The 107115-nt window shown below is 44.7% G+C and overlaps 7 protein-coding genes across 7 annotated transcripts; all 7 read left to right on the forward strand.

Moving 5' to 3' along the window:
* Positions 1–5876: 5876 nt before the first annotated feature.
* LOC308167921 (inverted formin-2-like) lies at positions 5877–27751 on the forward strand (the record flags this gene model as incomplete). The annotated part of the gene is made up of 5 exons (XM_080542398.1): positions 5877–6063; positions 15258–16701; positions 24230–24554; positions 24720–26225; positions 27704–27751. The coding sequence occupies 5 exons, from the start codon at positions 5877–5879 to the stop codon at positions 27749–27751; spliced, it is 3510 nt and encodes a 1169-aa protein (XP_080398524.1).
* A 21-nt stretch (positions 27752–27772) lies between these two features.
* On the forward strand, positions 27773–37207 carry LOC308167922 (inverted formin-2-like; the record flags this gene model as incomplete). Its single annotated transcript, XM_080542399.1, has 3 exons — positions 27773–27786; positions 33686–35849; positions 37160–37207. The coding sequence occupies 3 exons, from the start codon at positions 27773–27775 to the stop codon at positions 37205–37207; spliced, it is 2226 nt and encodes a 741-aa protein (XP_080398525.1).
* Positions 37208–37228: 21 nt separating this feature from the next.
* Positions 37229–56098, forward strand: LOC308167923 (inverted formin-2-like; the record flags this gene model as incomplete). The annotated part of the gene is made up of 5 exons (XM_080542400.1): positions 37229–37242; positions 43135–45285; positions 52577–52901; positions 53013–54656; positions 56051–56098. 5 exons carry the CDS (start codon positions 37229–37231, stop codon positions 56096–56098), a joined length of 4182 nt encoding a protein of 1393 aa, XP_080398526.1.
* A 21-nt stretch (positions 56099–56119) lies between these two features.
* On the forward strand, positions 56120–75002 carry LOC308167924 (uncharacterized protein; the record flags this gene model as incomplete). Its single annotated transcript, XM_080542401.1, has 4 exons — positions 56120–56133; positions 62027–64145; positions 71485–73644; positions 74955–75002. 4 exons carry the CDS (start codon positions 56120–56122, stop codon positions 75000–75002), a joined length of 4341 nt encoding a protein of 1446 aa, XP_080398527.1.
* Positions 75003–75023: 21 nt separating this feature from the next.
* Positions 75024–84453, forward strand: LOC308167925 (inverted formin-2-like; the record flags this gene model as incomplete). The annotated part of the gene is made up of 3 exons (XM_080542402.1): positions 75024–75037; positions 80932–83095; positions 84406–84453. The coding sequence occupies 3 exons, from the start codon at positions 75024–75026 to the stop codon at positions 84451–84453; spliced, it is 2226 nt and encodes a 741-aa protein (XP_080398528.1).
* A 21-nt stretch (positions 84454–84474) lies between these two features.
* LOC308167926 (inverted formin-2-like) lies at positions 84475–93873 on the forward strand (the record flags this gene model as incomplete). The annotated part of the gene is made up of 4 exons (XM_080542403.1): positions 84475–84488; positions 90385–90680; positions 90798–92425; positions 93826–93873. The coding sequence occupies 4 exons, from the start codon at positions 84475–84477 to the stop codon at positions 93871–93873; spliced, it is 1986 nt and encodes a 661-aa protein (XP_080398529.1).
* Positions 93874–99818: 5945 nt separating this feature from the next.
* Positions 99819–103318, forward strand: LOC308167927 (inverted formin-2-like; the record flags this gene model as incomplete). Its single annotated transcript, XM_080542404.1, has 3 exons — positions 99819–100088; positions 100281–101876; positions 103271–103318. The coding sequence occupies exons 1-3, from the start codon at positions 99858–99860 to the stop codon at positions 103316–103318; spliced, it is 1875 nt and encodes a 624-aa protein (XP_080398530.1). The 5' UTR covers positions 99819–99857.
* Positions 103319–107115: the final 3797 nt, after the last annotated feature.

Here is a 107115-nt window from a genome sequence, read left to right on the forward strand (position 1 = left end):
TTACTTCTTTATAGACAGAACACTACTTCCCTTTGTCAAAAACGTAGAATATTCAACCATAATTGAATCTGACCATGCCCCAGTACTATTGGATCTGTCCTTCCCACTTAACTACTCTGACCGCGCTCCATGGAGACTTGATACCACACTACTAACAGATAAAGAATTCTGCCAAATTATTTCAACTGCCATAGACAATTTCTTGGAAACCAATAGGGACGACACTGTTTCTCCCTCCCTGCTCTGGCAGACCCTTAAAGTAGTAATAAGGGGGGACATTATTGCATACACATCTAGGCTGAACAAAGCTAGGAGGCAAGAACAGGAGCAACTTCTCAACTCAATGATTGACATAGATCATCAATACTCTGACTCTCCCACCCCGGAGCTTTACAAAAATAAGCTGAATCTCAAAGCCAAATACGAGTTATTAACATCCGATAAGACAGAACGTATGCTGCTGAAATCACGAGGCTTTGTTTATGAGCATGGGGAAAAGGCTGGTAGAATGTTAGCGCATCAATTAAAATGTAAATCCTCTGACCAACAGATTCCACAAATTAAAAGAGAAAATGGGGAGCTTACAACTGACCCCCTCGAAATCAATGAGACTTTTAGGGCATTTTATTCCAAATTGTACACTTCTGAGGCACCCAATGATGATACCAATATGCAACATTTCTTCACAAATTTAAATGCCCCTGTTATCAACCCTGTTCATAAAGCAGAACTTGAACTACCCTTCCAAGACACCGACATTTATAATGCAATCACAGCTATGCAAAGTAGTAAGGCCCCGGGCCCTGATGGATACCCCATCGAATTCTACAAAAAATTCTCAACCAAATTAACTCCGCTCATCTTAGAAATGTTCAATGACTCAATGGATAATGAGGCCCTGCCACAGACGCTAACAGAGGCATTCATAACCCTTTTACCGAAACCAGGGAAAGACAGAACGGAGTGTGGTTCACATCGCCCCATCTCGCTGCTCAACAGCGATGTCAAGATATTAGCTAAAGCACTCGCCCGGCGTCTAGAGTCCGTCACAGACGAGGTGATCTCCCCTGATCAAACTGGCTTCATGCTGGGCCGCCACTCATTCTCTAACATCCGAAACCTTCTAAATGTCGTACATTCTCCTACGTCCGAGGAGGTACCTGAGGTGGTTCTCTCCCTGGATGCGGAGAAGGCTTTTGACAGAGTGGAGTGGGCGTACTTATTTGAATGTCTGAAAGCTTTTGGCTTTGGACCCACTTTTATTGCATGGATCAGACTACTATACTCATCTCCTAAGGCAGGGGTCGGCAATTAGGTTTGGCCTCGGGCCAATTTTTTTTTGAGCCACTAGATGGCGGGCCCGAACATAATCAAAGGCTAATTTAAGTAATTGATTGTTTTAAAATGTGACACGTTCTAATGCTTTGACTTTTCTTTCGACTGTACACATCGCTAGTCAACTAACACAGCTTGTTTTGTGAACCTGCTAACAATGTAAAGTAGTGTTCTAGTTAACTAGGTAGCTGTCCAATCCATTATGTTGCAGTATTTTGGCTTGATTAGCGAGTTTGTGTTGTGATTCTCAACAACGTTGAAACGTAGTTTCACACTTTTCCATATTTTTGAATAATAAATGTGTGGACTGACGATGTAGCGTAGCCTAACTTATTCTAATAATTATGTAACAGTTTCATTCTGATAATTATTCCCCCCTCCTCCCAGACAAGGTCACATTATTATTATTGGATTGGTTGTTTGCGTGCCGGGTGAAGTTAGCCAAACATTTAACCTGCTAGCAAGAGAAACATAATGTCACTCTCCAAAGGTCTAAAGAGGAAAGTTGACGGTGGAAACAGGGCATTTAAAGAGGAATGGACAGCGAACTATACGTTCATCCTACCTGGTTTCATCAATGCAAAGCCGTTGTGAGAGACATTTTCCGTGCTCACAATGTTCCCTTTCTATACGCGAGTCGTCCTTTTCGTCAATGAATGCGATAAAGACGCACGAGAGGAATCGATGGATGCATAAAAACCTTGAGAACTGCCTGTGGATTAAAGTGACGTCAATATCACCAGATATCAAGCAAATACTGACCGATGGGAGATGCTTTTTGTTTGCGCCGATTTTGTTTTCAATGTTTTTCAGAAAATTAAACAGAATTTGCGTTGTTACTGTTCATATGTGTGTTGCAGTCACATATACGTAAACATTACGTTTGAATGGCTTACTGAGCTCGTGTTATTTTGTTCAAACCACACACGGTATGTCGGCTATTTCAGCACCGTGACGCGTTGTCCACCTGCTTATGATTCACTCTGAGGGGTTCAGCGTCAGTGCGCTTCGGTGCACCTTGCTGCCTGATTGTCTGTCCCTGTGTCATTCACTCTCAACATGGATAAAAGTACAATAAGCATTATTCAGGTGGAGTTCGATTCTCTATTCGGACATTATAGGCGCTATATGTGGGACTGTCGGTCCGATATTATTATAAAAAAATAAAAAAAATAAAAAATAAAAAGTGGATTCTCAAAATAATCTGCTAGGCCAAATATTATTGGTGACGGGCCAGCAATGGCCCACGGGCCGCCTATTGCCGACCCCTGTCCTAAGGCATCGGTAGTTACGAACGGGAAACGCTCCACATTTTTCTCATTGTCGAGAGGGACACGCCAGGGGTGCCCGCTGAGCCCACTCCTATTCTCATTCGCCATCGAACCTCTGTCTATCATGTTAAAATCTTCTCCAATAATAAATGGAATTTCTAGATGGGGGAAGGAACACAAGGTGGCGCTATATGCCGACGACTTACTGTTGTATGTATCTGAACCGGTGCAATGCATTTCCCATATAGTTCAGATGCTGCATAGATTTGGTAGCTTTTCGGGATACAAGATCAACCTCACTAAGAGCGAATGTTTTCCAGTGAACAACCTAGATCTCGCAATCCCACAATGTGACTTGCCCTTCCATTTGTCTAAATCTGGCTTCAAATATTTGGGAATTAATATTACACGGTCCTTCTCTAAACTACATGAAAAAAACTTCACGCCCCTTGTTAATAAATTAAAAGATGATTTACAGAAATGGAGGTCCATTAATTTATCACTGGCAGGGAAGATCAACTGTATTAAGCATTAAGATGAACGTTCTACCCCGATTCCTCTACCTTTTCCAATGTCTCCCTATATTCCTCCCAAAGTCCTTCTTCTCGTCCATAGATAAGTCCATATCATCTTTCATTTGGGGGGGGTAAAGTCCCTAGAATACAGAAAAGACTTCTACAGCGACATCGGTCCCAGGGCGGACTGGGCCTACCAAATTTGCTTTATTATCACTGGGCTGCCAATATTCAGAAAATCATATACTGGGTCCATTCACCACAGCCGTCTTGGTGCGAAATAGAAAATGAGTCATGTCTTTCAACATCCCTCTCCGCCTTGATTACCTCCAAACTCCCTCTATCTGCCCCACACTACACCTCTAACCCTGTTGTTGTTAATACATTACGAATATGGTCACAATTTCGACGCCACTTTGGTTTAAAAGATTTCTCCAACCTAGCCCCTATCTGCAATAACCACCTTTTTGTCCCCGCCAGAATAGACAATGCTTTCGCCTTATGGAAAAGACTCGGTCTCTCCAAATTTAAAGATCTCTATACTGAGGGCGTCTTCTCGACCTTTAATCACCTCTCTCAAAAATTCAACCTTCCCCGCTCAAGTTATTTTCGATACCTCCAGGTCCGACATTTCATTAAAAGTTTGGATCCAAACTTCCCAAATGCACCACAACCTTCTGCTATAGATGATATCCTCCAAATTCCTCCCAATCTAAAAGGCCTAATATCAAGTATTTACTCTAGCATATCATCCCTCGGAGACACTTCCCTCCACAAAATTAAAGAGAAATGGCAGGAGGAGCTAGGGGACGTAATACCCGATGACTCCTGGACTGAGGCTCTGACGAGAGTTAACGGGAGCACATCATGTGCTAGACTAGGCGTAATCCAATTTAAGGTCTTGCACCGAATTCACCTTTCCAAATCTAGGCTAGCCAGAATCTATCCTGACGTGGATGAGAATTGTAGCAGATGTCATAACGCTCCGGCAACGCTAACACACATGTTTTGGTCATGTCCCTTATTATTTGATTATTGGTCAGCAGTTTTCAGGACCCTCTCACAGGCACTAGATCTGAACCTGCAACCTAACGCCTACTCAGCTATCTTTGGCATAGCGCCAACTGACCAACAGATTATTAACAAGCATAAAGACATTGTGGCATTTGCCACTCTACTTGCTCGACGGAGGATTTTGCTTTGTTGGACATCCCCCAAACCACCGAATTCCTCCTTATGGTTGACTGACCTTATGCTTCACTTGAAACTTGAAAAGATTAAATATACACTTAGGGGGTCCAAAGACCGCTTTTATTTCACCTGGAACCCAATAATATCCTATTTCAACAAACTAAAAACCCTCCCTGACAATGCAAGTGCGCTGGATGCTGAGTGATGACATATGTTGTGAATCTATTTATCAGGATAAACCCCTAGAGATACATCATCTCGTTCTAGAGAGGGACATATTACAATCATAACAGACATGGTATCACAGACCAACACGACCATCTCATCTATCCTCACTTACAAATGAATTGCACTTTATTTCTCTTTATCTCTTTGATTACTTACCTGTACTGTCTTCATTACCTATCACCACTGTTATTATTATTATTATTATTTATTGTTGTTTATTTATATCCTTCGTCCTGGGATGCACCACTTGGGATTTTGTGGGGGGGGGGGGGGGGGGGTTGGGACATGTTTGTGTTTTGTGTAAAAACAAACCAAAACTGAAAAGTATTATTTTTGTATATCTGTAACATCTCAATAAAAAGAAAGTAAAAAAAATATTTAAAAAAATAAAATAGAAACCATTAGACAAGGCGTTTTCAAGGCAAGCTCTTCTGTGTCAGGCAATTTAGAATGTTGAAGTTTTTCCAATTGTCCCATTGTGATGCAATAAGAAACTATTACAACATTTGCAACATTTGACAGTGCTACAAAAACACTGTGTGCATTGGCCATTGAGATAATATAGAGATATTGAGATATTGAAAGTACTGGGATTCATCTTAATTATGTATTTTCCAGTTTTGGATATACTGCCAATGCTGAGGTAGGTGTGGGATGCATTAAATGCTAATCAAATGTTGGTGGAACAACAGTCACAGTCACTTTCTGTAAGATTTCCCAAACATCAATACCTATGTTGTGTGTGCGTGTGCGTGCATATGTGCATGTGTGTTTATGTAACAGGGAGACTGAGGACCTGGACCTGAACATCCAGTGTGAGGCCTTTGAGGATTCCATGGCCGAGGATGCGGAGGAGATGGAGAGGGTGTACGGAGGCATCGACATGAGCAGTCACCAGGAGGTCTTCACCTCCCTCCTCACCAAAGTGAGCAGCTCCCCAGCCTCTGTCCAGCTGCTGTCCATCCTGCAGGCTCTGCTGCTGGTGGCTCCAGGACGGGGAGACGTGTGGCTGACCCTGGAGGCCCTGGCTGTCCGTGCCACTCTGCTGGCCCACGACTCACAAATGGACTCCGCTGAACGTTTGATGGAGCGCCTGCTCTCTTCCAAGAGACAACAGATCTCAGCCAGTCCCAAGACCAAGACCACCAACAGGGCAATCCAGACAGACTTGCTCGGCAGCACAACCAACCAATCAGACATGGCTTCCGTAACTCCCCCTCCTCCCCCTCCTCCCCCTCCACTTCCTGCTGCTACCCCAAACCCTCCTCCTCCCCCACCCCCACCCCTGCCAGGCACCACTTATGGTGCACCCCCACCACCTCCTCCTTTACCTGGGATGCCACCTCCTCCTCCACCACCTCTACCAGGGATGGGGCAGGGAGGTCCACCTCCTCCCCCTCCCCTGCCTGGTATGGGCCCCCCACCTCCCCCTCCCCTGCCTGGTATGGGCCCCCCACCTCCCCCTCCCCTGCCTGGTATGGGCCCCCCTCCCCCACCACCCCCTCCCCCAGGTATTGGAGGAGGTATTATTGTGCCCCAGAACGCTCCTCTCCCCAAGGCCAGCCGCTGTCCCACACTGCGCATGAAGAAGCTCAACTGGCAGAAGCTGCCCTCCAGAGTGGTGTCTGAAAGCCAATCCATGTGGTCGTCAGTGCAGTCTGATTCCCTGGAACCTGACTACTCCAGCATTGAGGAGCTCTTCTGTCTGCCAGTGACTGACTCAAAGGCCAAAAGTACCAACACTACGGTCAAACGAGAGCCCAAAGAGATATCCTTCATTGATGCCAAGAAAAATCTAGATTTGAACATATTCTTGAAGCAGTTCAGATGCTCACATAAAGACTTTGTAGCTATGATCCAAAATGGGGACCGTTCCAAGTTTGACGTCGAGGTGCTGAAACAGATGCAGACGTTACTGCCGGAGAAACATGAGATTGAGAACCTCAAGTCATACCAAGGGGAGATAGAGAAGCTGGCCGGTGTGGATCGGTTCTACCTCGAGCTCCTATCAGTTTCATGCTACACCATGAGGATCGAGTGCATGCTTCTCTGTGAGGAGACCCCTTCTGTGTTAAAGATGCTGCAACCCAAAGCTGAGCTGCTGGACGCAGCCTGTGAGAGTTTGAAGGAGAGCACCCGCCTTCCAAGTTTCTGCAAGCTCATACTTGACATTGGAAACTTCCTCAACTATGGGAGTCACATAGGCAATGCAGATGGCTTCAAGATCAGCACCTTGCTGAAGCTCACAGATACCAAAGCCAACAAGTCCCGTATCACATTGCTCCATCACATCCTGGAGGAGGCGGAGAAAACCCATGCTGACTTGCTGAACCTTCCGGATGATCTAGAGATCTGTGAAAAGGCTGCTAGAATAAATGTGGATTCTATTCAGGCAGAGTCGAGCTCACTGGTCAAACGGTTGAAGGGTTCTGAGAAAAAAGTGTCCTCTTCTTCTCAGGAGGATATCAAGCAGCAGTATCTCACTGCTATGAAGGGGAACCTGGAGGCCTGTGAGAAGCTGCAGGAGCTCTTTGCCTCCATCAAAAAGAAGAAGGAAGAGCTAGCAGAGTATCTGTGTGAGGACACGTCCCGCCTCTCACTAGAGGAGCTGTTCAACACCATCAAGACCTTCAGAGGACTCTTCCTTAAAGCAATCAAGGAAAACCAGACCTGGAGAGAGCAGGCCATCAAGGCAGAGAAGAGGAAGAAACAGCAAGAGGAGGATGACGCCAAGAGACCGAGGGGGGAGAACGGAAAAATAATTCGTAAAGCCCCCCCAGTCCAGGAGGAGGGCTGCATCATGTTGGACCACCTGTTGGCTATGATGAAGGGCAATGCACTAAGGAAGACCACCAGGGCCCAGGCAGACAGGGGCAGCCTGCCCTCTAATGACAAGAAAAGGGATAGCACCCAGCCTGAACATGCCAAGCTTGAGCGATCATCAGCCGTAGATACCCAATATGGCATAGAAGTGGACAAGGTGGCATCAACCATTCAGCAAGGATCGCAGGACAGACTGCCACACACAGGGGAGTCCACATCAGGCCTTCCAACAGGACTCAAACTGGATTAATCAGAGACCATCGCCCCCCTCAATCCTGGATTGGATCCCCTGCTCAAGGAGGGATCTTCAGAGAGAGATGAGGGCATCAGTGGCGGCTCCTGCCAAATCTCTCAGGGGGGGCAATTGTTGCGTTGATGGTTAAGGTGACACGTTCAAGGGTAAATTCACCTAAATCAGCGGGCTTAAATAAATTGACTCTCACAGCCAAAAAATAAATAATAAAAATAAAAAAAAGCTCTTTGGTCTTGCCCATTGTGGAGAGGTTGGGGTCTGATTGATTGAGTGTGTGGAGTGTGTCTTTTATAAAGGTAACGAGTTCAAACTGGTGCAGTTAATACAGGTAATGAGTGGAGAATAGGAGGGCTTCTTAAAGAAAAACTAACAGGTCTGTGAGAGCTGGAATTATTACTGGTTGGTAGGTGATCAAATACTTATTTCATACAATAAAATGCAAATTAATTATTTAAAAGTCATACAATGTGATTTTCTGGATTTTTGTTTTAGATTCCGTCTCTCACAGTTGAAGTGTACCTATGATAAAAATTACAGACCTCTACATTCTTTCTAAGTGGGAAAACCTGCAAAATCAGCAGTGTATCAAATACTTGTTCTCCCCACTGTAGTTACCGAAATAAAACACAGATCAAAAGATTTAATGTACGATTCAAGTAGCCGATGTCCTTGACAACTGGTAAATGTGGTGGAGCAGGATTTAGCTTCTCTGAGGAGTTAAGTAGAGAGAGCAGCCTGTGGCTGTGGAAAGGATTGGGCTTAAATTGAGGATACACTAAAACGTGAAACTGACAAGCGCCAAAAAAGCTCCCCTGCCAGTTCCTGCCAACAGAGACTTGTTGAGACCAGCGTGCAGGGGGTTGGCACGGGTTCACACCGAGGCTGGTTGAGGCAGAAATCGAAGGACGTCGTGTGTTTTTATATTCCTCATTCGATTCCATGCATTACAATAAGCCTGTCCACCGATTTTCTACCTCCATGGTTGGAACCACGAGACTAGACACTACATGGTCATGGATGTGCCTAGGGACACAGCAAGCATGACCAGGGAAAGTTGTCTCCACAGGACCTGAAGCACAAAGCACCAATTCAGTTCAAGAAAAGAGAAAGAGTAGAGAAATGTATGCTTGTTACACAGAAAGTGTTAAAAAATAAAACTGACGTCATAATCTGCCCTCTAGGGCCAGCATCAGGTGCAGATCAAGCGTCAAGGGGGTTACTATCGTTGAACAGAGAATAGTGGCTTTAAGATGGCACAGACAAGGCTCGTCTGAAAGTAAAACATCAAAATATCGAGGGCATTAGTTATAAGTTACCCCTAATGGGCCAGCATCAGGTGCAAATGAAAAGTAACATTATTTAAAAAAAAATATTGACATACGGTCACTGAGTACTGCAGAGTACTATTTTTGTTGCTTTAATAAAGGCTGGCAGTCTTTAATTTAACTGTTGTTGGTGTGGACTATATACTGGGGAGGTATTTGAATGAATGAATGAATGAATGGTCTTTATTGTCATTGCTACAGTACAGGTACCAAACAACGAAATTTAGGAGGGGTGGCTCCCCTGGTGTTAGGAAAAAAAAAATATATATATATATAATATTCAGGGGTCAAAAAATGTATACAAATATCGGATCGGTATCGGTATCGCCGATACCCGAAGCCCAGGTATCGGTATCGGTAGTGAAAAAGTGGGATCGGGACATCCCTAGCTAAAATGTTGTCAGCGTTCATGGACCAAATTGGATGTGTCGATCCATGGCGCTTCCAATTTCCTCACGATAAAAAATTCTCGTTTTTTTCACACGTCCACCATTCGTATAGCAGAATTGATTACTTCTTTATAGACAGAACACTACTTCCCTTTGTCAAAAACGTAGAATATTCAACCATAATTGAATCTGACCATGCCCCAGTACTATTGGATCTGTCCTTCCCACTTAACTACTCTGACCGCGCTCCATGGAGACTTGATACCACACTACTAACAGATAAAGAATTCTGCCAAATTATTTCAACTGCCATAGACAATTTCTTGGAAACCAATAGGGACGACACTGTTTCTCCCTCCCTGCTCTGGCAGACCCTTAAAGTAGTAATAAGGGGGGACATTATTGCATACACATCTAGGCTGAACAAAGCTAGGAGGCAAGAACAGGAGCAACTTCTCAACTCAATGATTGACATAGATCATCAATACTCTGACTCTCCCACCCCGGAGCTTTACAAAAATAAGCTGAATCTCAAAGCCAAATACGAGTTATTAACATCCGATAAGACAGAACGTATGCTGCTGAAATCACGAGGCTTTGTTTATGAGCATGGGGAAAAGGCTGGTAGAATGTTAGCGCATCAATTAAAATGTAAATCCTCTGACCAACAGATTCCACAAATTAAAAGAGAAAATGGGGAGCTTACAACTGACCCCCTCGAAATCAATGAGACTTTTAGGGCATTTTATTCCAAATTGTACACTTCTGAGGCACCCAATGATGATACCAATATGCAACATTTCTTCACAAATTTAAATGCCCCTGTTATCAACCCTGTTCATAAAGCAGAACTTGAACTACCCTTCCAAGACACCGACATTTATAATGCAATCACAGCTATGCAAAGTAGTAAGGCCCCGGGCCCTGATGGATACCCCATCGAATTCTACAAAAAATTCTCAACCAAATTAACTCCGCTCATCTTAGAAATGTTCAATGACTCAATGGATAATGAGGCCCTGCCACAGACGCTAACAGAGGCATTCATAACCCTTTTACCGAAACCAGGGAAAGACAGAACGGAGTGTGGTTCACATCGCCCCATCTCGCTGCTCAACAGCGATGTCAAGATATTAGCTAAAGCACTCGCCCGGCGTCTAGAGTCCGTCACAGACGAGGTGATCTCCCCTGATCAAACTGGCTTCATGCTGGGCCGCCACTCATTCTCTAACATCCGAAACCTTCTAAATGTCGTACATTCTCCTACGTCCGAGGAGGTACCTGAGGTGGTTCTCTCCCTGGATGCGGAGAAGGCTTTTGACAGAGTGGAGTGGGCGTACTTATTTGAATGTCTGAAAGCTTTTGGCTTTGGACCCACTTTTATTGCATGGATCAGACTACTATACTCATCTCCTAAGGCAGGGGTCGGCAATTAGGTTTGGCCTCGGGCCAATTTTTTTTTGAGCCACTAGATGGCGGGCCCGAACATAATCAAAGGCTAATTTAAGTAATTGATTGTTTTAAAATGTGACACGTTCTAATGCTTTGACTTTTCTTTCGACTGTACACATCGCTAGTCAACTAACACAGCTTGTTTTGTGAACCTGCTAACAATGTAAAGTAGTGTTCTAGTTAACTAGGTAGCTGTCCAATCCATTATGTTGCAGTATTTTGGCTTGATTAGCGAGTTTGTGTTGTGATTCTCAACAACGTTGAAACGTAGTTTCACACTTTTCCATATTTTTGAATAATAAATGTGTGGACTGACGATGTAGCGTAGCCTAACTTATTCTAATAATTATGTAACAGTTTCATTCTGATAATTATTCCCCCCTCCTCCCAGACAAGGTCACATTATTATTATTGGATTGGTTGTTTGCGTGCCGGGTGAAGTTAGCCAAACATTTAACCTGCTAGCAAGAGAAACATAATGTCACTCTCCAAAGGTCTAAAGAGGAAAGTTGACGGTGGAAACAGGGCATTTAAAGAGGAATGGACAGCGAACTATACGTTCATCCTACCTGGTTTCATCAATGCAAAGCCGTTGTGAGAGACATTTTCCGTGCTCACAATGTTCCCTTTCTATACGCGAGTCGTCCTTTTCGTCAATGAATGCGATAAAGACGCACGAGAGGAATCGATGGATGCATAAAAACCTTGAGAACTGCCTGTGGATTAAAGTGACGTCAATATCACCAGATATCAAGCAAATACTGACCGATGGGAGATGCTTTTTGTTTGCGCCGATTTTGTTTTCAATGTTTTTCAGAAAATTAAACAGAATTTGCGTTGTTACTGTTCATATGTGTGTTGCAGTCACATATACGTAAACATTACGTTTGAATGGCTTACTGAGCTCGTGTTATTTTGTTCAAACCACACACGGTATGTCGGCTATTTCAGCACCGTGACGCGTTGTCCACCTGCTTATGATTCACTCTGAGGGGTTCAGCGTCAGTGCGCTTCGGTGCACCTTGCTGCCTGATTGTCTGTCCCTGTGTCATTCACTCTCAACATGGATAAAAGTACAATAAGCATTATTCAGGTGGAGTTCGATTCTCTATTCGGACATTATAGGCGCTATATGTGGGACTGTCGGTCCGATATTATTATAAAAAAATAAAAAAAATAAAAAATAAAAAGTGGATTCTCAAAATAATCTGCTGGGCCAAATATTATTGGTGACGGGCCAGCAATGGCCCACGGGCCGCCTATTGCCGACCCCTGTCCTAAGGCATCGGTAGTTACGAACGGGAAACGCTCCACATTTTTCTCATTGTCGAGAGGGACACGCCAGGGGTGCCCGCTGAGCCCACTCCTATTCTCATTCGCCATCGAACCTCTGTCTATCATGTTAAAATCTTCTCCAATAATAAATGGAATTTCTAGATGGGGGAAGGAACACAAGGTGGCGCTATATGCCGACGACTTACTGTTGTATGTATCTGAACCGGTGCAATGCATTTCCCATATAGTTCAGATGCTGCATAGATTTGGTAGCTTTTCGGGATACAAGATCAACCTCACTAAGAGCGAATGTTTTCCAGTGAACAACCTAGATCTCGCAATCCCACAATGTGACTTGCCCTTCCATTTGTCTAAATCTGGCTTCAAATATTTGGGAATTAATATTACACGGTCCTTCTCTAAACTACATGAAAAAAACTTCACGCCCCTTGTTAATAAATTAAAAGATGATTTACAGAAATGGAGGTCCATTAATTTATCACTGGCAGGGAAGATCAACTGTATTAAGCATTAAGATGAACGTTCTACCCCGATTCCTCTACCTTTTCCAATGTCTCCCTATATTCCTCCCAAAGTCCTTCTTCTCGTCCATAGATAAGTCCATATCATCTTTCATTTGGGGGGGGTAAAGTCCCTAGAATACAGAAAAGACTTCTACAGCGACATCGGTCCCAGGGCGGACTGGGCCTACCAAATTTGCTTTATTATCACTGGGCTGCCAATATTCAGAAAATCATATACTGGGTCCATTCACCACAGCCGTCTTGGTGCGAAATAGAAAATGAGTCATGTCTTTCAACATCCCTCTCCGCCTTGATTACCTCCAAACTCCCTCTATCTGCCCCACACTACACCTCTAACCCTGTTGTTGTTAATACATTACGAATATGGTCACAATTTCGACGCCACTTTGGTTTAAAAGATTTCTCCAACCTAGCCCCTATCTGCAATAACCACCTTTTTGTCCCCGCCAGAATAGACAATGCTTTCGCCTTATGGAAAAGACTCGGTCTCTCCAAATTTAAAGATCTCTATACTGAGGGCGTCTTCTCGACCTTTAATCACCTCTCTCAAAAATTCAACCTTCCCCGCTCAAGTTATTTTCGATACCTCCAGGTCTGACATTTCATTAAAAGTTTGGATCCAAACTTCCCAAATGCACCACAACCTTCTGCTATAGATGATATCCTCCAAATTCCTCCCAATCTAAAAGGCCTAATATCAAGTATTTACTCTAGCATATCATCCCTCGGAGACACTTCCCTCCACAAAATTAAAGAGAAATGGCAGGAGGAGCTAGGGGACGTAATACCCGATGACTCCTGGACTGAGGCTCTGACGAGAGTTAACGGGAGCACATCATGTGCTAGACTAGGCGTAATCCAATTTAAGGTCTTGCACCGAATTCACCTTTCCAAATCTAGGCTAGCCAGAATCTATCCTGACGTGGATGAGAATTGTAGCAGATGTCATAACGCTCCGGCAACGCTAACACACATGTTTTGGTCATGTCCCTTATTATTTGATTATTGGTCAGCAGTTTTCAGGACCCTCTCACAGGCACTAGATCTGAACCTGCAACCTAACGCCTACTCAGCTATCTTTGGCATAGCGCCAACTGACCAACAGATTATTAACAAGCATAAAGACATTGTGGCATTTGCCACTCTACTTGCTCGACGGAGGATTTTGCTTTGTTGGACATCCCCCAAACCACCGAATTCCTCCTTATGGTTGACTGACCTTATGCTTCACTTGAAACTTGAAAAGATTAAATATACACTTAGGGGGTCCAAAGACCGCTTTTATTTCACCTGGAACCCAATAATATCCTATTTCAACAAACTAAAAACCCTCCCTGACAATGCAAGTGCGCTGGATGCTGAGTGATGACATATGTTGTGAATCTATTTATCAGGATAAACCCCTAGAGATACATCATCTCGTTCTAGAGAGGGACATATTACAATCATAACAGACATGGTATCACAGACCAACACGACCATCTCATCTATCCTCACTTACAAATGAATTGCACTTTATTTCTCTTTATCTCTTTGATTACTTACCTGTACTGTCTTCATTACCTATCACCACTGTTATTATTATTATTATTATTTATTGTTGTTTATTTATATCCTTCGTCCTGGGATGCACCACTTGGGATTTTGTGGGGGGGGGGGGGGGGGTTGGGACATGTTTGTGTTTTGTGTAAAAACAAACCAAAACTGAAAAGTATTATTTTTGTATATCTGTAACATCTCAATAAAAAGAAAGTAAAAAAAATATTTAAAAAAATAAAATAGAAACCATTAGACAAGGCGTTTTCAAGGCAAGCTCTTCTGTGTCAGGCAATTTAGAATGTTGAAGTTTTTCCAATTGTCCCATTGTGATGCAATAAGAAACTATTACAACATTTGCAACATTTGACAGTGCTACAAAAACACTGTGTGCATTGGCCATTGAGATAATATAGAGATATTGAGATATTGAAAGTACTGGGATTCATCTTAATTATGTATTTTCCAGTTTTGGATATACTGCCAATGCTGAGGTAGGTGTGGGATGCATTAAATGCTAATCAAATGTTGGTGGAACAACAGTCACAGTCACTTTCTGTAAGATTTCCCAAACATCAATACCTATGTTGTGTGTGCGTGTGCGTGCATATGTGCATGTGTGTTTATGTAACAGGGAGACTGAGGACCTGGACCTGAACATCCAGTGTGAGGCCTTTGAGGATTCCATGGCCGAGGATGCGGAGGAGATGGAGAGGGTGTACGGAGGCATCGACATGAGCAGTCACCAGGAGGTCTTCACCTCCCTCCTCACCAAAGTGAGCAGCTCCCCAGCCTCTGTCCAGCTGCTGTCCATCCTGCAGGCTCTGCTGCTGGTGGCTCCAGGACGGGGAGACGTGTGGCTGACCCTGGAGGCCCTGGCTGTCCGTGCCACTCTGCTGGCCCACGACTCACAAATGGACTCCGCTGAACGTTTGATGGAGCGCCTGCTCTCTTCCAAGAGACAACAGATCTCAGCCAGTCCCAAGACCAAGACCACCAACAGGGCAATCCAGACAGACTTGCTCGGCAGCACAACCAACCAATCAGACATGGCTTCCGTAACTCCCCCTCCTCCCCCTCCTCCCCCTCCACTTCCTGCTGCTACCCCAAACCCTCCTCCTCCCCCACCCCCACCCCTGCCAGGCACCACTTATGGTGCACCCCCACCACCTCCTCCTTTACCTGGGATGCCACCTCCTCCTCCACCACCTCTACCAGGGATGGGGCAGGGAGGTCCACCTCCTCCCCCTCCCCTGCCTGGTATGGGCCCCCCACCTCCCCCTCCCCTGCCTGGTATGGGCCCCCCACCTCCCCCTCCCCTGCCTGGTATGGGCCCCCCTCCCCCACCACCCCCTCCCCCAGGTATTGGAGGAGGTATTATTGTGCCCCAGAACGCTCCTCTCCCCAAGGCCAGCCGCTGTCCCACACTGCGCATGAAGAAGCTCAACTGGCAGAAGCTGCCCTCCAGAGTGGTGTCTGAAAGCCAATCCATGTGGTCGTCAGTGCAGTCTGATTCCCTGGAACCTGACTACTCCAGCATTGAGGAGCTCTTCTGTCTGCCAGTGACTGACTCAAAGGCCAAAAGTACCAACACTACGGTCAAACGAGAGCCCAAAGAGATATCCTTCATTGATGCCAAGAAAAATCTAGATTTGAACATATTCTTGAAGCAGTTCAGATGCTCACATAAAGACTTTGTAGCTATGATCCAAAATGGGGACCGTTCCAAGTTTGACGTCGAGGTGCTGAAACAGATGCAGACGTTACTGCCGGAGAAACATGAGATTGAGAACCTCAAGTCATACCAAGGGGAGATAGAGAAGCTGGCCGGTGTGGATCGGTTCTACCTCGAGCTCCTATCAGTTTCATGCTACACCATGAGGATCGAGTGCATGCTTCTCTGTGAGGAGACCCCTTCTGTGTTAAAGATGCTGCAACCCAAAGCTGAGCTGCTGGACGCAGCCTGTGAGAGTTTGAAGGAGAGCACCCGCCTTCCAAGTTTCTGCAAGCTCATACTTGACATTGGAAACTTCCTCAACTATGGGAGTCACATAGGCAATGCAGATGGCTTCAAGATCAGCACCTTGCTGAAGCTCACAGATACCAAAGCCAACAAGTCCCGTATCACATTGCTCCATCACATCCTGGAGGAGGCGGAGAAAACCCATGCTGACTTGCTGAACCTTCCGGATGATCTAGAGATCTGTGAAAAGGCTGCTAGAATAAATGTGGATTCTATTCAGGCAGAGTCGAGCTCACTGGTCAAACGGTTGAAGGGTTCTGAGAAAAAAGTGTCCTCTTCTTCTCAGGAGGATATCAAGCAGCAGTATCTCACTGCTATGAAGGGGAACCTGGAGGCCTGTGAGAAGCTGCAGGAGCTCTTTGCCTCCATCAAAAAGAAGAAGGAAGAGCTAGCAGAGTATCTGTGTGAGGACACGTCCCGCCTCTCACTAGAGGAGCTGTTCAACACCATCAAGACCTTCAGAGGACTCTTCCTTAAAGCAATCAAGGAAAACCAGACCTGGAGAGAGCAGGCCATCAAGGCAGAGAAGAGGAAGAAACAGCAAGAGGAGGATGACGCCAAGAGACCGAGGGGGGAGAACGGAAAAATAATTCGTAAAGCCCCCCCAGTCCAGGAGGAGGGCTGCATCATGTTGGACCACCTGTTGGCTATGATGAAGGGCAATGCACTAAGGAAGACCACCAGGGCCCAGGCAGACAGGGGCAGCCTGCCCTCTAATGACAAGAAAAGGGATAGCACCCAGCCTGAACATGCCAAGCTTGAGCGATCATCAGCCGTAGATACCCAATATGGCATAGAAGTGGACAAGGTGGCATCAACCATTCAGCAAGGATCGCAGGACAGACTGCCACACACAGGGGAGTCCACATCAGGCCTTCCAACAGGACTCAAACTGGATTAATCAGAGACCATCGCCCCCCTCAATCCTGGATTGGATCCCCTGCTCAAGGAGGGATCTTCAGAGAGAGATGAGGGCATCAGTGGCGGCTCCTGCCAAATCTCTCAGGGGGGGCAATTGTTGCGTTGATGGTTAAGGTGACACGTTCAAGGGTAAATTCACCTAAATCAGCGGGCTTAAATAAATTGACTCTCACAGCCAAAAAATAAATAATAAAAATAAAAAAAAGCTCTTTGGTCTTGCCCATTGTGGAGAGGTTGGGGTCTGATTGATTGAGTGTGTGGAGTGTGTCTTTTATAAAGGTAACGAGTTCAAACTGGTGCAGTTAATACAGGTAATGAGTGGAGAATAGGAGGGCTTCTTAAAGAAAAACTAACAGGTCTGTGAGAGCTGGAATTATTACTGGTTGGTAGGTGATCAAATACTTATTTCATACAATAAAATGCAAATTAATTATTTAAAAGTCATACAATGTGATTTTCTGGATTTTTGTTTTAGATTCCGTCTCTCACAGTTGAAGTGTACCTATGATAAAAATTACAGACCTCTACATTCTTTCTAAGTGGGAAAACCTGCAAAATCAGCAGTGTATCAAATACTTGTTCTCCCCACTGTAGTTACCGAAATAAAACACAGATCAAAAGATTTAATGTACGATTCAAGTAGCCGATGTCCTTGACAACTGGTAAATGTGGTGGAGCAGGATTTAGCTTCTCTGAGGAGTTAAGTAGAGAGAGCAGCCTGTGGCTGTGGAAAGGATTGGGCTTAAATTGAGGATACACTAAAACGTGAAACTGACAAGCGCCAAAAAAGCTCCCCTGCCAGTTCCTGCCAACAGAGACTTGTTGAGACCAGCGTGCAGGGGGTTGGCACGGGTTCACACCGAGGCTGGTTGAGGCAGAAATCGAAGGACGTCGTGTGTTTTTATATTCCTCATTCGATTCCATGCATTACAATAAGCCTGTCCACCGATTTTCTACCTCCATGGTTGGAACCACGAGACTAGACACTACATGGTCATGGATGTGCCTAGGGACACAGCAAGCATGACCAGGGAAAGTTGTCTCCACAGGACCTGAAGCACAAAGCACCAATTCAGTTCAAGAAAAGAGAAAGAGTAGAGAAATGTATGCTTGTTACACAGAAAGTGTTAAAAAATAAAACTGACGTCATAATCTGCCCTCTAGGGCCAGCATCAGGTGCAGATCAAGCGTCAAGGGGGTTACTATCGTTGAACAGAGAATAGTGGCTTTAAGATGGCACAGACAAGGCTCGTCTGAAAGTAAAACATCAAAATATCGAGGGCATTAGTTATAAGTTACCCCTAATGGGCCAGCATCAGGTGCAAATGAAAAGTAACATTATTTTAAAAAAAATATTGACATACGGTCACTGAGTACTGCAGAGTACTATTTTTGTTGCTTTAATAAAGGCTGGCAGTCTTTAATTTAACTGTTGTTGGTGTGGACTATATACTGGGGAGGTATTTGAATGAATGAATGAATGAATGGTCTTTATTGTCATTGCTACAGTACAGGTACCAAACAACGAAATTTAGGAGGGGTGGCTCCCCTGGTGTTAGGAAAAAAAAAAATATATATATATATATAATATTCAGGGGTCAAAAAATGTATACAAATATCGGATCGGTATCGGTATCGCCGATACCCGAAGCCCAGGTATCGGTATCGGTAGTGAAAAAGTGGGATCGGGACATCCCTAGCTAAAATGTTGTCAGCGTTCATGGACCAAATTGGATGTGTCGATCCATGGCGCTTCCAATTTCCTCACGATAAAAAATTCTCGTTTTTTTCACACGTCCACCATTCGTATAGCAGAATTGATTACTTCTTTATAGACAGAACACTACTTCCCTTTGTCAAAAACGTAGAATATTCAACCATAATTGAATCTGACCATGCCCCAGTACTATTGGATCTGTCCTTCCCACTTAACTACTCTGACCGCGCTCCATGGAGACTTGATACCACACTACTAACAGATAAAGAATTCTGCCAAATGATTTCAACTGCCATAGACAATTTCTTGGAAACCAATAGGGACGACACTGTTTCTCCCTCCCTGCTCTGGCAGACCCTTAAAGTAGTAATAAGGGGGGACATTATTGCATACACATCTAGGCTGAACAAAGCTAGGAGGCAAGAACAGGAGCAACTTCTCAACTCAATGATTGACATAGATCATCAATACTCTGACTCTCCCACCCCGGAGCTTTACAAAAATAAGCTGAATCTCAAAGCCAAATACGAGTTATTAACATCCGATAAGACAGAACGTATGCTGCTGAAATCACGAGGCTTTGTTTATGAGCATGGGGAAAAGGCTGGTAGAATGTTAGCGCATCAATTAAAATGTAAATCCTCTGACCAACAGATTCCACAAATTAAAAGAGAAAATGGGGAGCTTACAACTGACCCCCTCGAAATCAATGAGACTTTTAGGGCATTTTATTCCAAATTGTACACTTCTGAGGCACCCAATGATGATACCAATATGCAACATTTCTTCACAAATTTAAATGCCCCTGTTATCAACCCTGTTCATAAAGCAGAACTTGAACTACCCTTCCAAGACACCGACATTTATAATGCAATCACAGCTATGCAAAGTAGTAAGGCCCCGGGCCCTGATGGATACCCCATCGAATTCTACAAAAAATTCTCAACCAAATTAACTCCGCTCATCTTAGAAATGTTCAATGACTCAATGGATAATGAGGCCCTGCCACAGACGCTAACAGAGGCATTCATAACCCTTTTACCGAAACCAGGGAAAGACAGAACGGAGTGTGGTTCACATCGCCCCATCTCGCTGCTCAACAGCGATGTCAAGATATTAGCTAAAGCACTCGCCCGGCGTCTAGAGTCCGTCACAGACGAGGTGATCTCCCCTGATCAAACTGGCTTCATGCTGGGCCGCCACTCATTCTCTAACATCCGAAACCTTCTAAATGTCGTACATTCTCCTACGTCCGAGGAGGTACCTGAGGTGGTTCTCTCCCTGGATGCGGAGAAGGCTTTTGACAGAGTGGAGTGGGCGTACTTATTTGAATGTCTGAAAGCTTTTGGCTTTGGACCCACTTTTATTGCATGGATCAGACTACTATACTCATCTCCTAAGGCAGGGGTCGGCAATTAGGTTTGGCCTCGGGCCAATTTTTTTTTGAGCCACTAGATGGCGGGCCCGAACATAATCAAAGGCTAATTTAAGTAATTGATTGTTTTAAAATGTGACACGTTCTAATGCTTTGACTTTTCTTTCGACTGTACACATCGCTAGTCAACTAACACAGCTTGTTTTGTGAACCTGCTAACAATGTAAAGTAGTGTTCTAGTTAACTAGGTAGCTGTCCAATCCATTATGTTGCAGTATTTTGGCTTGATTAGCGAGTTTGTGTTGTGATTCTCAACAACGTTGAAACGTAGTTTCACACTTTTCCATATTTTTGAATAATAAATGTGTGGACTGACGATGTAGCGTAGCCTAACTTATTCTAATAATTATGTAACAGTTTCATTCTGATAATTATTCCCCCCTCCTCCCAGACAAGGTCACATTATTATTATTGGATTGGTTGTTTGCGTGCCGGGTGAAGTTAGCCAAACATTTAACCTGCTAGCAAGAGAAACATAATGTCACTCTCCAAAGGTCTAAAGAGGAAAGTTGACGGTGGAAACAGGGCATTTAAAGAGGAATGGACAGCGAACTATACGTTCATCCTACCTGGTTTCATCAATGCAAAGCCGTTGTGAGAGACATTTTCCGTGCTCACAATGTTCCCTTTCTATACGCGAGTCGTCCTTTTCGTCAATGAATGCGATAAAGACGCACGAGAGGAATCGATGGATGCATAAAAACCTTGAGAACTGCCTGTGGATTAAAGTGACGTCAATATCACCAGATATCAAGCAAATACTGACCGATGGGAGATGCTTTTTGTTTGCGCCGATTTTGTTTTCAATGTTTTTCAGAAAATTAAACAGAATTTGCGTTGTTACTGTTCATATGTGTGTTGCAGTCACATATACGTAAACATTACGTTTGAATGGCTTACTGAGCTCGTGTTATTTTGTTCAAACCACACACGGTATGTCGGCTATTTCAGCACCGTGACGCGTTGTCCACCTGCTTATGATTCACTCTGAGGGGTTCAGCGTCAGTGCGCTTCGGTGCACCTTGCTGCCTGATTGTCTGTCCCTGTGTCATTCACTCTCAACATGGATAAAAGTACAATAAGCATTATTCAGGTGGAGTTCGATTCTCTATTCGGACATTATAGGCGCTATATGTGGGACTGTCGGTCCGATATTATTATAAAAAAATAAAAAAAATAAAAAATAAAAAGTGGATTCTCAAAATAATCTGCTGGGCCAAATATTATTGGTGACGGGCCAGCAATGGCCCACGGGCCGCCTATTGCCGACCCCTGTCCTAAGGCATCGGTAGTTACGAACGGGAAACGCTCCACATTTTTCTCATTGTCGAGAGGGACACGCCAGGGGTGCCCGCTGAGCCCACTCCTATTCTCATTCGCCATCGAACCTCTGTCTATCATGTTAAAATCTTCTCCAATAATAAATGGAATTTCTAGATGGGGGAAGGAACACAAGGTGGCGCTATATGCCGACGACTTACTGTTGTATGTATCTGAACCGGTGCAATGCATTTCCCATATAGTTCAGATGCTGCATAGATTTGGTAGCTTTTCGGGATACAAGATCAACCTCACTAAGAGCGAATGTTTTCCAGTGAACAACCTAGATCTCGCAATCCCACAATGTGACTTGCCCTTCCATTTGTCTAAATCTGGCTTCAAATATTTGGGAATTAATATTACACGGTCCTTCTCTAAACTACATGAAAAAAACTTCACGCCCCTTGTTAATAAATTAAAAGATGATTTACAGAAATGGAGGTCCATTAATTTATCACTGGCAGGGAAGATCAACTGTATTAAGCATTAAGATGAACGTTCTACCCCGATTCCTCTACCTTTTCCAATGTCTCCCTATATTCCTCCCAAAGTCCTTCTTCTCGTCCATAGATAAGTCCATATCATCTTTCATTTGGGGGGGGTAAAGTCCCTAGAATACAGAAAAGACTTCTACAGCGACATCGGTCCCAGGGCGGACTGGGCCTACCAAATTTGCTTTATTATCACTGGGCTGCCAATATTCAGAAAATCATATACTGGGTCCATTCACCACAGCCGTCTTGGTGCGAAATAGAAAATGAGTCATGTCTTTCAACATCCCTCTCCGCCTTGATTACCTCCAAACTCCCTCTATCTGCCCCACACTACACCTCTAACCCTGTTGTTGTTAATACATTACGAATATGGTCACAATTTCGACGCCACTTTGGTTTAAAAGATTTCTCCAACCTAGCCCCTATCTGCAATAACCACCTTTTTGTCCCCGCCAGAATAGACAATGCTTTCGCCTTATGGAAAAGACTCGGTCTCTCCAAATTTAAAGATCTCTATACTGAGGGCGTCTTCTCGACCTTTAATCACCTCTCTCAAAAATTCAACCTTCCCCGCTCAAGTTATTTTCGATACCTCCAGGTCCGACATTTCATTAAAAGTTTGGATCCAAACTTCCCAAATGCACCACAACCTTCTGCTATAGATGATATCCTCCAAATTCCTCCCAATCTAAAAGGCCTAATATCAAGTATTTACTCTAGCATATCATCCCTCGGAGACACTTCCCTCCACAAAATTAAAGAGAAATGGCAGGAGGAGCTAGGGGACGTAATACCCGATGACTCCTGGACTGAGGCTCTGACGAGAGTTAACGGGAGCACATCATGTGCTAGACTAGGCGTAATCCAATTTAAGGTCTTGCACCGAATTCACCTTTCCAAATCTAGGCTAGCCAGAATCTATCCTGACGTGGATGAGAATTGTAGCAGATGTCATAACGCTCCGGCAACGCTAACACACATGTTTTGGTCATGTCCCTTATTATTTGATTATTGGTCAGCAGTTTTCAGGACCCTCTCACAGGCACTAGATCTGAACCTGCAACCTAACGCCTACTCAGCTATCTTTGGCATAGCGCCAACTGACCAACAGATTATTAACAAGCATAAAGACATTGTGGCATTTGCCACTCTACTTGCTCGACGGAGGATTTTGCTTTGTTGGACATCCCCCAAACCACCGAATTCCTCCTTATGGTTGACTGACCTTATGCTTCACTTGAAACTTGAAAAGATTAAATATACACTTAGGGGGTCCAAAGACCGCTTTTATTTCACCTGGAACCCAATAATATCCTATTTCAACAAACTAAAAACCCTCCCTGACAATGCAAGTGCGCTGGATGCTGAGTGATGACATATGTTGTGAATCTATTTATCAGGATAAACCCCTAGAGATACATCATCTCGTTCTAGAGAGGGACATATTACAATCATAACAGACATGGTATCACAGACCAACACGACCATCTCATCTATCCTCACTTACAAATGAATTGCACTTTATTTCTCTTTATCTCTTTGATTACTTACCTGTACTGTCTTCATTACCTATCACCACTGTTATTATTATTATTATTATTTATTGTTGTTTATTTATATCCTTCGTCCTGGGATGCACCACTTGGGATTTTGTGGGGGGGGGGGGGGGGGGGGGGTTGGGACATGTTTGTGTTTTGTGTAAAAACAAACCAAAACTGAAAAGTATTATTTTTGTATATCTGTAACATCTCAATAAAAAGAAAGTAAAAAAAATATTTAAAAAAATAAAATAGAAACCATTAGACAAGGCGTTTTCAAGGCAAGCTCTTCTGTGTCAGGCAATTTAGAATGTTGAAGTTTTTCCAATTGTCCCATTGTGATGCAATAAGAAACTATTACAACATTTGCAACATTTGACAGTGCTACAAAAACACTGTGTGCATTGGCCATTGAGATAATATAGAGATATTGAGATATTGAAAGTACTGGGATTCATCTTAATTATGTATTTTCCAGTTTTGGATATACTGCCAATGCTGAGGTAGGTGTGGGATGCATTAAATGCTAATCAAATGTTGGTGGAACAACAGTCACAGTCACTTTCTGTAAGATTTCCCAAACATCAATACCTATGTTGTGTGTGCGTGTGCGTGCATATGTGCATGTGTGTTTATGTAACAGGGAGACTGAGGACCTGGACCTGAACATCCAGTGTGAGGCCTTTGAGGATTCCATGGCCGAGGATGCGGAGGAGATGGAGAGGGTGTACGGAGGCATCGACATGAGCAGTCACCAGGAGGTCTTCACCTCCCTCCTCACCAAAGTGAGCAGCTCCCCAGCCTCTGTCCAGCTGCTGTCCATCCTGCAGGCTCTGCTGCTGGTGGCTCCAGGACGGGGAGACGTGTGGCTGACCCTGGAGGCCCTGGCTGTCCGTGCCACTCTGCTGGCCCACGACTCACAAATGGACTCCGCTGAACGTTTGATGGAGCGCCTGCTCTCTTCCAAGAGACAACAGATCTCAGCCAGTCCCAAGACCAAGACCACCAACAGGGCAATCCAGACAGACTTGCTCGGCAGCACAACCAACCAATCAGACATGGCTTCCGTAACTCCCCCTCCTCCCCCTCCTCCCCCTCCACTTCCTGCTGCTACCCCAAACCCTCCTCCTCCCCCACCCCCACCCCTGCCAGGCACCACTTATGGTGCACCCCCACCACCTCCTCCTTTACCTGGGATGCCACCTCCTCCTCCACCACCTCTACCAGGGATGGGGCAGGGAGGTCCACCTCCTCCCCCTCCCCTGCCTGGTATGGGCCCCCCACCTCCCCCTCCCCTGCCTGGTATGGGCCCCCCACCTCCCCCTCCCCTGCCTGGTATGGGCCCCCCTCCCCCACCACCCCCTCCCCCAGGTATTGGAGGAGGTATTATTGTGCCCCAGAACGCTCCTCTCCCCAAGGCCAGCCGCTGTCCCACACTGCGCATGAAGAAGCTCAACTGGCAGAAGCTGCCCTCCAGAGTGGTGTCTGAAAGCCAATCCATGTGGTCGTCAGTGCAGTCTGATTCCCTGGAACCTGACTACTCCAGCATTGAGGAGCTCTTCTGTCTGCCAGTGACTGACTCAAAGGCCAAAAGTACCAACACTACGGTCAAACGAGAGCCCAAAGAGATATCCTTCATTGATGCCAAGAAAAATCTAGATTTGAACATATTCTTGAAGCAGTTCAGATGCTCACATAAAGACTTTGTAGCTATGATCCAAAATGGGGACCGTTCCAAGTTTGACGTCGAGGTGCTGAAACAGATGCAGACGTTACTGCCGGAGAAACATGAGATTGAGAACCTCAAGTCATACCAAGGGGAGATAGAGAAGCTGGCCGGTGTGGATCGGTTCTACCTCGAGCTCCTATCAGTTTCATGCTACACCATGAGGATCGAGTGCATGCTTCTCTGTGAGGAGACCCCTTCTGTGTTAAAGATGCTGCAACCCAAAGCTGAGCTGCTGGACGCAGCCTGTGAGAGTTTGAAGGAGAGCACCCGCCTTCCAAGTTTCTGCAAGCTCATACTTGACATTGGAAACTTCCTCAACTATGGGAGTCACATAGGCAATGCAGATGGCTTCAAGATCAGCACCTTGCTGAAGCTCACAGATACCAAAGCCAACAAGTCCCGTATCACATTGCTCCATCACATCCTGGAGGAGGCGGAGAAAACCCATGCTGACTTGCTGAACCTTCCGGATGATCTAGAGATCTGTGAAAAGGCTGCTAGAATAAATGTGGATTCTATTCAGGCAGAGTCGAGCTCACTGGTCAAACGGTTGAAGGGTTCTGAGAAAAAAGTGTCCTCTTCTTCTCAGGAGGATATCAAGCAGCAGTATCTCACTGCTATGAAGGGGAACCTGGAGGCCTGTGAGAAGCTGCAGGAGCTCTTTGCCTCCATCAAAAAGAAGAAGGAAGAGCTAGCAGAGTATCTGTGTGAGGACACGTCCCGCCTCTCACTAGAGGAGCTGTTCAACACCATCAAGACCTTCAGAGGACTCTTCCTTAAAGCAATCAAGGAAAACCAGACCTGGAGAGAGCAGGCCATCAAGGCAGAGAAGAGGAAGAAACAGCAAGAGGAGGATGACGCCAAGAGACCGAGGGGGGAGAACGGAAAAATAATTCGTAAAGCCCCCCCAGTCCAGGAGGAGGGCTGCATCATGTTGGACCACCTGTTGGCTATGATGAAGGGCAATGCACTAAGGAAGACCACCAGGGCCCAGGCAGACAGGGGCAGCCTGCCCTCTAATGACAAGAAAAGGGATAGCACCCAGCCTGAACATGCCAAGCTTGAGCGATCATCAGCCGTAGATACCCAATATGGCATAGAAGTGGACAAGGTGGCATCAACCATTCAGCAAGGATCGCAGGACAGACTGCCACACACAGGGGAGTCCACATCAGGCCTTCCAACAGGACTCAAACTGGATTAATCAGAGACCATCGCCCCCCTCAATCCTGGATTGGATCCCCTGCTCAAGGAGGGATCTTCAGAGAGAGATGAGGGCATCAGTGGCGGCTCCTGCCAAATCTCTCAGGGGGGGCAATTGTTGCGTTGATGGTTAAGGTGACACGTTCAAGGGTAAATTCACCTAAATCAGCGGGCTTAAATAAATTGACTCTCACAGCCAAAAAATAAATAATAAAAATAAAAAAAAGCTCTTTGGTCTTGCCCATTGTGGAGAGGTTGGGGTCTGATTGATTGAGTGTGTGGAGTGTGTCTTTTATAAAGGTAACGAGTTCAAACTGGTGCAGTTAATACAGGTAATGAGTGGAGAATAGGAGGGCTTCTTAAAGAAAAACTAACAGGTCTGTGAGAGCTGGAATTATTACTGGTTGGTAGGTGATCAAATACTTATTTCATACAATAAAATGCAAATTAATTATTTAAAAGTCATACAATGTGATTTTCTGGATTTTTGTTTTAGATTCCGTCTCTCACAGTTGAAGTGTACCTATGATAAAAATTACAGACCTCTACATTCTTTCTAAGTGGGAAAACCTGCAAAATCAGCAGTGTATCAAATACTTGTTCTCCCCACTGTAGTTACCGAAATAAAACACAGATCAAAAGATTTAATGTACGATTCAAGTAGCCGATGTCCTTGACAACTGGTAAATGTGGTGGAGCAGGATTTAGCTTCTCTGAGGAGTTAAGTAGAGAGAGCAGCCTGTGGCTGTGGAAAGGATTGGGCTTAAATTGAGGATACACTAAAACGTGAAACTGACAAGCGCCAAAAAAGCTCCCCTGCCAGTTCCTGCCAACAGAGACTTGTTGAGACCAGCGTGCAGGGGGTTGGCACGGGTTCACACCGAGGCTGGTTGAGGCAGAAATCGAAGGACGTCGTGTGTTTTTATATTCCTCATTCGATTCCATGCATTACAATAAGCCTGTCCACCGATTTTCTACCTCCATGGTTGGAACCACGAGACTAGACACTACATGGTCATGGATGTGCCTAGGGACACAGCAAGCATGACCAGGGAAAGTTGTCTCCACAGGACCTGAAGCACAAAGCACCAATTCAGTTCAAGAAAAGAGAAAGAGTAGAGAAATGTATGCTTGTTACACAGAAAGTGTTAAAAAATAAAACTGACGTCATAATCTGCCCTCTAGGGCCAGCATCAGGTGCAGATCAAGCGTCAAGGGGGTTACTATCGTTGAACAGAGAATAGTGGCTTTAAGATGGCACAGACAAGGCTCGTCTGAAAGTAAAACATCAAAATATCGAGGGCATTAGTTATAAGTTACCCCTAATGGGCCAGCATCAGGTGCAAATGAAAAGTAACATTATTTAAAAAAAAATATTGACATACGGTCACTGAGTACTGCAGAGTACTATTTTTGTTGCTTTAATAAAGGCTGGCAGTCTTTAATTTAACTGTTGTTGGTGTGGACTATATACTGGGGAGGTATTTGAATGAATGAATGAATGAATGGTCTTTATTGTCATTGCTACAGTACAGGTACCAAACAACGAAATTTAGGAGGGGTGGCTCCCCTGGTGTTAGGAAAAAAAAAAAAAATATATATATATAATATTCAGGGGTCAAAAAATGTATACAAATATCGGATCGGTATCGGTATCGCCGATACCCGAAGCCCAAGTATCGGTATCGGTAGTGAAAAAGTGGGATCGGGACATCCCTAGCTAAAATGTTGTCAGCGTTCATGGACCAAATTGGATGTGTCGATCCATGGCGCTTCCAATTTCCTCACGATAAAAAATTCTCGTTTTTTTCACACGTCCACCATTCGTATAGCAGAATTGATTACTTCTTTATAGACAGAACACTACTTCCCTTTGTCAAAAACGTAGAATATTCAACCATAATTGAATCTGACCATGCCCCAGTACTATTGGATCTGTCCTTCCCACTTAACTACTCTGACCGCGCTCCATGGAGACTTGATACCACACTACTAACAGATAAAGAATTCTGCCAAATGATTTCAACTGCCATAGACAATTTCTTGGAAACCAATAGGGACGACACTGTTTCTCCCTCCCTGCTCTGGCAGACCCTTAAAGTAGTAATAAGGGGGGACATTATTGCATACACATCTAGGCTGAACAAAGCTAGGAGGCAAGAACAGGAGCAACTTCTCAACTCAATGATTGACATAGATCATCAATACTCTGACTCTCCCACCCCGGAGCTTTACAAAAATAAGCTGAATCTCAAAGCCAAATACGAGTTATTAACATCCGATAAGACAGAACGTATGCTGCTGAAATCACGAGGCTTTGTTTATGAGCATGGGGAAAAGGCTGGTAGAATGTTAGCGCATCAATTAAAATGTAAATCCTCTGACCAACAGATTCCACAAATTAAAAGAGAAAATGGGGAGCTTACAACTGACCCCCTCGAAATCAATGAGACTTTTAGGGCATTTTATTCCAAATTGTACACTTCTGAGGCACCCAATGATGATACCAATATGCAACATTTCTTCACAAATTTAAATGCCCCTGTTATCAACCCTGTTCATAAAGCAGAACTTGAACTACCCTTCCAAGACACCGACATTTATAATGCAATCACAGCTATGCAAAGTAGTAAGGCCCCGGGCCCTGATGGATACCCCATCGAATTCTACAAAAAATTCTCAACCAAATTAACTCCGCTCATCTTAGAAATGTTCAATGACTCAATGGATAATGAGGCCCTGCCACAGACGCTAACAGAGGCATTCATAACCCTTTTACCGAAACCAGGGAAAGACAGAACGGAGTGTGGTTCACATCGCCCCATCTCGCTGCTCAACAGCGATGTCAAGATATTAGCTAAAGCACTCGCCCGGCGTCTAGAGTCCGTCACAGACGAGGTGATCTCCCCTGATCAAACTGGCTTCATGCTGGGCCGCCACTCATTCTCTAACATCCGAAACCTTCTAAATGTCGTACATTCTCCTACGTCCGAGGAGGTACCTGAGGTGGTTCTCTCCCTGGATGCGGAGAAGGCTTTTGACAGAGTGGAGTGGGCGTACTTATTTGAATGTCTGAAAGCTTTTGGCTTTGGACCCACTTTTATTGCATGGATCAGACTACTATACTCATCTCCTAAGGCAGGGGTCGGCAATTAGGTTTGGCCTCGGGCCAATTTTTTTTTGAGCCACTAGATGGCGGGCCCGAACATAATCAAAGGCTAATTTAAGTAATTGATTGTTTTAAAATGTGACACGTTCTAATGCTTTGACTTTTCTTTCGACTGTACACATCGCTAGTCAACTAACACAGCTTGTTTTGTGAACCTGCTAACAATGTAAAGTAGTGTTCTAGTTAACTAGGTAGCTGTCCAATCCATTATGTTGCAGTATTTTGGCTTGATTAGCGAGTTTGTGTTGTGATTCTCAACAACGTTGAAACGTAGTTTCACACTTTTCCATATTTTTGAATAATAAATGTGTGGACTGACGATGTAGCGTAGCCTAACTTATTCTAATAATTATGTAACAGTTTCATTCTGATAATTATTCCCCCCTCCTCCCAGACAAGGTCACATTATTATTATTGGATTGGTTGTTTGCGTGCCGGGTGAAGTTAGCCAAACATTTAACCTGCTAGCAAGAGAAACATAATGTCACTCTCCAAAGGTCTAAAGAGGAAAGTTGACGGTGGAAACAGGGCATTTAAAGAGGAATGGACAGCGAACTATACGTTCATCCTACCTGGTTTCATCAATGCAAAGCCGTTGTGAGAGACATTTTCCGTGCTCACAATGTTCCCTTTCTATACGCGAGTCGTCCTTTTCGTCAATGAATGCGATAAAGACGCACGAGAGGAATCGATGGATGCATAAAAACCTTGAGAACTGCCTGTGGATTAAAGTGACGTCAATATCACCAGATATCAAGCAAATACTGACCGATGGGAGATGCTTTTTGTTTGCGCCGATTTTGTTTTCAATGTTTTTCAGAAAATTAAACAGAATTTGCGTTGTTACTGTTCATATGTGTGTTGCAGTCACATATACGTAAACATTACGTTTGAATGGCTTACTGAGCTCGTGTTATTTTGTTCAAACCACACACGGTATGTCGGCTATTTCAGCACCGTGACGCGTTGTCCACCTGCTTATGATTCACTCTGAGGGGTTCAGCGTCAGTGCGCTTCGGTGCACCTTGCTGCCTGATTGTCTGTCCCTGTGTCATTCACTCTCAACATGGATAAAAGTACAATAAGCATTATTCAGGTGGAGTTCGATTCTCTATTCGGACATTATAGGCGCTATATGTGGGACTGTCGGTCCGATATTATTATAAAAAAATAAAAAAAATAAAAAATAAAAAGTGGATTCTCAAAATAATCTGCTGGGCCAAATATTATTGGTGACGGGCCAGCAATGGCCCACGGGCCGCCTATTGCCGACCCCTGTCCTAAGGCATCGGTAGTTACGAACGGGAAACGCTCCACATTTTTCTCATTGTCGAGAGGGACACGCCAGGGGTGCCCGCTGAGCCCACTCCTATTCTCATTCGCCATCGAACCTCTGTCTATCATGTTAAAATCTTCTCCAATAATAAATGGAATTTCTAGATGGGGGAAGGAACACAAGGTGGCGCTATATGCCGACGACTTACTGTTGTATGTATCTGAACCGGTGCAATGCATTTCCCATATAGTTCAGATGCTGCATAGATTTGGTAGCTTTTCGGGATACAAGATCAACCTCACTAAGAGCGAATGTTTTCCAGTGAACAACCTAGATCTCGCAATCCCACAATGTGACTTGCCCTTCCATTTGTCTAAATCTGGCTTCAAATATTTGGGAATTAATATTACACGGTCCTTCTCTAAACTACATGAAAAAAACTTCACGCCCCTTGTTAATAAATTAAAAGATGATTTACAGAAATGGAGGTCCATTAATTTATCACTGGCAGGGAAGATCAACTGTATTAAGCATTAAGATGAACGTTCTACCCCGATTCCTCTACCTTTTCCAATGTCTCCCTATATTCCTCCCAAAGTCCTTCTTCTCGTCCATAGATAAGTCCATATCATCTTTCATTTGGGGGGGGTAAAGTCCCTAGAATACAGAAAAGACTTCTACAGCGACATCGGTCCCAGGGCGGACTGGGCCTACCAAATTTGCTTTATTATCACTGGGCTGCCAATATTCAGAAAATCATATACTGGGTCCATTCACCACAGCCGTCTTGGTGCGAAATAGAAAATGAGTCATGTCTTTCAACATCCCTCTCCGCCTTGATTACCTCCAAACTCCCTCTATCTGCCCCACACTACACCTCTAACCCTGTTGTTGTTAATACATTACGAATATGGTCACAATTTCGACGCCACTTTGGTTTAAAAGATTTCTCCAACCTAGCCCCTATCTGCAATAACCACCTTTTTGTCCCCGCCAGAATAGACAATGCTTTCGCCTTATGGAAAAGACTCGGTCTCTCCAAATTTAAAGATCTCTATACTGAGGGCGTCTTCTCGACCTTTAATCACCTCTCTCAAAAATTCAACCTTCCCCGCTCAAGTTATTTTCGATACCTCCAGGTCCGACATTTCATTAAAAGTTTGGATCCAAACTTCCCAAATGCACCACAACCTTCTGCTATAGATGATATCCTCCAAATTCCTCCCAATCTAAAAGGCCTAATATCAAGTATTTACTCTAGCATATCATCCCTCGGAGACACTTCCCTCCACAAAATTAAAGAGAAATGGCAGGAGGAGCTAGGGGACGTAATACCCGATGACTCCTGGACTGAGGCTCTGACGAGAGTTAACGGGAGCACATCATGTGCTAGACTAGGCGTAATCCAATTTAAGGTCTTGCACCGAATTCACCTTTCCAAATCTAGGCTAGCCAGAATCTATCCTAACGTGGATGAGAATTGTAGCAGATGTCATAACGCTCCGGCAACGCTAACACACATGTTTTGGTCATGTCCCTTATTATTTGATTATTGGTCAGCAGTTTTCAGGACCCTCTCACAGGCACTAGATCTGAACCTGCAACCTAACGCCTACTCAGCTATCTTTGGCATAGCGCCAACTGACCAACAGATTATTAACAAGCATAAAGACATTGTGGCATTTGCCACTCTACTTGCTCGACGGAGGATTTTGCTTTGTTGGACATCCCCCAAACCACCGAATTCCTCCTTATGGTTGACTGACCTTATGCTTCACTTGAAACTTGAAAAGATTAAATATACACTTAGGGGGTCCAAAGACCGCTTTTATTTCACCTGGAACCCAATAATATCCTATTTCAACAAACTAAAAACCCTCCCTGACAATGCAAGTGCGCTGGATGCTGAGTGATGACATATGTTGTGAATCTATTTATCAGGATAAACCCCTAGAGATACATCATCTCGTTCTAGAGAGGGACATATTACAATCATAACAGACATGGTATCACAGACCAACACGACCATCTCATCTATCCTCACTTACAAATGAATTGCACTTTATTTCTCTTTATCTCTTTGATTACTTACCTGTACTGTCTTCATTACCTATCACCACTGTTATTATTATTATTATTATTTATTGTTGTTTATTTATATCCTTCGTCCTGGGATGCACCACTTGGGATTTTGTGGGGGGGGGGGGGGGGGGGGGGTTGGGACATGTTTGTGTTTTGTGTAAAAACAAACCAAAACTGAAAAGTATTATTTTTGTATATCTGTAACATCTCAATAAAAAGAAAGTAAAAAAATTATTTAAAAAAATAAAATAGAAACCATTAGACAAGGCGTTTTCAAGGCAAGCTCTTCTGTGTCAGGCAATTTAGAATGTTGAAGTTTTTCCAATTGTCCCATTGTGATGCAATAAGAAACTATTACAACATTTGCAACATTTGACAGTGCTACAAAAACACTGTGTGCATTGGCCATTGAGATAATATAGAGATATTGAGATATTGAAAGTACTGGGATTCATCTTAATTATGTATTTTCCAGTTTTGGATATACTGCCAATGCTGAGGTAGGTGTGGGATGCATTAAATGCTAATCAAATGTTGGTGGAACAACAGTCACAGTCACTTTCTGTAAGATTTCCCAAACATCAATACCTATGTTGTGTGTGCGTGTGCGTGCATATGTGCATGTGTGTTTATGTAACAGGGAGACTGAGGACCTGGACCTGAACATCCAGTGTGAGGCCTTTGAGGATTCCATGGCCGAGGATGCGGAGGAGATGGAGAGGGTGTACGGAGGCATCGACATGAGCAGTCACCAGGAGGTCTTCACCTCCCTCCTCACCAAAGTGAGCAGCTCCCCAGCCTCTGTCCAGCTGCTGTCCATCCTGCAGGCTCTGCTGCTGGTGGCTCCAGGACGGGGAGACGTGTGGCTGACCCTGGAGGCCCTGGCTGTCCGTGCCACTCTGCTGGCCCACGACTCACAAATGGACTCCGCTGAACGTTTGATGGAGCGCCTGCTCTCTTCCAAGAGACAACAGATCTCAGCCAGTCCCAAGACCAAGACCACCAACAGGGCAATCCAGACAGACTTGCTCGGCAGCACAACCAACCAATCAGACATGGCTTCCGTAACTCCCCCTCCTCCCCCTCCTCCCCCTCCACTTCCTGCTGCTACCCCAAACCCTCCTCCTCCCCCACCCCCACCCCTGCCAGGCACCACTTATGGTGCACCCCCACCACCTCCTCCTTTACCTGGGATGCCACCTCCTCCTCCACCACCTCTACCAGGGATGGGGCAGGGAGGTCCACCTCCTCCCCCTCCCCTGCCTGGTATGGGCCCCCCACCTCCCCCTCCCCTGCCTGGTATGGGCCCCCCACCTCCCCCTCCCCTGCCTGGTATGGGCCCCCCTCCCCCACCACCCCCTCCCCCAGGTATTGGAGGAGGTATTATTGTGCCCCAGAACGCTCCTCTCCCCAAGGCCAGCCGCTGTCCCACACTGCGCATGAAGAAGCTCAACTGGCAGAAGCTGCCCTCCAGAGTGGTGTCTGAAAGCCAATCCATGTGGTCGTCAGTGCAGTCTGATTCCCTGGAACCTGACTACTCCAGCATTGAGGAGCTCTTCTGTCTGCCAGTGACTGACTCAAAGGCCAAAAGTACCAACACTACGGTCAAACGAGAGCCCAAAGAGATATCCTTCATTGATGCCAAGAAAAATCTAGATTTGAACATATTCTTGAAGCAGTTCAGATGCTCACATAAAGACTTTGTAGCTATGATCCAAAATGGGGACCGTTCCAAGTTTGACGTCGAGGTGCTGAAACAGATGCAGACGTTACTGCCGGAGAAACATGAGATTGAGAACCTCAAGTCATACCAAGGGGAGATAGAGAAGCTGGCCGGTGTGGATCGGTTCTACCTCGAGCTCCTATCAGTTTCATGCTACACCATGAGGATCGAGTGCATGCTTCTCTGTGAGGAGACCCCTTCTGTGTTAAAGATGCTGCAACCCAAAGCTGAGCTGCTGGACGCAGCCTGTGAGAGTTTGAAGGAGAGCACCCGCCTTCCAAGTTTCTGCAAGCTCATACTTGACATTGGAAACTTCCTCAACTATGGGAGTCACATAGGCAATGCAGATGGCTTCAAGATCAGCACCTTGCTGAAGCTCACAGATACCAAAGCCAACAAGTCCCGTATCACATTGCTCCATCACATCCTGGAGGAGGCGGAGAAAACCCATGCTGACTTGCTGAACCTTCCGGATGATCTAGAGATCTGTGAAAAGGCTGCTAGAATAAATGTGGATTCTATTCAGGCAGAGTCGAGCTCACTGGTCAAACGGTTGAAGGGTTCTGAGAAAAAAGTGTCCTCTTCTTCTCAGGAGGATATCAAGCAGCAGTATCTCACTGCTATGAAGGGGAACCTGGAGGCCTGTGAGAAGCTGCAGGAGCTCTTTGCCTCCATCAAAAAGAAGAAGGAAGAGCTAGCAGAGTATCTGTGTGAGGACACGTCCCGCCTCTCACTAGAGGAGCTGTTCAACACCATCAAGACCTTCAGAGGACTCTTCCTTAAAGCAATCAAGGAAAACCAGACCTGGAGAGAGCAGGCCATCAAGGCAGAGAAGAGGAAGAAACAGCAAGAGGAGGATGACGCCAAGAGACCGAGGGGGGAGAACGGAAAAATAATTCGTAAAGCCCCCCCAGTCCAGGAGGAGGGCTGCATCATGTTGGACCACCTGTTGGCTATGATGAAGGGCAATGCACTAAGGAAGACCACCAGGGCCCAGGCAGACAGGGGCAGCCTGCCCTCTAATGACAAGAAAAGGGATAGCACCCAGCCTGAACATGCCAAGCTTGAGCGATCATCAGCCGTAGATACCCAATATGGCATAGAAGTGGACAAGGTGGCATCAACCATTCAGCAAGGATCGCAGGACAGACTGCCACACACAGGGGAGTCCACATCAGGCCTTCCAACAGGACTCAAACTGGATTAATCAGAGACCATCGCCCCCCTCAATCCTGGATTGGATCCCCTGCTCAAGGAGGGATCTTCAGAGAGAGATGAGGGCATCAGTGGCGGCTCCTGCCAAATCTCTCAGGGGGGGCAATTGTTGCGTTGATGGTTAAGGTGACACGTTCAAGGGTAAATTCACCTAAATCAGCGGGCTTAAATAAATTGACTCTCACAGCCAAAAAATAAATAATAAAAATAAAAAAAAGCTCTTTGGTCTTGCCCATTGTGGAGAGGTTGGGGTCTGATTGATTGAGTGTGTGGAGTGTGTCTTTTATAAAGGTAACGAGTTCAAACTGGTGCAGTTAATACAGGTAATGAGTGGAGAATAGGAGGGCTTCTTAAAGAAAAACTAACAGGTCTGTGAGAGCTGGAATTATTACTGGTTGGTAGGTGATCAAATACTTATTTCATACAATAAAATGCAAATTAATTATTTAAAAGTCATACAATGTGATTTTCTGGATTTTTGTTTTAGATTCCGTCTCTCACAGTTGAAGTGTACCTATGATAAAAATGACAGACCTCTACATTCTTTCTAAGTGGGAAAACCTGCAAAATCAGCAGTGTATCAAATACTTGTTCTCCCCACTGTAGTTACCGAAATAAAACACAGATCAAAAGATTTAATGTACGATTCAAGTAGCCGATGTCCTTGACAACTGGTAAATGTGGTGGAGCAGGATTTAGCTTCTCTGAGGAGTTAAGTAGAGAGAGCAGCCTGTGGCTGTGGAAAGGATTGGGCTTAAATTGAGGATACACTAAAACGTGAAACTGACAAGCGCCAAAAAAGCTCCCCTGCCAGTTCCTGCCAACAGAGACTTGTTGAGACCAGCGTGCAGGGGGTTGGCACGGGTTCACACCGAGGCTGGTTGAGGCAGAAATCGAAGGACGTCGTGTGTTTTTATATTCCTCATTCGATTCCATGCATTACAATAAGCCTGTCCACCGATTTTCTACCTCCATGGTTGGAACCACGAGACTAGACACTACATGGTCATGGATGTGCCTAGGGACACAGCAAGCATGACCAGGGAAAGTTGTCTCCACAGGACCTGAAGCACAAAGCACCAATTCAGTTCAAGAAAAGAGAAAGAGTAGAGAAATGTATGCTTGTTACACAGAAAGTGTTAAAAAATAAAACTGACGTCATAATCTGCCCTCTAGGGCCAGCATCAGGTGCAGATCAAGCGTCAAGGGGGTTACTATCGTTGAACAGAGAATAGTGGCTTTAAGATGGCACAGACAAGGCTCGTCTGAAAGTAAAACATCAAAATATCGAGGGCATTAGTTATAAGTTACCCCTAATGGGCCAGCATCAGGTGCAAATGAAAAGTAACATTATTTTAAAAAAAATATTGACATACGGTCACTGAGTACTGCAGAGTACTATTTTTGTTGCTTTAATAAAGGCTGGCAGTCTTTAATTTAACTGTTGTTGGTGTGGACTATATACTGGGGAGGTATTTGAATGAATGAATGGTCTTTATTGTCATTGCTACAGTACAGGTACCAAACAACGAAATTTAGGAGGGGTGGCTCCCCTGGTGTTAGGAAGAAAAAAAAAATATATATATATATAATATTCAGGGGTCAAAAAATGTATACAAATATCGGATCGGTATCGGTATCGCCGATACCCGAAGCCCAGGTATCGGTATCGGTATCGGTAGTGAAAAAGTGGGATCGGGACATCCCTAGCTAAAATGTTGTCAGCGTTCATGGACCAAATTGGATGTGTCGATCCATGGCGCTTCCAATTTCCTCACGATAAAAAATTCTCGTTTTTTTCACACGTCCACCATTCGTATAGCAGAATTGATTACTTCTTTATAGACAGAACACTACTTCCCTTTGTCAAAAACGTAGAATATTCAACCATAATTGAATCTGACCATGCCCCAGTACTATTGGATCTGTCCTTCCCACTTAACTACTCTGACCGCGCTCCATGGAGACTTGATACCACACTACTAACAGATAAAGAATTCTGCCAAATGATTTCAACTGCCATAGACAATTTCTTGGAAACCAATAGGGACGACACTGTTTCTCCCTCCCTGCTCTGGCAGACCCTTAAAGTAGTAATAAGGGGGGACATTATTGCATACACATCTAGGCTGAACAAAGCTAGGAGGCAAGAACAGGAGCAACTTCTCAACTCAATGATTGACATAGATCATCAATACTCTGACTCTCCCACCCCGGAGCTTTACAAAAATAAGCTGAATCTCAAAGCCAAATACGAGTTATTAACATCCGATAAGACAGAACGTATGCTGCTGAAATCACGAGGCTTTGTTTATGAGCATGGGGAAAAGGCTGGTAGAATGTTAGCGCATCAATTAAAATGTAAATCCTCTGACCAACAGATTCCACAAATTAAAAGAGAAAATGGGGAGCTTACAACTGACCCCCTCGAAATCAATGAGACTTTTAGGGCATTTTATTCCAAATTGTACACTTCTGAGGCACCCAATGATGATACCAATATGCAACATTTCTTCACAAATTTAAATGCCCCTGTTATCAACCCTGTTCATAAAGCAGAACTTGAACTACCCTTCCAAGACACCGACATTTATAATGCAATCACAGCTATGCAAAGTAGTAAGGCCCCGGGCCCTGATGGATACCCCATCGAATTCTACAAAAAATTCTCAACCAAATTAACTCCGCTCATCTTAGAAATGTTCAATGACTCAATGGATAATGAGGCCCTGCCACAGACGCTAACAGAGGCATTCATAACCCTTTTACCGAAACCAGGGAAAGACAGAACGGAGTGTGGTTCACATCGCCCCATCTCGCTGCTCAACAGCGATGTCAAGATATTAGCTAAAGCACTCGCCCGGCGTCTAGAGTCCGTCACAGACGAGGTGATCTCCCCTGATCAAACTGGCTTCATGCTGGGCCGCCACTCATTCTCTAACATCCGAAACCTTCTAAATGTCGTACATTCTCCTACGTCCGAGGAGGTACCTGAGGTGGTTCTCTCCCTGGATGCGGAGAAGGCTTTTGACAGAGTGGAGTGGGCGTACTTATTTGAATGTCTGAAAGCTTTTGGCTTTGGACCCACTTTTATTGCATGGATCAGACTACTATACTCATCTCCTAAGGCAGGGGTCGGCAATTAGGTTTGGCCTCGGGCCAATTTTTTTTTGAGCCACTAGATGGCGGGCCCGAACATAATCAAAGGCTAATTTAAGTAATTGATTGTTTTAAAATGTGACACGTTCTAATGCTTTGACTTTTCTTTCGACTGTACACATCGCTAGTCAACTAACACAGCTTGTTTTGTGAACCTGCTAACAATGTAAAGTAGTGTTCTAGTTAACTAGGTAGCTGTCCAATCCATTATGTTGCAGTATTTTGGCTTGATTAGCGAGTTTGTGTTGTGATTCTCAACAACGTTGAAACGTAGTTTCACACTTTTCCATATTTTTGAATAATAAATGTGTGGACTGACGATGTAGCGTAGCCTAACTTATTCTAATAATTATGTAACAGTTTCATTCTGATAATTATTCCCCCCTCCTCCCAGACAAGGTCACATTATTATTATTGGATTGGTTGTTTGCGTGCCGGGTGAAGTTAGCCAAACATTTAACCTGCTAGCAAGAGAAACATAATGTCACTCTCCAAAGGTCTAAAGAGGAAAGTTGACGGTGGAAACAGGGCATTTAAAGAGGAATGGACAGCGAACTATACGTTCATCCTACCTGGTTTCATCAATGCAAAGCCGTTGTGAGAGACATTTTCCGTGCTCACAATGTTCCCTTTCTATACGCGAGTCGTCCTTTTCGTCAATGAATGCGATAAAGACGCACGAGAGGAATCGATGGATGCATAAAAACCTTGAGAACTGCCTGTGGATTAAAGTGACGTCAATATCACCAGATATCAAGCAAATACTGACCGATGGGAGATGCTTTTTGTTTGCGCCGATTTTGTTTTCAATGTTTTTCAGAAAATTAAACAGAATTTGCGTTGTTACTGTTCATATGTGTGTTGCAGTCACATATACGTAAACATTACGTTTGAATGGCTTACTGAGCTCGTGTTATTTTGTTCAAACCACACACGGTATGTCGGCTATTTCAGCACCGTGACGCGTTGTCCACCTGCTTATGATTCACTCTGAGGGGTTCAGCGTCAGTGCGCTTCGGTGCACCTTGCTGCCTGATTGTCTGTCCCTGTGTCATTCACTCTCAACATGGATAAAAGTACAATAAGCATTATTCAGGTGGAGTTCGATTCTCTATTCGGACATTATAGGCGCTATATGTGGGACTGTCGGTCCGATATTATTATAAAAAAATTAAAAAAATAAAAAATAAAAAGTGGATTCTCAAAATAATCTGCTGGGCCAAATATTATTGGTGACGGGCCAGCAATGGCCCACGGGCCGCCTATTGCCGACCCCTGTCCTAAGGCATCGGTAGTTACGAACGGGAAACGCTCCACATTTTTCTCATTGTCGAGAGGGACACGCCAGGGGTGCCCGCTGAGCCCACTCCTATTCTCATTCGCCATCGAACCTCTGTCTATCATGTTAAAATCTTCTCCAATAATAAATGGAATTTCTAGATGGGGGAAGGAACACAAGGTGGCGCTATATGCCGACGACTTACTGTTGTATGTATCTGAACCGGTGCAATGCATTTCCCATATAGTTCAGATGCTGCATAGATTTGGTAGCTTTTCGGGATACAAGATCAACCTCACTAAGAGCGAATGTTTTCCAGTGAACAACCTAGATCTCGCAATCCCACAATGTGACTTGCCCTTCCATTTGTCTAAATCTGGCTTCAAATATTTGGGAATTAATATTACACGGTCCTTCTCTAAACTACATGAAAAAAACTTCACGCCCCTTGTTAATAAATTAAAAGATGATTTACAGAAATGGAGGTCCATTAATTTATCACTTGCAGGGAAGATCAACTGTATTAAGCATTAAGATGAACGTTCTACCCCGATTCCTCTACCTTTTCCAATGTCTCCCTATATTCCTCCCAAAGTCCTTCTTCTCGTCCATAGATAAGTCCATATCATCTTTCATTTGGGGGGGGTAAAGTCCCTAGAATACAGAAAAGACTTCTACAGCGACATCGGTCCCAGGGCGGACTGGGCCTACCAAATTTGCTTTATTATCACTGGGCTGCCAATATTCAGAAAATCATATACTGGGTCCATTCACCACAGCCGTCTTGGTGCGAAATAGAAAATGAGTCATGTCTTTCAACATCCCTCTCCGCCTTGATTACCTCCAAACTCCCTCTATCTGCCCCCACACTACACCTCTAACCCTGTTGTTGTTAATACATTACGAATATGGTCACAATTTCGACGCCACTTTGGTTTAAAAGATTTCTCCAACCTAGCCCCTATCTGCAATAACCACCTTTTTGTCCCCGCCAGAATAGACAATGCTTTCGCCTTATGGAAAAGACTCGGTCTCTCCAAATTTAAAGATCTCTATACTGAGGGCGTCTTCTCGACCTTTAATCACCTCTCTCAAAAATTCAACCTTCCCCGCTCAAGTTATTTTCGATACCTCCAGGTCCGACATTTCATTAAAAGTTTGGATCCAAACTTCCCAAATGCACCACAACCTTCTGCTATAGATGATATCCTCCAAATTCCTCCCAATCTAAAAGGCCTAATATCAAGTATTTACTCTAGCATATCATCCCTCGGAGACACTTCCCTCCACAAAATTAAAGAGAAATGGCAGGAGGGGACGTAATACCCGATGACTCCTGGACTGAGGCTCTGACGAGAGTTAACGGGAGCACATCATGTGCTAGACTAGGCGTAATCCAATTTAAGGTCTTGCACCGAATTCACCTTTCCAAATCTAGGCTAGCCAGAATCTATCCTGACGTGGATGAGAATTGTAGCAGATGTCATAACGCTCCGGCAACGCTAACACACATGTTTTGGTCATGTCCCTTATTATTTGATTAGTGGTCAGCAGTTTTCAGGACCCTCTCACAGGCACTAGATCTGAACCTGCAACCTAACGCCTACTCAGCTATCTTTGGCATAGCGCCAACTGACCAACAGATTATTAACAAGCATAAAGACATTGTGGCATTTGCCACTCTACTTGCTCGACGGAGGATTTTGCTTTGTTGGACATCCCCCAAACCACCGAATTCCTCCTTATGGTTGACTGACCTTATGCTTCACTTGAAACTTGAAAAGATTAAATATACACTTAGGGGGTCCAAAGACCGCTTTTATTTCACCTGGAACCCAATAATATCCTATTTCAACAAACTAAAAACCCTCCCTGACAATGCAAGTGCGCTGGATGCTGAGTGATGACATATGTTGTGAATCTATTTATCAGGATAAACCCCTAGAGATACATCATCTCGTTCTAGAGAGGGACATATTACAATCATAACAGACATGGTATCACAGACCAACACGACCATCTCATCTATCCTCACTTACAAATGAATTGCACTTTATTTCTCTTTATCTCTTTGATTACTTACCTGTACTGTCTTCATTACCTATCACCACTGTTATTATTATTATTATTATTTATTGTTGTTTATTTATATCCTTCGTCCTGGGATGCACCACTTGGGATTTTGTGGGGGGGGGGGGGGGGGGGGGGTTGGGACATGTTTGTGTTTTGTGTAAAAACAAACCAAAACTGAAAAGTATTATTTTTGTATATCTGTAACATCTCAATAAAAAGAAAGTAAAAAAATTATTTTAAAAAATAAAATAGAAACCATTAGACAAGGCGTGTTCAAGGCAAGCTCTTCTGTGTCAGGCAATTTAGAATGTTGAAGTTTTTCCAATTGTCCCATTGTGATGCAATAAGAAACTATTACAACATTTGCAACATTTGACAGTGCTACAAAAACACTGTGTGCATTGGCCATTGAGATAATATAGAGATATTGAGATATTGAAAGTACTGGGATTCATCTTAATTATGTATTTTCCAGTTTTGGATATACTGCCAATGCTGAGGTAGGTGTGGGATGCATTAAATGCTAATCAAATGTTGGTGGAACAACAGTCACAGTCACTTTCTGTAAGATTTCCCAAACATCAATACCTATGTTGTGTGTGCGTGTGCGTGCATATGTGCATGTGTGTTTATGTAACAGGGAGACTGAGGACCTGGACCTGAACATCCAGTGTGAGGCCTTTGAGGATTCCATGGCCGAGGATGCGGAGGAGATGGAGAGGGTGTACGGAGGCATCGACATGAGCAGTCACCAGGAGGTCTTCACCTCCCTCCTCACCAAAGTGAGCAGCTCCCCAGCCTCTGTCCAGCTGCTGTCCATCCTGCAGGCTCTGCTGCTGGTGGCTCCAGGACGGGGAGACGTGTGGCTGACCCTGGAGGCCCTGGCTGTCCGTGCCACTCTGCTGGCCCACGACTCACAAATGGACTCCGCTGAACGTTTGATGGAGCGCCTGCTCTCTTCCAAGAGACAACAGATCTCAGCCAGTCCCAAGACCAAGACCACCAACAGGGCAATCCAGACAGACTTGCTCGGCAGCACAACCAACCAATCAGACATGGCTTCCGTAACTCCCCCTCCTCCCCCTCCTCCCCCTCCACTTCCTGCTGCTACCCCAAACCCTCCTCCTCCCCCACCCCCACCCCTGCCAGGCACCACTTATGGTGCACCCCCACCACCTCCTCCTTTACCTGGGATGCCACCTCCTCCTCCACCACCTCTACCAGGGATGGGGCAGGGAGGTCCACCTCCTCCCCCTCCCCTGCCTGGTATGGGCCCCCCACCTCCCCCTCCCCTGCCTGGTATGGGCCCCCCACCTCCCCCTCCCCTGCCTGGTATGGGCCCCCCTCCCCCACCACCCCCTCCCCCAGGTATTGGAGGAGGTATTATTGTGCCCCAGAACGCTCCTCTCCCCAAGGCCAGCCGCTGTCCCACACTGCGCATGAAGAAGCTCAACTGGCAGAAGCTGCCCTCCAGAGTGGTGTCTGAAAGCCAATCCATGTGGTCGTCAGTGCAGTCTGATTCCCTGGAACCTGACTACTCCAGCATTGAGGAGCTCTTCTGTCTGCCAGTGACTGACTCAAAGGCCAAAAGTACCAACACTACGGTCAAACGAGAGCCCAAAGAGATATCCTTCATTGATGCCAAGAAAAATCTAGATTTGAACATATTCTTGAAGCAGTTCAGATGCTCACATAAAGACTTTGTAGCTATGATCCAAAATGGGGACCGTTCCAAGTTTGACGTCGAGGTGCTGAAACAGATGCAGACGTTACTGCCGGAGAAACATGAGATTGAGAACCTCAAGTCATACCAAGGGGAGATAGAGAAGCTGGCCGGTGTGGATCGGTTCTACCTCGAGCTCCTATCAGTTTCATGCTACACCATGAGGATCGAGTGCATGCTTCTCTGTGAGGAGACCCCTTCTGTGTTAAAGATGCTGCAACCCAAAGCTGAGCTGCTGGACGCAGCCTGTGAGAGTTTGAAGGAGAGCACCCGCCTTCCAAGTTTCTGCAAGCTCATACTTGACATTGGAAACTTCCTCAACTATGGGAGTCACATAGGCAATGCAGATGGCTTCAAGATCAGCACCTTGCTGAAGCTCACAGATACCAAAGCCAACAAGTCCCGTATCACATTGCTCCATCACATCCTGGAGGAGGCGGAGAAAACCCATGCTGACTTGCTGAACCTTCCGGATGATCTAGAGATCTGTGAAAAGGCTGCTAGAATAAATGTGGATTCTATTCAGGCAGAGTCGAGCTCACTGGTCAAACGGTTGAAGGGTTCTGAGAAAAAAGTGTCCTCTTCTTCTCAGGAGGATATCAAGCAGCAGTATCTCACTGCTATGAAGGGGAACCTGGAGGCCTGTGAGAAGCTGCAGGAGCTCTTTGCCTCCATCAAAAAGAAGAAGGAAGAGCTAGCAGAGTATCTGTGTGAGGACACGTCCCGCCTCTCACTAGAGGAGCTGTTCAACACCATCAAGACCTTCAGAGGACTCTTCCTTAAAGCAATCAAGGAAAACCAGACCTGGAGAGAGCAGGCCATCAAGGCAGAGAAGAGGAAGAAACAGCAAGAGGAGGATGACGCCAAGAGACCGAGGGGGGAGAACGGAAAAATAATTCGTAAAGCCCCCCCAGTCCAGGAGGAGGGCTGCATCATGTTGGACCACCTGTTGGCTATGATGAAGGGCAATGCACTAAGGAAGACCACCAGGGCCCAGGCAGACAGGGGCAGCCTGCCCTCTAATGACAAGAAAAGGGATAGCACCCAGCCTGAACATGCCAAGCTTGAGCGATCATCAGCCGTAGATACCCAATATGGCATAGAAGTGGACAAGGTGGCATCAACCATTCAGCAAGGATCGCAGGACAGACTGCCACACACAGGGGAGTCCACATCAGGCCTTCCAACAGGACTCAAACTGGATTAATCAGAGACCATCGCCCCCCTCAATCCTGGATTGGATCCCCTGCTCAAGGAGGGATCTTCAGAGAGAGATGAGGGCATCAGTGGCGGCTCCTGCCAAATCTCTCAGGGGGGGCAATTGTTGCGTTGATGGTTAAGGTGACACGTTCAAGGGTAAATTCACCTAAATCAGCGGGCTTAAATAAATTGACTCTCACAGCCAAAAAATAAATAATAAAAATAAAAAAAAGCTCTTTGGTCTTGCCCATTGTGGAGAGGTTGGGGTCTGATTGATTGAGTGTGTGGAGTGTGTCTTTTATAAAGGTAACGAGTTCAAACTGGTGCAGTTAATACAGGTAATGAGTGGAGAATAGGAGGGCTTCTTAAAGAAAAACTAACAGGTCTGTGAGAGCTGGAATTATTACTGGTTGGTAGGTGATCAAATACTTATTTCATACAATAAAATGCAAATTAATTATTTAAAAGTCATACAATGTGATTTTCTGGATTTTTGTTTTAGATTCCGTCTCTCACAGTTGAAGTGTACCTATGATAAAAATTACAGACCTCTACATTCTTTCTAAGTGGGAAAACCTGCAAAATCAGCAGTGTATCAAATACTTGTTCTCCCCACTGTAGTTACCGAAATAAAACACAGATCAAAAGATTTAATGTACGATTCAAGTAGCCGATGTCCTTGACAACTGGTAAATGTGGTGGAGCAGGATTTAGCTTCTCTGAGGAGTTAAGTAGAGAGAGCAGCCTGTGGCTGTGGAAAGGATTGGGCTTAAATTGAGGATACACTAAAACGTGAAACTGACAAGCGCCAAAAAAGCTCCCCTGCCAGTTCCTGCCAACAGAGACTTGTTGAGACCAGCGTGCAGGGGGTTGGCACGGGTTCACACCGAGGCTGGTTGAGGCAGAAATCGAAGGACGTCGTGTGTTTTTATATTCCTCATTCGATTCCATGCATTACAATAAGCCTGTCCACCGATTTTCTACCTCCATGGTTGGAACCACGAGACTAGACACTACATGGTCATGGATGTGCCTAGGGACACAGCAAGCATGACCAGGGAAAGTTGTCTCCACAGGACCTGAAGCACAAAGCACCAATTCAGTTCAAGAAAAGAGAAAGAGTAGAGAAATGTATGCTTGTTACACAGAAAGTGTTAAAAAATAAAACTGCCCTCTAGGGCCAGCATCAGGTGCAGATCAAGCGTCAAGGGGGTTACTATCGTTGAACAGAGAATAGTGGCTTTAAGATGGCACAGACAAGGCTCGTCTGAAAGTAAAACATCAAAATATCGAGGGCATTAGTTATAAGTTACCCCTAATGGGCCAGCATCAGGTGCAAATGAAAAGTAACATTATTTTAAAAAAAATATTGACATACGGTCACTGAGTACTGCAGAGTACTATTTTTGTTGCTTTAATAAAGGCTGGCAGTCTTTAATTTAACTGTTGTTGGTGTGGACTATATACTGGGGAGGTATTTGAATGAATGAATGAATGAATGGTCTTTATTGTCATTGCTACAGTACAGGTACCAAACAACGAAATTTAGGAGGGGTGGCTCCCCTGGTGTTAGGAAAAAAAAAAAAAAAATATATATATAATATTCAGGGGTCAAAAAATGTATACAAATATCGGATCGGTATCGGTATCGCCGATACCCGAAGCCCAGGTATCGGTATCGGTAGTGAAAAAGTGGGATCGGGACATCCCTAGCTAAAATGTTGTCAGCGTTCATGGACCAAATTGGATGTGTCGATCCATGGCGCTTCCAATTTCCTCACGATAAAAAATTCTCGTTTTTTTCACACGTCCACCATTCGTATAGCAGAATTGATTACTTCTTTATAGACAGAACACTACTTCCCTTTGTCAAAAACGTAGAATATTCAACCATAATTGAATCTGACCATGCCCCAGTACTATTGGATCTGTCCTTCCCACTTAACTACTCTGACCGCGCTCCATGGAGACTTGATACCACACTACTAACAGATAAAGAATTCTGCCAAATGATTTCAACTGCCATAGACAATTTCTTGGAAACCAATAGGGACGACACTGTTTCTCCCTCCCTGCTCTGGCAGACCCTTAAAGTAGTAATAAGGGGGGACATTATTGCATACACATCTAGGCTGAACAAAGCTAGGAGGCAAGAACAGGAGCAACTTCTCAACTCAATGATTGACATAGATCATCAATACTCTGACTCTCCCACCCCGGAGCTTTACAAAAATAAGCTGAATCTCAAAGCCAAATACGAGTTATTAACATCCGATAAGACAGAACGTATGCTGCTGAAATCACGAGGCTTTGTTTATGAGCATGGGGAAAAGGCTGGTAGAATGTTAGCGCATCAATTAAAATGTAAATCCTCTGACCAACAGATTCCACAAATTAAAAGAGAAAATGGGGAGCTTACAACTGACCCCCTCGAAATCAATGAGACTTTTAGGGCATTTTATTCCAAATTGTACACTTCTGAGGCACCCAATGATGATACCAATATGCAACATTTCTTCACAAATTTAAATGCCCCTGTTATCAACCCTGTTCATAAAGCAGAACTTGAACTACCCTTCCAAGACACCGACATTTATAATGCAATCACAGCTATGCAAAGTAGTAAGGCCCCGGGCCCTGATGGATACCCCATCGAATTCTACAAAAAATTCTCAACCAAATTAACTCCGCTCATCTTAGAAATGTTCAATGACTCAATGGATAATGAGGCCCTGCCACAGACGCTAACAGAGGCATTCATAACCCTTTTACCGAAACCAGGGAAAGACAGAACGGAGTGTGGTTCACATCGCCCCATCTCGCTGCTCAACAGCGATGTCAAGATATTAGCTAAAGCACTCGCCCGGCGTCTAGAGTCCGTCACAGACGAGGTGATCTCCCCTGATCAAACTGGCTTCATGCTGGGCCGCCACTCATTCTCTAACATCCGAAACCTTCTAAATGTCGTACATTCTCCTACGTCCGAGGAGGTACCTGAGGTGGTTCTCTCCCTGGATGCGGAGAAGGCTTTTGACAGAGTGGAGTGGGCGTACTTATTTGAATGTCTGAAAGCTTTTGGCTTTGGACCCACTTTTATTGCATGGATCAGACTACTATACTCATCTCCTAAGGCAGGGGTCGGCAATTAGGTTTGGCCTCGGGCCAATTTTTTTTTGAGCCACTAGATGGCGGGCCCGAACATAATCAAAGGCTAATTTAAGTAATTGATTGTTTTAAAATGTGACACGTTCTAATGCTTTGACTTTTCTTTCGACTGTACACATCGCTAGTCAACTAACACAGCTTGTTTTGTGAACCTGCTAACAATGTAAAGTAGTGTTCTAGTTAACTAGGTAGCTGTCCAATCCATTATGTTGCAGTATTTTGGCTTGATTAGCGAGTTTGTGTTGTGATTCTCAACAACGTTGAAACGTAGTTTCACACTTTTCCATATTTTTGAATAATAAATGTGTGGACTGACGATGTAGCGTAGCCTAACTTATTCTAATAATTATGTAACAGTTTCATTCTGATAATTATTCCCCCCTCCTCCCAGACAAGGTCACATTATTATTATTGGATTGGTTGTTTGCGTGCCGGGTGAAGTTAGCCAAACATTTAACCTGCTAGCAAGAGAAACATAATGTCACTCTCCAAAGGTCTAAAGAGGAAAGTTGACGGTGGAAACAGGGCATTTAAAGAGGAATGGACAGCGAACTATACGTTCATCCTACCTGGTTTCATCAATGCAAAGCCGTTGTGAGAGACATTTTCCGTGCTCACAATGTTCCCTTTCTATACGCGAGTCGTCCTTTTCGTCAATGAATGCGATAAAGACGCACGAGAGGAATCGATGGATGCATAAAAACCTTGAGAACTGCCTGTGGATTAAAGTGACGTCAATATCACCAGATATCAAGCAAATACTGACCGATGGGAGATGCTTTTTGTTTGCGCCGATTTTGTTTTCAATGTTTTTCAGAAAATTAAACAGAATTTGCGTTGTTACTGTTCATATGTGTGTTGCAGTCACATATACGTAAACATTACGTTTGAATGGCTTACTGAGCTCGTGTTATTTTGTTCAAACCACACACGGTATGTCGGCTATTTCAGCACCGTGACGCGTTGTCCACCTGCTTATGATTCACTCTGAGGGGTTCAGCGTCAGTGCGCTTCGGTGCACCTTGCTGCCTGATTGTCTGTCCCTGTGTCATTCACTCTCAACATGGATAAAAGTACAATAAGCATTATTCAGGTGGAGTTCGATTCTCTATTCGGACATTATAGGCGCTATATGTGGGACTGTCGGTCCGATATTATTATAAAAAAATAAAAAAAATAAAAAATAAAAAGTGGATTCTCAAAATAATCTGCTGGGCCAAATATTATTGGTGACGGGCCAGCAATGGCCCACGGGCCGCCTATTGCCGACCCCTGTCCTAAGGCATCGGTAGTTACGAACGGGAAACGCTCCACATTTTTCTCATTGTCGAGAGGGACACGCCAGGGGTGCCCGCTGAGCCCACTCCTATTCTCATTCGCCATCGAACCTCTGTCTATCATGTTAAAATCTTCTCCAATAATAAATGGAATTTCTAGATGGGGGAAGGAACACAAGGTGGCGCTATATGCCGACGACTTACTGTTGTATGTATCTGAACCGGTGCAATGCATTTCCCATATAGTTCAGATGCTGCATAGATTTGGTAGCTTTTCGGGATACAAGATCAACCTCACTAAGAGCGAATGTTTTCCAGTGAACAACCTAGATCTCGCAATCCCACAATGTGACTTGCCCTTCCATTTGTCTAAATCTGGCTTCAAATATTTGGGAATTAATATTACACGGTCCTTCTCTAAACTACATGAAAAAAACTTCACGCCCCTTGTTAATAAATTAAAAGATGATTTACAGAAATGGAGGTCCATTAATTTATCACTGGCAGGGAAGATCAACTGTATTAAGCATTAAGATGAACGTTCTACCCCGATTCCTCTACCTTTTCCAATGTCTCCCTATATTCCTCCCAAAGTCCTTCTTCTCGTCCATAGATAAGTCCATATCATCTTTCATTTGGGGGGGGTAAAGTCCCTAGAATACAGAAAAGACTTCTACAGCGACATCGGTCCCAGGGCGGACTGGGCCTACCAAATTTGCTTTATTATCACTGGGCTGCCAATATTCAGAAAATCATATACTGGGTCCATTCACCACAGCCGTCTTGGTGCGAAATAGAAAATGAGTCATGTCTTTCAACATCCCTCTCCGCCTTGATTACCTCCAAACTCCCTCTATCTGCCCCACACTACACCTCTAACCCTGTTGTTGTTAATACATTACGAATATGGTCACAATTTCGACGCCACTTTGGTTTAAAAGATTTCTCCAACCTAGCCCCTATCTGCAATAACCACCTTTTTGTCCCCGCCAGAATAGACAATGCTTTCGCCTTATGGAAAAGACTCGGTCTCTCCAAATTTAAAGATCTCTATACTGAGGGCGTCTTCTCGACCTTTAATCACCTCTCTCAAAAATTCAACCTTCCCCGCTCAAGTTATTTTCGATACCTCCAGGTCCGACATTTCATTAAAAGTTTGGATCCAAACTTCCCAAATGCACCACAACCTTCTGCTATAGATGATATCCTCCAAATTCCTCCCAATCTAAAAGGCCTAATATCAAGTATTTACTCTAGCATATCATCCCTCGGAGACACTTCCCTCCACAAAATTAAAGAGAAATGGCAGGAGGAGCTAGGGGACGTAATACCCGATGACTCCTGGACTGAGGCTCTGACGAGAGTTAACGGGAGCACATCATGTGCTAGACTAGGCGTAATCCAATTTAAGGTCTTGCACCGAATTCACCTTTCCAAATCTAGGCTAGCCAGAATCTATCCTGACGTGGATGAGAATTGTAGCAGATGTCATAACGCTCCGGCAACGCTAACACACATGTTTTGGTCATGTCCCTTATTATTTGATTATTGGTCAGCAGTTTTCAGGACCCTCTCACAGGCACTAGATCTGAACCTGCAACCTAACGCCTACTCAGCTATCTTTGGCATAGCGCCAACTGACCAACAGATTATTAACAAGCATAAAGACATTGTGGCATTTGCCACTCTACTTGCTCGACGGAGGATTTTGCTTTGTTGGACATCCCCCAAACCACCGAATTCCTCCTTATGGTTGACTGACCTTATGCTTCACTTGAAACTTGAAAAGATTAAATATACACTTAGGGGGTCCAAAGACCGCTTTTATTTCACCTGGAACCCAATAATATCCTATTTCAACAAACTAAAAACCCTCCCTGACAATGCAAGTGCGCTGGATGCTGAGTGATGACATATGTTGTGAATCTATTTATCAGGATAAACCCCTAGAGATACATCATCTCGTTCTAGAGAGGGACATATTACAATCATAACAGACATGGTATCACAGACCAACACGACCATCTCATCTATCCTCACTTACAAATGAATTGCACTTTATTTCTCTTTATCTCTTTGATTACTTACCTGTACTGTCTTCATTACCTATCACCACTGTTATTATTATTATTATTATTTATTGTTGTTTATTTATATCCTTCGTCCTGGGATGCACCACTTGGGATTTTGTGGGGGGGGGGGGGGGGGGGGGTTGGGACATGTTTGTGTTTTGTGTAAAAACAAACCAAAACTGAAAAGTATTATTTTTGTATATCTGTAACATCTCAATAAAAAGAAAGTAAAAAAAATATTTAAAAAAATAAAATAGAAACCATTAGACAAGGCGTTTTCAAGGCAAGCTCTTCTGTGTCAGGCAATTTAGAATGTTGAAGTTTTTCCAATTGTCCCATTGTGATGCAATAAGAAACTATTACAACATTTGCAACATTTGACAGTGCTACAAAAACACTGTGTGCATTGGCCATTGAGATAATATAGAGATATTGAGATATTGAAAGTACTGGGATTCATCTTAATTATGTATTTTCCAGTTTTGGATATACTGCCAATGCTGAGGTAGGTGTGGGATGCATTAAATGCTAATCAAATGTTGGTGGAACAACAGTCACAGTCACTTTCTGTAAGATTTCCCAAACATCAATACCTATGTTGTGTGTGCGTGTGCGTGCATATGTGCATGTGTGTTTATGTAACAGGGAGACTGAGGACCTGGACCTGAACATCCAGTGTGAGGCCTTTGAGGATTCCATGGCCGAGGATGCGGAGGAGATGGAGAGGGTGTACGGAGGCATCGACATGAGCAGTCACCAGGAGGTCTTCACCTCCCTCCTCACCAAAGTGAGCAGCTCCCCAGCCTCTGTCCAGCTGCTGTCCATCCTGCAGGCTCTGCTGCTGGTGGCTCCAGGACGGGGAGACGTGTGGCTGACCCTGGAGGCCCTGGCTGTCCGTGCCACTCTGCTGGCCCACGACTCACAAATGGACTCCGCTGAACGTTTGATGGAGCGCCTGCTCTCTTCCAAGAGACAACAGATCTCAGCCAGTCCCAAGACCAAGACCACCAACAGGGCAATCCAGACAGACTTGCTCGGCAGCACAACCAACCAATCAGACATGGCTTCCGTAACTCCCCCTCCTCCCCCTCCTCCCCCTCCACTTCCTGCTGCTACCCCAAACCCTCCTCCTCCCCCACCCCCACCCCTGCCAGGCACCACTTATGGTGCACCCCCACCACCTCCTCCTTTACCTGGGATGCCACCTCCTCCTCCACCACCTCTACCAGGGATGGGGCAGGGAGGTCCACCTCCTCCCCCTCCCCTGCCTGGTATGGGCCCCCCACCTCCCCCTCCCCTGCCTGGTATGGGCCCCCCACCTCCCCCTCCCCTGCCTGGTATGGGCCCCCCTCCCCCACCACCCCCTCCCCCAGGTATTGGAGGAGGTATTATTGTGCCCCAGAACGCTCCTCTCCCCAAGGCCAGCCGCTGTCCCACACTGCGCATGAAGAAGCTCAACTGGCAGAAGCTGCCCTCCAGAGTGGTGTCTGAAAGCCAATCCATGTGGTCGTCAGTGCAGTCTGATTCCCTGGAACCTGACTACTCCAGCATTGAGGAGCTCTTCTGTCTGCCAGTGACTGACTCAAAGGCCAAAAGTACCAACACTACGGTCAAACGAGAGCCCAAAGAGATATCCTTCATTGATGCCAAGAAAAATCTAGATTTGAACATATTCTTGAAGCAGTTCAGATGCTCACATAAAGACTTTGTAGCTATGATCCAAAATGGGGACCGTTCCAAGTTTGACGTCGAGGTGCTGAAACAGATGCAGACGTTACTGCCGGAGAAACATGAGATTGAGAACCTCAAGTCATACCAAGGGGAGATAGAGAAGCTGGCCGGTGTGGATCGGTTCTACCTCGAGCTCCTATCAGTTTCATGCTACACCATGAGGATCGAGTGCATGCTTCTCTGTGAGGAGACCCCTTCTGTGTTAAAGATGCTGCAACCCAAAGCTGAGCTGCTGGACGCAGCCTGTGAGAGTTTGAAGGAGAGCACCCGCCTTCCAAGTTTCTGCAAGCTCATACTTGACATTGGAAACTTCCTCAACTATGGGAGTCACATAGGCAATGCAGATGGCTTCAAGATCAGCACCTTGCTGAAGCTCACAGATACCAAAGCCAACAAGTCCCGTATCACATTGCTCCATCACATCCTGGAGGAGGCGGAGAAAACCCATGCTGACTTGCTGAACCTTCCGGATGATCTAGAGATCTGTGAAAAGGCTGCTAGAATAAATGTGGATTCTATTCAGGCAGAGTCGAGCTCACTGGTCAAATGGTTGAAGGGTTCTGAGAAAAAAGTGTCCTCTTCTTCTCAGGAGGATATCAAGCAGCAGTATCTCACTGCTATGAAGGGGAACCTGGAGGCCTGTGAGAAGCTGCAGGAGCTCTTTGCCTCCATCAAAAAGAAGAAGGAAGAGCTAGCAGAGTATCTGTGTGAGGACACGTCCCGCCTCTCACTAGAGGAGCTGTTCAACACCATCAAGACCTTCAGAGGACTCTTCCTTAAAGCAATCAAGGAAAACCAGACCTGGAGAGAGCAGGCCATCAAGGCAGAGAAGAGGAAGAAACAGCAAGAGGAGGATGACGCCAAGAGACCGAGGGGGGAGAACGGAAAAATAATTCGTAAAGCCCCCCCAGTCCAGGAGGAGGGCTGCATCATGTTGGACCACCTGTTGGCTATGATGAAGGGCAATGCACTAAGGAAGACCACCAGGGCCCAGGCAGACAGGGGCAGCCTGCCCTCTAATGACAAGAAAAGGGATAGCACCCAGCCTGAACATGCCAAGCTTGAGCGATCATCAGCCGTAGATACCCAATATGGCATAGAAGTGGACAAGGTGGCATCAACCATTCAGCAAGGATCGCAGGACAGACTGCCACACACAGGGGAGTCCACATCAGGCCTTCCAACAGGACTCAAACTGGATTAATCAGAGACCATCGCCCCCCTCAATCCTGGATTGGATCCCCTGCTCAAGGAGGGATCTTCAGAGAGAGATGAGGGCATCAGTGGCGGCTCCTGCCAAATCTCTCAGGGGGGGCAATTGTTGCGTTGATGGTTAAGGTGACACGTTCAAGGGTAAATTCACCTAAATCAGCGGGCTTAAATAAATTGACTCTCACAGCCAAAAAATAAATAATAAAAATAAAAAAAAGCTCTTTGGTCTTGCCCATTGTGGAGAGGTTGGGGTCTGATTGATTGAGTGTGTGGAGTGTGTCTTTTATAAAGGTAACGAGTTCAAACTGGTGCAGTTAATACAGGTAATGAGTGGAGAATAGGAGGGCTTCTTAAAGAAAAACTAACAGGTCTGTGAGAGCTGGAATTATTACTGGTTGGTAGGTGATCAAATACTTATTTCATACAATAAAATGCAAATTAATTATTTAAAAGTCATACAATGTGATTTTCTGGATTTTTGTTTTAGATTCCGTCTCTCACAGTTGAAGTGTACCTATGATAAAAATTACAGACCTCTACATTCTTTCTAAGTGGGAAAACCTGCAAAATCAGCAGTGTATCAAATACTTGTTCTCCCCACTGTAGTTACCGAAATAAAACACAGATCAAAAGATTTAATGTACGATTCAAGTAGCCGATGTCCTTGACAACTGGTAAATGTGGTGGAGCAGGATTTAGCTTCTCTGAGGAGTTAAGTAGAGAGAGCAGCCTGTGGCTGTGGAAAGGATTGGGCTTAAATTGAGGATACACTAAAACGTGAAACTGACAAGCGCCAAAAAAGCTCCCCTGCCAGTTCCTGCCAACAGAGACTTGTTGAGACCAGCGTGCAGGGGGTTGGCACGGGTTCACACCGAGGCTGGTTGAGGCAGAAATCGAAGGACGTCGTGTGTTTTTATATTCCTCATTCGATTCCATGCATTACAATAAGCCTGTCCACCGATTTTCTACCTCCATGGTTGGAACCACGAGACTAGACACTACATGGTCATGGATGTGCCTAGGGACACAGCAAGCATGACCAGGGAAAGTTGTCTCCACAGGACCTGAAGCACAAAGCACCAATTCAGTTCAAGAAAAGAGAAAGAGTAGAGAAATGTATGCTTGTTACACAGAAAGTGTTAAAAAATAAAACTGACGTCATAATCTGCCCTCTAGGGCCAGCATCAGGTGCAGATCAAGCGTCAAGGGGGTTACTATCGTTGAACAGAGAATAGTGGCTTTAAGATGGCACAGACAAGGCTCGTCTGAAAGTAAAACATCAAAATATCGAGGGCATTAGTTATAAGTTACCCCTAATGGGCCAGCATCAGGTGCAAATGAAAAGTAACATTATTTTAAAAAAAATATTGACATACGGTCACTGAGTACTGCAGAGTACTATTTTTGTTGCTTTAATAAAGGCTGGCAGTCTTTAATTTAACTGTTGTTGGTGTGGACTATATACTGGGGAGGTATTTGAATGAATGAATGGTCTTTATTGTCATTGCTACAGTACAGGTACCAAACAACGAAATTTAGGAGGGGTGGCTCCCCTGGTGTTAGGAAGAAAAAAAATATATATATATATATAATATTCAGGGGTCAAAAAATGTATACAAATATCGGATCGGTATCGGTATCGCCGATACCCGAAGCCCAGGTATCGGTATCGGTATCGGTAGTGAAAAAGTGGGATCGGGACATCCCTAGCTAAAATGTTGTCAGCGTTCATGGACCAAATTGGATGTGTCGATCCATGGCGCTTCCAATTTCCTCACGATAAAAAATTCTCGTTTTTTTCACACGTCCACCATTCGTATAGCAGAATTGATTACTTCTTTATAGACAGAACACTACTTCCCTTTGTCAAAAACGTAGAATATTCAACCATAATTGAATCTGACCATGCCCCAGTACTATTGGATCTGTCCTTCCCACTTAACTACTCTGACCGCGCTCCATGGAGACTTGATACCACACTACTAACAGATAAAGAATTCTGCCAAATGATTTCAACTGCCATAGACAATTTCTTGGAAACCAATAGGGACGACACTGTTTCTCCCTCCCTGCTCTGGCAGACCCTTAAAGTAGTAATAAGGGGGGACATTATTGCATACACATCTAGGCTGAACAAAGCTAGGAGGCAAGAACAGGAGCAACTTCTCAACTCAATGATTGACATAGATCATCAATACTCTGACTCTCCCACCCCGGAGCTTTACAAAAATAAGCTGAATCTCAAAGCCAAATACGAGTTATTAACATCCGATAAGACAGAACGTATGCTGCTGAAATCACGAGGCTTTGTTTATGAGCATGGGGAAAAGGCTGGTAGAATGTTAGCGCATCAATTAAAATGTAAATCCTCTGACCAACAGATTCCACAAATTAAAAGAGAAAATGGGGAGCTTACAACTGACCCCCTCGAAATCAATGAGACTTTTAGGGCATTTTATTCCAAATTGTACACTTCTGAGGCACCCAATGATGATACCAATATGCAACATTTCTTCACAAATTTAAATGCCCCTGTTATCAACCCTGTTCATAAAGCAGAACTTGAACTACCCTTCCAAGACACCGACATTTATAATGCAATCACAGCTATGCAAAGTAGTAAGGCCCCGGGCCCTGATGGATACCCCATCGAATTCTACAAAAAATTCTCAACCAAATTAACTCCGCTCATCTTAGAAATGTTCAATGACTCAATGGATAATGAGGCCCTGCCACAGACGCTAACAGAGGCATTCATAACCCTTTTACCGAAACCAGGGAAAGACAGAACGGAGTGTGGTTCACATCGCCCCATCTCGCTGCTCAACAGCGATGTCAAGATATTAGCTAAAGCACTCGCCCGGCGTCTAGAGTCCGTCACAGACGAGGTGATCTCCCCTGATCAAACTGGCTTCATGCTGGGCCGCCACTCATTCTCTAACATCCGAAACCTTCTAAATGTCGTACATTCTCCTACGTCCGAGGAGGTACCTGAGGTGGTTCTCTCCCTGGATGCGGAGAAGGCTTTTGACAGAGTGGAGTGGGCGTACTTATTTGAATGTCTGAAAGCTTTTGGCTTTGGACCCACTTTTATTGCATGGATCAGACTACTATACTCATCTCCTAAGGCAGGGGTCGGCAATTAGGTTTGGCCTCGGGCCAATTTTTTTTTGAGCCACTAGATGGCGGGCCCGAACATAATCAAAGGCTAATTTAAGTAATTGATTGTTTTAAAATGTGACACGTTCTAATGCTTTGACTTTTCTTTCGACTGTACACATCGCTAGTCAACTAACACAGCTTGTTTTGTGAACCTGCTAACAATGTAAAGTAGTGTTCTAGTTAACTAGGTAGCTGTCCAATCCATTATGTTGCAGTATTTTGGCTTGATTAGCGAGTTTGTGTTGTGATTCTCAACAACGTTGAAACGTAGTTTCACACTTTTCCATATTTTTGAATAATAAATGTGTGGACTGACGATGTAGCGTAGCCTAACTTATTCTAATAATTATGTAACAGTTTCATTCTGATAATTATTCCCCCCTCCTCCCAGACAAGGTCACATTATTATTATTGGATTGGTTGTTTGCGTGCCGGGTGAAGTTAGCCAAACATTTAACCTGCTAGCAAGAGAAACATAATGTCACTCTCCAAAGGTCTAAAGAGGAAAGTTGACGGTGGAAACAGGGCATTTAAAGAGGAATGGACAGCGAACTATACGTTCATCCTACCTGGTTTCATCAATGCAAAGCCGTTGTGAGAGACATTTTCCGTGCTCACAATGTTCCCTTTCTATACGCGAGTCGTCCTTTTCGTCAATGAATGCGATAAAGACGCACGAGAGGAATCGATGGATGCATAAAAACCTTGAGAACTGCCTGTGGATTAAAGTGACGTCAATATCACCAGATATCAAGCAAATACTGACCGATGGGAGATGCTTTTTGTTTGCGCCGATTTTGTTTTCAATGTTTTTCAGAAAATTAAACAGAATTTGCGTTGTTACTGTTCATATGTGTGTTGCAGTCACATATACGTAAACATTACGTTTGAATGGCTTACTGAGCTCGTGTTATTTTGTTCAAACCACACACGGTATGTCGGCTATTTCAGCACCGTGACGCGTTGTCCACCTGCTTATGATTCACTCTGAGGGGTTCAGCGTCAGTGCGCTTCGGTGCACCTTGCTGCCTGATTGTCTGTCCCTGTGTCATTCACTCTCAACATGGATAAAAGTACAATAAGCATTATTCAGGTGGAGTTCGATTCTCTATTCGGACATTATAGGCGCTATATGTGGGACTGTCGGTCCGATATTATTATAAAAAAATAAAAAAAATAAAAAATAAAAAGTGGATTCTCAAAATAATCTGCTGGGCCAAATATTATTGGTGACGGGCCAGCAATGGCCCACGGGCCGCCTATTGCCGACCCCTGTCCTAAGGCATCGGTAGTTACGAACGGGAAACGCTCCACATTTTTCTCATTGTCGAGAGGGACACGCCAGGGGTGCCCGCTGAGCCCACTCCTATTCTCATTCGCCATCGAACCTCTGTCTATCATGTTAAAATCTTCTCCAATAATAAATGGAATTTCTAGATGGGGGAAGGAACACAAGGTGGCGCTATATGCCGACGACTTACTGTTGTATGTATCTGAACCGGTGCAATGCATTTCCCATATAGTTCAGATGCTGCATAGATTTGGTAGCTTTTCGGGATACAAGATCAACCTCACTAAGAGCGAATGTTTTCCAGTGAACAACCTAGATCTCGCAATCCCACAATGTGACTTGCCCTTCCATTTGTCTAAATCTGGCTTCAAATATTTGGGAATTAATATTACACGGTCCTTCTCTAAACTACATGAAAAAAACTTCACGCCCCTTGTTAATAAATTAAAAGATGATTTACAGAAATGGAGGTCCATTAATTTATCACTGGCAGGGAAGATCAACTGTATTAAGCATTAAGATGAACGTTCTACCCCGATTCCTCTACCTTTTCCAATGTCTCCCTATATTCCTCCCAAAGTCCTTCTTCTCGTCCATAGATAAGTCCATATCATCTTTCATTTGGGGGGGGTAAAGTCCCTAGAATACAGAAAAGACTTCTACAGCGACATCGGTCCCAGGGCGGACTGGGCCTACCAAATTTGCTTTATTATCACTGGGCTGCCAATATTCAGAAAATCATATACTGGGTCCATTCACCACAGCCGTCTTGGTGCGAAATAGAAAATGAGTCATGTCTTTCAACATCCCTCTCCGCCTTGATTACCTCCAAACTCCCTCTATCTGCCCCACACTACACCTCTAACCCTGTTGTTGTTAATACATTACGAATATGGTCACAATTTCGACGCCACTTTGGTTTAAAAGATTTCTCCAACCTAGCCCCTATCTGCAATAACCACCTTTTTGTCCCCGCCAGAATAGACAATGCTTTCGCCTTATGGAAAAGACTCGGTCTCTCCAAATTTAAAGATCTCTATACTGAGGGCGTCTTCTCGACCTTTAATCACCTCTCTCAAAAATTCAACCTTCCCCGCTCAAGTTATTTTCGATACCTCCAGGTCCGACATTTCATTAAAAGTTTGGATCCAAACTTCCCAAATGCACCACAACCTTCTGCTATAGATGATATCCTCCAAATTCCTCCCAATCTAAAAGGCCTAATATCAAGTATTTACTCTAGCATATCATCCCTCGGAGACACTTCCCTCCACAAAATTAAAGAGAAATGGCAGGAGGAGCTAGGGGACGTAATACCCGATGACTCCTGGACTGAGGCTCTGACGAGAGTTAACGGGAGCACATCATGTGCTAGACTAGGCGTAATCCAATTTAAGGTCTTGCACCGAATTCACCTTTCCAAATCTAGGCTAGCCAGAATCTATCCTGACGTGGATGAGAATTGTAGCAGATGTCATAACGCTCCGGCAACGCTAACACACATGTTTTGGTCATGTCCCTTATTATTTGATTATTGGTCAGCAGTTTTCAGGACCCTCTCACAGGCACTAGATCTGAACCTGCAACCTAACGCCTACTCAGCTATCTTTGGCATAGCGCCAACTGACCAACAGATTATTAACAAGCATAAAGACATTGTGGCATTTGCCACTCTACTTGCTCGACGGAGGATTTTGCTTTGTTGGACATCCCCCAAACCACCGAATTCCTCCTTATGGTTGACTGACCTTATGCTTCACTTGAAACTTGAAAAGATTAAATATACACTTAGGGGGTCCAAAGACCGCTTTTATTTCACCTGGAACCCAATAATATCCTATTTCAACAAACTAAAAACCCTCCCTGACAATGCAAGTGCGCTGGATGCTGAGTGATGACATATGTTGTGAATCTATTTATCAGGATAAACCCCTAGAGATACATCATCTCGTTCTAGAGAGGGACATATTACAATCATAACAGACATGGTATCACAGACCAACACGACCATCTCATCTATCCTCACTTACAAATGAATTGCACTTTATTTCTCTTTATCTCTTTGATTACTTACCTGTACTGTCTTCATTACCTATCACCACTGTTATTATTATTATTATTATTTATTGTTGTTTATTTATATCCTTCGTCCTGGGATGCACCACTTGGGATTTTGTGTGTGGGGGGGGGGGGGTTGGGACATGTTTGTGTTTTGTGTAAAAACAAACCAAAACTGAAAAGTATTATTTTTGTATATCTGTAACATCTCAATAAAAAGAAAGTAAAAAAATTATTTAAAAAAATAAAATAGAAACCATTAGACAAGGCGTTTTCAAGGCAAGCTCTTCTGTGTCAGGCAATTTAGAATGTTGAAGTTTTTCCAATTGTCCCATTGTGATGCAATAAGAAACTATTACAACATTTGCAACATTTGACAGTGCTACAAAAACACTGTGTGCATTGGCCATTGAGATAATATAGAGATATTGAGATATTGAAAGTACTGGGATTCATCTTAATTATGTATTTTCCAGTTTTGGATATACTGCCAATGCTGAGGTAGGTGTGGGATGCATTAAATGCTAATCAAATGTTGGTGGAACAACAGTCACAGTCACTTTCTGTAAGATTTCCCAAACATCAATACCTATGTTGTGTGTGCGTGTGCGTGCATATGTGCATGTGTGTTTATGTAACAGGGAGACTGAGGACCTGGACCTGAACATCCAGTGTGAGGCCTTTGAGGATTCCATGGCCGAGGATGCGGAGGAGATGGAGAGGGTGTACGGAGGCATCGACATGAGCAGTCACCAGGAGGTCTTCACCTCCCTCCTCACCAAAGTGAGCAGCTCCCCAGCCTCTGTCCAGCTGCTGTCCATCCTGCAGGCTCTGCTGCTGGTGGCTCCAGGACGGGGAGACGTGTGGCTGACCCTGGAGGCCCTGGCTGTCCGTGCCACTCTGCTGGCCCACGACTCACAAATGGACTCCGCTGAACGTTTGATGGAGCGCCTGCTCTCTTCCAAGAGACAACAGATCTCAGCCAGTCCCAAGACCAAGACCACCAACAGGGCAATCCAGACAGACTTGCTCGGCAGCACAACCAACCAATCAGACATGGCTTCCGTAACTCCCCCTCCTCCCCCTCCTCCCCCTCCACTTCCTGCTGCTACCCCAAACCCTCCTCCTCCCCCACCCCCACCCCTGCCAGGCACCACTTATGGTGCACCCCCACCACCTCCTCCTTTACCTGGGATGCCACCTCCTCCTCCACCACCTCTACCAGGGATGGGGCAGGGAGGTCCACCTCCTCCCCCTCCCCTGCCTGGTATGGGCCCCCCACCTCCCCCTCCCCTGCCTGGTATGGGCCCCCCACCTCCCCCTCCCCTGCCTGGTATGGGCCCCCCTCCCCCACCACCCCCTCCCCCAGGTATTGGAGGAGGTATTATTGTGCCCCAGAACGCTCCTCTCCCCAAGGCCAGCCGCTGTCCCACACTGCGCATGAAGAAGCTCAACTGGCAGAAGCTGCCCTCCAGAGTGGTGTCTGAAAGCCAATCCATGTGGTCGTCAGTGCAGTCTGATTCCCTGGAACCTGACTACTCCAGCATTGAGGAGCTCTTCTGTCTGCCAGTGACTGACTCAAAGGCCAAAAGTACCAACACTACGGTCAAACGAGAGCCCAAAGAGATATCCTTCATTGATGCCAAGAAAAATCTAGATTTGAACATATTCTTGAAGCAGTTCAGATGCTCACATAAAGACTTTGTAGCTATGATCCAAAATGGGGACCGTTCCAAGTTTGACGTCGAGGTGCTGAAACAGATGCAGACGTTACTGCCGGAGAAACATGAGATTGAGAACCTCAAGTCATACCAAGGGGAGATAGAGAAGCTGGCCGGTGTGGATCGGTTCTACCTCGAGCTCCTATCAGTTTCATGCTACACCATGAGGATCGAGTGCATGCTTCTCTGTGAGGAGACCCCTTCTGTGTTAAAGATGCTGCAACCCAAAGCTGAGCTGCTGGACGCAGCCTGTGAGAGTTTGAAGGAGAGCACCCGCCTTCCAAGTTTCTGCAAGCTCATACTTGACATTGGAAACTTCCTCAACTATGGGAGTCACATAGGCAATGCAGATGGCTTCAAGATCAGCACCTTGCTGAAGCTCACAGATACCAAAGCCAACAAGTCCCGTATCACATTGCTCCATCACATCCTGGAGGAGGCGGAGAAAACCCATGCTGACTTGCTGAACCTTCCGGATGATCTAGAGATCTGTGAAAAGGCTGCTAGAATAAATGTGGATTCTATTCAGGCAGAGTCGAGCTCACTGGTCAAACGGTTGAAGGGTTCTGAGAAAAAAGTGTCCTCTTCTTCTCAGGAGGATATCAAGCAGCAGTATCTCACTGCTATGAAGGGGAACCTGGAGGCCTGTGAGAAGCTGCAGGAGCTCTTTGCCTCCATCAAAAAGAAGAAGGAAGAGCTAGCAGAGTATCTGTGTGAGGACACGTCCCGCCTCTCACTAGAGGAGCTGTTCAACACCATCAAGACCTTCAGAGGACTCTTCCTTAAAGCAATCAAGGAAAACCAGACCTGGAGAGAGCAGGCCATCAAGGCAGAGAAGAGGAAGAAACAGCAAGAGGAGGATGACGCCAAGAGACCGAGGGGGGAGAACGGAAAAATAATTCGTAAAGCCCCCCCAGTCCAGGAGGAGGGCTGCATCATGTTGGACCACCTGTTGGCTATGATGAAGGGCAATGCACTAAGGAAGACCACCAGGGCCCAGGCAGACAGGGGCAGCCTGCCCTCTAATGACAAGAAAAGGGATAGCACCCAGCCTGAACATGCCAAGCTTGAGCGATCATCAGCCGTAGATACCCAATATGGCATAGAAGTGGACAAGGTGGCATCAACCATTCAGCAAGGATCGCAGGACAGACTGCCACACACAGGGGAGTCCACATCAGGCCTTCCAACAGGACTCAAACTGGATTAATCAGAGACCATCGCCCCCCTCAATCCTGGATTGGATCCCCTGCTCAAGGAGGGATCTTCAGAGAGAGATGAGGGCATCAGTGGCGGCTCCTGCCAAATCTCTCAGGGGGGGCAATTGTTGCGTTGATGGTTAAGGTGACACGTTCAAGGGTAAATTCACCTAAATCAGCGGGCTTAAATAAATTGACTCTCACAGCCAAAAAATAAATAATAAAAATAAAAAAAAGCTCTTTGGTCTTGCCCATTGTGGAGAGGTTGGGGTCTGATTGATTGAGTGTGTGGAGTGTGTCTTTTATAAAGGTAACGAGTTCAAACTGGTGCAGTTAATACAGGTAATGAGTGGAGAATAGGAGGGCTTCTTAAAGAAAAACTAACAGGTCTGTGAGAGCTGGAATTATTACTGGTTGGTAGGTGATCAAATACTTATTTCATACAATAAAATGCAAATTAATTATTTAAAAGTCATACAATGTGATTTTCTGGATTTTTGTTTTAGATTCCGTCTCTCACAGTTGAAGTGTACCTATGATAAAAATTACAGACCTCTACATTCTTTCTAAGTGGGAAAACCTGCAAAATCAGCAGTGTATCAAATACTTGTTCTCCCCACTGTAGTTACCGAAATAAAACACAGATCAAAAGATTTAATGTACGATTCAAGTAGCCGATGTCCTTGACAACTGGTAAATGTGGTGGAGCAGGATTTAGCTTCTCTGAGGAGTTAAGTAGAGAGAGCAGCCTGTGGCTGTGGAAAGGATTGGGCTTAAATTGAGGATACACTAAAACGTGAAACTGACAAGCGCCAAAAAAGCTCCCCTGCCAGTTCCTGCCAACAGAGACTTGTTGAGACCAGCGTGCAGGGGGTTGGCACGGGTTCACACCGAGGCTGGTTGAGGCAGAAATCGAAGGACGTCGTGTGTTTTTATATTCCTCATTCGATTCCATGCATTACAATAAGCCTGTCCACCGATTTTCTACCTCCATGGTTGGAACCACGAGACTAGACACTACATGGTCATGGATGTGCCTAGGGACACAGCAAGCATGACCAGGGAAAGTTGTCTCCACAGGACCTGAAGCACAAAGCACCAATTCAGTTCAAGAAAAGAGAAAGAGTAGAGAAATGTATGCTTGTTACACAGAAAGTGTTAAAAAATAAAACTGACGTCATAATCTGCCCTCTAGGGCCAGCATCAGGTGCAGATCAAGCGTCAAGGGGGTTACTATCGTTGAACAGAGAATAGTGGCTTTAAGATGGCACAGACAAGGCTCGTCTGAAAGTAAAACATCAAAATATCGAGGGCATTAGTTATAAGTTACCCCTAATGGGCCAGCATCAGGTGCAAATGAAAAGTAACATTATTTTAAAAAAAATATTGACATACGGTCACTGAGTACTGCAGAGTACTATTTTTGTTGCTTTAATAAAGGCTGGCAGTCTTTAATTTAACTGTTGTTGGTGTGGACTATATACTGGGGAGGTATTTGAATGAATGAATGGTCTTTATTGTCATTGCTACAGTACAGGTACCAAACAACGAAATTTAGGAGGGGTGGCTCCCCTGGTGTTAGGAAGAAAAAAAATATATATATATATATAATATTCAGGGGTCAAAAAATGTATACAAATATCGGATCGGTATCGGTATCGCCGATACCCGAAGCCCAGGTATCGGTATCGGTATCGGTAGTGAAAAAGTGGGATCGGGACATCCCTAGCTAAAATGTTGTCAGCGTTCATGGACCAAATTGGATGTGTCGATCCATGGCGCTTCCAATTTCCTCACGATAAAAAATTCTCGTTTTTTTCACACGTCCACCATTCGTATAGCAGAATTGATTACTTCTTTATAGACAGAACACTACTTCCCTTTGTCAAAAACGTAGAATATTCAACCATAATTGAATCTGACCATGCCCCAGTACTATTGGATCTGTCCTTCCCACTTAACTACTCTGACCGCGCTCCATGGAGACTTGATACCACACTACTAACAGATAAAGAATTCTGCCAAATGATTTCAACTGCCATAGACAATTTCTTGGAAACCAATAGGGACGACACTGTTTCTCCCTCCCTGCTCTGGCAGACCCTTAAAGTAGTAATAAGGGGGGACATTATTGCATACACATCTAGGCTGAACAAAGCTAGGAGGCAAGAACAGGAGCAACTTCTCAACTCAATGATTGACATAGATCATCAATACTCTGACTCTCCCACCCCGGAGCTTTACAAAAATAAGCTGAATCTCAAAGCCAAATACGAGTTATTAACATCCGATAAGACAGAACGTATGCTGCTGAAATCACGAGGCTTTGTTTATGAGCATGGGGAAAAGGCTGGTAGAATGTTAGCGCATCAATTAAAATGTAAATCCTCTGACCAACAGATTCCACAAATTAAAAGAGAAAATGGGGAGCTTACAACTGACCCCCTCGAAATCAATGAGACTTTTAGGGCATTTTATTCCAAATTGTACACTTCTGAGGCACCCAATGATGATACCAATATGCAACATTTCTTCACAAATTTAAATGCCCCTGTTATCAACCCTGTTCATAAAGCAGAACTTGAACTACCCTTCCAAGACACCGACATTTATAATGCAATCACAGCTATGCAAAGTAGTAAGGCCCCGGGCCCTGATGGATACCCCATCGAATTCTACAAAAAATTCTCAACCAAATTAACTCCGCTCATCTTAGAAATGTTCAATGACTCAATGGATAATGAGGCCCTGCCACAGACGCTAACAGAGGCATTCATAACCCTTTTACCGAAACCAGGGAAAGACAGAACGGAGTGTGGTTCACATCGCCCCATCTCGCTGCTCAACAGCGATGTCAAGATATTAGCTAAAGCACTCGCCCGGCGTCTAGAGTCCGTCACAGACGAGGTGATCTCCCCTGATCAAACTGGCTTCATGCTGGGCCGCCACTCATTCTCTAACATCCGAAACCTTCTAAATGTCGTACATTCTCCTACGTCCGAGGAGGTACCTGAGGTGGTTCTCTCCCTGGATGCGGAGAAGGCTTTTGACAGAGTGGAGTGGGCGTACTTATTTGAATGTCTGAAAGCTTTTGGCTTTGGACCCACTTTTATTGCATGGATCAGACTACTATACTCATCTCCTAAGGCAGGGGTCGGCAATTAGGTTTGGCCTCGGGCCAATTTTTTTTTGAGCCACTAGATGGCGGGCCCGAACATAATCAAAGGCTAATTTAAGTAATTGATTGTTTTAAAATGTGACACGTTCTAATGCTTTGACTTTTCTTTCGACTGTACACATCGCTAGTCAACTAACACAGCTTGTTTTGTGAACCTGCTAACAATGTAAAGTAGTGTTCTAGTTAACTAGGTAGCTGTCCAATCCATTATGTTGCAGTATTTTGGCTTGATTAGCGAGTTTGTGTTGTGATTCTCAACAACGTTGAAACGTAGTTTCACACTTTTCCATATTTTTGAATAATAAATGTGTGGACTGACGATGTAGCGTAGCCTAACTTATTCTAATAATTATGTAACAGTTTCATTCTGATAATTATTCCCCCCTCCTCCCAGACAAGGTCACATTATTATTATTGGATTGGTTGTTTGCGTGCCGGGTGAAGTTAGCCAAACATTTAACCTGCTAGCAAGAGAAACATAATGTCACTCTCCAAAGGTCTAAAGAGGAAAGTTGACGGTGGAAACAGGGCATTTAAAGAGGAATGGACAGCGAACTATACGTTCATCCTACCTGGTTTCATCAATGCAAAGCCGTTGTGAGAGACATTTTCCGTGCTCACAATGTTCCCTTTCTATACGCGAGTCGTCCTTTTCGTCAATGAATGCGATAAAGACGCACGAGAGGAATCGATGGATGCATAAAAACCTTGAGAACTGCCTGTGGATTAAAGTGACGTCAATATCACCAGATATCAAGCAAATACTGACCGATGGGAGATGCTTTTTGTTTGCGCCGATTTTGTTTTCAATGTTTTTCAGAAAATTAAACAGAATTTGCGTTGTTACTGTTCATATGTGTGTTGCAGTCACATATACGTAAACATTACGTTTGAATGGCTTACTGAGCTCGTGTTATTTTGTTCAAACCACACACGGTATGTCGGCTATTTCAGCACCGTGACGCGTTGTCCACCTGCTTATGATTCACTCTGAGGGGTTCAGCGTCAGTGCGCTTCGGTGCACCTTGCTGCCTGATTGTCTGTCCCTGTGTCATTCACTCTCAACATGGATAAAAGTACAATAAGCATTATTCAGGTGGAGTTCGATTCTCTATTCGGACATTATAGGCGCTATATGTGGGACTGTCGGTCCGATATTATTATAAAAAAATAAAAAAAATAAAAAATAAAAAGTGGATTCTCAAAATAATCTGCTGGGCCAAATATTATTGGTGACGGGCCAGCAATGGCCCACGGGCCGCCTATTGCCGACCCCTGTCCTAAGGCATCGGTAGTTACGAACGGGAAACGCTCCACGTTTTTCTCATTGTCGAGAGGGACACGCCAGGGGTGCCCGCTGAGCCCACTCCTATTCTCATTCGCCATCGAACCTCTGTCTATCATGTTAAAATCTTCTCCAATAATAAATGGAATTTCTAGATGGGGGAAGGAACACAAGGTGGCGCTATATGCCGACGACTTACTGTTGTATGTATCTGAACCGGTGCAATGCATTTCCCATATAGTTCAGATGCTGCATAGATTTGGTAGCTTTTCGGGATACAAGATCAACCTCACTAAGAGCGAATGTTTTCCAGTGAACAACCTAGATCTCGCAATCCCACAATGTGACTTGCCCTTCCATTTGTCTAAATCTGGCTTCAAATATTTGGGAATTAATATTACACGGTCCTTCTCTAAACTACATGAAAAAAACTTCACGCCCCTTGTTAATAAATTAAAAGATGATTTACAGAAATGGAGGTCCATTAATTTATCACTTGCAGGGAAGATCAACTGTATTAAGCATTAAGATGAACGTTCTACCCCGATTCCTCTACCTTTTCCAATGTCTCCCTATATTCCTCCCAAAGTCCTTCTTCTCGTCCATAGATAAGTCCATATCATCTTTCATTTGGGGGGGGTAAAGTCCCTAGAATACAGAAAAGACTTCTACAGCGACATCGGTCCCAGGGCGGACTGGGCCTACCAAATTTGCTTTATTATCACTGGGCTGCCAATATTCAGAAAATCATATACTGGGTCCATTCACCACAGCCGTCTTGGTGCGAAATAGAAAATGAGTCATGTCTTTCAACATCCCTCTCCGCCTTGATTACCTCCAAACTCCCTCTATCTGCCCCCACACTACACCTCTAACCCTGTTGTTGTTAATACATTACGAATATGGTCACAATTTCGACGCCACTTTGGTTTAAAAGATTTCTCCAACCTAGCCCCTATCTGCAATAACCACCTTTTTGTCCCCGCCAGAATAGACAATGCTTTCGCCTTATGGAAAAGACTCGGTCTCTCCAAATTTAAAGATCTCTATACTGAGGGCGTCTTCTCGACCTTTAATCACCTCTCTCAAAAATTCAACCTTCCCCGCTCAAGTTATTTTCGATACCTCCAGGTCCGACATTTCATTAAAAGTTTGGATCCAAACTTCCCAAATGCACCACAACCTTCTGCTATAGATGATATCCTCCAAATTCCTCCCAATCTAAAAGGCCTAATATCAAGTATTTACTCTAGCATATCATCCCTCGGAGACACTTCCCTCCACAAAATTAAAGAGAAATGGCAGGAGGGGACGTAATACCCGATGACTCCTGGACTGAGGCTCTGACGAGAGTTAACGGGAGCACATCATGTGCTAGACTAGGCTTAATCCAATTTAAGGTCTTGCACCGAATTCACCTTTCCAAATCTAGGCTAGCCAGAATCTATCCTGACGTGGATGAGAATTGTAGCAGATGTCATAACGCTCCGGCAACGCTAACACACATGTTTTGGTCATGTCCCTTATTATTTGATTAGTGGTCAGCAGTTTTCAGGACCCTCTCACAGGCACTAGATCTGAACCTGCAACCTAACGCCTACTCAGCTATCTTTGGCATAGCGCCAACTGACCAACAGATTATTAACAAGCATAAAGACATTGTGGCATTTGCCACTCTACTTGCTCGACGGAGGATTTTGCTTTGTTGGACATCCCCCAAACCACCGAATTCCTCCTTATGGTTGACTGACCTTATGCTTCACTTGAAACTTGAAAAGATTAAATATACACTTAGGGGGTCCAAAGACCGCTTTTATTTCACCTGGAACCCAATAATATCCTATTTCAACAAACTAAAAACCCTCCCTGACAATGCAAGTGCGCTGGATGCTGAGTGATGACATATGTTGTGAATCTATTTATCAGGATAAACCCCTAGAGATACATCATCTCGTTCTAGAGAGGGACATATTACAATCATAACAGACATGGTATCACAGACCAACACGACCATCTCATCTATCCTCACTTACAAATGAATTGCACTTTATTTCTCTTTATCTCTTTGATTACTTACCTGTACTGTCTTCATTACCTATCACCACTGTTATTATTATTATTATTATTTATTGTTGTTTATTTATATCCTTCGTCCTGGGATGCACCACTTGGGATTTTGTGGGGGGGGGGGGGGGGGGGGGGGGGGGTTGGGACATGTTTGTGTTTTGTGTAAAAACAAACCAAAACTGAAAAGTATTATTTTTGTATATCTGTAACATCTCAATAAAAAGAAAGTAAAAAAATTATTTTAAAAAATAAAATAGAAACCATTAGACAAGGCGTTTTCAAGGCAAGCTCTTCTGTGTCAGGCAATTTAGAATGTTGAAGTTTTTCCAATTGTCCCATTGTGATGCAATAAGAAACTATTACAACATTTGCAACATTTGACAGTGCTACAAAAACACTGTGTGCATTGGCCATTGAGATAATATAGAGATATTGAGATATTGAAAGTACTGGGATTCATCTTAATTATGTATTTTCCAGTTTTGGATATACTGCCAATGCTGAGGTAGGTGTGGGATGCATTAAATGCTAATCAAATGTTGGTGGAACAACAGTCACAGTCACTTTCTGTAAGATTTCCCAAACATCAATACCTATGTTGTGTGTGCGTGTGCGTGCATATGTGCATGTGTGTTTATGTAACAGGGAGACTGAGGACCTGGACCTGAACATCCAGTGTGAGGCCTTTGAGGATTCCATGGCCGAGGATGCGGAGGAGATGGAGAGGGTGTACGGAGGCATCGACATGAGCAGTCACCAGGAGGTCTTCACCTCCCTCCTCACCAAAGTGAGCAGCTCCCCAGCCTCTGTCCAGCTGCTGTCCATCCTGCAGGCTCTGCTGCTGGTGGCTCCAGGACGGGGAGACGTGTGGCTGACCCTGGAGGCCCTGGCTGTACGTGCCACTCTGCTGGCCCACGACTCACAAATGGACTCCGCTGAACGTTTGATGGAGCGCCTGCTCTCTTCCAAGAGACAACAGATCTCAGCCAGTCCCAAGACCAAGACCACCAACAGGGCAATCCAGACAGACTTGCTCGGCAGCACAACCAACCAATCAGACATGGCTTCCGTAACTCCCCCTCCTCCCCCTCCTCCCCCTCCACTTCCTGCTGCTACCCCAAACCCTCCTCCTCCCCCACCCCCACCCCTGCCAGGCACCACTTATGGTGCACCCCCACCACCTCCTCCTTTACCTGGGATGCCACCTCCTCCTCCACCACCTCTACCAGGGATGGGGCAGGGAGGTCCACCTCCTCCCCCTCCCCTGCCTGGTATGGGCCCCCCACCTCCCCCTCCCCTGCCTGGTATGGGCCCCCCACCTCCCCCTCCCCTGCCTGGTATGGGCCCCCCTCCCCCACCACCCCCTCCCCCAGGTATTGGAGGAGGTATTATTGTGCCCCAGAACGCTCCTCTCCCCAAGGCCAGCCGCTGTCCCACACTGCGCATGAAGAAGCTCAACTGGCAGAAGCTGCCCTCCAGAGTGGTGTCTGAAAGCCAATCCATGTGGTCGTCAGTGCAGTCTGATTCCCTGGAACCTGACTACTCCAGCATTGAGGAGCTCTTCTGTCTGCCAGTGACTGACTCAAAGGCCAAAAGTACCAACACTACGGTCAAACGAGAGCCCAAAGAGATATCCTTCATTGATGCCAAGAAAAATCTAGATTTGAACATATTCTTGAAGCAGTTCAGATGCTCACATAAAGACTTTGTAGCTATGATCCAAAATGGGGACCGTTCCAAGTTTGACGTCGAGGTGCTGAAACAGATGCAGACGTTACTGCCGGAGAAACATGAGATTGAGAACCTCAAGTCATACCAAGGGGAGATAGAGAAGCTGGCCGGTGTGGATCGGTTCTACCTCGAGCTCCTATCAGTTTCATGCTACACCATGAGGATCGAGTGCATGCTTCTCTGTGAGGAGACCCCTTCTGTGTTAAAGATGCTGCAACCCAAAGCTGAGCTGCTGGACGCAGCCTGTGAGAGTTTGAAGGAGAGCACCCGCCTTCCAAGTTTCTGCAAGCTCATACTTGACATTGGAAACTTCCTCAACTATGGGAGTCACATAGGCAATGCAGATGGCTTCAAGATCAGCACCTTGCTGAAGCTCACAGATACCAAAGCCAACAAGTCCCGTATCACATTGCTCCATCACATCCTGGAGGAGGCGGAGAAAACCCATGCTGACTTGCTGAACCTTCCGGATGATCTAGAGATCTGTGAAAAGGCTGCTAGAATAAATGTGGATTCTATTCAGGCAGAGTCGAGCTCACTGGTCAAATGGTTGAAGGGTTCTGAGAAAAAAGTGTCCTCTTCTTCTCAGGAGGATATCAAGCAGCAGTATCTCACTGCTATGAAGGGGAACCTGGAGGCCTGTGAGAAGCTGCAGGAGCTCTTTGCCTCCATCAAAAAGAAGAAGGAAGAGCTAGCAGAGTATCTGTGTGAGGACACGTCCCGCCTCTCACTAGAGGAGCTGTTCAACACCATCAAGACCTTCAGAGGACTCTTCCTTAAAGCAATCAAGGAAAACCAGACCTGGAGAGAGCAGGCCATCAAGGCAGAGAAGAGGAAGAAACAGCAAGAGGAGGATGACGCCAAGAGACCGAGGGGGGAGAACGGAAAAATAATTCGTAAAGCCCCCCCAGTCCAGGAGGAGGGCTGCATCATGTTGGACCACCTGTTGGCTATGATGAAGGGCAATGCACTAAGGAAGACCACCAGGGCCCAGGCAGACAGGGGCAGCCTGCCCTCTAATGACAAGAAAAGGGATAGCACCCAGCCTGAACATGCCAAGCTTGAGCGATCATCAGCCGTAGATACCCAATATGGCATAGAAGTGGACAAGGTGGCATCAACCATTCAGCAAGGATCGCAGGACAGACTGCCACACACAGGGGAGTCCACATCAGGCCTTCCAACAGGACTCAAACTGGATTAATCAGAGACCATCGCCCCCCTCAATCCTGGATTGGATCCCCTGCTCAAGGAGGGATCTTCAGAGAGAGATGAGGGCATCAGTGGCGGCTCCTGCCAAATCTCTCAGGGGGGGCAATTGTTGCGTTGATGGTTAAGGTGACACGTTCAAGGGTAAATTCACCTAAATCAGCGGGCTTAAATAAATTGACTCTCACAGCCAAAAAATAAATAATAAAAATAAAAAAAAGCTCTTTGGTCTTGCCCATTGTGGAGAGGTTGGGGTCTGATTGATTGAGTGTGTGGAGTGTGTCTTTTATAAAGGTAACGAGTTCAAACTGGTGCAGTTAATACAGGTAATGAGTGGAGAATAGGAGGGCTTCTTAAAGAAAAACTAACAGGTCTGTGAGAGCTGGAATTATTACTGGTTGGTAGGTGATCAAATACTTATTTCATACAATAAAATGCAAATTAATTATTTAAAAGTCATACAATGTGATTTTCTGGATTTTTGTTTTAGATTCCGTCTCTCACAGTTGAAGTGTACCTATGATAAAAATTACAGACCTCTACATTCTTTCTAAGTGGGAAAACCTGCAAAATCAGCAGTGTATCAAATACTTGTTCTCCCCACTGTAGTTACCGAAATAAAACACAGATCAAAAGATTTAATGTACGATTCAAGTAGCCGATGTCCTTGACAACTGGTAAATGTGGTGGAGCAGGATTTAGCTTCTCTGAGGAGTTAAGTAGAGAGAGCAGCCTGTGGCTGTGGAAAGGATTGGGCTTAAATTGAGGATACACTAAAACGTGAAACTGACAAGCGCCAAAAAAGCTCCCCTGCCAGTTCCTGCCAACAGAGACTTGTTGAGACCAGCGTGCAGGGGGTTGGCACGGGTTCACACCGAGGCTGGTTGAGGCAGAAATCGAAGGACGTCGTGTGTTTTTATATTCCTCATTCGATTCCATGCATTACAATAAGCCTGTCCACCGATTTTCTACCTCCATGGTTGGAACCACGAGACTAGACACTACATGGTCATGGATGTGCCTAGGGACACAGCAAGCATGACCAGGGAAAGTTGTCTCCACAGGACCTGAAGCACAAAGCACCAATTCAGTTCAAGAAAAGAGAAAGAGTAGAGAAATGTATGCTTGTTACACAGAAAGTGTTAAAAAATAAAACTGACGTCATAATCTGCCCTCTAGGGCCAGCATCAGGTGCAGATCAAGCGTCAAGGGGGTTACTATCGTTGAACAGAGAATAGTGGCTTTAAGATGGCACAGACAAGGCTCGTCTGAAAGTAAAACATCAAAATATCGAGGGCATTAGTTATAAGTTACCCCTAATGGGCCAGCATCAGGTGCAAATGAAAAGTAACATTATTTTAAAAAAAATATTGACATACGGTCACTGAGTACTGCAGAGTACTATTTTTGTTGCTTTAATAAAGGCTGGCAGTCTTTAATTTAACTGTTGTTGGTGTGGACTATATACTGGGGAGGTATTTGAATGAATGAATGGTCTTTATTGTCATTGCTACAGTACAGGTACCAAACAACGAAATTTAGGAGGGGTGGCTCCCCTGGTGTTAGGAAGAAAAAAAATATATATATATATATAATATTCAGGGGTCAAAAAATGTATACAAATATCGGATCGGTATCGGTATCGCCGATACCCGAAGCCCAGGTATCGGTATCGGTATCGGTAGTGAAAAAGTGGGATCGGGACATCCCTAGCTAAAATGTTGTCAGCGTTCATGGACCAAATTGGATGTGTCGATCCATGGCGCTTCCAATTTCCTCACGATAAAAAATTCTCGTTTTTTTCACACGTCCACCATTCGTATAGCAGAATTGATTACTTCTTTATAGACAGAACACTACTTCCCTTTGTCAAAAACGTAGAATATTCAACCATAATTGAATCTGACCATGCCCCAGTACTATTGGATCTGTCCTTCCCACTTAACTACTCTGACCGCGCTCCATGGAGACTTGATACCACACTACTAACAGATAAAGAATTCTGCCAAATGATTTCAACTGCCATAGACAATTTCTTGGAAACCAATAGGGACGACACTGTTTCTCCCTCCCTGCTCTGGCAGACCCTTAAAGTAGTAATAAGGGGGGACATTATTGCATACACATCTAGGCTGAACAAAGCTAGGAGGCAAGAACAGGAGCAACTTCTCAACTCAATGATTGACATAGATCATCAATACTCTGACTCTCCCACCCCGGAGCTTTACAAAAATAAGCTGAATCTCAAAGCCAAATACGAGTTATTAACATCCGATAAGACAGAACGTATGCTGCTGAAATCACGAGGCTTTGTTTATGAGCATGGGGAAAAGGCTGGTAGAATGTTAGCGCATCAATTAAAATGTAAATCCTCTGACCAACAGATTCCACAAATTAAAAGAGAAAATGGGGAGCTTACAACTGACCCCCTCGAAATCAATGAGACTTTTAGGGCATTTTATTCCAAATTGTACACTTCTGAGGCACCCAATGATGATACCAATATGCAACATTTCTTCACAAATTTAAATGCCCCTGTTATCAACCCTGTTCATAAAGCAGAACTTGAACTACCCTTCCAAGACACCGACATTTATAATGCAATCACAGCTATGCAAAGTAGTAAGGCCCCGGGCCCTGATGGATACCCCATCGAATTCTACAAAAAATTCTCAACCAAATTAACTCCGCTCATCTTAGAAATGTTCAATGACTCAATGGATAATGAGGCCCTGCCACAGACGCTAACAGAGGCATTCATAACCCTTTTACCGAAACCAGGGAAAGACAGAACGGAGTGTGGTTCACATCGCCCCATCTCGCTGCTCAACAGCGATGTCAAGATATTAGCTAAAGCACTCGCCCGGCGTCTAGAGTCCGTCACAGACGAGGTGATCTCCCCTGATCAAACTGGCTTCATGCTGGGCCGCCACTCATTCTCTAACATCCGAAACCTTCTAAATGTCGTACATTCTCCTACGTCCGAGGAGGTACCTGAGGTGGTTCTCTCCCTGGATGCGGAGAAGGCTTTTGACAGAGTGGAGTGGGCGTACTTATTTGAATGTCTGAAAGCTTTTGGCTTTGGACCCACTTTTATTGCATGGATCAGACTACTATACTCATCTCCTAAGGCAGGGGTCGGCAATTAGGTTTGGCCTCGGGCCAATTTTTTTTTGAGCCACTAGATGGCGGGCCCGAACATAATCAAAGGCTAATTTAAGTAATTGATTGTTTTAAAATGTGACACGTTCTAATGCTTTGACTTTTCTTTCGACTGTACACATCGCTAGTCAACTAACACAGCTTGTTTTGTGAACCTGCTAACAATGTAAAGTAGTGTTCTAGTTAACTAGGTAGCTGTCCAATCCATTATGTTGCAGTATTTTGGCTTGATTAGCGAGTTTGTGTTGTGATTCTCAACAACGTTGAAACGTAGTTTCACACTTTTCCATATTTTTGAATAATAAATGTGTGGACTGACGATGTAGCGTAGCCTAACTTATTCTAATAATTATGTAACAGTTTCATTCTGATAATTATTCCCCCCTCCTCCCAGACAAGGTCACATTATTATTATTGGATTGGTTGTTTGCGTGCCGGGTGAAGTTAGCCAAACATTTAACCTGCTAGCAAGAGAAACATAATGTCACTCTCCAAAGGTCTAAAGAGGAAAGTTGACGGTGGAAACAGGGCATTTAAAGAGGAATGGACAGCGAACTATACGTTCATCCTACCTGGTTTCATCAATGCAAAGCCGTTGTGAGAGACATTTTCCGTGCTCACAATGTTCCCTTTCTATACGCGAGTCGTCCTTTTCGTCAATGAATGCGATAAAGACGCACGAGAGGAATCGATGGATGCATAAAAACCTTGAGAACTGCCTGTGGATTAAAGTGACGTCAATATCACCAGATATCAAGCAAATACTGACCGATGGGAGATGCTTTTTGTTTGCGCCGATTTTGTTTTCAATGTTTTTCAGAAAATTAAACAGAATTTGCGTTGTTACTGTTCATATGTGTGTTGCAGTCACATATACGTAAACATTACGTTTGAATGGCTTACTGAGCTCGTGTTATTTTGTTCAAACCACACACGGTATGTCGGCTATTTCAGCACCGTGACGCGTTGTCCACCTGCTTATGATTCACTCTGAGGGGTTCAGCGTCAGTGCGCTTCGGTGCACCTTGCTGCCTGATTGTCTGTCCCTGTGTCATTCACTCTCAACATGGATAAAAGTACAATAAGCATTATTCAGGTGGAGTTCGATTCTCTATTCGGACATTATAGGCGCTATATGTGGGACTGTCGGTCCGATATTATTATAAAAAAATAAAAAAAATAAAAAATAAAAAGTGGATTCTCAAAATAATCTGCTGGGCCAAATATTATTGGTGACGGGCCAGCAATGGCCCACGGGCCGCCTATTGCCGACCCCTGTCCTAAGGCATCGGTAGTTACGAACGGGAAACGCTCCACATTTTTCTCATTGTCGAGAGGGACACGCCAGGGGTGCCCGCTGAGCCCACTCCTATTCTCATTCGCCATCGAACCTCTGTCTATCATGTTAAAATCTTCTCCAATAATAAATGGAATTTCTAGATGGGGGAAGGAACACAAGGTGGCGCTATATGCCGACGACTTACTGTTGTATGTATCTGAACCGGTGCAATGCATTTCCCATATAGTTCAGATGCTGCATAGATTTGGTAGCTTTTCGGGATACAAGATCAACCTCACTAAGAGCGAATGTTTTCCAGTGAACAACCTAGATCTCGCAATCCCACAATGTGACTTGCCCTTCCATTTGTCTAAATCTGGCTTCAAATATTTGGGAATTAATATTACACGGTCCTTCTCTAAACTACATGAAAAAAACTTCACGCCCCTTGTTAATAAATTAAAAGATGATTTACAGAAATGGAGGTCCATTAATTTATCACTGGCAGGGAAGATCAACTGTATTAAGCATTAAGATGAACGTTCTACCCCGATTCCTCTACCTTTTCCAATGTCTCCCTATATTCCTCCCAAAGTCCTTCTTCTCGTCCATAGATAAGTCCATATCATCTTTCATTTGGGGGGGGTAAAGTCCCTAGAATACAGAAAAGACTTCTACAGCGACATCGGTCCCAGGGCGGACTGGGCCTACCAAATTTGCTTTATTATCACTGGGCTGCCAATATTCAGAAAATCATATACTGGGTCCATTCACCACAGCCGTCTTGGTGCGAAATAGAAAATGAGTCATGTCTTTCAACATCCCTCTCCGCCTTGATTACCTCCAAACTCCCTCTATCTGCCCCACACTACACCTCTAACCCTGTTGTTGTTAATACATTACGAATATGGTCACAATTTCGACGCCACTTTGGTTTAAAAGATTTCTCCAACCTAGCCCCTATCTGCAATAACCACCTTTTTGTCCCCGCCAGAATAGACAATGCTTTCGCCTTATGGAAAAGACTCGGTCTCTCCAAATTTAAAGATCTCTATACTGAGGGCGTCTTCTCGACCTTTAATCACCTCTCTCAAAAATTCAACCTTCCCCGCTCAAGTTATTTTCGATACCTCCAGGTCCGACATTTCATTAAAAGTTTGGATCCAAACTTCCCAAATGCACCACAACCTTCTGCTATAGATGATATCCTCCAAATTCCTCCCAATCTAAAAGGCCTAATATCAAGTATTTACTCTAGCATATCATCCCTCGGAGACACTTCCCTCCACAAAATTAAAGAGAAATGGCAGGAGGAGCTAGGGGACGTAATACCCGATGACTCCTGGACTGAGGCTCTGACGAGAGTTAACGGGAGCACATCATGTGCTAGACTAGGCGTAATCCAATTTAAGGTCTTGCACCGAATTCACCTTTCCAAATCTAGGCTAGCCAGAATCTATCCTGACGTGGATGAGAATTGTAGCAGATGTCATAACGCTCCGGCAACGCTAACACACATGTTTTGGTCATGTCCCTTATTATTTGATTATTGGTCAGCAGTTTTCAGGACCCTCTCACAGGCACTAGATCTGAACCTGCAACCTAACGCCTACTCAGCTATCTTTGGCATAGCGCCAACTGACCAACAGATTATTAACAAGCATAAAGACATTGTGGCATTTGCCACTCTACTTGCTCGACGGAGGATTTTGCTTTGTTGGACATCCCCCAAACCACCGAATTCCTCCTTATGGTTGACTGACCTTATGCTTCACTTGAAACTTGAAAAGATTAAATATACACTTAGGGGGTCCAAAGACCGCTTTTATTTCACCTGGAACCCAATAATATCCTATTTCAACAAACTAAAAACCCTCCCTGACAATGCAAGTGCGCTGGATGCTGAGTGATGACATATGTTGTGAATCTATTTATCAGGATAAACCCCTAGAGATACATCATCTCGTTCTAGAGAGGGACATATTACAATCATAACAGACATGGTATCACAGACCAACACGACCATCTCATCTATCCTCACTTACAAATGAATTGCACTTTATTTCTCTTTATCTCTTTGATTACTTACCTGTACTGTCTTCATTACCTATCACCACTGTTATTATTATTATTATTATTTATTGTTGTTTATTTATATCCTTCGTCCTGGGATGCACCACTTGGGATTTTGTGGGGGGGGGGGGGGGGGGTTGGGACATGTTTGTGTTTTGTGTAAAAACAAACCAAAACTGAAAAGTATTATTTTTGTATATCTGTAACATCTCAATAAAAAGAAAGTAAAAAAATTATTTAAAAAAATAAAATAGAAACCATTAGACAAGGCGTTTTCAAGGCAAGCTCTTCTGTGTCAGGCAATTTAGAATGTTGAAGTTTTTCCAATTGTCCCATTGTGATGCAATAAGAAACTATTACAACATTTGCAACATTTGACAGTGCTACAAAAACACTGTGTGCATTGGCCATTGAGATAATATAGAGATATTGAGATATTGAAAGTACTGGGATTCATCTTAATTATGTATTTTCCAGTTTTGGATATACTGCCAATGCTGAGGTAGGTGTGGGATGCATTAAATGCTAATCAAATGTTGGTGGAACAACAGTCACAGTCACTTTCTGTAAGATTTCCCAAACATCAATACCTATGTTGTGTGTGCGTGTGCGTGCATATGTGCATGTGTGTTTATGTAACAGGGAGACTGAGGACCTGGACCTGAACATCCAGTGTGAGGCCTTTGAGGATTCCATGGCCGAGGATGCGGAGGAGATGGAGAGGGTGTACGGAGGCATCGACATGAGCAGTCACCAGGAGGTCTTCACCTCCCTCCTCACCAAAGTGAGCAGCTCCCCAGCCTCTGTCCAGCTGCTGTCCATCCTGCAGGCTCTGCTGCTGGTGGCTCCAGGACGGGGAGACGTGTGGCTGACCCTGGAGGCCCTGGCTGTCCGTGCCACTCTGCTGGCCCACGACTCACAAATGGACTCCGCTGAACGTTTGATGGAGCGCCTGCTCTCTTCCAAGAGACAACAGATCTCAGCCAGTCCCAAGACCAAGACCACCAACAGGGCAATCCAGACAGACTTGCTCGGCAGCACAACCAACCAATCAGACATGGCTTCCGTAACTCCCCCTCCTCCCCCTCCTCCCCCTCCACTTCCTGCTGCTACCCCAAACCCTCCTCCTCCCCCACCCCCACCCCTGCCAGGCACCACTTATGGTGCACCCCCACCACCTCCTCCTTTACCTGGGATGCCACCTCCTCCTCCACCACCTCTACCAGGGATGGGGCAGGGAGGTCCACCTCCTCCCCCTCCCCTGCCTGGTATGGGCCCCCCACCTCCCCCTCCCCTGCCTGGTATGGGCCCCCCACCTCCCCCTCCCCTGCCTGGTATGGGCCCCCCTCCCCCACCACCCCCTCCCCCAGGTATTGGAGGAGGTATTATTGTGCCCCAGAACGCTCCTCTCCCCAAGGCCAGCCGCTGTCCCACACTGCGCATGAAGAAGCTCAACTGGCAGAAGCTGCCCTCCAGAGTGGTGTCTGAAAGCCAATCCATGTGGTCGTCAGTGCAGTCTGATTCCCTGGAACCTGACTACTCCAGCATTGAGGAGCTCTTCTGTCTGCCAGTGACTGACTCAAAGGCCAAAAGTACCAACACTACGGTCAAACGAGAGCCCAAAGAGATATCCTTCATTGATGCCAAGAAAAATCTAGATTTGAACATATTCTTGAAGCAGTTCAGATGCTCACATAAAGACTTTGTAGCTATGATCCAAAATGGGGACCGTTCCAAGTTTGACGTCGAGGTGCTGAAACAGATGCAGACGTTACTGCCGGAGAAACATGAGATTGAGAACCTCAAGTCATACCAAGGGGAGATAGAGAAGCTGGCCGGTGTGGATCGGTTCTACCTCGAGCTCCTATCAGTTTCATGCTACACCATGAGGATCGAGTGCATGCTTCTCTGTGAGGAGACCCCTTCTGTGTTAAAGATGCTGCAACCCAAAGCTGAGCTGCTGGACGCAGCCTGTGAGAGTTTGAAGGAGAGCACCCGCCTTCCAAGTTTCTGCAAGCTCATACTTGACATTGGAAACTTCCTCAACTATGGGAGTCACATAGGCAATGCAGATGGCTTCAAGATCAGCACCTTGCTGAAGCTCACAGATACCAAAGCCAACAAGTCCCGTATCACATTGCTCCATCACATCCTGGAGGAGGCGGAGAAAACCCATGCTGACTTGCTGAACCTTCCGGATGATCTAGAGATCTGTGAAAAGGCTGCTAGAATAAATGTGGATTCTATTCAGGCAGAGTCGAGCTCACTGGTCAAACGGTTGAAGGGTTCTGAGAAAAAAGTGTCCTCTTCTTCTCAGGAGGATATCAAGCAGCAGTATCTCACTGCTATGAAGGGGAACCTGGAGGCCTGTGAGAAGCTGCAGGAGCTCTTTGCCTCCATCAAAAAGAAGAAGGAAGAGCTAGCAGAGTATCTGTGTGAGGACACGTCCCGCCTCTCACTAGAGGAGCTGTTCAACACCATCAAGACCTTCAGAGGACTCTTCCTTAAAGCAATCAAGGAAAACCAGACCTGGAGAGAGCAGGCCATCAAGGCAGAGAAGAGGAAGAAACAGCAAGAGGAGGATGACGCCAAGAGACCGAGGGGGGAGAACGGAAAAATAATTCGTAAAGCCCCCCCAGTCCAGGAGGAGGGCTGCATCATGTTGGACCACCTGTTGGCTATGATGAAGGGCAATGCACTAAGGAAGACCACCAGGGCCCAGGCAGACAGGGGCAGCCTGCCCTCTAATGACAAGAAAAGGGATAGCACCCAGCCTGAACATGCCAAGCTTGAGCGATCATCAGCCGTAGATACCCAATATGGCATAGAAGTGGACAAGGTGGCATCAACCATTCAGCAAGGATCGCAGGACAGACTGCCACACACAGGGGAGTCCACATCAGGCCTTCCAACAGGACTCAAACTGGATTAATCAGAGACCATCGCCCCCCTCAATCCTGGATTGGATCCCCTGCTCAAGGAGGGATCTTCAGAGAGAGATGAGGGCATCAGTGGCGGCTCCTGCCAAATCTCTCAGGGGGGGCAATTGTTGCGTTGATGGTTAAGGTGACACGTTCAAGGGTAAATTCACCTAAATCAGCGGGCTTAAATAAATTGACTCTCACAGCCAAAAAATAAATAATAAAAATAAAAAAAAGCTCTTTGGTCTTGCCCATTGTGGAGAGGTTGGGGTCTGATTGATTGAGTGTGTGGAGTGTGTCTTTTATAAAGGTAACGAGTTCAAACTGGTGCAGTTAATACAGGTAATGAGTGGAGAATAGGAGGGCTTCTTAAAGAAAAACTAACAGGTCTGTGAGAGCTGGAATTATTACTGGTTGGTAGGTGATCAAATACTTATTTCATACAATAAAATGCAAATTAATTATTTAAAAGTCATACAATGTGATTTTCTGGATTTTTGTTTTAGATTCCGTCTCTCACAGTTGAAGTGTACCTATGATAAAAATTACAGACCTCTACATTCTTTCTAAGTGGGAAAACCTGCAAAATCAGCAGTGTATCAAATACTTGTTCTCCCCACTGTAGTTACCGAAATAAAACACAGATCAAAAGATTTAATGTACGATTCAAGTAGCCGATGTCCTTGACAACTGGTAAATGTGGTGGAGCAGGATTTAGCTTCTCTGAGGAGTTAAGTAGAGAGAGCAGCCTGTGGCTGTGGAAAGGATTGGGCTTAAATTGAGGATACACTAAAACGTGAAACTGACAAGCGCCAAAAAAGCTCCCCTGCCAGTTCCTGCCAACAGAGACTTGTTGAGACCAGCGTGCAGGGGGTTGGCACGGGTTCACACCGAGGCTGGTTGAGGCAGAAATCGAAGGACGTCGTGTGTTTTTATATTCCTCATTCGATTCCATGCATTACAATAAGCCTGTCCACCGATTTTCTACCTCCATGGTTGGAACCACGAGACTAGACACTACATGGTCATGGATGTGCCTAGGGACACAGCAAGCATGACCAGGGAAAGTTGTCTCCACAGGACCTGAAGCACAAAGCACCAATTCAGTTCAAGAAAAGAGAAAGAGTAGAGAAATGTATGCTTGTTACACAGAAAGTGTTAAAAAATAAAACTGACGTCATAATCTGCCCTCTAGGGCCAGCATCAGGTGCAGATCAAGCGTCAAGGGGGTTACTATCGTTGAACAGAGAATAGTGGCTTTAAGATGGCACAGACAAGGCTAGTCTGAAAGTAAAACATCAAAATATCGAGGGCATTAGTTATAAGTTACCCCTAATGGGCCAGCATCAGGTGCAAATGAAAAGTAACATTATTTTAAAAAAAATATTGACATACGGTCACTGAGTACTGCAGAGTACTATTTTTGTTGCTTTAATAAAGGCTGGCAGTCTTTAATTTAACTGTTGTTGGTGTGGACTATATACTGGGGAGGTATTTGAATGAATGAATGGTCTTTATTGTCATTGCTACAGTACAGGTACCAAACAACGAAATTTAGGAGGGGTGGCTCCCCTGGTGTTAGGAAGAAAAAAAATATATATATATATATAATATTCAGGGGTCAAAAAATGTATACAAATATCGGATCGGTATCGGTATCGCCGATACCCGAAGCCCAGGTATCGGTATCGGTATCGGTAGTGAAAAAGTGGGATCGGGACATCCCTAGCTAAAATGTTGTCAGCGTTCATGGACCAAATTGGATGTGTCGATCCATGGCGCTTCCAATTTCCTCACGATAAAAAAGTCTCGTTTTTTTCACACGTCCACCATTCGTATAGCAGAATTGATTACTTCTTTATAGACAGAACACTACTTCCCTTTGTCAAAAACGTAGAATATTCAACCATAATTGAATCTGACCATGCCCCAGTACTATTGGATCTGTCCTTCCCACTTAACTACTCTGACCGCGCTCCATGGAGACTTGATACCACACTACTAACAGATAAAGAATTCTGCCAAATGATTTCAACTGCCATAGACAATTTCTTGGAAACCAATAGGGACGACACTGTTTCTCCCTCCCTGCTCTGGCAGACCCTTAAAGTAGTAATAAGGGGGGACATTATTGCATACACATCTAGGCTGAACAAAGCTAGGAGGCAAGAACAGGAGCAACTTCTCAACTCAATGATTGACATAGATCATCAATACTCTGACTCTCCCACCCCGGAGCTTTACAAAAATAAGCTGAATCTCAAAGCCAAATACGAGTTATTAACATCCGATAAGACAGAACGTATGCTGCTGAAATCACGAGGCTTTGTTTATGAGCATGGGGAAAAGGCTGGTAGAATGTTAGCGCATCAATTAAAATGTAAATCCTCTGACCAACAGATTCCACAAATTAAAAGAGAAAATGGGGAGCTTACAACTGACCCCCTCGAAATCAATGAGACTTTTAGGGCATTTTATTCCAAATTGTACACTTCTGAGGCACCCAATGATGATACCAATATGCAACATTTCTTCACAAATTTAAATGCCCCTGTTATCAACCCTGTTCATAAAGCAGAACTTGAACTACCCTTCCAAGACACCGACATTTATAATGCAATCACAGCTATGCAAAGTAGTAAGGCCCCGGGCCCTGATGGATACCCCATCGAATTCTACAAAAAATTCTCAACCAAATTAACTCCGCTCATCTTAGAAATGTTCAATGACTCAATGGATAATGAGGCCCTGCCACAGACGCTAACAGAGGCATTCATAACCCTTTTACCGAAACCAGGGAAAGACAGAACGGAGTGTGGTTCACATCGCCCCATCTCGCTGCTCAACAGCGATGTCAAGATATTAGCTAAAGCACTCGCCCGGCGTCTAGAGTCCGTCACAGACGAGGTGATCTCCCCTGATCAAACTGGCTTCATGCTGGGCCGCCACTCATTCTCTAACATCCGAAACCTTCTAAATGTCGTACATTCTCCTACGTCCGAGGAGGTACCTGAGGTGGTTCTCTCCCTGGATGCGGAGAAGGCTTTTGACAGAGTGGAGTGGGCGTACTTATTTGAATGTCTGAAAGCTTTTGGCTTTGGACCCACTTTTATTGCATGGATCAGACTACTATACTCATCTCCTAAGGCAGGGGTCGGCAATTAGGTTTGGCCTCGGGCCAATTTTTTTTTGAGCCACTAGATGGCGGGCCCGAACATAATCAAAGGCTAATTTAAGTAATTGATTGTTTTAAAATGTGACACGTTCTAATGCTTTGACTTTTCTTTCGACTGTACACATCGCTAGTCAACTAACACAGCTTGTTTTGTGAACCTGCTAACAATGTAAAGTAGTGTTCTAGTTAACTAGGTAGCTGTCCAATCCATTATGTTGCAGTATTTTGGCTTGATTAGCAAGTTTGTGTTGTGATTCTCAACAACGTTGAAACGTAGTTTCACACTTTTCCATATTTTTGAATAATAAATGTGTGGACTGACGATGTAGCGTAGCCTAACTTATTCTAATAATTATGTAACAGTTTCATTCTGATAATTATTCCCCCCTCCTCCCAGACAAGGTCACATTATTATTATTGGATTGGTTGTTTGCGTGCCGGGTGAAGTTAGCCAAACATTTAACCTGCTAGCAAGAGAAACATAATGTCACTCTCCAAAGGTCTAAAGAGGAAAGTTGACGGTGGAAACAGGGCATTTAAAGAGGAATGGACAGCGAACTATACGTTCATCCTACCTGGTTTCATCAATGCAAAGCCGTTGTGAGAGACATTTTCCGTGCTCACAATGTTCCCTTTCTATACGCGAGTCGTCCTTTTCGTCAATGAATGCGATAAAGACGCACGAGAGGAATCGATGGATGCATAAAAACCTTGAGAACTGCCTGTGGATTAAAGTGACGTCAATATCACCAGATATCAAGCAAATACTGACCGATGGGAGATGCTTTTTGTTTGCGCCGATTTTGTTTTCAATGTTTTTCAGAAAATTAAACAGAATTTGCGTTGTTACTGTTCATATGTGTGTTGCAGTCACATATACGTAAACATTACGTTTGAATGGCTTACTGAGCTCGTGTTATTTTGTTCAAACCACACACGGTATGTCGGCTATTTCAGCACCGTGACGCGTTGTCCACCTGCTTATGATTCACTCTGAGGGGTTCAGCGTCAGTGCGCTTCGGTGCACCTTGCTGCCTGATTGTCTGTCCCTGTGTCATTCACTCTCAACATGGATAAAAGTACAATAAGCATTATTCAGGTGGAGTTCGATTCTCTATTCGGACATTATAGGCGCTATATGTGGGACTGTCGGTCCGATATTATTATAAAAAAATAAAAAAAATAAAAAATAAAAAGTGGATTCTCAAAATAATCTGCTGGGCCAAATATTATTGGTGACGGGCCAGCAATGGCCCACGGGCCGCCTATTGCCGACCCCTGTCCTAAGGCATCGGTAGTTACGAACGGGAAACGCTCCACGTTTTTCTCATTGTCGAGAGGGACACGCCAGGGGTGCCCGCTGAGCCCACTCCTATTCTCATTCGCCATCGAACCTCTGTCTATCATGTTAAAATCTTCTCCAATAATAAATGGAATTTCTAGATGGGGGAAGGAACACAAGGTGGCGCTATATGCCGACGACTTACTGTTGTATGTATCTGAACCGGTGCAATGCATTTCCCATATAGTTCAGATGCTGCATAGATTTGGTAGCTTTTCGGGATACAAGATCAACCTCACTAAGAGCGAATGTTTTCCAGTGAACAACCTAGATCTCGCAATCCCACAATGTGACTTGCCCTTCCATTTGTCTAAATCTGGCTTCAAATATTTGGGAATTAATATTACACGGTCCTTCTCTAAACTACATGAAAAAAACGTCACGCCCCTTGTTAATAAATTAAAAGATGATTTACAGAAATGGAGGTCCATTAATTTATCACTTGCAGGGAAGATCAACTGTATTAAGCATTAAGATGAACGTTCTACCCCGATTCCTCTACCTTTTCCAATGTCTCCCTATATTCCTCCCAAAGTCCTTCTTCTCGTCCATAGATAAGTCCATATCATCTTTCATTTGGGGGGGGTAAAGTCCCTAGAATACAGAAAAGACTTCTACAGCGACATCGGTCCCAGGGCGGACTGGGCCTACCAAATTTGCTTTATTATCACTGGGCTGCCAATATTCAGAAAATCATATACTGGGTCCATTCACCACAGCCGTCTTGGTGCGAAATAGAAAATGAGTCATGTCTTTCAACATCCCTCTCCGCCTTGATTACCTCCAAACTCCCTCTATCTGCCCCCACACTACACCTCTAACCCTGTTGTTGTTAATACATTACGAATATGGTCACAATTTCGACGCCACTTTGGTTTAAAAGATTTCTCCAACCTAGCCCCTATCTGCAATAACCACCTTTTTGTCCCCGCCAGAATAGACAATGCTTTCGCCTTATGGAAAAGACTCGGTCTCTCCAAATTTAAAGATCTCTATACTGAGGGCGTCTTCTCGACCTTTAATCACCTCTCTCAAAAATTCAACCTTCCCCGCTCAAGTTATTTTCGATACCTCCAGGTCCGACATTTCATTAAAAGTTTGGATCCAAACTTCCCAAATGCACCACAACCTTCTGCTATAGATGATATCCTCCAAATTCCTCCCAATCTAAAAGGCCTAATATCAAGTATTTACTCTAGCATATCATCCCTCGGAGACACTTCCCTCCACAAAATTAAAGAGAAATGGCAGGAGGGGACGTAATACCCGATGACTCCTGGACTGAGGCTCTGACGAGAGTTAACGGGAGCACATCATGTGCTAGACTAGGCGTAATCCAATTTAAGGTCTTGCACCGAATTCACCTTTCCAAATCTAGGCTAGCCAGAATCTATCCTGACGTGGATGAGAATTGTAGCAGATGTCATAACGCTCCGGCAACGCTAACACACATGTTTTGGTCATGTCCCTTATTATTTGATTAGTGGTCAGCAGTTTTCAGGACCCTCTCACAGGCACTAGATCTGAACCTGCAACCTAACGCCTACTCAGCTATCTTTGGCATAGCGCCAACTGACCAACAGATTATTAACAAGCATAAAGACATTGTGGCATTTGCCACTCTACTTGCTCGACGGAGGATTTTGCTTTGTTGGACATCCCCCAAACCACCGAATTCCTCCTTATGGTTGACTGACCTTATGCTTCACTTGAAACTTGAAAAGATTAAATATACACTTAGGGGGTCCAAAGACCGCTTTTATTTCACCTGGAACCCAATAATATCCTATTTCAACAAACTAAAAACCCTCCCTGACAATGCAAGTGCGCTGGATGCTGAGTGATGACATATGTTGTGAATCTATTTATCAGGATAAACCCCTAGAGATACATCATCTCGTTCTAGAGAGGGACATATTACAATCATAACAGACATGGTATCACAGACCAACACGACCATCTCATCTATCCTCACTTACAAATTAATTGCACTTTATTTCTCTTTATCTCTTTGATTACTTACCTGTACTGTCTTCATTACCTATCACCACTGTTATTATTATTATTATTATTTATTGTTGTTTATTTATATCCTTCGTCCTGGGATGCACCACTTGGGATTTTGTGGGGGGGGGGGGGGGGGGGGGGGGGTTGGGACATGTTTGTGTTTTGTGTAAAAACAAACCAAAACTGAAAAGTATTATTTTTGTATATCTGTAACATCTCAATAAAAAGAAAGTAAAAAAATTATTTTAAAAAATAAAATAGAAACCATTTAGACAAGGCGTTTTCAAGGCAAGCTCTTCTGTGTCAGGCAATTTAGAATGTTGAAGTTTTTCCAATTGTCCCATTGTGATGCAATAAGAAACTATTACAACATTTGCAACATTTGACAGTGCTACAAAAACACTGTGTGCATTGGCCATTGAGATAATATAGAGATATTGAGATATTGAAAGTACTGGGATTCATCTTAATTATGTATTTTCCAGTTTTGGATATACTGCCAATGCTGAGGTAGGTGTGGGATGCATTAAATGCTAATCAAATGTTGGTGGAACAACAGTCACAGTCACTTTCTGTAAGATTTCCCAAACATCAATACCTATGTTGTGTGTGCGTGTGCGTGCATATGTGCATGTGTGTTTATGTAACAGGGAGACTGAGGACCTGGACCTGAACATCCAGTGTGAGGCCTTTGAGGATTCCATGGCCGAGGATGCGGAGGAGATGGAGAGGGTGTACGGAGGCATCGACATGAGCAGTCACCAGGAGGTCTTCACCTCCCTCCTCACCAAAGTGAGCAGCTCCCCAGCCTCTGTCCAGCTGCTGTCCATCCTGCAGGCTCTGCTGCTGGTGGCTCCAGGACGGGGAGACGTGTGGCTGACCCTGGAGGCCCTGGCTGTCCGTGCCACTCTGCTGGCCCACGACTCACAAATGGACTCCGCTGAACGTTTGATGGAGCGCCTGCTCTCTTCCAAGAGACAACAGATCTCAGCCAGTCCCAAGACCAAGACCACCAACAGGGCAATCCAGACAGACTTGCTCGGCAGCACAACCAACCAATCAGACATGGCTTCCGTAACTCCCCCTCCTCCCCCTCCTCCCCCTCCACTTCCTGCTGCTACCCCAAACCCTCCTCCTCCCCCACCCCCACCCCTGCCAGGCACCACTTATGGTGCACCCCCACCACCTCCTCCTTTACCTGGGATGCCACCTCCTCCTCCACCACCTCTACCAGGGATGGGGCAGGGAGGTCCACCTCCTCCCCCTCCCCTGCCTGGTATGGGCCCCCCACCTCCCCCTCCCCTGCCTGGTATGGGCCCCCCTCCCCCACCACCCCCTCCCCCAGGTATTGGAGGAGGTATTATTGTGCCCCAGAACGCTCCTCTCCCCAAGGCCAGCCGCTGTCCCACACTGCGCATGAAGAAGCTCAACTGGCAGAAGCTGCCCTCCAGAGTGGTGTCTGAAAGCCAATCCATGTGGTCGTCAGTGCAGTCTGATTCCCTGGAACCTGACTACTCCAGCATTGAGGAGCTCTTCTGTCTGCCAGTGACTGACTCAAAGGCCAAAAGTACCAACACTACGGTCAAACGAGAGCCCAAAGAGATATCCTTCATTGATGCCAAGAAAAATCTAGATTTGAACATATTCTTGAAGCAGTTCAGATGCTCACATAAAGACTTTGTAGCTATGATCCAAAATGGGGACCGTTCCAAGTTTGACGTCGAGGTGCTGAAACAGATGCAGACGTTACTGCCGGAGAAACATGAGATTGAGAACCTCAAGTCATACCAAGGGGAGATAGAGAAGCTGGCCGGTGTGGATCGGTTCTACCTCGAGCTCCTATCAGTTTCATGCTACACCATGAGGATCGAGTGCATGCTTCTCTGTGAGGAGACCCCTTCTGTGTTAAAGATGCTGCAACCCAAAGCTGAGCTGCTGGACGCAGCCTGTGAGAGTTTGAAGGAGAGCACCCGCCTTCCAAGTTTCTGCAAGCTCATACTTGACATTGGAAACTTCCTCAACTATGGGAGTCACATAGGCAATGCAGATGGCTTCAAGATCAGCACCTTGCTGAAGCTCACAGATACCAAAGCCAACAAGTCCCGTATCACATTGCTCCATCACATCCTGGAGGAGGCGGAGAAAACCCATGCTGACTTGCTGAACCTTCCGGATGATCTAGAGATCTGTGAAAAGGCTGCTAGAATAAATGTGGATTCTATTCAGGCAGAGTCGAGCTCACTGGTCAAACGGTTGAAGGGTTCTGAGAAAAAAGTGTCCTCTTCTTCTCAGGAGGATATCAAGCAGCAGTATCTCACTGCTATGAAGGGGAACCTGGAGGCCTGTGAGAAGCTGCAGGAGCTCTTTGCCTCCATCAAAAAGAAGAAGGAAGAGCTAGCAGAGTATCTGTGTGAGGACACGTCCCGCCTCTCACTAGAGGAGCTGTTCAACACCATCAAGACCTTCAGAGGACTCTTCCTTAAAGCAATCAAGGAAAACCAGACCTGGAGAGAGCAGGCCATCAAGGCAGAGAAGAGGAAGAAACAGCAAGAGGAGGATGACGCCAAGAGACCGAGGGGGGAGAACGGAAAAATAATTCGTAAAGCCCCCCCAGTCCAGGAGGAGGGCTGCATCATGTTGGACCACCTGTTGGCTATGATGAAGGGCAATGCACTAAGGAAGACCACCAGGGCCCAGGCAGACAGGGGCAGCCTGCCCTCTAATGACAAGAAAAGGGATAGCACCCAGCCTGAACATGCCAAGCTTGAGCGATCATCAGCCGTAGATACCCAATATGGCATAGAAGTGGACAAGGTGGCATCAACCATTCAGCAAGGATCGCAGGACAGACTGCCACACACAGGGGAGTCCACATCAGGCCTTCCAACAGGACTCAAACTGGATTAATCAGAGACCATCGCCCCCCTCAATCCTGGATTGGATCCCCTGCTCAAGGAGGGATCTTCAGAGAGAGATGAGGGCATCAGTGGCGGCTCCTGCCAAATCTCTCAGGGGGGGCAATTGTTGCGTTGATGGTTAAGGTGACACGTTCAAGGGTAAATTCACCTAAATCAGCGGGCTTAAATAAATTGACTCTCACAGCCAAAAAATAAATAATAAAAATAAAAAAAAGCTCTTTGGTCTTGCCCATTGTGGAGAGGTTGGGGTCTGATTGATTGAGTGTGTGGAGTGTGTCTTTTATAAAGGTAACGAGTTCAAACTGGTGCAGTTAATACAGGTAATGAGTGGAGAATAGGAGGGCTTCTTAAAGAAAAACTAACAGGTCTGTGAGAGCTGGAATTATTACTGGTTGGTAGGTGATCAAATACTTATTTCATACAATAAAATGCAAATTAATTATTTAAAAGTCATACAATGTGATTTTCTGGATTTTTGTTTTAGATTCCGTCTCTCACAGTTGAAGTGTACCTATGATAAAAATTACAGACCTCTACATTCTTTCTAAGTGGGAAAACCTGCAAAATCAGCAGTGTATCAAATACTTGTTCTCCCCACTGTAGTTACCGAAATAAAACACAGATCAAAAGATTTAATGTACGATTCAAGTAGCCGATGTCCTTGACAACTGGTAAATGTGGTGGAGCAGGATTTAGCTTCTCTGAGGAGTTAAGTAGAGAGAGCAGCCTGTGGCTGTGGAAAGGATTGGGCTTAAATTGAGGATACACTAAAACGTGAAACTGACAAGCGCCAAAAAAGCTCCCCTGCCAGTTCCTGCCAACAGAGACTTGTTGAGACCAGCGTGCAGGGGGTTGGCACGGGTTCACACCGAGGCTGGTTGAGGCAGAAATCGAAGGACGTCGTGTGTTTTTATATTCCTCATTCGATTCCATGCATTACAATAAGCCTGTCCACCGATTTTCTACCTCCATGGTTGGAACCACGAGACTAGACACTACATGGTCATGGATGTGCCTAGGGACACAGCAAGCATGACCAGGGAAAGTTGTCTCCACAGGACCTGAAGCACAAAGCACCAATTCAGTTCAAGAAAAGAGAAAGAGTAGAGAAATGTATGCTTGTTACACAGAAAGTGTTAAAAAATAAAACTGACGTCATAATCTGCCCTCTAGGGCCAGCATCAGGTGCAGATCAAGCGTCAAGGGGGTTACTATCGTTGAACAGAGAATAGTGGCTTTAAGATGGCACAGACAAGGCTCGTCTGAAAGTAAAACATCAAAATATCGAGGGCATTAGTTATAAGTTACCCCTAATGGGCCAGCATCAGGTGCAAATGAAAAGTAACATTATTTTAAAAAAAATATTGACATACGGTCACTGAGTACTGCAGAGTACTATTTTTGTTGCTTTAATAAAGGCTGGCAGTCTTTAATTTAACTGTTGTTGGTGTGGACTATATACTGGGGAGGTATTTGAATGAATGAATGGTCTTTATTGTCATTGCTACAGTACAGGTACCAAACAACGAAATTTAGGAGGGGTGGCTCCCCTGGTGTTAGGAAGAAAAAAAATATATATATATATATAATATTCAGGGGTCAAAAAATGTATACAAATATCGGATCGGTATCGGTATCGCCGATACCCGAAGCCCAGGTATCGGTATCGGTATCGGTAGTGAAAAAGTGGGATCGGGACATCCCTAGCTAAAATGTTGTCAGCGTTCATGGACCAAATTGGATGTGTCGATCCATGGCGCTTCCAATTTCCTCACGATAAAAAATTCTCGTTTTTTTCACACGTCCACCATTCGTATAGCAGAATTGATTACTTCTTTATAGACAGAACACTACTTCCCTTTGTCAAAAACGTAGAATATTCAACCATAATTGAATCTGACCATGCCCCAGTACTATTGGATCTGTCCTTCCCACTTAACTACTCTGACCGCGCTCCATGGAGACTTGATACCACACTACTAACAGATAAAGAATTCTGCCAAATGATTTCAACTGCCATAGACAATTTCTTGGAAACCAATAGGGACGACACTGTTTCTCCCTCCCTGCTCTGGCAGACCCTTAAAGTAGTAATAAGGGGGGACATTATTGCATACACATCTAGGCTGAACAAAGCTAGGAGGCAAGAACAGGAGCAACTTCTCAACTCAATGATTGACATAGATCATCAATACTCTGACTCTCCCACCCCGGAGCTTTACAAAAATAAGCTGAATCTCAAAGCCAAATACGAGTTATTAACATCCGATAAGACAGAACGTATGCTGCTGAAATCACGAGGCTTTGTTTATGAGCATGGGGAAAAGGCTGGTAGAATGTTAGCGCATCAATTAAAATGTAAATCCTCTGACCAACAGATTCCACAAATTAAAAGAGAAAATGGGGAGCTTACAACTGACCCCCTCGAAATCAATGAGACTTTTAGGGCATTTTATTCCAAATTGTACACTTCTGAGGCACCCAATGATGATACCAATATGCAACATTTCTTCACAAATTTAAATGCCCCTGTTATCAACCCTGTTCATAAAGCAGAACTTGAACTACCCTTCCAAGACACCGACATTTATAATGCAATCACAGCTATGCAAAGTAGTAAGGCCCCGGGCCCTGATGGATACCCCATCGAATTCTACAAAAAATTCTCAACCAAATTAACTCCGCTCATCTTAGAAATGTTCAATGACTCAATGGATAATGAGGCCCTGCCACAGACGCTAACAGAGGCATTCATAACCCTTTTACCGAAACCAGGGAAAGACAGAACGGAGTGTGGTTCACATCGCCCCATCTCGCTGCTCAACAGCGATGTCAAGATATTAGCTAAAGCACTCGCCCGGCGTCTAGAGTCCGTCACAGACGAGGTGATCTCCCCTGATCAAACTGGCTTCATGCTGGGCCGCCACTCATTCTCTAACATCCGAAACCTTCTAAATGTCGTACATTCTCCTACGTCCGAGGAGGTACCTGAGGTGGTTCTCTCCCTGGATGCGGAGAAGGCTTTTGACAGAGTGGAGTGGGCGTACTTATTTGAATGTCTGAAAGCTTTTGGCTTTGGACCCACTTTTATTGCATGGATCAGACTACTATACTCATCTCCTAAGGCAGGGGTCGGCAATTAGGTTTGGCCTCGGGCCAATTTTTTTTTGAGCCACTAGATGGCGGGCCCGAACATAATCAAAGGCTAATTTAAGTAATTGATTGTTTTAAAATGTGACACGTTCTAATGCTTTGACTTTTCTTTCGACTGTACACATCGCTAGTCAACTAACACAGCTTGTTTTGTGAACCTGCTAACAATGTAAAGTAGTGTTCTAGTTAACTAGGTAGCTGTCCAATCCATTATGTTGCAGTATTTTGGCTTGATTAGCGAGTTTGTGTTGTGATTCTCAACAACGTTGAAACGTAGTTTCACACTTTTCCATATTTTTGAATAATAAATGTGTGGACTGACGATGTAGCGTAGCCTAACTTATTCTAATAATTATGTAACAGTTTCATTCTGATAATTATTCCCCCCTCCTCCCAGACAAGGTCACATTATTATTATTGGATTGGTTGTTTGCGTGCCGGGTGAAGTTAGCCAAACATTTAACCTGCTAGCAAGAGAAACATAATGTCACTCTCCAAAGGTCTAAAGAGGAAAGTTGACGGTGGAAACAGGGCATTTAAAGAGGAATGGACAGCGAACTATACGTTCATCCTACCTGGTTTCATCAATGCAAAGCCGTTGTGAGAGACATTTTCCGTGCTCACAATGTTCCCTTTCTATACGCGAGTCGTCCTTTTCGTCAATGAATGCGATAAAGACGCACGAGAGGAATCGATGGATGCATAAAAACCTTGAGAACTGCCTGTGGATTAAAGTGACGTCAATATCACCAGATATCAAGCAAATACTGACCGATGGGAGATGCTTTTTGTTTGCGCCGATTTTGTTTTCAATGTTTTTCAGAAAATTAAACAGAATTTGCGTTGTTACTGTTCATATGTGTGTTGCAGTCACATATACGTAAACATTACGTTTGAATGGCTTACTGAGCTCGTGTTATTTTGTTCAAACCACACACGGTATGTCGGCTATTTCAGCACCGTGACGCGTTGTCCACCTGCTTATGATTCACTCTGAGGGGTTCAGCGTCAGTGCGCTTCGGTGCACCTTGCTGCCTGATTGTCTGTCCCTGTGTCATTCACTCTCAACATGGATAAAAGTACAATAAGCATTATTCAGGTGGAGTTCGATTCTCTATTCGGACATTATAGGCGCTATATGTGGGACTGTCGGTCCGATATTATTATAAAAAAATAAAAAAAATAAAAAATAAAAAGTGGATTCTCAAAATAATCTGCTGGGCCAAATATTATTGGTGACGGGCCAGCAATGGCCCACGGGCCGCCTATTGCCGACCCCTGTCCTAAGGCATCGGTAGTTACGAACGGGAAACGCTCCACATTTTTCTCATTGTCGAGAGGGACACGCCAGGGGTGCCCGCTGAGCCCACTCCTATTCTCATTCGCCATCGAACCTCTGTCTATCATGTTAAAATCTTCTCCAATAATAAATGGAATTTCTAGATGGGGGAAGGAACACAAGGTGGCGCTATATGCCGACGACTTACTGTTGTATGTATCTGAACCGGTGCAATGCATTTCCCATATAGTTCAGATGCTGCATAGATTTGGTAGCTTTTCGGGATACAAGATCAACCTCACTAAGAGCGAATGTTTTCCAGTGAACAACCTAGATCTCGCAATCCCACAATGTGACTTGCCCTTCCATTTGTCTAAATCTGGCTTCAAATATTTGGGAATTAATATTACACGGTCCTTCTCTAAACTACATGAAAAAAACTTCACGCCCCTTGTTAATAAATTAAAAGATGATTTACAGAAATGGAGGTCCATTAATTTATCACTGGCAGGGAAGATCAACTGTATTAAGCATTAAGATGAACGTTCTACCCCGATTCCTCTACCTTTTCCAATGTCTCCCTATATTCCTCCCAAAGTCCTTCTTCTCGTCCATAGATAAGTCCATATCATCTTTCATTTGGGGGGGGTAAAGTCCCTAGAATACAGAAAAGACTTCTACAGCGACATCGGTCCCAGGGCGGACTGGGCCTACCAAATTTGCTTTATTATCACTGGGCTGCCAATATTCAGAAAATCATATACTGGGTCCATTCACCACAGCCGTCTTGGTGCGAAATAGAAAATGAGTCATGTCTTTCAACATCCCTCTCCGCCTTGATTACCTCCAAACGCCCTCTATCTGCCCCACACTACACCTCTAACCCTGTTGTTGTTAATACATTACGAATATGGTCACAATTTCGACGCCACTTTGGTTTAAAAGATTTCTCCAACCTAGCCCCTATCTGCAATAACCACCTTTTTGTCCCCGCCAGAATAGACAATGCTTTCGCCTTATGGAAAAGACTCGGTCTCTCCAAATTTAAAGATCTCTATACTGAGGGCGTCTTCTCGACCTTTAATCACCTCTCTCAAAAATTCAACCTTCCCCGCTCAAGTTATTTTCGATACCTCCAGGTCCGACATTTCATTAAAAGTTTGGATCCAAACTTCCCAAATGCACCACAACCTTCTGCTATAGATGATATCCTCCAAATTCCTCCCAATCTAAAAGGCCTAATATCAAGTATTTACTCTAGCATATCATCCCTCGGAGACACTTCCCTCCACAAAATTAAAGAGAAATGGCAGGAGGAGCTAGGGGACGTAATACCCGATGACTCCTGGACTGAGGCTCTGACGAGAGTTAACGGGAGCACATCATGTGCTAGACTAGGCGTAATCCAATTTAAGGTCTTGCACCGAATTCACCTTTCCAAATCTAGGCTAGCCAGAATCTATCCTGACGTGGATGAGAATTGTAGCAGATGTCATAACGCTCCGGCAACGCTAACACACATGTTTTGGTCATGTCCCTTATTATTTGATTATTGGTCAGCAGTTTTCAGGACCCTCTCACAGGCACTAGATCTGAACCTGCAACCTAACGCCTACTCAGCTATCTTTGGCATAGCGCCAACTGACCAACAGATTATTAACAAGCATAAAGACATTGTGGCATTTGCCACTCTACTTGCTCGACGGAGGATTTTGCTTTGTTGGACATCCCCCAAACCACCGAATTCCTCCTTATGGTTGACTGACCTTATGCTTCACTTGAAACTTGAAAAGATTAAATATACACTTAGGGGGTCCAAAGACCGCTTTTATTTCACCTGGAACCCAATAATATCCTATTTCAACAAACTAAAAACCCTCCCTGACAATGCAAGTGCGCTGGATGCTGAGTGATGACATATGTTGTGAATCTATTTATCAGGATGAACCCCTAGAGATACATCATCTCGTTCTAGAGAGGGACATATTACAATCATAACAGACATGGTATCACAGACCAACACGACCATCTCATCTATCCTCACTTACAAATGAATTGCACTTTATTTCTCTTTATCTCTTTGATTACTTACCTGTACTGTCTTCATTACCTATCACCACTGTTATTATTATTATTATTATTTATTGTTGTTTATTTATATCCTTCGTCCTGGGATGCACCACTTGGGATTTTGTGGGGGGGGGGGGGGGGGGGGGTTGGGACATGTTTGTGTTTTGTGTAAAAACAAACCAAAACTGAAAAGTATTATTTTTGTATATCTGTAACATCTCAATAAAAAGAAAGTAAAAAAAATATTTAAAAAAATAAAATAGAAACCATTAGACAAGGCGTTTTCAAGGCAAGCTCTTCTGTGTCAGGCAATTTAGAATGTTGAAGTTTTTCCAATTGTCCCATTGTGATGCAATAAGAAACTATTACAACATTTGCAACATTTGACAGTGCTACAAAAACACTGTGTGCATTGGCCATTGAGATAATATAGAGATATTGAGATATTGAAAGTACTGGGATTCATCTTAATTATGTATTTTCCAGTTTTGGATATACTGCCAATGCTGAGGTAGGTGTGGGATGCATTAAATGCTAATCAAATGTTGGTGGAACAACAGTCACAGTCACTTTCTGTAAGATTTCCCAAACATCAATACCTATGTTGTGTGTGCGTGTGCGTGCATATGTGCATGTGTGTTTATGTAACAGGGAGACTGAGGACCTGGACCTGAACATCCAGTGTGAGGCCTTTGAGGATTCCATGGCCGAGGATGCGGAGGAGATGGAGAGGGTGTACGGAGGCATCGACATGAGCAGTCACCAGGAGGTCTTCACCTCCCTCCTCACCAAAGTGAGCAGCTCCCCAGCCTCTGTCCAGCTGCTGTCCATCCTGCAGGCTCTGCTGCTGGTGGCTCCAGGACGGGGAGACGTGTGGCTGACCCTGGAGGCCCTGGCTGTCCGTGCCACTCTGCTGGCCCACGACTCACAAATGGACTCCGCTGAACGTTTGATGGAGCGCCTGCTCTCTTCCAAGAGACAACAGATCTCAGCCAGTCCCAAGACCAAGACCACCAACAGGGCAATCCAGACAGACTTGCTCGGCAGCACAACCAACCAATCAGACATGGCTTCCGTAACTCCCCCTCCTCCCCCTCCACTTCCTGCTGCTACCCCAAACCCTCCTCCTCCCCCACCCCCACCCCTGCCAGGCACCACTTATGGTGCACCCCCACCACCTCCTCCTTTACCTGGGATGCCACCTCCTCCTCCACCACCTCTACCAGGGATGGGGCAGGGAGGTCCACCTCCTCCCCCTCCCCTGCCTGGTATGGGCCCCCCACCTCCCCCTCCCCTGCCTGGTATGGGCCCCCCACCTCCCCCTCCCCTGCCTGGTATGGGCCCCCCTCCCCCACCACCCCCTCCCCCAGGTATTGGAGGAGGTATTATTGTGCCCCAGAACGCTCCTCTCCCCAAGGCCAGCCGCTGTCCCACACTGCGCATGAAGAAGCTCAACTGGCAGAAGCTGCCCTCCAGAGTGGTGTCTGAAAGCCAATCCATGTGGTCGTCAGTGCAGTCTGATTCCCTGGAACCTGACTACTCCAGCATTGAGGAGCTCTTCTGTCTGCCAGTGACTGACTCAAAGGCCAAAAGTACCAACACTACGGTCAAACGAGAGCCCAAAGAGATATCCTTCATTGATGCCAAGAAAAATCTAGATTTGAACATATTCTTGAAGCAGTTCAGATGCTCACATAAAGACTTTGTAGCTATGATCCAAAATGGGGACCGTTCCAAGTTTGACGTCGAGGTGCTGAAACAGATGCAGACGTTACTGCCGGAGAAACATGAGATTGAGAACCTCAAGTCATACCAAGGGGAGATAGAGAAGCTGGCCGGTGTGGATCGGTTCTACCTCGAGCTCCTATCAGTTTCATGCTACACCATGAGGATCGAGTGCATGCTTCTCTGTGAGGAGACCCCTTCTGTGTTAAAGATGCTGCAACCCAAAGCTGAGCTGCTGGACGCAGCCTGTGAGAGTTTGAAGGAGAGCACCCGCCTTCCAAGTTTCTGCAAGCTCATACTTGACATTGGAAACTTCCTCAACTATGGGAGTCACATAGGCAATGCAGATGGCTTCAAGATCAGCACCTTGCTGAAGCTCACAGATACCAAAGCCAACAAGTCCCGTATCACATTGCTCCATCACATCCTGGAGGAGGCGGAGAAAACCCATGCTGACTTGCTGAACCTTCCGGATGATCTAGAGATCTGTGAAAAGGCTGCTAGAATAAATGTGGATTCTATTCAGGCAGAGTCGAGCTCACTGGTCAAACGGTTGAAGGGTTCTGAGAAAAAAGTGTCCTCTTCTTCTCAGGAGGATATCAAGCAGCAGTATCTCACTGCTATGAAGGGGAACCTGGAGGCCTGTGAGAAGCTGCAGGAGCTCTTTGCCTCCATCAAAAAGAAGAAGGAAGAGCTAGCAGAGTATCTGTGTGAGGACACGTCCCGCCTCTCACTAGAGGAGCTGTTCAACACCATCAAGACCTTCAGAGGACTCTTCCTTAAAGCAATCAAGGAAAACCAGACCTGGAGAGAGCAGGCCATCAAGGCAGAGAAGAGGAAGAAACAGCAAGAGGAGGATGACGCCAAGAGACCGAGGGGGGAGAACGGAAAAATAATTCGTAAAGCCCCCCCAGTCCAGGAGGAGGGCTGCATCATGTTGGACCACCTGTTGGCTATGATGAAGGGCAATGCACTAAGGAAGACCACCAGGGCCCAGGCAGACAGGGGCAGCCTGCCCTCTAATGACAAGAAAAGGGATAGCACCCAGCCTGAACATGCCAAGCTTGAGCGATCATCAGCCGTAGATACCCAATATGGCATAGAAGTGGACAAGGTGGCATCAACCATTCAGCAAGGATCGCAGGACAGACTGCCACACACAGGGGAGTCCACATCAGGCCTTCCAACAGGACTCAAACTGGATTAATCAGAGACCATCGCCCCCCTCAATCCTGGATTGGATCCCCTGCTCAAGGAGGGATCTTCAGAGAGAGATGAGGGCATCAGTGGCGGCTCCTGCCAAATCTCTCAGGGGGGGCAATTGTTGCGTTGATGGTTAAGGTGACACGTTCAAGGGTAAATTCACCTAAATCAGCGGGCTTAAATAAATTGACTCTCACAGCCAAAAAATAAATAATAAAAATAAAAAAAAGCTCTTTGGTCTTGCCCATTGTGGAGAGGTTGGGGTCTGATTGATTGAGTGTGTGGAGTGTGTCTTTTATAAAGGTAACGAGTTCAAACTGGTGCAGTTAATACAGGTAATGAGTGGAGAATAGGAGGGCTTCTTAAAGAAAAACTAACAGGTCTGTGAGAGCTGGAATTATTACTGGTTGGTAGGTGATCAAATACTTATTTCATACAATAAAATGCAAATTAATTATTTAAAAGTCATACAATGTGATTTTCTGGATTTTTGTTTTAGATTCCGTCTCTCACAGTTGAAGTGTACCTATGATAAAAATTACAGACCTCTACATTCTTTCTAAGTGGGAAAACCTGCAAAATCAGCAGTGTATCAAATACTTGTTCTCCCCACTGTAGTTACCGAAATAAAACACAGATCAAAAGATTTAATGTACGATTCAAGTAGCCGATGTCCTTGACAACTGGTAAATGTGGTGGAGCAGGATTTAGCTTCTCTGAGGAGTTAAGTAGAGAGAGCAGCCTGTGGCTGTGGAAAGGATTGGGCTTAAATTGAGGATACACTAAAACGTGAAACTGACAAGCGCCAAAAAAGCTCCCCTGCCAGTTCCTGCCAACAGAGACTTGTTGAGACCAGCGTGCAGGGGGTTGGCACGGGTTCACACCGAGGCTGGTTGAGGCAGAAATCGAAGGACGTCGTGTGTTTTTATATTCCTCATTCGATTCCATGCATTACAATAAGCCTGTCCACCGATTTTCTACCTCCATGGTTGGAACCACGAGACTAGACACTACATGGTCATGGATGTGCCTAGGGACACAGCAAGCATGACCAGGGAAAGTTGTCTCCACAGGACCTGAAGCACAAAGCACCAATTCAGTTCAAGAAAAGAGAAAGAGTAGAGAAATGTATGCTTGTTACACAGAAAGTGTTAAAAAATAAAACTGACGTCATAATCTGCCCTCTAGGGCCAGCATCAGGTGCAGATCAAGCGTCAAGGGGGTTACTATCGTTGAACAGAGAATAGTGGCTTTAAGATGGCACAGACAAGGCTCGTCTGAAAGTAAAACATCAAAATATCGAGGGCATTAGTTATAAGTTACCCCTAATGGGCCAGCATCAGGTGCAAATGAAAAGTAACATTATTTAAAAAAAAATATTGACATACGGTCACTGAGTACTGCAGAGTACTATTTTTGTTGCTTTAATAAAGGCTGGCAGTCTTTAATTTAACTGTTGTTGGTGTGGACTATATACTGGGGAGGTATTTGAATGAATGAATGAATGAATGGTCTTTATTGTCATTGCTACAGTACAGGTACCAAACAACGAAATTTAGGAGGGGTGGCTCCCCTGGTGTTAGGAAAAAAAAAATATATATATATATATAATATTCAGGGGTCAAAAAATGTATACAAATATCGGATCGGTATCGGTATCGCCGATACCCGAAGCCCAGGTATCGGTATCGGTAGTGAAAAAGTGGGATCGGGACATCCCTAGCTAAAATGTTGTCAGCGTTCATGGACCAAATTGGATGTGTCGATCCATGGCGCTTCCAATTTCCTCACGATAAAAAATTCTCGTTTTTTTCACACGTCCACCATTCGTATAGCAGAATTGATTACTTCTTTATAGACAGAACACTACTTCCCTTTGTCAAAAACGTAGAATATTCAACCATAATTGAATCTGACCATGCCCCAGTACTATTGGATCTGTCCTTCCCACTTAACTACTCTGACCGCGCTCCATGGAGACTTGATACCACACTACTAACAGATAAAGAATTCTGCCAAATGATTTCAACTGCCATAGACAATTTCTTGGAAACCAATAGGGACGACACTGTTTCTCCCTCCCTGCTCTGGCAGACCCTTAAAGTAGTAATAAGGGGGGACATTATTGCATACACATCTAGGCTGAACAAAGCTAGGAGGCAAGAACAGGAGCAACTTCTCAACTCAATGATTGACATAGATCATCAATACTCTGACTCTCCCACCCCGGAGCTTTACAAAAATAAGCTGAATCTCAAAGCCAAATACGAGTTATTAACATCCGATAAGACAGAACGTATGCTGCTGAAATCACGAGGCTTTGTTTATGAGCATGGGGAAAAGGCTGGTAGAATGTTAGCGCATCAATTAAAATGTAAATCCTCTGACCAACAGATTCCACAAATTAAAAGAGAAAATGGGGAGCTTACAACTGACCCCCTCGAAATCAATGAGACTTTTAGGGCATTTTATTCCAAATTGTACACTTCTGAGGCACCCAATGATGATACCAATATGCAACATTTCTTCACAAATTTAAATGCCCCTGTTATCAACCCTGTTCATAAAGCAGAACTTGAACTACCCTTCCAAGACACCGACATTTATAATGCAATCACAGCTATGCAAAGTAGTAAGGCCCCGGGCCCTGATGGATACCCCATCGAATTCTACAAAAAATTCTCAACCAAATTAACTCCGCTCATCTTAGAAATGTTCAATGACTCAATGGATAATGAGGCCCTGCCACAGACGCTAACAGAGGCATTCATAACCCTTTTACCGAAACCAGGGAAAGACAGAACGGAGTGTGGTTCACATCGCCCCATCTCGCTGCTCAACAGCGATGTCAAGATATTAGCTAAAGCACTCGCCCGGCGTCTAGAGTCCGTCACAGACGAGGTGATCTCCCCTGATCAAACTGGCTTCATGCTGGGCCGCCACTCATTCTCTAACATCCGAAACCTTCTAAATGTCGTACATTCTCCTACGTCCGAGGAGGTACCTGAGGTGGTTCTCTCCCTGGATGCGGAGAAGGCTTTTGACAGAGTGGAGTGGGCGTACTTATTTGAATGTCTGAAAGCTTTTGGCTTTGGACCCACTTTTATTGCATGGATCAGACTACTATACTCATCTCCTAAGGCAGGGGTCGGCAATTAGGTTTGGCCTCGGGCCAATTTTTTTTTGAGCCACTAGATGGCGGGCCCGAACATAATCAAAGGCTAATTTAAGTAATTGATTGTTTTAAAATGTGACACGTTCTAATGCTTTGACTTTTCTTTCGACTGTACACATCGCTAGTCAACTAACACAGCTTGTTTTGTGAACCTGCTAACAATGTAAAGTAGTGTTCTAGTTAACTAGGTAGCTGTCCAATCCATTATGTTGCAGTATTTTGGCTTGATTAGCGAGTTTGTGTTGTGATTCTCAACAACGTTGAAACGTAGTTTCACACTTTTCCATATTTTTGAATAATAAATGTGTGGACTGACGATGTAGCGTAGCCTAACTTATTCTAATAATTATGTAACAGTTTCATTCTGATAATTATTCCCCCCTCCTCCCAGACAAGGTCACATTATTATTATTGGATTGGTTGTTTGCGTGCCGGGTGAAGTTAGCCAAACATTTAACCTGCGAGCAAGAGAAACATAATGTCACTCTCCAAAGGTCTAAAGAGGAAAGTTGACGGTGGAAACAGGGCATTTAAAGAGGAATGGACAGCGAACTATACGTTCATCCTACCTGGTTTCATCAATGCAAAGCCGTTGTGAGAGACATTTTCCGTGCTCACAATGTTCCCTTTCTATACGCGAGTCGTCCTTTTCGTCAATGAATGCGATAAAGACGCACGAGAGGAATCGATGGATGCATAAAAACCTTGAGAACTGCCTGTGGATTAAAGTGACGTCAATATCACCAGATATCAAGCAAATACTGACCGATGGGAGATGCTTTTTGTTTGCGCCGATTTTGTTTTCAATGTTTTTCAGAAAATTAAACAGAATTTGCGTTGTTACTGTTCATATGTGTGTTGCAGTCACATATACGTAAACATTACGTTTGAATGGCTTACTGAGCTCGTGTTATTTTGTTCAAACCACACACGGTATGTCGGCTATTTCAGCACCGTGACGCGTTGTCCACCTGCTTATGATTCACTCTGAGGGGTTCAGCGTCAGTGCGCTTCGGTGCACCTTGCTGCCTGATTGTCTGTCCCTGTGTCATTCACTCTCAACATGGATAAAAGTACAATAAGCATTATTCAGGTGGAGTTCGATTCTCTATTCGGACATTATAGGCGCTATATGTGGGACTGTCGGTCCGATATTATTATAAAAAAATAAAAAAAATAAAAAATAAAAAGTGGATTCTCAAAATAATCTGCTGGGCCAAATATTATTGGTGACGGGCCAGCAATGGCCCACGGGCCGCCTATTGCCGACCCCTGTCCTAAGGCATCGGTAGTTACGAACGGGAAACGCTCCACATTTTTCTCATTGTCGAGAGGGACACGCCAGGGGTGCCCGCTGAGCCCACTCCTATTCTCATTCGCAATCGAACCTCTGTCTATCATGTTAAAATCTTCTCCAATAATAAATGGAATTTCTAGATGGGGGAAGGAACACAAGGTGGCGCTATATGCCGACGACTTACTGTTGTATGTATCTGAACCGGTGCAATGCATTTCCCATATAGTTCAGATGCTGCATAGATTTGGTAGCTTTTCGGGATACAAGATCAACCTCACTAAGAGCGAATGTTTTCCAGTGAACAACCTAGATCTCGCAATCCCACAATGTGACTTGCCCTTCCATTTGTCTAAATCTGGCTTCAAATATTTGGGAATTAATATTACACGGTCCTTCTCTAAACTACATGAAAAAAACTTCACGCCCCTTGTTAATAAATTAAAAGATGATTTACAGAAATGGAGGTCCATTAATTTATCACTGGCAGGGAAGATCAACTGTATTAAGCATTAAGATGAACGTTCTACCCCGATTCCTCTACCTTTTCCAATGTCTCCCTAT

This window comes from Nansenia antarctica, assembly GCF_963989245.1.
Source record: "Nansenia antarctica genome assembly, chromosome: 11".
NCBI lineage: Eukaryota > Metazoa > Chordata > Actinopteri > Argentiniformes > Microstomatidae > Nansenia > Nansenia antarctica.